At 47.2% G+C, this 144,179-nt stretch overlaps 1 protein-coding gene across 1 annotated transcript; it reads right to left on the bottom strand.

The window, feature by feature from the left end:
- Window positions 1–7,632: 7,632 nt before the first annotated feature.
- Window positions 7,633–110,488, bottom strand: Rasgrf1 (Ras protein specific guanine nucleotide releasing factor 1). The gene is made up of 29 exons (XM_051207379.1): window positions 109,790–110,488; window positions 92,273–92,379; window positions 80,211–80,358; window positions 75,761–75,853; window positions 72,580–72,833; window positions 61,791–61,870; window positions 59,492–59,685; window positions 58,957–59,066; window positions 55,443–55,561; window positions 54,316–54,476; window positions 51,018–51,081; window positions 50,014–50,150; window positions 48,488–48,570; window positions 41,157–41,405; window positions 39,048–39,373; window positions 38,448–38,492; window positions 35,818–35,943; window positions 33,920–34,096; window positions 33,274–33,420; window positions 32,910–33,025; window positions 32,197–32,309; window positions 29,966–30,026; window positions 26,744–26,847; window positions 25,084–25,168; window positions 21,452–21,649; window positions 17,387–17,466; window positions 14,085–14,202; window positions 13,046–13,114; window positions 7,633–7,858 (listed from the first exon to the last, which is right to left on the bottom strand). Exons 1-29 carry the CDS (start codon window positions 110,063–110,065, stop codon window positions 7,766–7,768), a joined length of 3,933 nt encoding a protein of 1,310 aa, XP_051063336.1. The 5' UTR covers window positions 110,066–110,488; the 3' UTR covers window positions 7,633–7,765.
- Window positions 110,489–144,179: the final 33,691 nt, after the last annotated feature.

The raw sequence follows: 144,179 nt of genomic DNA on the forward strand, positions 1-144,179 counted from the left end.
CCTTCTTACCCATACTGGAAATCCCCTCTTCCTGAATTCCTACTTGTACCTCACACAGTCTGTCTTGCTTAATCCTGTCTGACTTGTAGGGTTTCCTGAGTGCACTGATTGCAAACACCCTTGCATCCTCTTGCTACTCATCTAAGAGCCTAGTAGCAGATCCCATACGTTAGTGTGGGCTGGCAGTTCTGGAGATTACAGTGACCTTGCCCTCACCGGTGAAATGGAGGTTATTCACTCAAACACAGAAACTCAAACCCTGGCAGCCCTGTGCAGTTGAAACAGCAGCCACTGCTTATTTTGAGTCAGGTAGGAAAAGGCTTGTGGCATTGACTACACTTGGGGGTTTGGTTTTGGGTTCTGAATGACTGAGGTTTGGAGGTGCTGTACTTACTGGTAGAAGAGGCCCTGGGTCTTAGGAAGGCACTCAGTTGGAGCCAACTTCATGCATGGGGTTTGTGAATGTGCTGAAGGCCTACAGGGGACAAAGACAGAAACAGAGTGTACATTTGGGGTTGAGGTAGGATTGGAGGGCAGTCGTGGGCCCCAGCCTCTTGTACAAATCAAAGGACAGTTTCCAGGGAGCACTCTCTCTGAGTGAGCAGTTTTTGGCTCCCTTTCTGGGACTCACAAGTGGCCTGCACTGTATTTGGGTCAAGAGTCACTTGGTCTGAGTGTGGGGCTAATTGCTTGGTAAACATCACAGATGTTGTGATAAGGTCTGACCTGGCTCCACCATTAAGTAATCAGGTTGGCTAACAGGGACCTACCTGCAGGATTTCACTACCATCTCACGATGTGGTACTTCTAGGTGACTTCCTGAGCTGGCCTGGACTCCTACCACCTGCTATGGCCTTCTCTTTCTCGCTGCACTCCTCAGAACATCCCCACTCAGGGGGCTGAGTTATCAAGGACATTCTGATATTTGTTTCTCCAGGAACCCTAGGTTTCTATGCTGTTTTTATTTGGTTTTGTTTCTGGTGCAGGTTATGGAACCCCAGACCTTACCCTTCCAAGGCAAAGAAGGGCTCTCTACTAGCTACAGCCCCAGGCCCAAGGGTCCTTTATAGGTGTGGTCCTAGTACCAACCGCATGGAGTTATGACCTTCAGGCCTCCCAGACAAACTGGTAAGTCCCTGCACCCGAGAGGCCAGAGTCATTTTCTCCTCTCAACCTTGGTACCACTGCTTCGTGGACATAGTACACCCGAGACCCGAATCCCTGGGCTCTAGTGGTCCATCTGTCTCAGCCCTGGTAGATGGGACTACAGGTGTGTGTGGCACTGTTCAGGACTTTGGTTTGGCATCGAGGTTAAATTCACACATAATAAAATTAAATCATTTTAAGTTGGACCTGATGGTACGTGCTTGTGATCCTAGCACTTGACAGAGACAGGAGGATCTCTGGGAACAGCCTGGACTATGCAGTGCATATCAAATGAGACAGGGCTACAGAGCAACAGCCTGTCTCAAAAACAAAACAAAAAAGAACAACAAAAACACCCCGGCATTTTAAAGTGTACAATTCAGCATGTTTAGTATGTGCACAGTATTATACAACCAGTTCCCTCTCTCTAGTTTCAAAACAGTTCATCACTCCACAAGAACACTCTACAATGCCACGTGGCTCACAACAAGGGCCCCTCCATTCTCTGACAACCACTGAACTACTTACTTCCTGTCTTATGTTTCATATAAGAAGAATCACACATTTGGCTTCTCTGAGTCTGCCTTCTTTCACTTAGCACTTAAATTGTAATGTATATCAATATTTCATTTCTTTTGGGGGCTGACTATGTGCCAGTGTATGGTTTTGCCACATTATTTATTCATCTGTGGACCTTTAGGCTACTTTCTTCTGTTGGCCACTGTGTGGAATGCTGTTAGGAATGTGGCCTGCACAAATAGCTCTCCAATATTAGTACACATATAAACAGATTCCTACTAGGCCAGGGTGGCCTCAGGCATTTTCTGTAGCCAAGAGTGGCCTTGAACTCCTTATCTTGCTGCCTCAACCTTCAAAGGGTCATCACATCCCCTTTCATTTCATTGATTTATTTAGCTGTACTGGGAACTGACTTTAGGGCCTCAAGCATGCTAGGCAGTCTCTCTACCATTGAGCTACAGCCTTAGCTCATTATTTTTAAATGTAACAATAAACAAATCTTCTCAAAGTGTTGAGTAAAAAAATCAGCAATACAATTATATTGATAGATACCATTCACCGTGAAAAAGATTTTAGGGGTTTTCAGTAAATTTTAGGAGTAGAGAGGGCTCTTAGAAGCCAACATGTTAAGAGACCAGCTGGTCCAAGGTAACAGCAGAGACGATGTTGCCTGAGTGGAGAGATAATTAAGAGGTGACATAGCCTGGACCTCATGTCCCCCTGGAAGTGGGAAGTGAGAGAGGTGGCATTGCTGACTGGGCTAAGTGGGTGGCAGCGTTAGCAGAAGGGTCATGAATGGTGGGAAAGACCGCAAGAATGGCAGGTCAGCTTGGTGCAGTTGTGTTAGAAATGGTGTAGGGAACCCAAAGTAGGACAGTGACTTAACAGTTGGCTGTGAGGGTCTGGAGCCTGGAGAGAAGGTGGTGGTGGCTGGAGCTGGAAGTGTGGGAGTTATTCCTCAGCTGAGTCATTGGCGCAGGAAGTCAGGAGGTGGGTGGATGCTTGTTACCCGGGTATGCACAGACAAGAACTCTTGTTACCCACGTACGCACATACAGGAACTCACTCCGTAATGTGGGCAAGCAGGCAGGTGTGGGTGGTACCTTATATTTCCAATCAGGACTGCCACTGGGAATAGACACTGTGACCATCGAACAGCATGAGAGTAAGCAGTTTGGGGAGGGGCAGCCAGATGCTGATGGCACTACTGGCCACGATGAAGCCCACTTACACCGAAGGACACACTGTGATGGTTAAGCTGGTTTTCTTTTTCCTGTGTAGCAAACTTTAACACTAGTTATCAGTTTCACACACAACAGCAAAGGAAGCAGGGTCAGGGGTCCTAGATGACCCCTCCTCCTTAAGGGCCAAGTCTGGAGTGTCTGAGCAAGGTCAGTGATAGCACATGAAAGACTGGTGTTTTTGAGGTCATTGCTGAAATGGAGGAAGGTTCTCAGCACCAAGGACAGTTGGCAAAAGTGTCTGGACCATCCTCAGTGGAATGTGATAGAGCCTTGGCCAAGAGCAAGGCTGAAGGACTTCCCAGGGAGAACAGACATTCAGCTGTGAGAGAGAGCCACGAAAGGGGAAGAAGCCAGCAGCACCAATGTCACAACAGCAAGTGGCTCTGTCCTCACCTCACAATGGGAAATACCAGCGTCCCTGATCTTGTCTTATACAAATTTGACACCTTGGGCATTGCTGATTTCTGTGTGAAGTTTGGCTTCTTAAAAATGTTACATTAAAGGATATTTTGGGGCCCGGGAATGACTCGGGGTTAAGGCTCTTGCTGTACAAACTGACCATTGGAGTTTTGGATCCAGCACCACATAAATGTTGGGTGATCGAGATAACATTTTGTAATGCCAGCATTTGGAAAGTAGAGATGGGAGATTTCTGGAAAAAGATGGCTAGATAGATGAGCTAGATAATTTCTGGGCTTGATAGAGAAACCCTGCCTTCCTTCCTATAGAAGAATATTAAATATTATTACAGGAGGTTGTAGTTTTGGTCTATGCTCTGCAGTGGACCTCAACAAGACTGAAAAACCAAATCGGAGTCTCACATCACCAACCCTAAACCAAGCTTTCACTTGACCTTTAAAATCAAAGGTGGGATGTGGTGGCATATGTATTTAATTTCTGAACTGGGGAGGCAGATCTCTATGCATGAGTTCAAGGCTAGTCTGGTCTATGTAGTGAGTTCCAGGCCAGCCAGGGCTATACAACAAGACCCTGGTCTCAAAACCAATGAACCAACCAACCAACCCAAACAAAAACAAATATTCAAAAATACCGCCCCCCCAAATCAAAACAACAAAACATACAAGCAGATAAAGGAGAGGTGATGGCCAAATTTTCAAACATTTTGGTCACAGCAGAATGAAGTTCCTTCAGTCCTGACAGCTTGCTTGAAGAGCAGCTACTCGTATTCTGAGTCCTTTTCTATTTGGGGAACATGAAGCTTTAGGTGGCGTGCACCTGGAGCAATGAGGGAGGAAGAGGACATCTGCTTAGCCAGTCAGATCAGCTGCATCAACCCCGGCAAGCAACACGGTGACAGTTTTCACAGCCAGATCATCCTCATGTCTCTTTCCATCTTAATCCGCACACCTTTAGAAGTTGCCTGATGCTAAAGCAAGTAGTTTTTTTCTATTGTCTTACTCTCCCTTTTTTATGAGAAAAACAGCTTTGAGATGACCAGCCAACTTGCGTGTGTTCATATGTGAGTTGGTGAATGCATGCGTGTGCAAATCAAAGGTCAACCCCAGGTGTCATTCCTCTGTTCCTGACCAGGTTGTTTCTTCGAGGCAGGTTCTTTCACTTGCCTGGGCTCACTGATTTGGTTACACTAGCTAGTCAGTAAGGCCCACGGATCTTCCTATCTCTAGCTTTTCAGATTGGCAGTATGGATACATGTTATCATGCTTACTCATTTTTCACAGATTCTAGGAGATTAAGCTAGGTTTGGATGCTTTCATGGCAAGTAGTTTACTGACTGAGCCATCTTCTTAGCTAGGTTTTTGTTTGTTTGTTTTTAGATACTGTCTTCTGTACACCAGACTTGAATACTCAACCTTCCTGCTTCAGTTTCCTGTTGGGATTCAAAGCGAGAGACACCATACCTGTTTATTCTGTGCTAAGTATTTTAAGGTTGAGTATTTATCTGAAGTACTTGTGACCAGATATCTTACAAAATATCATATCTGGGGACATGTAACCCAAGTCTAAAAGTGAAATTTGTGCTTATTTCCTAGACATCTTAGACACATACCCTGAAGGTAATTTGGTACACTATTTTTAAAAAGTTATTTTAAGTGTATGGGTGTTTTGTCTGCATTTATGTCTGTGCATCAATTGTCAGGGCCCCTGGAACTGGACTTTTAGATGGTTGTGAGCTGCCATATGAGTGCTGGGAACTGAACCCCTGGAAGAGCAGTCGGTGCTCTTGATTTCTGATCCGCATATCTAGCCCATGATGTACTATTTTTGATGTGCTTGCTTTTGACTGTGATCTGTCTCATGAAGTCAACTATGAAATCTTCCACTTGTGGAACCATGTTGGAAATCAAAAAGTTTTAGGTTTGGGAGCATTTTGAATTTGGGGTTTTCAGTTAGTGGTGTTTGGCTTGTGTTGGCTCAATTAATTCTACTTTGTGACGAAATATGATTTTCCCTTTTAAAAAACTTACATGTATGGGTGTTTTGACTGCATGTATGTCTGTGTGCCATGTATCTGCCTAGTGCCTATGGATACCAGAAGGTGTTGCACCCCTGGAACTGGAGTTGCAGACCATTGTGAACCATCCTGTGGGTACTAGGATTGCAGCCAGTTTCTTTATTTTATTTTTTAACTATGGAGCCATCTCTCTAGCTGAAGATACCATTTTCACACTCAGTATTTCTGGTAGGGAAACTGAGTCTCTGAGAGCCAGCAAGTGCTTGTATAATGACTTTTCTTGGATCTGTGACTACATCCCTGACAGAAAGCAGTGTACATGGGAATGGTTTATTTGGCTCATGGTTCAGGAGACTTAGCTCATCATGGCAAAGTCATGGTGGCAGGGGCATGAAGCAGCTTCTCGCAATGCATCCACAGTCAGGAAGAAGGGAGAGATGCTTGTTGTGTGCCGGCATCCTCCTGTTACCCTTTGTGTTCAGTCATGGAACTCAGCCCGTGGGAACCCAACTGCATTTAGGATGGGTCTTCTTGCCTCACCCAGACTTTCTGCACCTGTGTCTGGCAGTGTGGCTCTCATAGTCTATTTCTCCAGTCACTGAAAGAGGCTATACATTTCTTCCCTTCCCTTTCCCACTGAGAAGATCTGAAACCCTCTCTCCCAGTGCTCAACACTGTAGGATGTTGTATGTCATTCTGCGGCTTCTGAGGCTGGTTTGGAAGAAGTCCTTGCATTTTTCTTCCTGAGACTTGGAGTAGTTCACTTTTGGACACAGCAAGACACCCAAGTCACATAAAGATGCTACTGTGAATGATCCCTGTTGACATTCCTAGATCAGCACCTGGAAAAGTCATCTCCCAACTGTGTGAGACCACCATCATGGGTATCTGGGCAAATGACACCTTTGTATGACTCCAGCCCTTGGTCCTGTCAACTGATTGCAGTCTCAGAGCTGCTAATTGGGAAAGTAATGCAAACAGTTTTAAGCCATTAAGTTTCCAAGTGATTGGTTTTGGGTACAGTAAGTAATGGAAGCAGTCAACCTCATCAGACCAAGCAAGGATGAGGTCACCATGACTTGAGAGCTCTGATGCCAGCCCAGGGACCGTAAGGAACAACTCTCATCCAATCTTTCTTGTGGGAACAAAGGAAACCCATCAAAACTCACTGTTCACCCTGAGATAGAATAGATTTATTAGCAAGAGGTAATCAGGAAACATATATTTTTACAAAAATGGAAATCTTTTTTTCCAAACAAGCTGTAAGTTGAAATATTTTAGGGCTTGAAATAGATTCTCATACTGCTAGGTATTGCTTACAGCAAAAGTTGTCTGTCTGCTGTAGTGGAGCATGCCTGCCGCTTCTGAGTGTTCTCTCTACTGTACAATGTAAAAAATCATGGTAATATTCACAGAGTAAGCACTACCTCACTATATTCCTGCTAGAAGGCATTTAGACAGGACTACAGTATATGCAATAAAAACACTCGGTTATTGATTTCCTAATTCTACGTCATGGGACTAATTACCACAAAGTATACAGACTCAGGGCATTTCAACATAAGCTTGTAGTAACTGTCAGGCAGCTGAAGAGAAGTGTGTGTGTGTGTGTGTGTGTGTGTGTGTGTGTGTGTGTGTGTGTGTGTTTGTGTGTATGTGTTCCAACTTCCAGGGGAGGCTGGGCAGAGGTCGGCCAGAGTCACCACGACTTGGTGGAGTGATTTCCATTTTCCTAGAGAAGTTCCGGGGCTGTGTCCATTTCTACTCAGCCTGCTTTCATGCTATCAGGTGTTAGTCCTAGAGCAGAGGGCAGCGCGGTGCCGGAAGTGGTGGCGTTTGGTGCAAGGGGTGTGGTTCTCAGCTGAGTGGACGCCCTTTCAGCCTGGTTTATTGGGATTCGACAAATGGGGACCACTGAGACCTGCGATTTTGGCTGAAGAAGCTGCTTTGGAAATTGGCATCACCATCAGCAGAAAGAGGTGTCAAGGATTGGACTTGCAGGTATGGCTTCCCTCTCCCTCCTCCCCCTCCCCCACCCAGTTATAACAACTACATGGAACATGCTGGGGAGGGTGCCTGGGTGGCCTGAGCTAACCCAGGGGCCTGGGCTGGCAGGGACCGAAGCAGGGCTGGAGTCTGAGTCTTGTGTCATGTGGGTTCTGTCTCCCCTTCTGATTGGACGGCCTGGGAGAGCTGATGGGGAGTACAGCTGTTTGAAGGAACAGGCTCCGCAGGGGGTGGGGCAGAGTCTGAGACAGTGCAGAAATTCATATTCTGGTTCTACAGGAATCTAAGAACAAGAACAGATTTGTATTCTTGGAGAAGCACATACTGAAGAAGGAATCCAGAGGAACCAAATGATTATGTACACTATCTTATAGCAGACGTCCATGGGAGCGGCTGGGACAGGCTGGGTGCAGCTTCAGGTGGGGAGTTTTGGTTCTATTCGGAGAGAAGACTCATAGAGACTTTCTTCGTCCATTACGAAAGATTGATCCAGTAAGTACTGAGTTACCTGAAATGAGAGAAAGGAGCAATACACTTACGGGATGTTCCAGGCTATGGACACTGGGTGTCTTGCAATTTTTTTTTCTTTTTCTTTTCTTTCTTTCTTTCTTTCTTTCTTTCTTTCTTTCTTTCTTTCTTTCTCTTCCTTCCTTCCTTCCTTCCTTCCTTTCCTTTCCTTTCCTTTTTTTTTTTTTTTTTTTTTTGAGAGAGGGTCTTACTCCATAGTCCAGGGCTGCCCTGGAACTCACTGTGGAGCCCAGGTTAGTCTTGGACTTGAGACCATCCTTCTGTTTTATTCTGAAAAAATGTGAGGATTACAGATGATGTACAGCACCACGTCTGGTGGAGAAATTTTTGTAGGTTCAGGACACATGTGTGAGATAGGATCTTGGCCTCCTCCACCACCCTCCAAGGGTCTTGTGATGTGATAATGCTAACTTTAGCCTCAGACTCAGGGTCCCTTGCCTCAGCTTCCTAAGTGCTGGCACCATCATATTTGGCTGTGTTTTGTATTAATGTAACTTTTCTATTTAAATTATGTTTTAAGCTTTATTTTGTGTGTGTGTTGCTGGAGTTAGAGCTGCTGAGTTTTATCCACAGTTCCTATATTCTCTTAATAAATCTCTTAATAGTAATAAACCACACGTGGCAAACATTACTCTTGACTGCTTGTCTTTCTTTTTCTCCCTTCCTCTATTTTCCCCTCCCTCTCTCCCTCCTTCCCTTTCTCCCTCCTTCCCTTTCTCCCTCCTTCCCTCCTTCCCTCCTTCCTTCCTTCCTTCCTTCCTTCCTTCCTTCCTTCCTTCCTTCCTATCTCTTGAAGAAATGTTTTGGGCTTGAACAAAGCAAACAACTCCTTGAAAAGTCCAATTGTTGAGTCTAAGTGGCAGGTGTGTGTGTGTGTGTGTGTGTGTGTGTGTGTGTGTGTGTGTGTGTTCATGTTCCTTTCAATGTTTCAGTTTGAAGAGTTCTCCAGAAACATCAAGCATATATGTTTACACACAGCAGCACTGTCTGTTGGGAGGGCCTGTGTAGGTTTCCCATGGCAAAGTCTGACGCAAAATGTTAGGATGAAAAATTGAGAATGATCACCCTGGGAAATTTTGTTGCATTTCCTCCTGACTGTCCACTCTACTCTTGATTCTAAGTCTTTTGCTGAGTTCTTGCACATTCAACGGGAGATCAGAGCTCTAACCTTACAGGCATCTTGTCACTCCAAGGGTCATGTATTTATCAGTTTGGAACCAGGTGTGCCTTTCTCCCTTCACAGAAACCAAAAGCAAGAAGGAAAAGGAACGACACCCATATTCTGTGCTTGAAAGTCTAGCGACAGCTGCTTAGGGGAGATCAAGCCTGCTGCTTTTGTCTTGAGGAATTGACTCTGTCACCATGAAGGTCTGAAGCAGCTGGATGCTGACTGACAGTAACAGATGAAAAAAACATTTTTTAATGTCTGGTTGACAGCTCACACCTCAGATGTCAGCGTCTGGCTTCACCCAGCCCTTCCAGTAAAGACAAGGTGACCTATGATGGATGAAATGAACTAAACTTTTAGCCCTAGGCAGTAGCTCCATGGAAAGGGTTCTTTCTAGACTATATAAATGCACCCAGCTCCAAAAGCAGACTGACCAGTCCTTTCCTTGTGAGCAAAGTTCAGTTTCCCTGTTTTCCCTGAGCTGGAGACTGGTGACAAATCCATCCTTGCTGGGACACTCAGGAAGTTCGAGGAGCAGTGGGGTTTATATGTACTGGACATCAGAGCTTGAGAGAAGGTTAAGGTAGTGACAGGAGAGAGGAAAGAGCCCTGAAATTTCGTTAGTAATTTCTGGGACTTTCCAGGGTGCCATGTTACCACCACAGTGCTTTCTAGATACCATGTGTGACACACTAACGAGGCTCCTCCGAACACTGCTAAATTTCAATGAGGTATGGGAGGAAGGACAACTTTGGTGTTCATCCTTGCTGTCTTGGGGTCTCTGCTGTGTACTGCTGTGTGGTCAGGCCAGTTGGCCTGAGGTCCTGGAGATTTTGTCTCTGACTCCCAGTCATAGGAATCAAAGATTCCCATCTCGATGTAGGAGTACTGTGATTATGAACATGTGCTACTGAGACTGGATTTTATGGACTTTGGGAATTTGAACTCGTGTCCTCATGTTTTTACATAGCAAACCCTTCACCCAGTAGGCCAATGGCTCTCAACTTTCCTTATTGGATCCATGAACACAAATCTTCATGTGGTAACCCCAACCATAAAATTATTTTCACTGATACCCCATAATTGTAATTATGAATCATAATGAAAATATCTGCGTTTTCCGATGGCCTTAAGTGATCCCAGTCAAAGGGTTGTTTGACCCTGAAAGGGGTCACGACCTACAGATTGAAAATCACTGCACTAGGCTATCTCCTCAGCCCTTAATATTATTTTCTATCATAGGTTAAATGATGTGTGGCTGGGATATAACTCAGTTGGTAGAATTCTTGCCTAGCATATGCACAAAGGTAATCCTAGCCCCCAGGAGGTACTTTTTAAAAAAGTACTAAAGTACTAGATATGGTGGGAGGCAGAAGCAGGCCAGTCTCTATGAGTTCAATGCTTGGCTGGTCTACATACTGAGCTCCTGGCCAGCCAGGGCTTTACGGGAGACCTTGATATAAAAATTAAAAGTAATAGAGAGACTACACATACATCACATACATTTTTGGGCTTGATTTGTGTGTGTGTGTGTTGGGGACAAGTATTATCTGATATACAACTCACATTTAAATTTCAAGTGTCCTTCAAATAACTTAGTGTACTTTTATATTATTATTATGTGTGCATATGTGGTGTGTGTGTGTGTGTGTGTGTGTGTGTGTGTGTGTTGCGGGGGTGTTCATGTGCCATGGTGTGCATGTGGAAATCAGAGGACACTTTTGAGAGTCAGCTCTCTCTTTGTGGGTTCTGGGGATCAAACTGGGTTGTTAGGCTTGCTTAGCCACCTGTCTAGCCCTCATAGTATTTTAAAACCCTGGGTCTAATCAATATTTATACACTGAATTTAGATGTCATGTGCTTGAGTCTCCTCTAACTCAGAGTAATATTGTGTGTGTGTGTGTGTGTGTGTATGAGTGTGTGTGTGATATTGTGTGAGTGTGTGTGAGTGTGAGAGTGTGTGAGTGTGTGTCTGAGTGTGTGATATTGTGTGTGAGTGTGTGTGTCTGAGTGTGTGTGATATTGTGTGTGAGAGTGTGTGTGTGAGTATGTGTGTGAGTGTGTGTGTGTGTGTGTGAGTATGTGTGTGAGTGTGTGTGTGTGTGTGTGTGAGTATGTGTGTGTGTGAGAGTGTGTGTGTGAGTATGTGTGTGAGTGTGTGTGAGTGTGTGTGAGTATGTGTGTGAGTGTGTGTGTGTGTGTGTGTGTGTGTGAGAGAGAGAGAGAGAGAGAGAGAGAGAGAGAGAGAGAGAGAGTCACTTAGTTTTTCTCTCTGCTACTCTAGGTGGGGACTGAAGCCCCATGTCCTCAGTCTTGCTAAGTAAGCATTCCACCACTGTCACACTGTGGTTTTTCCTTCTTTGTCTATTTCCCTCCGGGGTGCAAGCTCAAGAGGGCCAAGCACTCATCTGTTTTGAATACCGTGCCTTATGGCCTGAGATAGTGCTGGGAGCACAGTACTCACTCAATAAATATGTGTTTATTGTCTATTGGATGAACGAAGAGCAACATACAAGTGGCCCAGTTAGCTGTCCTTCCACAGGTCTTCTCTACATGGCAGAACAGGATATGGCCCAAAATTAACTTTTGTTATTTTTGTTTTTTTGCAACAGGGTCTCTCTTTTATGTAGCTCTGGTTGTCCTGGAACTCACTGTATAGACCAGGTTGGCCTTGAACTCATAGAGATTCACCTGCCTCTGCATCCCGAGTGCTGGGATTAAAGGTGTGCACCACCATACCCACCAACAACTTTTTTTTTTTTTGAGACAAGTTTTCAGGTAATCCAGGCTGGCCTCAAATTTTCTATGTAGCCAAGAATGACTTCTAATATATCTGAATGACTTGTGATATATTTTACCTCTCAAGTGCTGGGGATACAAGCCCAGCCGGTCCACCATGCCTGGTCTTATGCTGGGAATTGAACCCAGAGCATTGTATATGTTAGGCAAGTACTCTACCAATTGAGTCACGTCCCTAACTCCAACACAAACTATTTCTTTGGACTTGGTTTGTAGCAAAGAAAGACTAAAATCAGCCAGATGTCCATCCACAAAAAGAATTAGTGGGAGGAAGGGGTTTCTCTGTAACTTTAAGCAAGAATTAAGGCCACTCTGTCTCAGGAAGGAGTGACTCCAGACACATAGGAATACAGGATGGTTCTGAGTCATGGACAGCAGGTGACACTGTAGCAGAAAAAAAATGTGCTGTGTTTATGGACTGGCCTAGATATAGACTTGAGAAGCAAGATACTTCTGTGTTTTTGAGACATAGTGCTTTTCAAAACTAGAAGTGTTTGGGGCTGGGGATAGGGCTCAGTTTCTTGACTGCCATCTGCAAAGTACTGGTTTGATATTTAGCATGACAGGAAAGGAGTATGGTGGTGCATGCTTGGATTCCCAGCCCCTGGGAAATGGAGGCTGGAAGATGACAAGCTCCAGGTCATCTTTGGCTGCATACTGAGTCTGAGGCCAGCATGGGCTACATGAGACTCTGAGGAGCACCAATCAAGGGCCGGCAAGATGGCTCAACTGGTAAAGGCACTTGCTGCCAAGCCTGGAGATCTAAGTTCAGTCCCAGGGATTTAAATGGCAGAAGGAGAAAACTGACTTCTACAACTTGTCCTCTTATTTTCACAGGCTCTGTGGTACATGTGTATGTGAACTCCCCTCCCCCTAAACCAAAAACTAAGCGAAAACACAACTAACCAACCAAGCAAAGGGGGATGTTTGGAGCCACCTCTCTAGCCCTATGGGAGAATAGACATTGTTTTAAGTCACCCTATGGAATGCCAAATTAGGCAAGAATCACAAGTAAGTGCCAGTTTGCTTCTGGCCAGGGAACAGGAATAGATAGAGGTGGTTCCCTTAAGGGCATGGCATTTTATGCTGGACCAGGAGGACCCTGGAAGGGTTGAAGAAAGGCAATTCAGGAAAGGGCAGAAGCCTGTGTAAACAGTAGCACTGTGAGGGAGAGGAGGGACCCAAGTGTTGCCCTCTTACCTTTGCTTGGTGTTCGATTTTGTAGGCAGTCTGTTGAAACTGGCGAATCTCTCGGATAATATGGGAGATCTGCGGGAAGGCAGGGGAGTTTTAGGATAGTCTGCTCTCTCGCACTGCCTTGTGGATGAAAAGGGTCAAGGGTATGTCTGAAGTCATACTGCCTCCTGGAAAACTCTGCTGGCTTTTTTTTTTTTTTTTTTTTTTTTTTTTTATACAAGCCACTTGATTCTGAGGTGAAACGTGTCTGTTGGAATAACTGTGCTAGTGTGTGTGTGCACGTGCACGCGTACACAGACGTGCACATGGGCTCACATATGTGCTCACATGCTTGCTAAAGAAAACTCTCTCAGTCAGGACCACAGACTTCCCAATACCACTATAATCAAATCCCGTCTGCCAGTCAAAGTGAAAGTCTAATGTGTGCATGCTAGGATGTGAAGCATAAGGGCTCCCTCCCTCTATCACCGATTGTCCCGATTATGTTGGAAAGGTATGCTTCTTATTTATGTGTAAGCCCATTTTACAAAATGGTTGGCTGCAAATAGAGGCTCTGTGGTTGGGGTTAGTGAGAGACAAGGACAGCCAGAAGTCCTATGCATACTCAAAGGGGTCACCCCATGTTCTGGATCTTTTGGAGCAGATTTGAAACTTGCTTGGTTTCTTGGGTGGTGTTGCAGAATGACTTTTCTTTAGTCATACCAGACAAGCATTTCTGTGGACACTAAAGGGTGGGATGTGAGGAAAAGGGTGGGCTTTGGGGTCAGACCCAGCATTCAGAGAACCGGCTCTTCTTTTTATATGGCTGGGGGCCTTGAGCTGGTCTCTTGACCTCACCCATCTTCCCCTGTAGGGAGGGGTACTGGGCTAGAGTGGGAAAGGTAGGAAACACAGGGCTAATGTCATTAGTGTCAGTCATAGTTTTTACTGGAGGCCTTCCACTGGGTGCATTTGGGCCAGGCATAGGCAGAACAGGTTGTGTTGGGGCAGAGTCTGGGTGGCTCAGCTGGTGCTATGCCCCCATCTACCCAGGGAAACATACCATCCTCATCTTGGAGAAGTTGACCAGGCCGTCCTCTGTGTAATTGGGTGTCCCCTCCTCGATGAAGGCCAAGTCGGTGAGGTACATCCCCAGGTAAGGGACACAGGGTGGGTCACAACTTGGAAACAAATGGCATCCACAAAAGTTTTTCACTTAAGGAAAGGATTTTTCTGCTAAGAACAGAACGCCCTGCATGCAGGTTTTGCCTGGCTAGAGGCAAAGGGATTTCTAGTTACAAAGAATCATAGGGCACACACAGGCCTAGACTGCCAGCCAGGCTGGAGGGTGGGATAATGTGGAGCTGCCTGGGCCACCACACAAGCTGCGGGGAGGGGCTCTTATCCCCTCCCTCTGTGTCCCAGAACACCTTTGTTTAGTTCTCTGCCATCTAAGCAGCAGAGCTCCCCAGCTGTTCCCAGCCTGCTCCCAGTTCACTGTTCTTTCCAATGTTACTGTGCATTCAGTTGTCTCTGAGAAGGCTGGGCCACCCACACCCAAGTTTCAGCAGTCACATAGTGTCACGTCCCCAAGATCTGCCCTCATGTCACCTAGGTTTAGGGGCTAAAACGGGAAACCCTGGCCGTCTGATCACCTTCCTGGAGGTGTCTTCTGGGAAAGGTGGGTGATTCTCAGGGTCTATGGTTACAAGAGATGAGACCCTGGGGTGACGGACCAGGCTTCTGATGGGTGGCTCTGAGCAGGGACTCATTGCCTGTACCACAGCAGCTTTTCTGGTGCCTTGGGAGGGTGCAGTCGAAGGATTAATGGGGTTGGAGATGGAGGGAGCAGCCATTACCCTCCCTTCAGCAACATCAGGGGGCTCCCGAGACAGTGCTTTGCACCTTCCTCTTGGCTAGTGCAGAGATGCCAGAGGGATAGTTTCTCAGACCACTTGGCACTCCTGCCATGCTGGAGGAAAGTGAGGTATAGACCTTGAGCTACTTCTGTCTCCATCTCCCCTGTTCTGGGATTAAAGGTGTGTACTGTTACATCTGTTTTTTGTTGTTGGTTTTGCTTTTTTTGAGACTGGGTCTCTCTACACAGCCCTGGCTGTCCTGACCATCACACTTGGTTTTATGTGGTGCTACAGATTGAACCCAGTGCCTCTTGAAAGCTAAAGTAAGCACTCTACCAACTGAGCTACATTCCCAGCCCAAGATATGACATTCTAAACTGCCTAAATGGTCATCAATAGATAACTATCTAGTAAGATTGCTCTGGAACAAAACAAAAGTCCCACTCTTAAGAGTTAATCCAAATGGGCCTGGCAGTCACTTGGACAGGAAAATGCTTTTCAGGAAGCTGTTCCAGAGATCTTTCAGAAAGAGTGTGAAGCCCACCTAACTATGTAGGTCACCAAGCTTGGCCATTGCTGGCTCTCACCACTTATGCAAGTATCTTAAACTCTATCATGAACTCTATATAGCTTCTACACTGCACTGTAAATCCTGCTTGAATTCTTTTTATGGAGACCACTAGGGCCAGGAAGCTGAGGAGAATCCAGAGTAGAAGCCCAGTGACAACAGGCTGAAAAAAGATGCCAGGGTCAATTGAATGGAGGCAAGGACCCACACTGGAGAGCCGCTGCAGGACTCTTTGGGTATTATGTCTGAATGGAGACTATTGTCAATTGCTTTCTGGTCCTTCTCCGGTGAAACACACTCCCCAGCATCACTGGACATGGTGTGTTCTCCATCTCCATAGGGCATATCTGCCTTACGCAAAGGTCTTGGTTCCCAGAAGCCCCGCCACAGACAGCAGAGGGTTCTAGGGGAGGCACTTACACAGGCATACAGATGACCTGAAAGGGAAGACAGTCAGGAGAGGGACTCAGACAGAATGGGAGCCACGGAGACAGTTAGGTAGCAGTAGTGGCTGCAGTGGATGAGGAAGCCGTGTGAAGGAGGCAGATGGAGCAACGCCCAGAGGCAGACGGACAGTTGGTGAATGCACAGTGGGGCAGCTCCGTACAAGCACAGTCCACAGGGGCTCCTGGGAGCCCGGGCGGAGGAGAGACGGCCGGACAGCACAGATGGATTCAACATCTGTCTGAGGACACAAACAAAGTGGAAATGGTCAAGGCAATGGCACACTGAGCTAGTGAAGGATGGACAAGAAGTAGGATAGGAAGGAAACAAAAAGAGGCAGGAGAGGCTGGCTGGGAAGACAGAGTGAGCAGGGCATCCCAGCCAAAGTCAAGGGCTGGAGGTTTTGGCTATTCCATGACCATGTGCGGTGACCTCCATTGGAGCTCTTATTGACTGTTGTCAAGAGATCCCTTATGGAAGAGAGGAGAGTGTTCCTGGAAACTACAGGGATCTAGCATATCCCAGGTCCATTGAGGAGCCAGCCAGCCAGCCAGCAGTGAGACAGGGACAAATGGGTGGGGCCTAGTGTGGAAGCCTGAAGACAGCATCTCTAGGAGTAATAAAAAGAGCCTTGTCTTTTCAGAGTCCACATCTCCTGAATGTGCAGCCAAAGTGAGCTGAGTCATGGCTTTCTTGTCAGAGGTCTCCGAATTGCATGAGACAGTGATCAAGGCAGACTGCAAAGTACTGGTCTTGGATGCCAGCTCAGGCCAGATACAGGTTCTAATGCCATGGCCACTAAGTCCCCATCTTTTGTCTAGAAAGACAGGATGGAAAGAGCTGCCTTAGGATGGGGGCTCACAAAGTCTGAAGATGTTTGGGGTAGACTTAAGTGGAGAGATGTCATTAGCATCCTACAGGGTGAGGCCAGGGTGTATCTAGAAATCCTACAATGCACAGGAAATTGTGGGATTGAACACAGGACCATCTTGGACTAAGTGACAATAATGCTGAGGTTGGGTAGTCCACTTTCAGTATCAATGGGGTTCAATGACTACAGCCAGAGAGGTGCCCTGCAAAATTGTAAGATGAAGTTATCAACTATCAGTAAAATGTATTTCTTTGATTCTGAAATGCAACTGTTAGTAATGTATACATTCATTTTGATGACTATTTCTGAATAAGAAACACAACAGCACTAAATAAACTGACTTGTTATAGGAGTTATTGGAGTTATTAAATCGGAGTTATTAAATTGCATTTAAGAATCAAGAAGTATGGCACCAACTCTGTGGTCAACTACAGATAGGTTGCTCTGGCATTTCTCTGGTAAATAAAGAGGGCAAAGCTGACCCACTGCTGGGGTTTGAGAGTCTATTGGCTTTACGGGTGAGGAGAGGGACAGGCAGACCTCCTGCTCTGACTGGATGTGATGAGAAGACGCCTCAGTAACTTGGTCTACAGTTTTAAACACAATGAAGATGTACCACTTACTTTTTCAGAGCTTCTCTGAGGTTCTTAAATCTGCCCTCTGATGACACAAGCTTTTGGAGCTTGTCAATCAAAGCTTTCGTCTAGAAGGAACCAGAAGCATTTACTAACATTCAACACACACCCAGGCCCCAAGCCCCAGGCTCTGGCCCATGACCCAACATGCTGACCTGAGGACTTATGGCCACATTTGGATTTGGGGGCTTTATGTGCCTGGCAACCTCACCCATGATCTCTTTAGGACTCAGACTTGATCCCTGTCATGTGGTCCCCTCTTCACATACATCTCCTAGGCCACCAAAGTGAGTAATGATCCTGGAAACCGGTGATAATCCTGAAAAGTGATGACTTAGAAGGACTTGGTAGGTGCCGTGAGGGAGCCTGCATTTAGAGCAGAAACTAACTACATTAGAGTTTTCATGGTCATGATTGTTTTTTGGTGCTGGGGACTGAACCTGGGTCATGATTGTTTTTTGGTGCTGGGGATTCTGACATACAAAGCAAGTACCTGGCCTTTGAGCTATATGCTAGCCTTATGATATTTCCACGAGCTAGACCAGATGAATCTAACCATTTTTTTTCACACCTCCACTTTGATGGGTCAGGAACTCCATCCAAGGTCAAGCAGTGAGGAAAAGGATGGCAGAAGAGCCGATCATCCAAGAAAGGCCTGGATGGAAAGGATAAAACCCTTGACAAAGGGTTTATGAAATGATCATTCAGACCTGGTCTACATGAGAGCAGGGCAGAGTATGGGCAGCTGGGTTTGTCTTGCAAGAACAGCTACATTCCCAGGGGAGGGTGCTGCTCTGGGTCTGGCTCTGTGTTCCTTTCCCTGTCATTCCCTTAGGATGTCTCTTTGAGACCCTCAGTTCCCTCATCTATAAAAGGATGGGAGGGATTCATTTTCCCTTTCCAGATTTGGCCTTCAAATCTGTGGCTGAGAAACTGTGCTGAGGGACAGCCATGCATGACAAGACGGCTAGAGGGACACAGTCACAGAACATGACTGTGAGTTTTCATGTGATGGATGTTCGAGGAGAGGACAGAGGGATCAATTATTCGGCTCCTTAGCTATAAGGAGAGGGAGCACTAGTGTTTAGGTTGGCCCTGCTCAAAGAACAAATGCATTCTGATCTGATGACAGAGCTGGGTGACAGTAGGACAGAATCCACACCAAGCGAAGGCATTCTTTACAACTGGCTTTTAGCATCCTGGCAAAGCCCACATTCCCAGGCCAATCTCTACCAGGATCTTGGTGACTACTGTACCAGCCCTTCTGAGGATGGTTCCCCCTCCTCTCCATGTGCACTCATCTGCAGAGGAGTGACCCAAGATGGATTCAGATCAGATATGGGGATTTAGCACCAGATCTGGGGCCTCCTCAGCCCCTGTCATCCACAGTCAGCATGCACAAGAGTAAATCCTCATTCCTCAGATATTCCCCAAGGGAAGCACTAGTTCAGATAGGGTAGACTTTGGAAGATCATGAGGCTTAATCAATGTAGTTCTGGCTAAAGAGATATCCATACTCTCAAGCCATGAACGTGTGTGTGTGTGTGTGTGTGTGTGTGTGTGTGTGTGTGTGTGTGTGTATGTGGAGGTCAGAGGACATGCCTCAGGAATCCTACCATGGCATGGGCTCAGGTCATGAGGCTTGAAATTTACCCACTTTTACTTATCAAACTCTCTCACTGGCCCTGCACAGGCTATTTCTGGTGTGTGTAGAGGAAAATTCTAGCTCTGAGCAGGGCAAAGTTGATTCTTTCCACAGCCTCATGCCTACTGTATATACAGATCCTCTTTGAGAGGCCACACACTCTATCCAGGATAGAGTTTGGGAGATCATGGAATCTTCCCATTGTGCTTCACTTTGAAAACCAGGTCACATGCCTAGGCTGGGCCAGGAGCTCCCATCTTTTAATGCTCCCTGAGGTGCTAGACCCCTAAATCTTGAAGCTCTCTGGCTGAATGTGGACATTAGCAGGAAGGAAAGGGGGGAAGCTTTAGATATTTCACTGGAATCAAGGAACAAGCAAAGAGCCTGCATCAGGAGTACTGTCAAGAATAAAGATGCTTCTTTGACCTCTAAAATACTGCTTTATCAAACAGAAACCATCAGGTGAGGAAGAATGCTTCCTACAAAAGAGACCAAGACATATTGTGAGCTGAGGGCAGGTTTTTGTCCCTATACATACACCCTCCTGGTGTGAGGAACCACAGGCACATCACTCAGAGCTGCTGTCCTGTAGAGCCACATCAGACACTTTCCCAACGGACAGAGATTGTCTGAAAGCTGACAGGCAAGGGAACTGAAATGAGAAAGCAGAAACAAAAGAATTGCAAAGTGCACTTGGCCCTCCTGTAGGGCCAGACCTGACTTGATGCCATGTTTTACTGAACTGGGCTGACACAGAAGAAAGTGATAAAAACAAGACTGTGTTCCAGGGTCTTTAGGAAATGTGCCCATCTTGGTGCATTACAAGAGTCCGCAGGCTGCCTGCAGAGAGAGGGAGATAATGAACTTGGGACATACACAATGGTCAGAAGCCATTGGAGCCGAGCACAGTGTAGATGCTGGAAAAGTCTGGAAAAGCTGGAGATGATAGTCAGTTCTGTCTACAATCAAAGCTTGAGCCCTGTATTCGTTGCCTGAGGCATTTTTGACTTTTATTAGACCAGGCCTGCTGGCTTCTGGTTCTGAATGATGTTCTAGAATGCAGGCCAGGACACATACATTGACTGCTCTTGTTTTAGACTGCTTTTGGAAGAGAATGGAAGATTTCAGAATGGCCATGATGTGTCCCCATACCTCTTAACTCCATGAGGAGAGTGTTGCTGAAGAATGTGGTCAAGAAATACAGCATGTACATTCTAGGAATTGTTTAGTGGGGGCAGGAAGTAAAGCCTAGTCTGGAGGATCCCTGGGAAGGGTGCCATCATGCAACAGTACATGGGGGAGGAATAAGATGTTAAACTGGAATGAGCTCCCCATAATCCTGTCTAAACCTTGACAAGCAATGTTGACTTAGAAGACTTGGGTATTTTGCAGTTTTTTGTTTGTTTGTTTGGTGTTTTTTTTTTTTTTGGGTCAACCTTTAACTTTGGTTCATGATAGTATGTGCCTGTGTGGCCAACTGTCCCTGAATCTCCCAGCTTCTGTTCTTTTCTGGAGCTGTTCCCACAGCCCTAACCCTGAACATCCAATGTGCCAATAAGGAAGAAGCCCAGCCTCCCTGAGGTGTGAGGGGAGGGGGTGGTCCTATAGACTCTAGAGCTCAGCTGTCAATAGGGGCTGGAGTGTCTGGAAAGCAGGGAAGGATAAAAGAACGAGCATCCCAAAGCTTTCCTGGCTTGGCTGCTTACCTAAGTAGGAAGATTTATGGAGCTGATGCCTGCTAGTGGGTAAGATTACTACCTGGCCCAAGGAAGATAATGTAGAAACAGGCGGTGAAGAGGAAAAATCAAGGGGATACAGAGTGCTAATCCAGAGTGCTGCAGACAGGCTTCTTGGCAATGCTGGGTTCTGCAAGGCTCTCTCAGCTGAAAGACCACAGGTATCACTGTCACATTACATGTGCCTTTAGAGGCTTCCTTATCTCGGTGGAGCTTGCCTAGCCTCCTGCAGGTACATCAACCAAGTTCACCAAGGAAACGCTGACGTGCTCATAGTGTGCTCTGTTAGGGAGATGTCTTTGTCTGAGCTGTCCCCCTGAACCTCTAGTGCATAGAACTTGATCGCCCAAGAAGATTCAGCTTTTGTTCTTTCCAGAGCCTTATGAAGTTATTACTCTTGTCCCAAACCAAGAAGAAGAGTGTCGCTGCCAGTACTCACTGCCTCACAGCTCCCACTGTGGATTCTTAATGGCCCAAGTAGGAATTGAAGTTCCTCAGGTCCACTGCCACATCTGTGAACCTGATACCTGGTCCTGACAGACACCATTTTCCTGGAAATGTGGACCTCTTAGCTCAGTCCTTTGCTCACACCTGTGGATTCTGGTCTCCCTGCCCCCAACCCTGGCCCAGGCCCATGCCCATGTGGCAGGAGTGCCAGCTTCCTGCCCGCACCTGCTTAGAAACTTTGAGCCATGTCTTTTTGAGTCGGAAGATTGCACTGCGGTTCATGGAGGAGGTGATCTCCAGCACGGCATTGTAGTTGTGTAGGCAGCGGCATATGTCAGCCACAGCTACCCACTTCTCAATGGCGCTCACCCTTGCATTGATGTCCTCGTTTCGGATAATTTCTGAAGCAATCAAGTTACTGATCTTTAAGCCAATGCAATAAGACAGGAAAAAAGTAAGAGGAATAAATATTGTAAAGATACTAAATCATCATTATTAGCAGACACAATTTCTTGTTAAAAGTCCCCCATAATAATGAATTGGGAAACTATCAGAACAAATGCTTAATATAAAAAGGAGACATTTTCCTATAAAGTAGTGATTATCAATTTAAAAATACAGCAAAGCTGAGTATGATGGCATGCATCTGTAATCTCAGCACTTGGGATGTATACACAGGCAAGAGGATTCCTAAGTTTGAGGCTAGCCTGAGCTACACAGTAAAACCTAGCCTCGACAAAATAAAAAACAAACAAGCAAAAATATGATGATGAATATTTCACCACCAAAATAACAAGAGATTTGTGAATTACTTGGGAATTTAATGAGAACCATGTAGGTTGTTACATGGGAGAAAAAGGTTATCAAAGGATCTAAAAGGCTTGCGTAATGGAGAAAGAGATCATATATTGCCAAATGATAGAGTAAGTATCATGTTTTCATAACTAACCCATGAGTTCAATGGAAACCAAGTAAATATCCAGTGGAAATTTCTTTGGATCATGACAGAGTGATTTTAAAGTTCATCTAGAAGAATAAAGAGTTATGACAAGCGCAGCTCTGTGGGAACTTCCCATCATGCTCCCTTCTGGAATAGGACACACACTTGGTCTCACATATGCAGGAGACCAGTCCTCGGTGGAATCCCGAACCCTGCCTTCAATCACAATCACACAAACAAATCACATGTGAGTTAGAGCGGGAGTGGCTAAGAGGCTGGAAGCTGGGGCCCCAACATAGGGAACTAGAATTGCAAGGAGCTGGGGACGCAGGAAACATCCACTGCCCTGCATGTTGCCTAAAATCTGTAGTATTTTAAAACAGAAAGTAAATGAAGTATAACAATATTTAATCATACATGTATGAGAGCATCACAATGCCATTTATTTGTCTGCTAGTCAAAAATTAATTCTAAAAAGTCTCTCAAGAGGTAAAAGAAATGATGACTTGATACTGAAAACAACAAAGGTGTTAATAGGCAACTTGCATATAAACGAGTGGAGCTATACCTCAAGAAACCTTCTCTAAAGAGGTTGCTATGGCATGAATGCCAAGGAGGGATGTTGAATTTTAATTTCTTACATTTGTTTATTTAGTGTGTGTGTGTGTGTGTGTGTGTGCGAATGCGCATGCTCATGCAGAAGGGTGGGCGATACACTCACTCCACAGTGCATGTGAAAACAGCTTGAGGGAGTTGGTTCTTTCTCCCATGTGGGTTCTAGGTATGGAACTTGGGTTACCAGTCTTGGCAGCAGGTTTCCTCTGGGATGCTGAACTTTAGTATGTACTTATTGAGAATGACAATACATAAAACAGTGTGTGTGTGTGTGTTCCATCTGCTAATTAAGTTGAAGTAGTTAAATCTTTCCATATAGAAAACACTGGAATAAAAAACTTTTTATTTTACAAAAGATGCCACTATGTACCAGAGATGGGCAACACAAGAAAGAAAAATCGGGCACCTAGCTGTTTGTATGACATGACTGCCTTGGGTTTGTACCCAAGGTGTAGGATCTTTGGCGATTAGAAAAACTATGTCATTCTTATTTACCATATCAATAGATTAGAGGAGGGAAGAACCACATAACCATCTCAGTGGCTCTAGAACAAACAGTGGATAAAAGTCAATGTGTGAGTTGGAGAGATGAGTCAATGGTGAAAAGCATTTGCTACTCTCAGAGGGCCTTGAGTCAGTTCCCAGCACTCATGGCATGTTGCTATGTAGATTTGGTTGGCCTTGCACTTGTAACTCTCCTGCCTCAGCCTCCTAATTGTTGGGATTATAGGTATCTGCACAGGGGTATTTTTTCTCTCTCACATTGTCATCCTTCATCGTGCAGCAATGGAAAACACATGTGCTACCTCATGCCAATCAGCAGACCCTTCCAGAACCTCAGCACTTCAGGATCTCGAACCGGAGAGAAGCCTCCATCTCCTAGGGGTGGCATTAGCTTTAGATGAGATTGCTATGCATACAGAGCATGGGCATAGGCAGTTATGGGAAATATTAGAGGCTATTTTTATTAAAGAATTTTGCTAGTGCCCCTTGCAGCCATGAACCTTCCTTAGAAGACTCTGAAGCCTGTTTGGCTCCAGTTCTTAGGGAAGAGAAGATCCTGGAAACATTGTATGCTTCTCTCTCTCTCTCTCTCTCTCTCTCTCTCTCTCTCTCTCTCTCTCTCTCTCCTCACTCTCTCTTGTGTATGTGATTGTGTGTGCGTTTATGATGTGCCAATATAATCTTAGTGCCTTAATCACAGTCAGCTCAAGCCCTTTTTGTCAAATACATGGGCAACTTTTCTGCTTTTGTGTTTGGTCCTCTCTTCACCACACTCCTTCAGGGAAGTCAATGATGGAGGGAGTTGTAGGAGATGGGGACTGGAGGAGCCAGACGCAGGGCTACACCAGTCCTTCCCAGGGCAGCCTCAAGCCCTTGGCTTAAACCCAGCCTTGTACTCAGCAGCTCCATGGCCTCTAGTCTCTTCAGTGCTAACTTGCTGAGTCACCTTACCAATCATGAAAGGCAATGTGGTGGCTAGGACATTACATCGTCATGTAGATGAAACTCTTAGAAAACATTTTGGGAAGTCAGAAGATGTTTGAGTAATGTTCATATCCTAGGGAAGCTGTGTGACATTTCCAGACTCATTTTGCTTGTTTCTAAGGCCGAGACAAGGTAAGAAAATAAAAAAACAAGCAAGAATACTTTTAGTCTTTTCTGTCCAACCCTTCCTTCTTTCTATCCTTTCTGCTGCTGGCCTGCCATGACCCTACTCTTAGGAGGAGCTCCTTGAGGCGATCACAGGCCTGAGGGAGCTCCTCAGGAGCCATTGCTGGCTGATGGCTCTGGATGACAGTCCCAGCTGATCTTCCCGTGGCCCTTTCAACATCATCCACTTAACAGGTGAAGAAACCAAGACCGAAGGGAAGCAAGCTAGCTATGGTTGCACAGCTAACGGTGGGGTATAGCAGACGGTGCTACCAGCCTGCCCTCCACTCAGCCCATCGGTGGTCTAGCCAATAAAATTCCTGACAGTCCAGAGTCAGTGAGCTCCCACTAGCTCAGGTCAGCTGTTTCTGGCTTTTTGGAGCCCATTCTCTTTGGAGGGATACCTTGCTCAGCCTAGATATAGGGGGGAGGGCCTTCATCCTGCCTCACAGTGATGTGTCAGACTTGGCTGACAATCCATACCCTCTCTGAGGAGTGGATGGAAGGTGGGGTGGGAAAGGAGGGGGAAGCAGGAGGAGGAGGGGGAACTGGGATTGGTCTTATAATGAGAAAAGATTGTTTTAAAATAAAAAAAAATGATAAAAAATAAAACCTGATCGAAAGCCTCTGTGCACGCATGCATACTCACGTCATTGAAATGCTTGGTGGTTTTCATGATGTAAGGCGTCCTCTCATTTTTCTCTACCTTCATCCAGCCCTGTCCAAAGAACTCCCTGCACGGAGGAAAGAGAAACCCTGAGCAGAGGAAGTCAGCTCCGCCTTGTTCACTCAGTGTTGGGCTACTTGTTTGCTTTTTGAGGTGATTATTTACGGGGGGAGCAGTGCTCTGTGGAACGGAGGTCCAGGGAGGAAGGAACCTTGAGCTCAAGCCCAGCTCTGTGCTGCACTTTGTGTCTGGGGTCCTTTACTCATCTGTGAAATGGGAGTGTAGCAGTAACACTTTCCTCGTGGACCATCATGAGACTGAGAGGACATGAGGTATGAGATGGCCAAGCAGTGCTATGAAGGAGGTAGGCAGATTCTGCTGTGGATCTTGTTTCTACATTTTAGTCACTCTGTAGTAGCTGGTCTCCAGGACAGAGGTGACAGATAACCACACAAGAGGCTTAGTGGTAGAGTGTGTGCCTATCATGTGCAAGGCCCTGGGTTCAATTCTCAACACTACACAAAGCTGAGGATGAGGCAGGTGGGTCTCTGTGAGTTTGAGGCCAGCCTGGTCTACAGAGTGAGTTTCAGGACAGCCAGGACTATTAAACAGAGAAACTGTCTTGAAAAACAAACAAACAAACAAACAAACAAACAAACAAACAAACGAGGTGGGGCATAAGAGGAGTAATGGATAGCTAAAAGACCGGAAAACCAGTTTCACCTAGTTGTGTTCTGGCACAGGGAGCCTAATGGGGAAGCCGTACCCTGCTTTAAAGTGATCAGGAGAGGTACTTGGGCAAAGTCCCTGAGGCTGGGGAGGTGATACCTGTGAACATATATCCTGCTCTTGCTGCTGGAGGGAGGCAGGAGTAACAATGGGGCTTCCTAAGTCTCCAGGCCAACCATGTCATCAGGTGAGGCTGTACTCATCATGCCTGTGGGGCTGTGAACATGCCCCTGGAAGGCAAACTAAATGGACAGAATGCTCTAGTGATGTGTGGCCTTAGACATGGTAATGCCAATGTTGGGAAATAATTATGTAATAATTATTGGAAATTCAGAGACATGCCTTGGTTCAGCTTTAAACATTAAAAAGAAAACCACCATAACTTCAGATGCACTGCTAAAGAGCACCACACACAGGAACAGTGTTTGCAAATGCATGTTGGTTATTAGATGAAGAGAGAGATATAAAACTGTGATTATAGAGAATAGCGGGGTGACTAAAGGCAGGGCAGGGCAGCCAGCAGCAGGCCTGAGGCTTCGTCAAAGTCAAGAGCCATTCCAAAATTTGTTCCTAGGGCTTACACACACACACACACACACACACACACACACATACAGAGAGAGAGAGAGATGCACACATGCACATACTCACATGAACACATATAAACACAATATGCATATACATTCATGCCTGTGGCAAATAAACTTGTATTCTTTCTGCACCCCCAGAAAGAGGATTCTCCTGGAAAAGTGTGGGGGGGGGAGGAGGAAAGGGAAGGGGGATGCACTTACAGGTGATAGGTAAAGAAAATGGGAAGAACATTCTTTCCAAGTTTTGAAGAGTTCATACAGCTAGGGTCAGGGGTGTGCTGAGCGGGGAGGAGGAGGGGAGGCAGGCAGCCATACCCACTTACTCATAAGGAATCTTCTTGAAGACAAGGTGATCCAGCAGGGTCAGTTGCTCTGCTATCTCCAGGGCCGAGTGGTTTTCAAAGGGCTCGGCCTTCACGCCCTCAGCCTGAGGGAGCAAGGTCAGAGTCAGGCCAATGAGGTGATGCCTCTGGCTTTTGACACTTTTCTGAGGAGAACCTCCTCTCCGTTCTGGTGGGTGGGATAAGTGTGAGGAAGCTGGGCCCCTGCTTGTTACATCCTGTGTGTACGTGTATTCTGTACACTCCTCCCTGGAGGAGTCTGTCACCTACCCTATAGGGGGCTAGCTACCTCTACACACATAGGAAGGCAGCCAAAACCTGCTCAAGGTGCCCGGATGGGAATAGGCTAGCTGGGACACAAGCAAGCTTGGGTATCTGATCCCAGCTGTGATGGGCCGCTTCTTCTGGGTTCTGCCTGGTCCCATGTGGGTTCAACACAATTTTTCTTTGAAACGCATTAGTAGGTGTGGGCTGAGTTCCGGGGTGTGATTTGCACCTGGGGCAGTGTTCCCATCTTGTGAGCAGAAGACAGCTGTCAGCTCTCATGTCCCTGACTTGGGAGCTTTACGCATGGATAGGACAGGATCTGTCACCTGGACCTCCTCGACCAGGGAACACCCTTAGGGAAACATTAGTCAGGGACAGGGGTACCCATAGCAGGGGTTAGATGGAGGTTATCAGAGGGAGGCCTTGGGAGTTGGGGGTGGGGAGGAGAGGGAAGGACAACTGTGGTGGTGGTGGGAGAAGCCCAGGTCCACTGAGGGGTGAGTCAGATCAAAGGTGTCCTGTACACTGGGGCCGTCTGGGTCACACAGGAGGGGAGGCTTATAACGTAGAGATGGGCTTAGAGATGGGTCTGCCAATCATTCACGACTTGTTACTCTTACACTCACCCCACGGCACCCAGAAGTTCCAACAGCAGCTGGCTGAGTGCCCAAGTGGTCCATCTGCACGGATCAAAAGGGAAGTGGGGTCCACCCACACCCAGAGAACATGCCATTCCTTGAGGCTGAGTGTTCCGCTGTTCCCCTCCCCCCATCTCTTGTGCAATCAGTGAGGCATGTATTGCTAGGCTGGCGGCAGACCCTGGAGACATGTATACAGGCTCAGGAGGTTCACAGAGTGAGGACTCAGGGGACAAAAGATTCCGTGCGGCAGCGGGTCAGTCATGGGTGTTTCCTGGCAGTCACCAGGGTGGAGAACAGAAGCCCAGCTGCAGGAGAGTGGCTGTGGGGAGCACGGTGACTTTGGGGAGAATGAGTTCTTAGGCAGGCAAAGCAGATGTGGGCGTGAGGGCAGCAGGGCCTGGGTTGCAGGACAAGACCCCTGTGGTGGCATTTCTCCTGTATGCTCTTGGGGATAGACCCTCCAAAGGTGGGCAGCTCAGCTACAGTCACTCTGTGTAGGTGTCTCAGGGCTGGGTCCAGGATGGCTGTGAGGGTCACAGAGGAGTCCAGGAGGCCACGCTGGGGTGTGGCCCAGTGGCTATAGGTGCTGTGTAGGGGCAGGTGACCTTTCCCTCACTTTTGATGTTGCCCAAGTCTTGAAGAAGTGGCTTTGGAAGTAGAGGTCAGAGCGACAACGTCTGTCACCTTCCAGAAGGTGTGTGAGAAATAATGTGGCAAGCCAACTTTCTTCTTCCTACTGAAGTCCCTGACCTCCATTAAGTTGGACCTGTCACTCAAAGACTTTGGGGACCTGTCAGGGATTGGGGTGCACAGAGACAGGGGCTCAATCATCTTTTGTTCTAGAAGCGCCCCAGGTCATTTATAAAGGAAAAGGGCCCTTGTACATTCCAGCCAGGCAAACAGGAGCACAGGGCACTCTCTCCTCTGGGAAGTGGTGGAGAAGCTAGTCCAGCAGAGGATCAATCTGTAGTAAGTCATGTCTAGGTGCCACTACCTTCCCTATCCTGGTGGGTCACTGAACTGTGTGGGCTCCGGGAAGCACCAGCCATGTAGTTATTCCTGGGCTAGAATATGGGTAGGGCACTGTTCTCCATGAGTGGTGAGTGATGAGACAGGAGATGAGCCAGGGCCCAGAGTGTAAGGACACTAGATACTGCTAACGCACCGGTCAGCCTGAGCTGAGCTGACAACATGAACTCCACCTCTGGGGAGGTCAGAGTCTGTTTCGAGCATGTCCAACCACCACAGTTCAGCGGCCAGGAGCTTTGGCGGGGTTCACCAAGGCATCCTGAGTATCCTAGTTAAGCCCTGGAAGTACATGAGGCCACCGCTCTCTTATCACATATGGAGTACCACCCCTAGCTCATGCTCTTTCATGGTGAACACAATTCTGTCCTGGGGTCCTGTCGTTTCAGGACAGGTTCGGTGACTCCTCAGGATGGGAGGTGTGACTCCTCAGGATGGGGTGGTGTGACATAGGGTTTGAGTTGTTCTCTGGAGTCAGCTGGACCTGAGTGTGAACAGCTTACATGACTACCACTTCCCAATCACACCTCTGAGTGGGTGATTTAAATCTCTGCCTCAGTTGCCTCATTTGTAACATGGGATAATGACACAATCTTGCAGCATCACTGACAAGAGAGCCTGGGGTCTTTTGCCATCTAATGTGGTCCAGCACAGAGGTGTCCATCAACGGATCCTCCCTGAGAAGCATGACAGAGAGACGGGAGGGGTAAGGGAGAGGAGGGGCACAGTGGATGGAGGAGAGTGGTAGTGTTACTAGTTAGATTTTGCCCCTCATTAAAGGAGCACTTTGCTAGGCCCTGGCATTGTCCAGAATCTTTCCCAACATAGAGACTTTACGGTGAGGCCAGAGGGTGGCCAACATGACTGATGTCCTTGTGAGATGAGAAATGTGGACACAGTGGACACAGACACATATACAAAAGGAAGACAACATAGGAAAACAAGAGGAAATGACCCCAGGATCATGGAGATACGAACTGGGGCGGCACAGCCAGAGGTTGAGGCTACACAAGGCTACCAGCAGCTGGCAGAGGCACGCAAGTGTCCTCCTACAGAGCTCCTGGGGGAACGTAGCCCTGCACACATTTTTACTTTAGACTTCCAGGCTCCAGGACACGGGGAAGAACACACTGCCTAGTTTGTTGCCCTTGGCTGCAAAGCCATGGGAAATGGATGCTGGCGATGATTCTGCTTGGTCAGGGAGTCATGGAGCAATGAAGATGGGGAGGAGGTTGCCTTAATGATCAGGTGAGATGGTCATCCTGCTCACCATTTGTGCGATCTCTTCCAGTGTGATCTGGTTGTCACCTGGGTCCTCCTGGGTCAGAGTCCTAGGGAGAACAAAGCACCTGAACCTCAGTACACCTCTGGTAGATCTTCCCTACCTGGCCTGGCTTCCACAACCCCTGACTCCTGCTTACTGCCTTTACCCATAGGTACTGCTTCTCTCTGCCTCTCCTCTGCTTTATTGACTGATTCTTGATTCTTCTGTCTGGGAAAGATCCCTTCCTTAGCCTCTGAGCTTCCTACATACTGTTGCGTATGTATGTGCTGGGACCCAGAGAGGCGATGGCAGGGACCTGTGAGGTCAGGCTGGGCCTGTGGCAGGCACTTCTGTGTGCAGTTGGAATGATGGGACACACACGGTGAAATAGTGTCAGACTTGGAGGACCAGAGTGGACAGGAGATGTTTCTATATGAGATGCCCTCAGGCCTGGCTTGATCAGAGGACCCAAAGATAAGGTGACAGAGTAGATCAGAGGCCCAAGAACCCAAGATGGGATTGTGTTGAGAGAGAAGTAAGGGAGGATGTGGTCAACCTAACTAGAGGGAGTCCTGGGCATTAATGGAAAGTGAGGGTAGGCTCCCCACTCCCCCCATCAGACCAACTCTTCACTTTTTGGGATAGAACTCATGGGCATGATATGACAATCTGGGGTGGGAAGAATGGTAGGCTCTTGACGAGTGACCAAGGGCCAGACCTGAAGTATGCCTAGAGAAGCAGTGAGAAGTCTTTAGGGATTGGCTGAAGGGAGTGGAACTTAGGAGGTCAGCCCTGGAAGCCAGAGCCAGCCCAGGAAGTAGACACTCTAAGAACTGGCTCTCTTGAGGGCCCACAGCAAAAGAAGTCCCGCTCAACACAGTTCTTCCAGCTCCCAGGAGAACCTGGAGTGGGACACCAAGGGCCTGGGGCTGCCTGTGTGCATGAGTATGCCTGTGGACACTCCACTTACCGTTTCTCTCTGGGCCTCTTTCTCTCTGTCTTCCTTTCTTTTTTTCTTTCTACACACACACACACACACACACACACACACACACACTAAAAGTGTTGTAGATTAAGGAGGGCCAATGGTTATCGTAAGACTGTGATAGAGTGATGAGGCCTGTACACAGGACTTTGGGACAGGAAAGAGGCTGGAGACTTGGGTCATGAGTTGAAGGTGCCTAGGCTGGATTTGGGAGAAAGTCTGGGGCGGATGCCATGACTGGGGTGTAGAGATGACTTGCTGGGTGTTAAGGAGGAGAAGCCTCCCCAGCTTGTCTGGAAAAGCCAGCCCAAGTGGGAGGATGAGAGCAGGATGTGGGGTGCCGTTTACTGTCTGAGAACCTGCAGAAGCCACATGTGCCATCGTATTTGAGCCTTACTCCACCCTTGAAGCCAGCACTGTTCATTCATTTTAGAGAGGAGAAACGAAGTCTGGCTGAGGGCCTTCCTCTGCTCAACCGTGAGTCACTGGCTGACAGACCTTACATGTGGGACTGCCTGAACCCTGACCACAGCTAGAAAAGGCAGGCTGGGGATCGTGCACAGCACAGGTCTGAGGACAAACAGACCTGAGTTTGAACCAACAGACATTCCTTGAATGGCAGGGAGCACTGTCCAGTAGAACTCTCTGTAGTGAGAGATGGGCTGGCCCACGCTGTCTAAGGTAAGAGCTTCTGGCCAACTAAAGCTCTGGGGACTGAGGGACACAATCTTATTGTATTCAACCTTAGTTCACTGAAATTTAAATAGCTGTATGTAGCTAGTACCCATCATATTAGATAGCACACGCTGGACCGGTGTTAGCAACCATGGACATATGTAGAGAAGTGGCACACGTCCCCACCCTCAACAGGGTCTCATGTAGTTCAGGTTGGCTTACTACGCAGCCAAGGATGATTCTGAGCGTCTCCATACTTCTGCCTTCTAAGTGCTGGGATTACAGCCTGAGAGATGGGACCACAGACATCACTACCATACTCAGTTTATATGGTGCTTCAGATTGAACCTGGGCCTAGGCAAAGCACGCTACCAACTGAGCTAGCTCCATCAAGGTCTGGTGAGGGGTGGGGAGAGGAGGGCTACACACACAGAGCACTCACTCCACGATTGAATCTAGAGTAAGGGACACGGCTCCCAGATGTCTGGGGCTTACATCTACCTACACCTCCTGCCCAGTCTGGCTACTATGGAGGTACAGGGCAGGAACCTAAGCAGAAATGCCATGCCTCTCTTACCTGATGATGTTGGCCGCTGCCTTTCGCTCCTGTGTCAGAAGTTCTGGGTCATGCATGACCTCTTCCAGGAAGCTGATCACCTTGCTTTTGAGCTTACTGTTGGTTTCAAAGTCCTGTGGGAACATGGACAGGCAGCTCTGGCTGCAGTTACCAAACTCTCCTGCAGTACTTCGAGGACAGGCTGAAGGAGGGAGTTTCTATTTCTGCCCATGGTGGCTGCCTGCTTCTTTTTTTTCTTTTTTCTTTTTTAATCTTGTCACTACTTCTAGCAAGGTCACAAGTAGGGCTTCAAGCCTCCTAGGCACAGGATGCTGGGACAAGACCAAGACTACCCCTTAGTTGTTGTAACCCCAAGTCAGGGAGGCCAGAGCCTACTTATTCTGTACCTGCAGATGGGTGGCCAAACAGAGGCTCCCCCCTTTTTTAAATTTAGTGTACAGTGTTTGGCCTGCAGGCTAGAAGACAGCAGCAGATCTCATTACAGATGGTTGTGAGCCACCATGTGGTTGCTGGGACTTGAACTCGGGACCTCTGGAAGAACAGCCAGTGCTCTTAACCTCTGAGCCATCTCTCCAGCACCCCCTGTCTTCTTGACTGTCCTTGCTTCTCCTCCCTGTGGAATCGGGGTCCCCTTCCTCCTGCTGGCCCGCTGCTGTCTGCTGTCACTTACTGCCACTGGGAAGCAACTGCCCCTGGAGCACAGCCCCACTCACCTGAGAGTGCTTGGAGACCCAGTGGCGGAGCACATTCAGCACACGATTGGTGGCGGCTCTGCGGATCACGAACTCCTTGTCGCCATTTCTCTGGTCAGGGGGAAACCCTGGCAGTGCTAGTGGGAGAGAGAGAAAGAGAGAGAGAGGACAGGCGTGGGGCCTGCTTGGTTTGCCTGAGGGCCTTGGAGGGAAAGCTTCACAACTGGGTTCAGGCCCAAATGAGAGAACATGAAGCTTCAGGGGATGCCGTTCCTCAGCACCCAACCTCTGTCATTCCTGCTCCATCTAGAAGGTTCAGGAAGCTTCCATCAACAAGATTATACAGGGCACCCGAGACCAGAGCTCTCCAGGAACCCCCTCTAACCTTTGGTGTGGAACCGTTGCTGAGGAAGTGGGTGCCGAGGGCTCTCTCGGTTGGCATTCTTTGCTGTGAGTAGAATTTGGCCAAGGACCAGAGGAGACTGGGGAGGGAGAATGGGACTCCAGGATGGCAGGGCGGCACTGGCAGAGCCTGCGGGAAGAGAGGGATGAAGTGGGTAGCAGCAGGTCAAAGAGGAAAGAGAGGAGGGCAAATCTAGAGGTGTGTGTGTGTGTGTGGTTGTGGATAAGCTAACACCAGCCTTCTAGGGGTTGACAAGCAACACAGCTAAGACTTTATCCCACTGATGACAGGATGTGGGAAGGGAGGGTGCAGGACAGGCTGCACCCTGGACACACAGTGGCCCTGGCCACAGGTCTGAGTGTGTGGAGTCTAGCTGGTGACGAGAGAAGGGCTCCATCCCAGCCTCCATGACCAAGGGACAACAGGGCAAATAACAGAAAGCAAGGCTTCATGTCCAGTGAGTGAGGATAGCTTGCCGGAACAGGGAGCTCTCCAGGGGCACTGTAGAAGGACCCACCATGGCATCTGCAATGCACACTAAACACCTGAGGAAGGGATGGCCTCGGGCCGGTAGCTGTCACCCCGGCACAGAACCATGGAGTACCCATAAGCAGAGATGCTCACACACCTGTGCTGGCCAAGGACATCCTGCGATACTGAAACCTCTCCTTGCTTGGGGTACCCTCGTTGGCTCCCGCAGTGGCTATGGCAAAGGCAGAAGCAGCTGAGAGGGCACTGCGGTTGTTGTCCAGTTCACGACATGATGTCATCACGACTCCATTGTTGTAGTTAAAGAGTGGGAATTCTGTGGAGAGGAGGGAGCTGACTCTCAGCCATTCCTCAGTCCTCTAGGCTGGCAGACATTCAGGCAGCTGGAGGAAAGTCCAACTTCAAGAGTGGAAGCTCCTCCTCTATGCCCAAGGCTGGAGAGAGGCTCAGGGGGTAGTGTGGGGGTCTATTCCCTGTAAGAGTCGTGCAACAATATTCCTAGAGCTGTTCCAGGGAAGGAAGGCTCAGTCAGCCTCTTGTTGCTTAGAAGACTAGGACTTCTATTCTGGTCACTTCTTGGCCTAACTGGGCCTAGCCAGCTTGAGGAAAGCATCATGAGCTCTCTGTTTAGAGGGTGCTGGGGATTGACACACAGCCCACGTAAAGTCTGATGGTTACAATTCATATTAACAGGGTTATGGACACAGTAGGACTGAGATAGCATTGATTGCATGTGAGGACCTGGGTTGAAATTCTCTCCACCTCTCACTGCCTGTATAACCATGGGAAAGTTCATTCAACTCTGGACAGTAAGGACGTGTCCAAAGTTGGATATAAAGAAGAGATCACAGGAGAAAGTTCAAAAAGCTTTATAAACATAGGACCTGTGGAATGACAAACATACATGGCGCGGGGGGGGGAGTTGACTCCAGAACACTTTGGCTTCATTTCATAGGACTCTAGAAAGCAACCAACACTGTCATTGTGAAGAAGAAGTCCTTGAGCCTGGTGGGCAACTGGCTTGCTTTAAAGATTCTGAGCTAGTTCCTTCCCTTCCTTTCCCTTCCCTTCCCTTCCCTCCCCTTGCCTTCTTTCTCTGAGATGTCTCTTCCCCTTCTTTCTGAGGTCCCCTCTCTCTGAGGTAGTATTTCATCTCTCTCTCCCTCTGACTCCTCTCTCATTAAGTTGCCCAGGGTGTCTTGAACTTTCTCTAGTTCAGGCTGGCTCTGCACTCCCCATTTCCCTGCCTCTGCCTCTCATGTGTCAAGCACTAGGTTACAGGCATCACTTACACCTGGGCCTCAATGCCTTCCTCTTCTGAGATCTACTGCTGTGTAAAAGTCAGGAAGGGCTGAAGGGAGCTCAGGTACTTTTCCTCTGAAGCATGAAAAGCAGGGGATTCTGGGATTTGAGCTGTCCCATGTGTGGAGAGCAAAAGTTTGGGAATGCAAGCTTCCTTCCTGGGAGGAAGGAAGACTGTCCTGGTAGCTGAGTTCTCTCCTACTCTTGGGTGTCCCAGAGCTCTTCTGTGGGTACGGTAGTGTTTATGGGGACCAGGAGGTAGGTAGGTTGTTCAAGAATCCTGTAGGATTGTGAGTCTGAAACATGGTGGGCAATGCCACTATTTCTGGAGCCTTCCCCTGCCTGAGATGGTGGGGATAGAATACAGAATCCTATCAATGTCAGGTAGCACTCTGCCACTGAGCCACACCCCAGCCTTACATCCTTATCTGAAAGATAACAGCAACCTCTTCATGCACATTGAAAGGGTGAAAGAACCCATCACACAGCCTGAAACATGGGATTCCAGGGAACATTTCTGACTTGAGCTCTCCCAGTGAGAGTGCTGCTGGGTTAGGCAATGCATTCCTGCCTGATGTTGGGGTGACTTTGCAAAGTGAAGTCCCAGCAACCACATCCCTCCCACCCATTGCTCTCAGGAGTCACTCATAAAGCACAAGTGGCAACACCTCCTCTTGACCTGACCTGTGACCCTCTCTTCCCCTGGACCTGCAGCTCCATGCTGGGGAATGGTACCTGAAGAATTTTTGCTTTTGACTGGTTTTGGTGTTGATGGAGATTTAGTTGGTGATGCCTCAGTGTCGCCATCGTCACTCTGGTTCTGGTCCATGTCAGATTCTTCCTTCACAGAGACTTCAGAGCCTGTGGGAATAGAAAGACCCAGTCTTCTCAATTATCCATTGACTGGGAAACTCGCATCTATGATTCATCAAAGTGAAGTAGAGTAAATTACAAGAGCCTGGTGCCCCGGATGAAGCAGCATAGGACCCACAGGCTTTCTCAGAGCCTTTCACATGCTTGTGTATGGTGTGGCTCTCCAAGGTGGCCTTTTCTTTACCAGGACTTCTAGAAACTTAACGGGCATACCTAAGTTCCTGTTGGAGTGCAGCTTGTGGGGCCCAGTGGTAGAGTGCCTAGCCTAGCCTAGCCTGCTTATGGTCTTGGGTTCAATCCTCAGTGGTAGGGGTGTAGGCAGGTTATAATACAGTTCCTGTCTACATGGAACAAGGAAGTCAGTCTTTTTTTTCCTTTTTTTGAGACAGGATCTCATGTAGCCTAGACTATGTAGCTAATGATGATCTAGAACTTCTGATTATCTTGCACCTACCCTCTGAGTTCTGGAATTATAGGCATGTACTAACTGTACCAGAACGTATTTAGTTCTGGGGCTTTGTGCTAGGCAAGTACTTCTCTCTTTCTTTTTAAACTGAAAATAGATTAGAAAACAGATATCTAAATAATAATAATAATAATAATAATAAAAACAATAATAACAACAAGATAAAAAAATAAAAAATAGGAAAAAAACAAACAGAAAAAAAGGGCCAATGAAAAACCACAAGGAAACATAGACTCAGAGACACACACATTAGAACACATAGAAATCCCATTAAAAACTGGAAAACATAATATATATGCCCAAACATTATGAGACAAAGAAAACTCCAAAAATGCTGTTGAGTTCATTTTGTGTTGGCTATCTACTGCTGTGCATGGAGCCTGTCCTTAAGTGTGGTTTGTATACACAGTGAGACTTTGTTGGAGAAAACTGGTTCTTCCTTTGCAAGCAGTTAGCAATTGGAACACTCTTATCAACTGAGCTACATCTCCAGACCCAAATACTTGCATTTCTAACAAGCTTCTGGCGATGATGCTCATGTGGCTGAGCAATGAACCACACGGAGTAGCAAGGTGTTTCTGTTACTGGTAAGATATCTTGGGTAACCACCTGCCTGATTTGCCAAGGGGAATCCTGTTTTATATTTCATCTCCTGCTTCTGGTATGTGTAAGCCAGAAGTTCACATCACGTGACTTCCTTAATTGTGCTCCACTTAATTTTTCTGAGAAGGTCTCTCACTGAACCAGTAGCCCACTAACTCAGAGCAGCTGTCAAAAGAGCCCCAGAGAGCCTCCTGGCTCTGCCTTCTCAGCACTGGGATTATAGGAGTGTGGCTCTGAACCTGGCCCTCTAATGAAGGGACTAGAGATTGAACACAGGTCTTCGTGCTTGTATGGGTAGCACTTTACCAACTGAGCCATATTCTCAGAGCCTTCGGGGAGGGGACTTAACTGCTCAGGGTCTCAGATTCCCTAACTAGAACGTGAGCACACTTGAGCCTGTTTATAAAACCACCTGGGAGCCACAGGTCTCTTTAGAAAAGCACACCCACCCAGCTCATAGAAGCACATAGTTAGACTGGGGGTTTTGTAGGATTGACGGGTTGCATTCCACAAAGCAGTAATGGGGTCCCACTGTAGGTTTATGCTGGGCAGAATTCTGAGCCTGTTGCCTGTCTAAGATCTTATACATTATGCACACTGGATGCTATTTGGGTTCTCAGGCAAGCTGTTATATTGCCTGACCCCAACCCCAGCCCCAACTTTCAGCTGTGGCAGCCACATATTACCTATTTGTTGCATGTACTATGGGAATAGTGATGGAGCCTTGCTGGCTTCTCTTCTTTCCAAGTATGCCTCCTTTTCAAAGGCTGGGGCTTCTGATCAGCTCAAGTATGTGCATGTCTATACATACAGACACACAAACCCTTCTAGAATGGCCAGGAGAAGCTGTAGGTAAGGCACTGGCTGACCCAGCAGGATCTTAGGCCAAGCCACTGCCCTACCTTTGGTGTTCTAGCTGTTCCCAGAGCATGCACACAATGCCTTCCTCACTCTTCAGCATTTTACACCTCAGTATTTTTGTCTAGAATGTTTTCCCTTTCTATTGGTGAACATCTCATCTAATGGATCCGTCAGGAATCCTTCTCTGACTCTCCTGATGGTGTCCCCAGCCTATCCTCTGAACTCTTCTAGCACCTTTCAAATGTGACAGGTATCAGGTACCCACTGCTCAGTGTTCAGCCTGGTCTCCAAGCAAGACTGTGAATTCTGAGAGCAGGGGCCAATGACATGAGAACAGAGGGATGCAGGATGCTGCTGAGGTAGGGAGAGGGAAGGCACAAGCCTGAGCACTTTGGCTGATGAAAGTGTGATGATATGATATCAAGGGAATTCCTGCTGGCCTTACCTTGCAATCTATCTTCTCTTCATGGATACTGACCTGCATTGCCTATACCTTGTACAACAGAGACAGCCCAGCCCAGCCCAGCCGCACTATGATGAGTTCTCCTTAGTATCCACTCACTCTGCTTGCTAAGGGTGGAGGGCTCCTCAGGCTTCTCTGGAGTTGCAGTTGGAATTGTTGGAGTTGGGGTTGGGGTGTGGGTTGGGGTCTGGTTTGAGGTGTGGGTTGGGGTTGGGGCCTGGTTTGGAGTATGGATTGGGGTTGGGGCCTGGTTTGGGGTATGGGTTGGGGTTGGGGCTGGGGTTAGGGCCTGGTTTGGGGTATGGGTTGGGGTTGGGGCCTGGTTTGGGGTATGGGTTGGGGTTGGGGCTGGGGTTGGGGTCTGGTTTGGAGTATGAGCTGGGGTTGGGGCTGGGGTTGAGGTCTGGTTTGGGGTATGGGTTGGGGTTGGGGCTGGGGTTGGGGTCTGGTTTGGGGTATGGGTTGGGGTCTGGTTTGGGGTACGGGTTGGGGTTGGGGTTTGGCCCGGGCTGTGGGTTAGAGTTGGGGTTGGGGTATGGGTTGGGGTTGGGGTATGGGTTGGGGTTGGGGCTGGGGTTGGGGTCTGGGTTGGGGTCTGGGTTGGGGTTGGGGCTGGGGTTGGGGTCTGGGTTGGGGTAGGAGTTTGGGTAGGGGTCATGGTGGTGGTTGTGGTTGTCGTTGTAGTTATGCTTGTCATTGTGTTAGTCTCATTTGGAGTCTTGTTGGTGAAACTGCTGGTCACACAGAGCTTGCTGGTGTCCAGCATGGACTTGCTGAAGGGAGACATGGGTGAGTGCATGCTGGTGTAGCCATTGGAGCTACAGCTGAGTGCAGCCAGGTCCAGCGCCTTGCCACCTGTGATGATGGGGATGTTGAGGGACAGCTTCCGTCGGCGGCTTGGGGACGATGTACTGATAGACAAGGGTGGTGGTGAGGAGAACTTGCGGGTGGCACGAGGTGACTTGGGAGGCTCTCCATACAGAAGCTTGTTGTTCTGGCCACTGGCAAACAGGAGCTCCAGTGACCTGTGGGGACGGGAGGGGAGAAGGAGGAAGAGCTGTTGGTGTAGGCTTGCCCACCTGGCCTGCTTCCTATGGGGCTCAGAGTGGCTGACAGCAGTGTCTCCCTTATGTGTATGATCCCCAGTTCTGGAGATGGGTCCCTGCACAGTCTTGGGGACAAAGTCTATATTTGCAGGCTTTGAGTAGGCTGGATATTTGGTGGCAAGGGTGCTTGTACCTGATGCTGCTACCTCTGCCTCCTTCCTGAGGTACTAAGCCTTCTGACTGCACCTTTGCAGAGCCTCCATCCACCCACAGGAGGCTGCTCTCACCTGCGTTCTCTGCCCTTGTCCATACAGCGATCCTAAGGGATGCTCGTGGGCGAGGAAGCAGAGGCTCATGGACAGGCAGTGACTCATCCAATGCCTCTGACTCTAAACCCAGTGTCTACACCATGACACCTGAGGGTTTTCACGTGACCACTGTGTTGTGAGTGGGTGGAAGTGCCGTAGGAATTCCAAAGCCAGGTGTGCATTTAAGACCGCATCAGCCAGACTTGCAAGGAACTTGTGGGAAGTCTCGACCTTTCTGGGACATAGCTTGCACATTGGAGAGCTGAGCTTCAGTGATGTAGGCATGAGAGATGGCCTCAAAGCCAAGGTGGCTAAAGATTCTGTCCATGGAGGATGTTCCTTGAGAATACCACAAAGGGCTTCCCCAATCTTAAAAGCATAATGGGTATAGACAGAGCAGGGGTACGTTCTGCCTATCTCTCTTCCTTCCATTTTCCCATCTTCCTATAAAGGGTGGGCCCTGTGTTTCCCATAGGATGTAGTGATGGGAGAACAATGGACATTCCTTGGCTTCCCTGTACAAGGCAGGAAGAGGAGGAAAAGGAGGCTTAGTGAGCAGGAGCATGGATGGCCAGGCCTCTGGGCTTTAGGGAAGGGAGAGAGAGCAGAGTGGCCCCTCCCTAGAGGATGGAGTCCTCCCAAGTAGACCTCTAACAGGTTGCCTAGCTGTGGATGGCCTTGTGTGTCTGCTCTTCTCACTCACAGCTCCAGAGCTCTTGGATTATAGGTCTGGACCACCATGTCCTATTTCCATTGGAAAAACCAGACTCAAAATGTATTCCCTCTGTGGTCTGGGAATGATGCATGCTACCACATTCTCGCTTCTGGGACAGCCTCTTCTCCAGGGACATCTTTGGCCTGGAAGAGCTATGGGTTTGGGAAGGGGTGCACATACTAGTGGGGAATGGTGTGGATGGCATTTTTCACATTTAGCCAGGTGGTGGTGGCACACGCTTTTAATCTTAGCGCTCAGGAGGCAGAGGCAGGGAGATCTCTGGTCTACAGAGCAAGTTTCAGGACAGGTTCAAAGCTACAGAGAAACCCTGTCTTGAAAAAAAAAACACTTTTTTTTTTCAACCTAACTAATTAGTTAATGACTTATTGTAGTGAGATATCCACCCCACCCACACCTGTTGCACTGACCACGCCCATTGGGTGGACAGGTGCGGGCGTGACCTGGGAGGACTAGGTCTGGAGTCGTGGACCCCAGCACTCTCTCATGCTTCCTGGTCAGAGCATCCGGAGGCATCCTTGGGAGAGGAACCTGCTGGTGGTCATCTGTTTCTGGTGTAAGTGATTTCTCCCTGAATAAACATCCATCAGCCTGTTTTCCCAGATTTCCACCATCCCGGCTCTAGGAGTTAAGCTTAGGTAATCAGGCTTGGCAGCACATGCCTTTACCCACTAAACAGTCTTGTTGGAACCCAGGGTGATGGTAAGGGATGTGTATGTACCTGGCGGGGATGGCACTGATGGGCTTCTTGTAGATAGTGATTAGCTTGTCTAGGACCACCACAGCAGTGGTGAAGACACGGTAGGAATGCAGGAAGGTGTTGAGGAAGTCGATACTCAGGAAGCGAAGGTCTGTCAGCCGCTCCAGCAGCCGCTCCACACTGGCATACCGGATCTGCAACACTTTGCAGGAATTCATGGTTTTGCTGAAGCGAATGTCAACATCGTCACAATACAAGGAGGCATCTGACCTATGGAGGAAGAGGTGTGCAAATGTCAACATCACCAAAATATAAGGAGGCACAGGACCTGAAGACTGAGGAGGAGGAAGAGGTGACGCATGTCTAAGGTTGTCTGGGCTCATGGTATCTCCTCACCAAACCAGGGCTGAGGCTACCACCAGGTTACCTTGTCAACCCCCACCTGCCAGTCAGCAACAGTTTTCCTAAGTGAGCATGGGAAACTTCAGAAGGAAGCTGTGACTCTCCTCTCCCAGGGTCCTAAAACCCTTCAGTATACAGCAGCAACCGCCAAGAGTATTGGAAAAATACAATAAGCTTTTTAAAAACGTGCTTCCAAATTCCCAACACACAATTCTAGTCTCATAAATATGATGCACATTCATGTTTACAGTGGCAATGTTCTCAATAGAGCAGAGTGGAAACAGCCCACATATGTCTATGAAGAGATAAAAGGACAAATAAAATACAGTGTGACGTTACTCAGCCATAAAAAGAAGCGAAGTACTGACACATGTGGTGAGATACTGTTTATGATTTACTAAAGCTTGCCTGAGGATTCAGAAAGCAAAATCAGCCACAGGCTATAGAAGTCAGGCACACACCTTTAATCCCAGCAGCCAGAAGCTAGGAGGTGGCGGTACAGATCTTTAATCCTAAGACTCAGGATTAAGAGGTAGATGGATCTCTGTGAGTCCAAGGCCACCCAGATCTACACAAGAGTGAATCAGTCTGAAAGAGAATTATAGCTCATACGTTTATCCCCAACATTAGGGAAGCAGGTAAGACAGAAACAAGGTCTCAGTGAGACTTTTCATTCTCCTGACACGCTGAGGAGAGGCAGCAGTCTGAGACTTGGTGAAGAGCTTGTTCGTGGATCAGCCCTTTCAGTCAGCTAGAAGCGAGAGCTAGTGACCAGCTGCTTTGCTATTCTGATATTCAGGTTGAAGCTTGAACCCCAATATCAGTCTCTGGGTCTTTTATTTTTCATGTTACAGACACACACTACAACATGGATAAGCCTCAAAGACATTATTCTAAGTGAAACAGGCCTTGCACACCATGGCTCCGTTTATAGGAAGGCACCAAACAGGCAAACCACAGTAGCAGGAAGTAATGTGGTGGATGTCGGGGGTTCGGTGGGTGCATTGAGAATGACTGTTCACATGCATGTCATCTCTTTCTTTGGTGAGTGGTGATGGGAGAATCTTAGCAGTAGAAGCTAATGTCTGCTTTACAACATAGTGAATACACTGAGATCTACTGATTTGCACTTTTAAAGAAGAGGAATTAATGCTATATGAATTTATCTCAATTAAAAAAATAAGTAGGGCCAGGTGTGGCAGTACACACTTTAATATCAGCACTTGGGAGGCAGAGTGGGGCAGATATCTCCGAATTCAAGACCAGCTACATCGTTAGGGCTACATAGTGAGACCTTATCTAAAAAAAAAAAAGTGGGAGGTAGTATGGGGTGGAGGAAAAGAGATAAAAGGGAAATTCCGTGTTCCAAGTGAAGAGAAACTAGGATCCCAGCTGCTGTTTTTGCTGCCCTGGAGGTGTGTCTGGGTTTTAGAGACCAGTCTCTAGGTTTTTCACAGATGCCTTCTGGATGACATCATCATTTTGGGATCCATGAAGGGTACAACTTTCAGAGAAAGGGAACGAGGAAAAACCCTGTCCTCCAGCAGAAGGGGATGGCAGGTCTTCCCTATCCTGGTCTTGAAGTACAACCTGCTACTTTTGTGATCTATGCTCACAGTGCAGAGTGGTGTCACAGATGGAATACTCTGGGGAAACAAAACCTTTCTAGAAAGATACCTTTCAACCAGGCTCTGCCTATTCATAGGTAAGTCCTCAGTGACAGTACCCGATGGAAAACCACACAAGGACTTAAGCCCCTCGGTATAACAAATAGCTGAGACTGATGCCCCCAATATGTTGTCTTTCATCTTCCCTTCTCCTTCTATCCTCTTTCCTTTCTAGTGTGGAACAACGTTGCCATGTCTGTAGAGTTTAAAATCCTTCTGTCTCAAGTGCTGGGATGACAGTTGGCTCCCATCCCCCAATCCTGACTTCCCCTTTTCAACTAAATGTGAAAATTCTGCCTTTGGCTATAAACTAACCAGCAGTCATCTTCAAAATCTCTTGTCCTAGAAAGTCTTCAATGCAGTTATCCTATTGAGACCTCTTTTCTCAGCTCCCAAAAGCCGTTACCGATGAAGCTGGTTTTGTAAGGCCTCTCGTGGACTTCCATCTTACATGCCGATTGGGTGGGCAGTTTAGGAGTGCATGTCTCTTCTGTCTCCCTAGCTTTTGTAGCATAGGCTTTTGACCTCACCTTGGCTACCCCTCGAGCATTAGGATCAGTGGGACTTTCAACCCTCTGATGGAAATAGAAGCCTCCGGGGCCTGTCAGGTAGTCTGAGTTGGACTCACTGAAGTCTTTTCCTCTCTCTAAGGTGATCATTATTGGTGGGAATTTGACCCAGGCAAGACCTACCTATAGCCTTTTCTAGGACTTTCTAAATCCAGCTCCTTAGACCACTCGGTCATGCTACCTTCCTTTCTAGGACTTTCTAAAACTGAACCTGTCATCAGGTCTTATCCCTCCCTGGGCTGCCAGGATGTGATGATAGGAGTCAGTCACCCAGGCCACAGGGGGCTAGAGAACTGTGAGAACTCAACATCAACAGCTTCTTCCGGGCTTGGTGAGAGCTAGCAGCCCCAAAGGTTATCGCATGGTCCACTGAACCACAGTGGACTCACTTTAATGGCAACGGGGTGCGGGTATGCTGAAGCTTAAGCAATGGCTCTGAAGCTGTGTTTTGTTGTCCATGATTATGTTCTTCCTTCCTTCCTTCCTTCCTTCCTTCCTTCCTTCCTTCCTTCCTTCCTTTCTCTTCCTTTCTTCCTTTTTTTTTTTTTTTTTAAACTTTGACAACTGAGAAATCTCAGGGTGAGATGCAGTCTTCATTTGATTTTCCTTCCTTCCTTATTTTTATTGGCCTGTGCTCCCTATACGTTGAAGGCTGTCTCTTCATAGTTGTTTTTACTCACAGCTAGTAGCTGTCTTAGACCTTTTGTGTTTCTGGTGGGATGTTACTGGAGGAGTATATAAATGTACAAATAAATATATGCTCGTATCGAAAGGATAAGCTTGAAAAATCTTATAATCGACTCCCAGAGGGAAAAATACCTACAGAAAGAGGAGTTGAGTCTGTACTAACTCCTCACCTGAGAACAGATGACTTCTCACTGTGTGACAGACTTTCAAAGGCCTTACAGTTAGTTTCTCAGGATAGTGTCACCAGCAGGTACCAAGTATTGAAACACAAGAAATAATGGGGGCACCACATTCAAATCATAACGGCTCAAATCATGATGACATCCTTGGGGCCGGTGTGAGGGACTCAGCTTGACGCCAGCTCTACTCTTGTTTCCTAGACAACACCTATTCTTCACTTCTTAGCCTCCTTACTGGTGAACTGGAAATAGGCTTTCCACAAAGCTTTCTTGAGAGTGGGATGAATGAACCAATTTAAGAGGCCTGGAATAGTGCACAGAACGCAGAAAGCTGCAAGTGAGATTCACTGGCTCTGCAGAGGGTGATTCCCACTCAAGGGCACAGACAGCTCTGGGAACTGAGCTAATGACTCATTTCCTCATTGATCTCCTCCCTCTCCCCCCCTCCCCGTCTGTTTTTTTGAGACAGGGTTTCTCTGTGTAGGTTTGGAGACTACCCTGGAGCTCTCCCTGTAGACCAGGCTGGCCTCGAACTCACAGAGATCTGCCTGCCTCTGCCTCCCGAGTGCTGGGATTAAAGGCTTGTGCAGCTATTGCCCCATTCCACTTATATCATGTCTAAGGCACTTTCTGGGGGGAGCTGGTGGTGCAGCTGGACAGTAGAGTACTTGTCAAGCATGCATGAGGCCCGAGGTTCAACTTCCAAATACTTTCTCTGGAAATACGGGGATTGGAAATGTCAATAAATAGCCTTTTCCCAAGAGCCTCCAATGAGCAGGAGGGCGAATCCACAAGGTGGAATGGAACAGCAGAGTAGGGTAGCATGTAGACAAACGGCGGTCCTCATTACTGGGAATACACTGCCCTTGTTTCTGTCTTGCTTCTTCCCTGCTGTATGGACCAAAGGGGAAGTTGGATAAGTGGGTTCAAACCATAGTATGCAGACTAAACCACAAGGCCTCCAGAGATAATGGCATTTCAAAAGAGACACTCTCAAAGAAACAGAGGGAAGGCCTTCTTCTAAGTCAGCTTCGCTGCAGGACACGGAACGTTTTGGAAACCTGCTGGCACCAAGTCCCCAGCTCAGCCCCTTGCCCTTTTCCAGCTCATACCATTGTTCCCAAGTGCTCTGTCAGGTGGCACCAAGGGGGTGGGGGTACAACCCTACCACCTACCGAATAAAACCCAACAGCTTGCCAGACACAACATTGTTAATGGAGCCCCACATACTCACCAGCCCCGTCTTTCACCACGTGGTGAAGGTTGCTGTGTTAACAAAGTCTGACTGTGCTATAAAGAGCTCAGAGAAACGAGAAGTGAAACTGAGTATAGGAATAGCCTGTGAGACACAGCAGATACACATATAAACTACAGCATCTGTATGCTACAAGCAGGAAAGGATCAACGGATAGCATGGGTACCAAATATTCATGGTACACGTAAGATATACGAGGCACAGGATGTTCAGTATTCATGAAGTCTTAAGCCAGACATGCACTGCAGACACCTACCTACATGTGGATGACATCTCAGCTGTTGGTTAGGCTACGGTCAGACATCTCGGAGAGGGCAAGTGTGTACCACAGACCCGAGTACCTTCTAGAGGTTGGCCTACTCGGCTAACTTTCATTTGGTCTATGCAGCACGGGGAAGGGGCAGGGCAGGAGAGCCTCCTGTAACTCAGGTAATGTGTGGCTGGCACTTGACCATAAGACACCCTAAGCTCCTGTTCCCTTTCTTCACTCACACCCCTGCTTCTCACTCTGTGTTTCTAATGGACTCACCAAGCCCTAGGGTGAAACATCTCAATTTGGTTCCTGAGCCTGTCTGTTCCAAGGCCTATGTGGCAACTGGTCTCCTCAGGTACCTGGAGAGCAGAGTTCACCCAGGCTACTGCCTGCAGGGTACTCTAAATCCTGAGACCCCGCAGCACGGTGGGATTATTCATCATTTCTCAAACACATCGTGCTATCTTGCCTTTGTGCAAACACTCACACAGTTCCTTCTCCCTAGAATGCCTTTCCATTTAACAACCTGCAAGTGGCCTTCAGTGCCAGCACTGGGTTCCCTTTTCAAGCAATCCTTGCTCAGCTGTGCAGGTGAAGAAGCTCCATCCCCATCCCCATCCCCATCCCCGTCCCCTGGCAGCTTCCAGTACCACACAAATTGGTTTCTGCGCTCGTCTTACTCCCCATGTGGCATTTCACTGTGTCTGTGGTTCGCCGTACAGCCCTTCCTACTGGTTCCACTGTCACCACCTCTGGGCGGTCAGCAGTGTGGTGGTGAGGGGAATAATAACTGATCCATGTCAAAGAAGTTTAAGGGACTTAGTGCACCTGGAACTGTCTTTGCTGCAGCCCCATCATGATGCAGGAGAAACTCAAAGTAATAAAATTGATGTTAGAAAGGATTTACTAATAAACTTGCATAGGAGACATTAAGTCACGGGATGTAGAATTAAGGTAACCGAGGATGCAGTGCCTCCCAAACAGCTCAAAGGTTAAGTGTTATACTAACTAGGCTTGCTGGAGATAATTGGAGTTTAGCATTGCTGGGAAAACACTTGGGCCAATGTTTGTTCCCCCAGCAATTAGGCTCCATTCCCATGACAAAGAAGACACCCCTAACTTACAACCAGCCATTAGACTCATTCCTATGTTAAAGACCATGCCTCTAAGGGGCAACTCAAGTGGGCAACACAGGTGATAACTGTCGTTATGACCTGGTACATTATAAGACATAATTCTGCCAGGTGAGCAAGATGCCCCCCAGCACTGGCGGACTTGAGAAATAATCATGGCGATATCTTTGCTTTGTAAATCTCCTATCTGCCCAAGTGGCCAGACTTGCAGCCTCCTGCCTCTGTTCAAGTTGTTCAAAGTGTAACCTTTGATTGGGTCCTAAAAAGACTTAAGGATGACAGTGTATTTGGAATGAATAAGCCAAAGGCATATATAGGCTGGCAAAACTCTGTTGAAGGCTTATTCCCTTTTGTGCATTAGCCAGAACCAATCAATCACATGCTATTATTAGAGCGTTTCATTAACCTCCAAATTTGCAGTGATTTCTCACTGTGAAGACATGTAACATCAGCACACAGTGGGCTCAGCACATGCTTGCCTTTATCCGGGTGCAAAGTGTGAAAAATGGAGTCTGGCGTCTTTCAGATACTAAGCCTTGTGGTATGTGCTGTCCTAGGGCACTCACTGCAAATAGCAGAGATTCACATGGAATAGCAGCCATAGTCATCTAGACACAGGCCAGGGGGCAGTGGGGTCCTGGGAGGTATCCAGTGACATCATCAGGCTTGGGATTCACAGGTTGAGATGGAAGGCAGACAGCCAAGGTGCTGCATGGTGGGGGAAGGAGGGAGAGGGAGGTGGCCTGTGAGGGGGACATCACTGGAGGAAAGTCAGATTATGGAAGCTGTGCTACATGGGGGCAGGGACTGGGGAAACTGTCCCTTGTCCCCAGGGACTATTCAAATAGATGCAGTGGCCCTGAAGTTGCACCCTGCAAATAGGTTTTAAATGTATTTCTGAAATATTCTGTTTTTTGTTTTGTGATTAGAAGAAAAATCCTTAAGAAACAGTATGTGCAATTTTCAACGTGTAAATAAAAACATATTTATAAAAAGCCAACATGCACAAAGTCAACCAACCATGACAGAAGCTATGCCAAAGCAGTCTTCTAAACAGACATTCACTCAAAGCATGAAGCTGACACCCCAACCCTCCATCACAATCCCTGGGTCTTTCCAGCCCCTGCTGCAGGTGGCCCTGCTCAGGCCCTAGCTGTGTCTGATTGGTGCTCAGTTTCTGGAGTGCAAACAGGATAAGGACACTTACTTGATCATCTGTGGCACAGTGACCTTGGAGTTTTCTTCAAATGCATTCATCATGAGTCCATTGCACCGGATATTGTCCACACACTGGAAACAGAGGGGACCCTGGGCTCAGAAGTCAGTCTCCATACTGGGCCCCAGACCCAGCACACAGGGTCCTCAGGCTTCAGGGGCACTGTCTAGGCAAGGGCAAGGCCAACACAGCATCATTCAAATTCTGGAAGTCAGGTGACCTTTTGGGACTGACTTGGCCATCTTGAATCTGTTTCCCTATCTTCCCAGATGGGTTTAGTGACCCTTCTTTACCAGGGTGTTTGCCAAGCAGATGCCTCAGATTCTGGGCACTCTGTTGCATCGTTTGAGACCACTGTTAAGAAAAGGGTTGGGTTCCATCTGGGCAAAACTCAAAAGGATAGATTTACACTCTGCATAATCCCATGTTGCCTTGGTTCTCTGTGGATCCTAGAGGAGCAGGTTGCCAGAAGGCCTAGCCACTTGATGTCCCCTGGACCCAACAATGCTGATGTCTGTAACTTTATGTACTGCCTGGATGTTCGTTCAATGCAGAGTTCATAATATGAAAGTAATTCCTTGGTATTTTGTTATCACTCTATCTGGAAGGTTCTTGCAACTTTTTTTTTTTCTTCAGTTCTGGAGATCAAACCCTGCTTTGGAGCAGGGCAGAGAGGTAAGGCAGCTGGGAGCTGGTGAGGGAGGCCCTCTAGGCACACTGGGTACCCTGCCCTCTCCAAGTCCCCGAGGCATAGGGACTTGGCTGTGCCAGACACAGCTGCCCTTTCTGCAGCCAGGGGCTCTCCTGAGCTTGCCTGTATAGCCTTGCAGAGTGGATGGCCACAGGCAGACACCTGGGACCTGGCTCCTGCCTTTATGGGGCTGCCCTTTGCCTTCTGGAACACAAGCCTGCTGGAGTGGCAAGCCTGTTACTCCATTCAATTTCCCACCTCTTGTACTCTCAGTGCCCCAAAGTCCTGGGCTGCTGCCTTTCCAGGAGAAGCCAGTGCTTCTGCCTAATGGTTAAATGGTGGTGGGGTGAGGAAACGATGCTACAGCTTGCAACAGGCAAAGGACACAACTCCGTATTTCTCTGGCAAATGGATACTGGCTAGGACTTCAGGAGACTACCCTGGTTCTCTGGAGTAAGTGCCCAAGTGTCTCAGAACTGTGGGGCTCTCTCTTCAAGTTCTGCTCTAGCTAACATTCTTGGATGGCAGCACATTGTGTGTGTGTGTGTGTGTGTGTGTGTGTGTGTGTGTGCATATACACACCCAGAGATCAGACTGAAGTGCAGACACCCTTGCCATTCACAGGTCTGGGGAGGAAAGTCTGGCAGTCTTAGGGTTTAAAACCACACTGTAAATGGCATGCTTTGGCTGACTCAGTCGGGGCTGGGACCATGGAGCTGGAGGGTTCTTGTCTTCTCCAATAGAACAATGCCACTGTGTCCTGTCCACCTCACCAGGTCAGACATGAAGGGACAATGTGCTCTGGGGAACAGGCAGTGCTGCTCACCTGGCTGATGTCACTGGTCCACGCTGCCTTCTCCTGCCTGGATGAAGCCACCAGGATGACCGTGAAGGGTGGGGACTCCTTTGGCTCCACCCCGATCTTAAAATCCAAGTGGTCTATGTCCTGGGCATTTCCTTTGGCTTTTCCAGTGACAAAATATGAGGTTAGCAGAGTGAGTGTGGGTGCTAGTAAGCTGGGTAAGGTTCTCTGAGCCCCAACTTAGACACCAGCAGAGACTCCATGACGAGGCCAAGCCACTGGCCGCTCCTTTTAGAATAGTGTTTTTTGGCTAGGTGAGAGTCACCATTTCAAACGGGAGAGAACAGAGGATCTGGCATGGACAAGTAACTTACAGGCACGCAGATTCTTGATTCAGAGCTCGAGTCACTGAGGAGTATGTCCTCTGCCCTCACTGCACCAATGGGTTCTGAGCCAGGACTTAACTAAGTCTCCTAGCAGGGAGGCAGCTAAGTCAAGGTTAGACGGGGACTCACAACCAAGCCTTCCCCCTAACACCTGGGACAAACAACTTCAGCATCTGGAGCTTTTATGGACTGGGCTGAACATTTAGTTTGGTTTACAGCTCTCCAATGTGAAAGTAAATTCCAGCTATTTTATCACTGACATTCAACTCTCCTTTTGGTGCTGGAGATCAAATCCAGGGCACCACACGCACTAGGCCCTGGAACTCTTGAGAGCGGTTACTGGAAAGAGTAAGTTCACAGTGTCAAGATCTTCCCTCTGGGGGCACACACTGTGAGCTGCCTGCCACAGTCTGGGTTGTTCTCGTCTTTCTGCATCTGGGTCAGAGTCTACCATGTTTAAGCACCTGCTCTTCCTGCCAACTTTGGTGAGTGTGTGTGTGTGTGTATGTGTGTGTGTGTGTATGAGAGAGAGAGAAAGCACAAGAGAGAGAGAGAGAACAAGAGGGAGAGAACACGAGAGAGAGAGAGAGAGAGAGAGAGAGAGAGAGAGCATGAGCACAAATAAGCAGCTTGTACACCCACCTTCCTCTTCTGTGTTTTCTGGTTCCTCCATTAAGGTGCAATCGATGAGGGATATGACTCCATTCTGAAAAAAGAGCAGCAGGCACCATTTTGGACCAGGAGTCCATGTGTAAGAGTAGGAGTTCCAGAAACTAAGGGCTGGAAGAAGGGCCTCTACACCAAGCAGTCACACCTCCGTGTGTGTGTGTGTGTGTGTGTGTGTGTGTGTGTGTGTGTGTGGCATATGCCGAGTGGGCACTTTGGTTTGTAAGCAAAGGACGTTGGCTTCCTTTACGAAGTCCACTGAGGTGGGTGAAGTGAGGTTTTCTTAGGGAGACCACCCCTGATGAAGGCTGAGGTCAAACTGTGGGCAGACGGACCAGAATCTGTCCTGTTAGGCTTGCTCATGTCTAATCAGCATCTCTGAGAATTACGTCCTACCACTAAAGCTATACAAACTTGAAATCCTGTTCTTGGCCAACCCCTCCTGTTACCAATGGTAAGATAGGCCAACTTTATGGATCCATTATATGTGTTGCTGAGCTTATTTTATGGAATCATAAATGAAGTTAGAGAGGTTAAGTGACTGCTCAAGTCTCCTGGTCAGCTCTTGGTGGGGTCCTGAGAAGGCCTCAGGGCCCTCAGCCCAGCCCCAGGTCAACACTCATTTCCCATGATCAGGAATAAAGAAAGGACACCGTGAGAACACTTGGGACAGGGACTGACCACAGTAATCATCATTCGAGGCCTTGCTGCTAGCCATATGACAAGTTCATTATCACAGGCTTTACAGTGATGTTAACTTACTGAGAATTTATTGTACCAGGCACTGGGACTCCCTCTGCATTCCTGGGCAGTATTTTCATATCCGGATAAGGAAACGGAGGCTTAGTGAGGTCACCTGACTTGTCTGAGGTCTGCCTGGTACTCCCAGCGATGCTCTGATCCTACGTCCCTTTCATGCAGGCTATTCTTTGAAAATTGTCTTTATTTTAGTTTGTGTGTATGCATGCGTACATGTGTGTTCATGGAATGTGTGTGCAGGTGCCCATGGAGGCCAGAGGAGGAAGTGAGATGCTTAGGAGCTGGAGTTCCAGGCAGCCCTGAGCCATCTGAGTGCTGGGAACCAGACTCAGTCACCTGGAAGGGCGGGGGCTCTTCACTCCTGAGCTGTCCCCAGCTCCCAGTCTAACCCTTTAAAACCCAAAGAAAATAACCACCATGAAAACACGAACCTCCAGCCTCCGATCAAGAAACCGCGATAGGGTCGCCAGATCAACCTGTCCGTGCTCACCCTACTGTGGAGCGACAGGAGACTTGACCCTCCCAACCCAGACAGAGACATCTGGAGTGGAACTTGGAGCTAACAATTAATGAAAGCCTCCCTTGACACACAATTTGGTTGGAACTGGAGTGTTTAATATTTGTAAATTAATTTCTCCATGTGCAGCCAACCAGCTAATTTGTTGACATGTTAACATAAGCAGGGTATTCCCCTGAAGCCAGCTCTTGATCTAATAGCTCAACGGGAAGCTACGGACCAGGCATCCAGGTCCCCAAAGGAAGGTTTCTCTGATGCCCTCACTTAATTAAGGGCACCTTCTGGCCTTTCCTTTCCAGGCTGCACGTTCACATTTGAAATCCCATCTTCTTGCACAGGATGGACAGTGTGGGGAGAGATGGCAGCGTAGAGAGACAAGGTCTTGTAATGAGCAGAGCAAATTTATAGGGACTGTCAGCTCACTGACAGGCACCCCCCATGCAATGTTTCTGTGGGAATAGCATTCTCTGACTGATGAAGTCACTGAAGGATGTTTGCAGGGTCACATGTGTTGTGGGCCCGTTGGGGTTCAGGGCAATGGGACTAGCAGTGAGTTGTGTTGAGGGAGGTTTTCCAAAGACGAGGGAAGGCTGTGCAGTTGGGTACACCTGCAGGAGCAAAGGCCCGGGGGTCTGAGAACTTCTTCCCCTTTACCTACTGGGATGGTCCAGGCCACTGAGCTTGTGCTACAAGAGGGCAGATGTGGTGGCAACAGTTCAGCAGCCTCCCAGGGTCACCTGCCCTGAGGAGGGCTTCCTGTGGTAGAGGAGTGGGTGTCTGAGAACCTTTGCCTGGAGAAAGATGTTACTCGTTGCTCTAATCGTATGCTAGAGGGGATCCCCCACTTGCCCCAGCATCCCTATCCATACACCGTACACACACACAGACAGACAGACACACACACACAGACAGACAGACAGACACACACAGACAGACACACACACACACAGACACACACAGACACACACACACAGACAGACACACACAGACACACACACAGACACACACACACACAGACAGACACACACACACACAGACAGACACACACACACAGACACACACACAGACACACAGACACAGACACACACACACACACAGAGACACAGACACACACACACACAGACAGACACACACACACAGACACACACACAGACACACAGACACAGACAGACAGACACACACACACACAGACACACACAGACAGACACACACACACACAGACACACACACACAGACATACACACACACAGACACACACACAGACACACAGACACAGACACACACACACACACAGAGACACAGACACACACACACACACAGACAGACACACACACACACACACAGACACACAGACACAGACACACACACAGACACACACACAGACACACACACAGACACACACACAGACACACACACAGACACACACAGACAGAAACACACAGACACACAGACACAGACACACACACAGACACACACACACAGACACACACAGACAGACACACACACACAGACACACACACACAGACACACACACACAGACACACACAGACAGACAGACACACACAGACACACACACAGACACACACACAGACACACACACACAGACACACACACACACAGACACACACACACAGACACACACACACACACACGCATGCATGCACGCACGCACCAGCCTATGCTCATACTTGTGTCTTGAAAGTTCTGTTAGAACTCCTGGCCAGCTGTGGGAGTCCCTGGAGCCTGATGCCATCTTCCCAGTTCCCATGCTTTCTTCAGCAAGAGATATCATGGGATGTCTGCTTATTCCTGCCCTCAGTCTCAGTTTAACCAAGGCGTGTATGTGTGTATGCAGGCGTGTGCTCACACACACAGTCCCGCCTAAGTGCTTCAGCAGCCTACTGTACCGTCAACCTCGGGCCCTGAAGTCAGGGCAGAGCCTGTGAGCCGGAGCCCCAGGCCTCGCAGCTCCTCTCCAGCTCCTCTCTGCAGCCTTACCTTGGTCAGGTGCAGTTTCCCTCCGGAGCCTCTGGTGCAGATGATGAGGTGTTTGGAGAACAGGAAGCACTGCCGTTCGCCCTCCTTCTTAAGGGACAGAGATCCCAGGCGCCCCCTGGTGATCTTGCCCTTTTCTGACATGGGCACCTGGATGAGGGAACCTGGGGAGCAGGGGTGGTGGAGAGGAGGCTAGCCCTCAGATGACACCAATGACGCCACCCCCTGGCCCGGCCCTAGAGGCTGAGGTGCAGCCCCAATGGTCGTGAGACAAGGTACCCCAAATACCCTGGCCACTCCTCCCAGCCCAGCCCCAAAGCCAGGTGGTGGGGATAATGACAGCCCTATATAGGACCTCACAACCTCCCAGCCAGGGACCAGGGGCTTGGCAAGCAAAGGGGGCTCTGAAAAAAAAATGGTGAGCTGGCTGAGGTCTGGGAATGTCACTGAAGGATGAAGCTGAACAAACAGAGGCGGGCTCTCGTGTATATTGCCACAGCAGACATCACCAATCAATCACAGTGCTTAGCTTCAGGGCCTGGGCTGAGCATGTGATCCTCAGTGTATTGCAGTAGAAAGCCATTGCTAGGCTGACTAGCCAAAGCTGGGTAGAGGGGATGCTGGGGTCTATTTGGGGGCAGAGATTCATCTGAGGCACACAGCATGTGCTGAGTTTCCCATAGACCACGAGAGTGGCACAAGGTGACCTTTGATGTCTCCAAGTCACCAGGAGCGCAACAGGGCCATACTCTCAAGGTGAGCAGGAGGCAGAGGTGACCCATTTCAGGGAGAACGACTAAGCGTGGCTTCCTTTCCCCGACTTCCCCCCAACCCGCCATTCCCAGAGCCAGTCACTATCTGTCCTCATCCTGTCCCCTACTCTCTCCCTGAAAGAACTGGTTAGTGCTTACATCAAAAAGCCCGAGGCTAACCTAGGTAGTAGACTCGTATTTGGCATGCAGGAAACTGAGTAGCATGTGTATGTGTACAGATTCTGCTTCCAGGCAGACCTATTGCACCCCAGCAGTTCAGAACACTCCACAACCACAGTGGCAGGCCAGTCCACTGGGGACATCCAGTGTTGCCCATCTCCCAGGGACCCCTCGGTGGGGGCTCAGCAGCTGCCCTACCTTGTCGCACGAAGGTCTGGCTGGTGTCAAGGAGGATCTCACAGCCCTCGATGATCATGCGCTCGATGGCCAGGTTTTTCCGGATGTTTTCCGTCTCACTGACTTCATCGTGCATGATCCTGGGGGAGACAGGAAGTAAGGGACATGCTGTGCCACTTGCAGGGGGGAGGGGAATGCTGTGCTCTCTGGGCAGCCCGAAGAAGAGAAGCTTGGGGGTGGGACCTGTAGTTAAGAAGGTGAAGGCGATGTATTTCAATTGAGTAGCAACTATGCAGGACACTGTCCAGGCTCCACCTGGTTTCATACCCTGGCAGCCAAGGAGCCAGGTGCTTATTTTAGAAAAACTGAAATGGAAATTGGCAGCCAGGACGCAGGCCAGTCGTATTTCAGTGTTAAACATTGTAGGATAGATCACAGGTCCAGCTCAGGAGGGAGGTGTGAGCCCAGGACACCCCTATTTGTTACTCTTGTCTCACTATACACTATTATCATCTGTAGAGCAAACAAAGTTCATTACCCCTGTGTTCTTTTCCTCAGGCTGTCCTCTCCCCCTTGCTGGGAACTGAACTCAGGGTCTTGAGGATGCTAGTCAAGTGTTCTACCACTACCGCTACACCCCAGATCTTTCTCACATATCTTTGTATGGCTGCATTTTTAATGTTACATGGGGCCAAGAATGGCCTGAGATTTTGGAGTTCCTGCCAATTCTGTTGGCTTAGGTAAATATTGGCCTTCACCTTGTTATCTAGCTGCCTTCTTGGAGGAAAAGAATTTGTTCCTTTCTGTCTTCTGCATGTCCCATAGTTTCCAGAAGATGGCGCCATTTAATTACTTTGGAAAAAATAGGTTTTGTGTGTGTGTGTGTGTGTGTGTGTGTGTGTGTGTGTGTGTGTGTGTGTAGGGGGGAGGTGGAGGGGGCAGGGACGGGGCGGAGAGCAGGGAGGTAGTGCTCTCTGGCAATTTTGCCCTGGTGGGTTTCCAGGCTTTTTTGGAAAGCAATGAATACTTTTGGGAAAGGGGGAGCTCTGGAAAAATACCCCACTCACTTCAAGAACACATCTTACGCCTTTCTGCCAATTTTTGAGACTCTACAGTCAATGAATGCCACCTAGACCAGTATGGTTTAACCTCAGGGAAATAGACTCTGCTTGGGTAGGCTACAGGATGAGTAAACCACTCAAGCCTCGAGTCAGCTGATGCTCAGTTTCCCATGTGCAGAACGCCGGGGAAGAGGTGGGCAGCAGCATTCCATCCCTGCTTGGTTTTCATCTGGCTTAGGGACTCTCCAGGGTCTAGACTGCCTTGATTCTCATAGCCTCAGTCCCTGGGCCTTGTTTGAGCGTGGCCAGTGGCACTGAGAACATTTCTCATGGTGAAGTTTTGCTGGGGTGTGTTTGACCCCGAAAGGCACAAAGGGGCGATGCCACAGTGGCAGGCAGACTTGACAAGGGCATTCTACAGCTGTCAGGACAAGTTCTGTTTCAGATGTTGTTGGGGTCCCATGTGCACATGTAGCTCGTGGACTCTGAGGGACCCTGGGGAACTGGAACTGACGGTCTGTGCTACAGTGGTTGAGGATAGGATGGTAAAAGAAAGGCCTGGTCCTTAGAGGCAGTGCAGCTAGGGGTGTTGAAGTACAGTTCTGAGAACAGCTGGTGTGTGATGTCTGCTGGAGAAGGAGGTGTGGTTCCTAGCTTGGTCTGGACAGAACTTGGCTCTGATGGGTTCAGTCCTGCCGGGACACTTCCTTCAGCACTCTGTGTGTGTATGTGTGTGTGTGTGTGTGTGTGTGTGTGTGTGAGAGAGAGAGAGAGAGAGAGAGAGAGAGAGAGAGAGAGAGAGAGAGAGAGAGAGAACACTCCAATGTGCCATTAGGGCTGGGCTCAGGTGAAGGTTCAGGTGTTAGGTGGAATGAAGAGGGGCAGGATGCATACCTAGGTCTTAGGTCTCTCCAGCCCCCCCATTTGTACCAGGACCTGCATCTCTCAATGATGAAGAACCTCAGGGGTCATTCTAACGCCCCTCCCCTCCATGACCAGCGCATAGGATTTGGTTCCAGAACGTGGAAGGCAGAGAGGGTCCTTTCTTCCTGGCACTGACTCCACCCCTCTGCAGCACACCCTGATACTATGCCTACTCTGGTCCCCCCTCGAGCCTCACTAACTCTGGGTTCCAGAAGGATCGGGATAGGCAGCCTGTTTCCTTCCCATCCAACTGCCACCTACCTGGCTAGCCTTTGCTGGCTTCCGGAAGCTGAGCCTCCCTGCCCCTCACCTTCTAATCCCCTGATCACCAGGCCCTTCTCAGTTTGGAACCTCCACCCAGGCTCAATTCTAGGCTCTGGTGTCTTCCTGTTGGAAGTCACTCCTGTGGTAATTGAATGGATGAAGGCTCTCAATTCCAGACTCTAGAGCCCTCCTTTCTGGTCTCCTCCACTTGAGTAGCTAATAGCATCTCAAGTTCCACATGATTCCCAGGGGAGCTCCGGACCCCCGACACTATCTGTCTTGGTTAAGGCCACACAGGTCTGGAATCACTAGTTTTTCTCATTTTCTCACCCCAGCCATTGGGAATTCCTAGCTCTGCCTTTGAGCTCTAGTTCCAATCTAGACTGTTTCCCATTCCCCAGAACCTCAGTGGGGGTGTGAAAGGGCTTCCTCTCCTGCAGCTGCTCTTACAGAGGAAGAGTCCCACCCTTGAGTGTAGGACAGAGGCAGGGCCAGGGGAGGGGTCTGGACAAGAGTGTCCGAAATGGCCACAGCTCATCCACCTGCCACTCCTGCTGTCAATGGGAGCCTGGTCACATGAAGGCTGGTCACCTGGAATCCCCCTCCTTGGGGAGCTCTTATCATCATTTATTTATTTATTTATTTATTTATTTATTTATTTATTGAGACAGGGTCTCATGGAGATGGCCTCGAAAGTTCAACTTCTGATCCTCCTGCCTCCATTTCAAAAGTGCTGGAGTTAACAGGCTAACATACCTGGTTTTATCTAGTACTGGCTTCATACATGCTGGGCAAGCATGCCATTAGCTAAGCTATATCTCCAGCATTGTTTCCATTTGCAACATTTTTTTTTTAATAAGGTCTTATGTAACTTATGTTGGCTTCCAACTTGCATGCAGTAGAGGCTGGCTTTGAACATCTGCCCTTCCTGCCTCCACCTTGTGAGTACTGGGATTATAGATGTCTAGCACCACACCTGGCTCACTACAGGGTTTGGCAAGTTGACACTGAAAAAGAGGACAAACATGTGTTGAAAGCTACTGGAAACTCCCTCTTGCGGGTGACAGGTCCACTCGAATGCACAGGGTTGTGCAGGGTCCATCTGCGCAGGGACAGCACACAACACTTGCTGCTTCATCCAGGCCTGTGTATAAGCTGCATAGGTCAGTCAGGGGACCCAGTTCTTTGAAGGGAGGCAGGCTATGCCTTCCTTCATATCTCCCCCTGAGGAAACTGGCACCCCTGCCCTGCCCTGCCCACCCTCTGCACCGCGGCTAGGCACTCACCTGGACAGTTCTTCTAGTTTGGATTTGGCATAGTCCAGGCTGTTGCGCTCCACGTGCTCATGAGGTGTGTGGGCCAGCAGCTCATGGAGTGTCAGGATGTACCTGGGGATCTGTGAGAGGCAGGGGACATGGAGGGACAGAGCGAGGGAGATGAGGGATAGGTGGAAAGGCAGAAAGGGACAGGGAGCCAAGGAGGGGCAGGGCAAGGAGGGAGAGATGGTGATAACAGACAAGAGATGTGGGGCAGTGAGGGTGAGGGAGAGAGAGAGGGGGGTGGGCAAGAATGATCCTTTGAACCCAGTGGGCAAAGGAGGAAAGCAGGCTGCATTTCTGACCTGCCTGGAGCGCCAGGAAGATGGGGACCCCATTGACTGTCTCTAGGGACTGCCCCTCACCTTCCCCACTGCTGGAGCGGACAAGCACATGGGAAGTCAGCTTGCGCTCCACCTGCCGGGATTGTTGGGGACTGTGTCCTGCCAGCTGAGCCCTCAGTGCCCCCGCCCCAGCCTGCTCCCTTGAAGATCATGGCAGCCACCTGGAACATGGGGTAGGTGAGGAAGGTCTCCAGTGTGCGCTCCTCGCAGTCGGGCTTGGCCTCATATTGCTTCAGAAGCTTGTCAAAGTCCCGGTTCTGCTTGCAGTGTGCTAGGATCTGGAGGCTGTATTGGTGGTTGCGGACGAACTCCTGGTAGATGTTGAGCATGGGCAGCAGGATGTCGAACAGGTCGGCTGCAGGGCAGGTGGGGTCAGCAGGCCACAGGGACCCCGGGGCTAGATGTCCCCAGGCCTTTGGCTGTGTGAGGGGTTCAAATCCCCACTCCAGGGAGTAACCTCTTTGGAGGTTACACTGATATACCAGCCTTATCCCTGAGCAAAAGTGGGTGCTGAGACGTGGGCTGTCTTGTGACAGCTGTGACTGAAAGGGCTTAGAGAGATGCTTCAGGGGCCCATACCCTGGTGGCTGTGGCTTCCTGGGGGTCTGCTCAGGGCAGCCCCCTCCAACTGAAGAAAACAGGCTTATAGCTGTTTATAAGCTCACACCTTATCAATGATGGGTCCACGTGGAGTGTGGCCAGCCCTTGCCTCAACTCCAAGCGTCTCTGTAAGAGGCAGGATCTCTCTTTCTCTCTCTCGGTGTGTGTGTGTGTGAGTGGGCACATGTGTGTATGAGCACATGTGATGTGCCTCTGTGTGTTTGTATGTGGAAGCCAGAGCTTAACCTTCAGTGCCATTGCTCAGGAGGTTTCTTACTGGTGCTCAGGAGGTTTCTTACTGGTACTCAGGTTTTGCTCATTAGGTTAGGTTGGCCAGAGAGCCCCAGGGATTCACCTGTCTCTGCCTCCCCAGCACTGACTGGGAATATAAATGCATGTCAAGTCCAGCTTTTTTTTTTAAAGCTTATTTTATTTTATGCATGTGTTTTGTAGGTCTCAGAGACACTCGGGACAAATGGCTGAGGTGCCTATGAACATACCATAGCAGACACTGGCTGCCAGAGTCTCCTATCACAGCAGCTACCTGTTTCAGAGTCCTTGTTCCTGGCAGCACTTCTTACACTAAGCCCCTGCCCCAAATGTCTCCAGCTCCTGAGCTTCCTTTCCTTTCCCTCAGCTTCTCTTCCCTATATAACTCAGACATTTTGGCCAGTGCTCTCTTGGTCTCTTGGCTCCTGGTTCCTGGTTCCTCTCTTGGCCTTTTTCCTCTCTCTTCCTTTTTCAATCTTCCAATGTCTCTCTATATTCTCATAGTTCAGTTCAAGTCTGTTGGCTTGGTTCAGTCTGGGCCCTTCCATATGCCTATGTCTGTTTTCTCCCTTATATCTTATGATAAAAAACCTTCTCAATCATAGCAGTGAACCACCACGGCATGCAGTACCCACGGTGGCCAGAAGAGGGTATCAGATTTCCCCTGGAACTGGAGTTAGCCTCCATGTGCATGGTTGAGAACCAGACCTGAGTCCTCTGCTTGAGCTATAAGTACCATCCTCCAGGCCCTGGCTCCAGCTTTTAATGTGGCTCTGGGGACTGCACTCAGGTCATCATTGCTCTGAGGTGTCTTTGACATGAGACACACCCTCCTTGGAGGGCTATCTCTGTCTGGCTCTGACAGCTTAGAACCAATAGAAGAGCTAGCTGATTGCTGGGATTGTAGTATGTACAGTGAGGGACACTGGAACATTATACAGCCACCAAGAAACTCAGCATGAGACAACTGGGCGTGAAAAAAAATGCTCCACCTACCATGGTAAGTTAAAATGTAACTGCATTGCACACCTTTAATCACAGCACTTAGGAGGCAGAGGTAGGCAGATCTCTCTCTACCAGTTCAAGGCCAGCCTGGTCTACACAGCAAGTTCCAGGGCAGCTAGGGATACAATAGAGACCTTGCCTCAAAACAATTAAAAAAAACCAAAAACCAAAAAACAAAACCCAAATAAACGAACAGATTAAAACCCCAGCATAATGTAATAAGCGAATGTAAGCAAACAAATGAAATGTCTTTTATAAACAAGCTTCGAACTGTTCAGGTCACTAAGTTTCTGGTTGTGTTAAAAATGGGAAAGGAAAACACTCAGACTCTCAGAGAATGTGGAAGGGAACATAGCAGTGTTTGGGGTGGTTGTCTTTGGGGAACAGAGTAGCGGGGGACAACTTGAGTGTTTTCTACTTTTCTGGAGTTTGAGGCATTTCTGAGTGGGCATATTCCTAGGTGGGCATGTTGTCTTTTGAAAGGGAAAGTGGAAGGTTCTCCTAAGAGCATGTGGTGATTGTCTTTCTCCTCTCAGGGGACTCCGGGTCCCCTGAGGATAGGGTCCCAGGGGTTTAGCTACTCACCCAGCACCAGGGTGGGCCAGCTGGAGATGCGGGCCTTCAGGCCTTGGTAGAAGATCTGATGTAGGAACATGATGGTCTCACTGAAAGGAAAAGCACGGATGAGCTCCTGCCTGGGCTTCCTCCCTCCCTGCAGAGGAACACATCAGTGCTGCACCAAACGCAGAGCCCTCAGTCAGAACTCCAACCACCTAAGCGCTGGAGCATCAACCCCTACACGAGCCCCTCTGCACAGGGGATGCCAGCCCACAGAGATGGCAGAGAAGAGAGGCTGCGGCCAGCAGTCTCCTGTGCACGAGAAGCCCTCCCTGCTGTCTCCCCTTACTCCCCTGCCCCAAGGTATTGGAGAGACCTGGAGAATACAGAACACCAGCCACGCATGGTCAGTGGGAAGAGATGGGGCTTGGGACCTACAGGGTGAAGTTGGTATCTGACTTGGACTCTTTTCTAGCTGCGTGTCCTCCAGCAAGACACCTAAAATATCTCTGAAGCCCAAATCTGTCTGTGTGAAATAAGCTGGAGTGAAGAATCTCCTGCTACCGTGGTGCAGCTTGGGTGCCTGGTATACTGTAGGTGCCTTGCAGAGTCCGGAACTCTGCGATGCCTTTATTCTGGGGAATCTAAACCAGGGAGCTAAAAGACTCAGAGTTCTGGCCTTTGTCACCATGACACACATTCGCACACTCAGAGAGCGCGGCCTAGGCAGCCTAGCCCTGGCTGGGGTTCACACTGGCCTTGGTCCTTCCCCCTTTCCCTCTCTCCTCAAAGTGGCTGGTTCCAGAGCACAGCCAGAGGCCTCTCTCAGGACAAGTTTATAACAGAAGAGAAACTAAGGGACAGGTGACAACTACCCCCTCCTGAGGGCATCTGTCCTACCCTTCCTTCTGGTTCCTCTGTGTTCACAGCTGCCTGCCCAGCTCCCTCTATAAACAGATGGGGGGGCCCTCAAACATGGAGGAGACCTGTGGGGCTCACTACATTTAGGGTTCCAGAGGGAAAGGGAGACTACCCCACTACTTCCCTTGAGTCAAAGGCAGCACAGGGTCTGTCTTTGCCCCTTTCTAGGCTCTGCTTTCTGCTCAGATGTGTTGTCCCTCCCAGTCATTTGTGATTTGAGGGGTCCTGCTGTATCAGCACTACACGAGCAGGGGAAGAGGTAGAGGGAACATGGAGAAGCAGAGGGTGTACAGCAGGGCCCAAGGACAGGGGCCCCAAGAAGATCTGAAAGCGCCTGCAAAGGGCAGAGATACAGGGAGGGGGGGGGAAGAGAGAGAAAGGGAAAGAGAGAGAACATAGTACATCCATGCCAGAGAGCAAAGCCAGCAACTCCAGGTTACTCCAAAGGGCGTGGAGGAGGAAAGCAACTCCTACAAAAAGTAAAGCCAGCAAAACCCGACAAAGGACAAAGGTGACCGCAGGGAACACTTGCTCAGCTCTCTCTTCTGAGTGAGGATCTCATAGTTACTGACTTGTCTGCCACCTTAAGGCCACCTAGTGACCTGGGGAGGTGGCTTCCATCTGATGTCTAGCTGACTCTCAAACCAGGAAGAACTTTGGTTTCAATATGGGAAGATCCTTGGGTACCAAGAGACCAATCTGGGGGTGCATAAGAATGCGCGCACGGACACACACACACACACACACACACACACACACACACACACACACACACACGGTGGCTGGAGACTTTCATGTCTCGAGAGAGACTTGTATCTACATCCTGTCAGATGGCACTGAGCACTGCTGCAGCCTGTCACAGGGAAGCCACTTCAGGCAGCCACAAGATAGGCACCAGACACCAGTGTATGTATCACCAAGGGAAGGAATATCGTTAGATCCCAATACTGCACAGGCCAGTGTAACAACAGACCAGGAGCATCACAGAAAGGACAGTAAAGCCAACCAGCTTGACGGCATTGCAAGGGGCGGCTCAATATCATACAGCAAAACAAACAGGCTAATGAATTGAGTCACTAGATTCTCCCCCCCCCCCATTGTTTGTTATGAGGTATTTATTCTTTAGTCTAACTGTAGCAATGTGATGTCTGTGTTTGTATGTATGGTACATATTTGGTATATGCACACCTGTGTGTGCCAGAGCATGAGCCCATGTGTTTGTGTGGAGGCCATAGGAGAATGCACTACCTTATTCCTTTGGGGCAGGGTCTCTCACTGAGCCTGGGGCAGGGCTAGCAGCCAGCAAGGCCCAGCTATCTTTTTGATTCTGCTCCCCACAGCATTGGGGTTAAAGACATATGCAACCATGTCAGCTTTTTATCTGGGTTCTGGGGATTTGAACTCAGGGACTCACGCTTATGTAGCAAGTGTTCTTGCCCACTGAGCCATCTCCCCAGCCTAACTATGATGCTGTAAAAATCCACATGCCCTGAGAAACATTTCCTTGCTGAAAGATAGACGCCTGAACCTTCAGCAAGCCAATCCTGTTGGTGAAGGGTCTTGCAGCATCATTGACCATGACTAATGAGATGGCTGCGGAAGGCTGGAGTAGCTGTGTGACTTCTTAAAATAAGATAACAGTGAAGTCTTCAAGGCCCCCTGACCCCTCCTTTTCAGAATAGGAGTTCTTAGTTTCATATATTATGGCTAGGAGAATTCTTCCAAACTTAGAACCTCAGACCTTGCTGCTGCTACCAGCCAAGTTTTTGTGGTACTCTAAACCCTTTATCACATTAGATCAGTCGTTCTCAACCTTCTTAATGCTGCAACCCTTTAATGCAGTTCCTCATGTAATGGTGACCCTCAACATAAAATTATTTTCATAACTATACTTTTGCTACTATTATGAATTGTAATGAAAATATCTGTTTTTTGATGATTTTTATGCAATTCCCAGTGAAGGGCCATTCAACACCAGAGTGGTCATAACTCCCAGATTGAGAACCAGTGCATTAGAGTATTACAGGGTTCTCCATGGGTAGAAGCTGCTTGAAGACATCACCTGCTTTGCTTATATCCCGAGACTGTAGCCCTTCAGTCTCATCTTCAGACTTCAGTCATCATCTGGGTTCTTTGCTGTGTACACACACCAGTGGTGACTCCCTCTGTGGATGTCTTGAGTGCCTCCAAGTTACCTGTGAGAGTTGGAACCATCCCCTCCCAAACTCCTGCCTACGTCAATATCTTGTCCTTTCCCATGAATCACGGATGTTCTTCCTGCCATCTACAATGGTGTGTGTTTCCTAGAAGCTCTTGAGTTAACTTTGACCAGATCCTCCAGAAGTATCCCTACCTGTGGCAGTCTTACAAAAGTATATTATTTAGACAATCAGATTTGAACATTGATATTCCTCCCTGAGGTGCCAGTTGCAGAACAGACTGACATGTTAGCAGGCATGAGATAAACATTTGGTTTGTGTGTCTCTATCATAGCTCTGGGGTGACCAGGTCAATCTCAGGTACTGTTTTGGAAGGAATCTTCATTTTTCCTTGATACTGGGTCTCAACAATGGGCTTCCATGTTATATATGGATGTGCCTGGCTCCATTCACAAAGCACAGGTGAAGGAGATTCAGGCTCCTGGCAATTCAGAACTTTGCATGACCACTGGCTTAGGCTCCATGTCTAAGCCCTTAACGAGACAGCTCATTCTGTGAAACTCTGAAGCCAGGCACAAACTTCTCAGTAGCTGTGGCAGGCTTCCATGGAGTTGCCTGTTCTTTGGTCCACATGGAGGACTGGGTTATCACTGATCCATCTTCTGGACAACTCACTCCAGCTCCCCCATCAGCATCTGACGCTTCTTCTTGAACTGCATGTTGGAGGAATGACTATTTCCCATGAACCACTGCCAGCTTCTGCAGCTTCCTTACCTCTCAGCTTTCCCAGAGTTGAGGGTTGGAGCATTGCTCTGGATTAGGTCACAGCCTATTTGAGTTTCCATTTGGACTATTCAGAACATCCCCTTAACAGTTATAGTACTGCTAGCTTTCTTAGCGCTTGTGTGTTTGCTAGACCAACACCAACACTACCACCTCCTCCTTCTTTTTATGAAAGATTTACTTTTATTATTTTACATCGACTGAATACAACTATGTGTCTATCATTGCAGGCACCTGAGGAGGTCAGAGGCATAGGATTCCTTGGAACTAGAAGAGTTACAGGCAGCTGTAAGCCACCTTGGGAGGGTTCTGGGACCTTTGCAAGAGCTGAAGGGACATTTGACCACTGAGTCATCTCTCCAGTCCTGGAGTAGCACTTTTAATTCCCTTTAGTGCCTTTCTTTTGCCTTCACAACTTGGCTAACTGTTGCAAGAAGCCTGGCTCTCAGGCCATTCAGCTCTCAGCTTGCTTTTCTCACCGAGAGGTGTTTTTGCTTTTGATTCAAAATAGGATATTTAGACTGTGCTTACTCACACATTCATGGGCCGCTGTCGAGTTATTGTTCCAATTTCAGTATTGTGTCTCTGGGGACAGGAAGGCCAGAGAGACAGAGCAATGACCCTGTTGGTGAGGCAGCCAGAGCATATGTGGCATTTATCATGTCAAATGTATCACCTTAGTGTTCATGGCACCCCAAACAATTAAGTCATGACATCAAAGGTCACTGATCACAGATCATCATAACATAATAAAGTTTGAAATTCTCTAAGAATTCCCACAATGTGAGAGACATAACCTGAGCCTGTATTGTTCGATGGATGTGCCCCGTGAAGGGTGGGTATAAGCCTTGCACTGTGAAAAGTCATTTCTGCTCAGCATAGTGGGAAGGAGCATGCTATAGAAAATGAAGCATCCCTCAAGTGTGGTCTCTGACAACTTCAGCATAACCTTACAAGCCAGAAATCCCCAGTGTTTCCCACCCTGCAAGAAAAATTAATCATTTCTTCTTGACTTTATTTGTTAAAAAAATCCACTGTTGGTCACTGGAGATGATGGCTTCAGAATGAGCGTGGTGATCAGAGTTTGGGCTTGTAGAACCCACATAAGCTGGCTGTGGTAGCATAGGCCTGAAGCCAGCACTCTCATGGGGAGGTGGGAAGTAGAGACGGTATCCACAGCAGTAAACAGCTAGGAGGCCCTGTCTTAAACAAGGTGGAAGGAGAGGCCAGGCAGACACCACAGTTTTCCTGACTGCACATGCATGTGCCCACAATCACACACAGACACACACATGCGTGATTAGTAAATTTGATGAGTATTTCCCATGCATATTGGCCATTTGTCTCTACCCTGGGAACTGCTTAGTGATGCCTGTCTACTAATTTCTCTCAGGAAGTTGAAACAATTCTCTCAAACACAGTTCCGACACATGGAGGCCCCATCATGCATTTCAGATTTACCATGGGTGATAAGGTGGCTTTCCATTTGACTATGGGAGGTTCTCTATTTTCTTTCTGCCTCAACCTTGGACACCAGGCTTTTCCCAACTCCCACACTACATCCATATTCACCTGCGGTTTAGTTTATGTGGAAATTGTTATCCTGAGCTCGCTTTGGTGTAATATAAGAAGAAAGGTTATCAATGAGACCTTCCTTTTTGTTTGGTGTGCCAATAGTCCAGTTCAAATTAGAATGCAGTGTTTTTGTTTTTTTCCAAATTCACATACATTCTTCAATCTGAATCTGGATTTTCATTTTGATTTGATGACCTGCTGGCTGATTCTGGTCTTAGGTATTTTCATCACATTATACTATACACCTCCATTCTCTCTCTCTCTCTCGCTCTCTCTCTCTCTCTCTCTCTCAGTCACGTATCTATCCATCCAACCCACCCTACCCACCTTCGTGTGTATGTGGTGTGTGCAAGTGTGTATGCATGCTTGCATGGGTATGAAACCCAAGTTGTCGTCAGATGTCTTCCTTAGTTGCTCACCACTGTGTTTATTGTGGCAGGGTCTCTCACTGAACCCAAAGCTTGTTTACTCAGTTTTTCTAGCTAGCCAGCTTGCTTGGGTGACTACAGGTGGACCACTGCACCCACCCAGCATTTGTGTGGATATGGGGATCTGAATCTCAGCTCTCATGCTTACATAGCAACTGATTTACCCACCCAGCCATCTCCCCACCCTCTTTATAACATGTTCTAATTGCAGGTAGGGTACGTGTCTTCCATTGTTCAAGTGAACTTTAAAATCATTTTGCTAGGTTATACTTTGAATAGAATTATATTAAATTTGGAGAATATTTTTGGTGAGAGGACATTTCTGACACAGAAACTTTCTAATCTGATACCCTGGTAACCCCCCCTCCCTCCCTCCTTCCCTCCCTCCCTCCCTCTCTCTCTCTGTATGCACATGTATTTGCAGGTGTGTATGCATATGGCAGTCAGAGGACAACCCTAGTTCATTCCTCATAAACACTGTCAACTTTATGTTGAGACAGGGTCTCTCACTGGCCTGAAGTCACCAAGTAAGCTAGGTTGGTGGGCCATGATCTACCTGTCTCTGCCACCTCAGGGCTGAGACACCCTCAATGTTTTCACATGGTTCTGGGGATGGGGCTCAGACCTGAATACCAACTGTGCCATCTCCACAAACCCCACTTGTGGGGTTTCTGAGTTCTTCTTTATGTCCTCATCATTTGGGTCCTCTGTTTATTTTTACATGATCATGTCCTTGGTTTTCAAGCTGTTCTGTAGACAATGGGAAAAGCTACTCATCCGGATTAAAAACTCCCTGGACTCTGCACTCACTACCATGTTGCCATCCGTTATGACCTCTAACTTATCCAGCATAGCTACTCCTCCACCATCTGCTTCTTTTCTCACCGAGTAGCAGCTCTGGGTGGCCAGCCTCTCAGTCCCTCCACGTAACGTATCGTGTTGCAGAGTCCACGCTCTTCTCTCAATAGCACCTATCATCTTTAGCCAGATGACTGCTAGTGGATTCCTCAATGGTCTGCCCCCACCTCCCCGCCTCACCCACCTTAACACAGCAATCTCAAACATCCATGCTGATTATCTGGAGTGGCCTTGGCTTGGCCTACACCCTGTCCCCCCCCTCTGTTTGATGGATCCTTCTCTCGTTATCACTTTGCTTCTGCTACTCTGCCATTATTTCTGTCCACTGTACTCAAGTATTTCTTGCTTCAGTTTTGCATGCTGGTCTCTTGGTATGTACTGGTAGTTTTGGTTGAGAGAAGGAGAGTAGGAGAGAGGAGGGAATGCGAGGGGAGAGAGTGTAGTACTATATACATGCGGGTATAATTTAAAATTCCTTTAGATTATTTGTTTTATTCTATGAGTATGAATTTTTGCTTGCATATACGTCCGTGTACCACATGCATGCCTGGTGCCCATGGAGTCAGAAGAGGACATTGGATCCCTAAAACTGGAGTTATGGGTGGCTGTGAGCCCCCATGTGGGTGCTGTGAATTCAGTGTGGGTCTTCTGCAAGAGTGAGAGTGAGAGATGCTCTTAACTACTATCTCTCTAGCCCCAAGTATGCTTTTTTTTTTAAATCAAATTTTTATAAGAATAATTGGAAAGCTTTCCATTTTATTCAGTTCTTTCAGTTTAGGTAAAAATGATTGATTTTATTCAGTTCTGTCAGCTTAAGTAAAGATGATTGATTCTTTTAAAATGCTAAGCTTATTGTGACTCTCTAAGGAGACCATGCAACACAGCTTTTCTAAATGCACACACTCCTTGGAAGGTGGAAAGCTTAGAGCCCTGTGCAGAGCGAGCTCTGCTAACACAGGTACCAGACCCGACACTGGCCATTCCACATGCAATCCTAGAAGTAATAAAGACAGATTGAGGTGCTGGCTACCCTATTCTGGCAGGTACCATTCACCGTTCACGAAGTCAGAGGTCAGCAGTCGGCCAAACATGATGCACTCCATCTTGTACAATTTTCACTTTGACGTTATCATTGTTTTGAGGCAGAATCTCACTCTGAACTTAAGGATGGCTTGGAGCCCACTATAAACCCCAGACTGAATCCTCCTGCCTTAGCCTCTGCAGTGCAGGCACTCTAGGTATGTGCCACCATATCATCTGTTTTTTTTGTTTTGTTTTTAACATCTTAAATGACTGAGGCGGGGTGGTAAAATTCCTCAAAAGGATATTTTGTGACAGTGAAAATTATATGAAGTTTATATTTAAGTGTGTATAAATAAAATTAATAAGAACAGAGCTGCCCCATGTGTTTATGTTTCTATTATTTCTTAGTTGCCATGGGGAATGTAGGGTTCATAAACTCTAAAATATTTATTTTTTTCAGTGAATAAAGCAGTGACATTTTATACGTCATAGTGCTTTGCTCAGATCTGTCCCATCATTACCCTCTTTTTCCTTTTCCTACCTCCCACTATAACGTGAAAGTGCTCATTATCTTGCCTCTTGCAGGGTAAGCTTTGCTGGCCCCTGTATGAATGGTACCCAGGAATTGTGCAGTGTGTAGCAGTGCCCTCCCTGTCACTGAAGAGTCTAAACACCAAATAAATCATTGTTTGGGCTTGTGAGGTGGCTCAGGGGGTCAAGCCTTGTTTCAAAAGTATGAGGATCTGGTTTGGGTCTCCAGCACCCGCATGGAAAATGCAGCATGGTGATATATACGGCAATTCCAGTTCTGGGAAAGCAGGCAAGAGCATCCTTGGGGCTTGCCAGTGAGTTAGATGCAGGTGTAGTGAGAGGCCTTGTTTAAAAAAAAAGGGGGGGGGGAAATAAAATGGAGAGAAATTGCAGGAGACATTCAATTGACCTTTGGCCTCTACATGTACACACATGCACACACTCACACATACAGAAACGAAATGACTGTTTAAATGTAGTGAAGGCTACAGCAGCAGAGGCACTCTGGGAGTCTACATCAGGGGACAATGGCCATAGGTAGCAAGAGGTCTGTGTGGGGGACTGTGAGGGGCGAAGGAAACCAATCCAAGAAAACCAATGAAGACACAGACGCAGTTCTTCTGAGACCTGTGTACCTGCCTCCTCCTTCATCCATCAGGGAGGAGATGTGACCAGGGCCAGTCCGAAGTGGACAGAGTGGGGCCAGAGCTGAGCAGAGGCAGGGCTGTCTTCTCTGCTAGTTTTCGTGGCTTTGGTGCCCACTCAGGCTGTCTGGGAACTCGCTATGTAGATCAGGTTGACCCGAACTCACAGAGATCAACCTGCCTCTAGCTCCTGAGTGTTGGAACTGAAGGTGTGCACTATGCTTGGCTTGTTTTGTTTTGCTCTTAATCCAGCTGTTTTCATGCTCATGGGAAGCAACAAGCTTAAGACAGGGAAGAAGGTGATGTCCTCAGGGGCCATGTATCTCAGAGGGTGAGCAGAGGGGAGGCAACAGCTCTTATTTGAGAAAGGAGAAGGAAGGAGAGGGAAGAAGCCAAGAGCAGCAGACATGTGTGCACCGGTAGGACCATGGGTCTTTCTCCTTAATACACACTTGGCTCTCTGTACCCCTGGTTCCACACCCACAGACTCAACAAACTCAACACACTCACAAACTCAACACAGCAGAAATGCTTGAAACAAAACTGTGTCTGCAGGGGCTGGGAAGATGGCTCAGTGGTTAAGAGCACCTGCTGCTCTTGCAGAGCATCCAGATACAGTTTTCAGTACCAATATGGTGGCTTACAACTGTTCCAAACTCCAGTTCTAGGGATCTGATAACCTTTTCTGACCTCCTCTGGCACCTCACATACACGTTACACATATACGTATGCAGGAAAAACACTCAAAACACATAAAGTAAATAAATCTTTAAAAATTGTGTCTGGAGTGGATAGTACAGATCTTCTCATCATCGTTCCTAAGCACTATATCATAATAGCGTACATCATAGCATAATAACTATTTGTATAACACCCTCATGGTACTGGTTATTATACGTCATCTAGTGAAGATTTAAAATATACAGGAGGGTGTGAGAGTTATATGCAAATCCTAGGCTATTTTACATAGGGGCTGAGTATCTGCAGTTTTTCCTGACTGCAGGGGTCCTGAAGCCAGGGAGAGTTACAGCAAGATAATACAGTAAGTTATACTGATTAATTTTCAATATCGAATGATCTTTACATTCCTGAAATGAATCCTACTTAGGCTATATCGTTCCTCTTCTACACACCATAGGGTTCAATTTGATATTTTGCATCCGCATTCATGAGAGACGCTGGTCTGTGTTTCTGTTTTTTTTTTTTGTTGTTATTGTTTTGTTTTTTCTCATCATGTCTTTGCTTGGTTTTCATGGAAAAGTAAAGCCTCCCAGAAGTCAAGGCTGCTACTAAGCTCTTAAACTTCAAAAACATGAGTGCAAATAAGCTGCCATTTCTTTTCCTCTCTCCCCCTCTCTTTCTTTTTTATTTTTCTTCAGTGATGGGGATATACCTGAGGGTCTCCCACATGCTAGACAAATGTGCTCCATCTGAGCTGTATTTCCAACCATTTTTAACAGTAAAGTACTCAGCTTCAGGTAGTTTGTTATAGTAATAAGAAATAAAGACAATTTATAAAGCTTAGATATTGAAAGTAGAGTTTCTCAGCAGTGGTGGTATTGGTATTTTGGGTGCAATCATTTCTGTGCATTTTAGACTGTTTAGAAGTAGACATGCCTTTTGCCCATCAGCTGTCAGGAACCACCTCCTCAAAACTGTGTGGTCAAAACTATCATTGGTAACTGTCTTACCAGTGTCAAATGCTTTGGATTTAGGCTATGTAGGCCTTGGTTTATATTCCCCTCTCATGCCCTGAAACCATATGACCTTGAATTATTTCCTTCCTCTCTGAGCCTTGTCTGTACTTGGTGGGAAACTGATGTGTGTTTGTGTCAGGACTCAGCTGAGCATCGGTTAAGCAATTCTTCCCACCTTTGTTGTCGGTCCTGCTTACCTGTTCAGAAAGATGCTGCTGACGTCATCGTGTGTGATGGGAGGCTTCTTGGAGCTGGCGGCCATGCGCAGTGGGCGCAGAAAATTATTGACAAGGATGTGCAGTTGCTGCACATACTCGGCCTCGGCCTCCAGCATGCTGAACACCACCTGGTTCCTCTTGCGCATGCTGTCGGCATGGGGAGACCGGATGTAGTCCTGGATAATGGTCTTCCACTTCCGCCGGCAGAGCCAGCCTCGAAGGAAGCTCTGTACCTGGTTAAGACCAGTGGGGGAGGTTTATATTAGCATCAGTTACTTTTGTTTGTGTGAGCTGTGGCCATCTCAACTCAAGGGCAGGGAGCAGGGGTTAGTAATCCCTGCCGCTGGGAGTATAGGGACAGAAGACCCGAGATGCAGAGCATGCTCTTTGGGTCCTCGGAGACAATTTTCCTATCTGTGAGATAGGGCCAGGGAGCGTCACAGTATGGACTGGACAGCTCGTTAGAAGTGTGGGTTCTAGGGCCTGCCCAACCCGCTGCATTTGAACAAGTTCCTGATTACTTTGGAAGAGCAGAAAGGGGGAAAAGTGGGCCGAAAGTTTCCACTGAGGGCTAGTGTGAGGAGAAGGGCTGCTGGGCTGTGCTTGGCGTGCTTGTGTCTTGTCTAATGACTCTTCGGAGAGTCCAGAGGTTTTAATTAAAGCTTGTCTGGAGAGGGTAATTATCAAATTGAACAGAACATGGCAAATCTGCTCATCTCCAGCTCTTCAGTGGCTTCTGAGCCTCGGTGCCAGGCTGGAGCCTCTCTCAACTCAGCGGGGAAATGAGCAGGGTACTTGCTCAGTGGCCTTGAAGTGGCCTCTGACAAGTGGCAGGAACTTGGGAAAGGATTCTCACTCACACATGTGCATGTGCATACACACAGATATACACAGAGAAACATGCAGAGAACACAGACGCACATAAACATACATATACATTCAACACACGCAGAAACAGAAACACACAGATACATGCATACACACACACACACACACACATGCACACACACACAGGCATATATACACATAGACATATAAAGACACATGGATGACCAGGGACATACTCATACAAACACATCCACATGAAGACATACATACAAATAGGCATACAGACATGTGCTGGCTAGTTTTATGTCATCTTGCACAGCTATAGGAGGGCCTCAAATAAGAAAATGCCTCCAAAAGACTGAGCTGTAGGCAAGCCTGTAGGATATTCTTAGGGATTAATGTAGGAGGGCCCAGCCTATTGCGGGTGGTACCACCCTTGGGCTAGTGGTCCTGAGTACTATAGGGAAGCAGATTGAACAACCACGGAGAGCAAGCCAGTGAGCAGTACTCCTCATGGCCTCTGCATCATCTTTTGCCTCCAAGTCCTGCCCGGTTTATGTTCCTGCCATTGCTTCCCTCAACGGGTTATGATATGCAAGCCAAGTAAACCCTTTCCCCCTAAGTTGCTTCGGTCGTGGTGTTTCAGCATAGCAGCAGAAACCCTAAGACAGCACAGAAACATACATATATAAAGACACATATATAAAGACACGGGCGCACGCGCGCGCGCACGCGCGCGCGCACACACACACACACACACACACACACACAGAGTTGTGGTTTCTAATACAGGGTCACCTACCTCCTGTACTCTTGGGGCTTCTGGGCTGTTCACAAGCTTATGATCTGCATAGGGGTGGGGGGCACAGAGACTGGGACCAGCATACAGGACTCTTTACTGAAGGGCACTGGTCATGGACAGCAAACCAGCTTCCAGTGCAGAATCACCTCTAAGAACTTTGTAAAAAGTTGGGGGGGCTTTAAATCACCAAGAAACAGATAAGGGGTGGATTTTAGCCAACCCCTCTCAAATGCTGCAAGCAGAAAGGGCTGCCCTGTGTTGAGGGATGGGCTGAGATGTTCAGGGGCCATAGCAGAGCCAGCTGTCCCTGCTTTGGTGGGACCTGGTGTCCGTCCCGTTTGCCTGTTTGAACCTGACAGCTCCTATATCCCCATGTGACTGGCTTGGGATGGGAGAGGGCAGCGTCTTCCACCTATGGCTGGCATTGCTAACTCTGACCAGGACAAGGCCCAGGATGTTAGGCTTCCTGCTTCTCTAGGAGGCCACATGCTCTTGCCCCTGAGAGCATGGGATTGAGAACTGGTGCCAGGGTTTGTATCTCTTCCTGTAGATGGTTAGCTGTGTCAGCTTTGACAGGTTACCTGGCCTCTCTGTGTCCCAGCTTCCCCAGACATGAGATGGAGATGATAATTGAATCTCAGAGGCTTTTTACTGAGGACCCACTTAATGTACACCGAGCTCCCAGAATAGCATCTGGCACGTAGAAAGTGGCTAATGAATGCTGCAATTTCTATTTTTGAGAAACTAGATATCCAGATTTCTGCATGAAGTGTTTAGCTCTTAAAGCACTAGCAACAAATATAAATGGGAAAATATACATGGGCTGAAAGCCATATGTATCAGGAGGGCTGGACTTGGCCTGTGGGATATATTTGCTGTTTCTGGTCTGCGTGGCATGGGGTCTTTCTTGCAAACCCAACAGGGAAGATCCTCTTGTTTCATTTGCTGTCCTTAGGGTGAGCCATCTCCCTTGTCTTGAGTCTGGCAAGATGAAAATATAGCCAGGCCTCTTCCCTGTGCTGCAGCACTATAGGGTGGTCCGTGGTGTTTCTACTCTGGCTATTAGGCAAGTACCTGACACTTTGTAAAGTATCTTTTCCCTTGAGAACTCTGTTAGAGCTGAAGTAGTGGCTGACTATGGGGTCTTATGAAGGCCAGCTCTCTGCTGAGCCCTGCTGGGGAGTGTGTGTGTGTGTGTGTGTGTGTGTGTGTGTGTGTGTGTGTGTGTGCAATAAGCAAATAAGTGATGACAGAAAGGTGCCTGAGGACTCTTGGTGAGGCTGCACAGTACTTGGAGGAAAACTCTTAAAGGAGACTTCCTAGATCTTAGTCTAGGCCTCACCTCCTCCTTCCTTTCCTTTGTCTCTATAAAAATGGAGCTATATCACTTTCACTCACAGAAAGTATGGCTTGACAGGTGTCAAAAGAGGCAAGTGGCTTCTGGTTCCATCTCTGGAACTGAGGTGACTGGGTGAGTGGCGTGCTATAAGGACATATGGGATGGCAAGACGATACAAGGATGGTACAGACCTTCTTAATTTTCTTGATGTCACTGTCCTCGTCACTGGGGGTGACAATCTGGGTGGACTGGATGCGTTCATTGTCCTTGAGCAGGGATGCAATCTGCAACAGAATCGCAAGTCAGTAGTGGGTAGGGGACACTGACCATCAGGCAGTGGCAGCATCTGAAGCCTGCTTCCTCTGCCACAAGAATCCACAGTGCTGTGTGATGAGCCTCCTGTGACTAGCATATTGTCAGTGAACTACAGAGGTCCCAGATGCCTACATAGCATGCTGCATCGGAACAAGTCTACCTTGGACACCTTGGGGCCATCAGAGTGTGGACAAGGTCCTTGTAGGTGTGAGGTGGTAGCCATAGCCTAATCTATGATTCTCTTCCATGTTTTGCAAACCACACATCCCTTTTATTTTACCATGGTAAGATATATAAGAAGGTAAAAGTTGGCATGTGAGTCCTTTTTACGTATATGTATATGTGTGTGCAGGCGAATGGGCACTTGGATGTTCCTGCATATGGAGTTCTCAGGTCTTTCCTTGATTGCTCTCTACCTTTAAGTTTTGAAACAAGGCCTTTCATTGATCCCGAAGTGCATCAATTCAATTAGGATGGGTTGCCAATGAACTTCAAGCATCCATCCAAGGCTGGGATTATAGGCATGTCCCACCATGTCTAACTGTTTACTTGGGTTCTGGGGATCTGAACTCAGGTCATTGTGTTTGTATGGCAAAGACTGAGCCATCAATCATTTTTTTTTAAAATGAAGGTTTGCTCACATGCACACACACACACACACACACACACACACACACACACACACACACACACACACTCGTGGAGGTCAGAGGACAACTTTCAGGAGTCCGTTCTCTCCTTTGATGATGTGGGTTCCAGGACTGAACTCACATTGTCAGGCTTGGAGGCAAGTGCCTTTACCTACTGAGCCATCTCATTGCCCTCCCCAGTGAATCTTTGTTCAGTGCATTGTTCGGTTGGTGCAGCCAACATCAGCATCCCTCCCTGGGATCTTCAGATGGGAACTCTGCCCATTACACAATAAGTCCCTTCTCCTCCAGCTGCTGACAGCCACTGTGCTGCTTTTCACGGCTGTGAATTTTACACCAGGAAGCTGCAATGGACTTACTTGGTATTTTGCTTAACATTGCACCTTCAGGGTTCATCCTTTTTGTAGCCTGTGTCAAATTTTCTCCACACACATCATCATTATCCTTTGTTCTCATAATCCCCTTCTTCCTGTCCTTCCATGACCCCCTGACCCCTTCAGGCTGTTTCTTTTCTTTCTCCAAGTTAATACCCCTCTCTGCATTTTATCATATGTATCCATCACCCACTTCCCCCCAATCCCTTAAGATCTCATCTTCCCCTCTTGTGATTCCCTTTTAGCTTCACAACTGACACAACACACACACACACACACACACACACACACACACACACACACACACACACACCCTCAATCTAGATTCCACATATGAGAAAATGTGCAGTTTTCTATTTCTGACTTATTTCATGTAATGCAGTGATCCTCAGGTCCACCCATTTTCTCACAAATGTCATTATTTTATTTCTCTTTATGTCTGCCTAAATTCCCACATGTGTTATGTACCTTGTTTTCTTTATGCATCCACCTGCTGGCTTCATGTCCCAGATATTGTGACTATAGCAGCAATGAACTTGTACGTACAAGTACCTCTGTGGTAGGCAACCCTCACCCATTTGCAGATACTGGCCTGTCCTTTGTCTTTCCAACAAAAGCACGTGGGGGATAAATCAGATCAGAGCTGGTGGCTCAGAGTATGACTCTGTTGGCTGGCCTCTTTCCTCTCTGGGTTACCCTGAAGCACTTTTTGGAATCAAAGTTCTCTTTGGAGCTTAACTACTTGCCTGGAAAGCTAAGGTAGCCCACGGAATATCTAAAACAACCCCAGTTTGTCTTATTTGGGAGTTACAGAGGAACAAGACCAAGGGCTGGTGCCTAGGAGCTGGACATTGTAAGTCTGTCTGAGACTGTCCCAGCGGACAGGCCAGTGATCATTTTGTGCTGGGGCTCACATAGTAAAAAGAAAGGACTTTCTATTGAAGAAAGGCCACCTGTTCTCTCTCCCTGCTTTGCTGAGAGTTCTGCAGAGTGACTAGAGTGGTCTCATTCATTACAGCTCCTGATGGCTAGCACAGGACCCAGCATGCAACATGCCCTTGTTAGCTGTAAAAATAAGTGAATCAAAAACTGATCAGAGCAACAGTGACCTCAAAACCCCCCAACCATAGGAAGCCAGAGCAGTCACTGAGCCCAGCATATCTAAAGGCAGAAGCTCAGGGAGTTTTATAAACACAGCTGCCAGCAGGCTGCTCCCTCCTCAGAACATGAGGCTGTGTGCCCTCAAGGCCACTTGCTGAACCTCAGGATGAATGGCTCTCAAAAATGAACCACTGAAGCCTTTGAAAGTGGAGTGAGCAGTTGCAGGCTCTCGACTCCTAGGCTGCTAAAATTACCCTGGCTGGCCTTCACTTGGAGAGTGTCTGGAAACATCTAACTGGAATGTTCCGTGGAGAGTCCTGCTTGCCTGGTCGTTCTTCTCCCTCTCTGTACTACTTCCGAGTATTTCCTTCAGTCCTTAACTTCAGAACATTTACATGATGAAATAAAAGGTCGATATTTTGGTGTGTAGTCTAAAAGGCTTGTGGTACATACACCTCTTCCCCCCCCCACACACAGAATGAGAGAGAGAGAGAGAGAGAGAGAGAGAGAGAGAGAGAGAGGGGGGGAGAGAGAGAGGCATGCAAGAAGCAAAGAGTTCTAGATGAGCTGACAGTCTTCTGTAGCTGGGTCAACACATTCCTCATGTGTGAATGTCTTTCTCTTCACACCATCCTGCTTTCTTCACCAGTTTTGATACTTGCACAGAGAGTGGTGGATGATGGTGGTTTTTGGGGGCTAGTCTGCATTTAAAATTGATGATGGGGGCTGGAGGGTTAGCTCAGTGGTTCAGAGCACTAGCTAGTCTTTCAGAGGACCCGGGCTCATTTTCCAGCATCCATGGGGTAACTTATACCCACTAAAACTTCAGAATCAGGAATCCGATGCCCTCTTTTGACCTTCTTGGATACCATGCACAGACAAACACACAGGCAACACTCATACACATAAGTATAAACAAAAAAATTAAAAAAGCAATTAAAAATTGCAGTGCACATCTGATAGGCCTTTTATAGGACATTCAATCCGTGGGGACCAGGGCAGTAAACAGGCACAACCAGATCTCACACTATGCTGTGATGCTCAGTGCTTAGATAGTCCTATCAGTCTTAAAAGTCTTTAAAATTCCTTTGTCCATTCATTTTACTTATTTGTGTTTGTGTGCACTCATGTGTGCATGCCTCTGGAAATCAAAGGACAACTTCCACCGGTCATCCTCTTCTTCCCACATGTGACCTGGGGATTGAACTCAAGGCTTGGTGGCAGATGCCTTTATCCCCTGAGCCCAGAGGACTTATTTAAGGATCAGGCTAGGAGCCCAGCTCAGGAGAGTTAGGAGCTTGGGTTGTTTAGGAGTCTTAGACTATGACCAATGGTAACTCAGTTTTCCCTGTCTTGCTTCCCTTTGGTCTCTTCTAAGCCCATAATGTCTCCTTTGTGCCTACAGCATCTGAAAATCCCAGTGCTATCTGGTGTTGGACTCTGGGACAGACAGGGATCACCTGGGATTACGGTGTGTACTACCACCTGGGAAGCTGAGTCAAGAGATTCAAGAGACTAGCTGTGGAGGTTTGGACAGGTACATCCCTCATAGTCATGTGTTTGAATGCTTGGTCCATACAGAGCAGCACTGTTAGGAGGTATGGCCTTGTTGGAGTAGGTATGACCTTATGAGAGTGTTGGATACCACATGGGCTGCTAGGAGGGATGCCTGAGAACCTATGCTCCCAGGAGTCAACGGCATCTCCTGGCATGGTATCTAAGTGCAGGTTCCCATTGGGGAGTTCTGGGGTCACCCAAGGCCTTGGTAAACAGTGAGTGGCTAGACTCCAGGAGGTGTTTGCAGGACTCCTGCCCTATGAGGCCATACACAAGGAAAGCTGTGATTTGCCATTTGTGTATGTGGTGCAGGCACAGAGAGAGAGAGAGAGAGAGAGAGAGAGAGAGAGAGAGAGAGAGAGAGAGAGAGAGAGAGAGAGAGAAATGGCTACAGGTGATATTGCACTCCAGAGCCTGAGGCTAACAATGGCGACAGTTAATGTGTCCTTGCACCCTCTAATAACTTGTTCATAAACATCTCACTCATCTTTATCATCTGGTTAGGTCATAGCAAAGACCCTGCATCACATGAGACAACTCAGAAGCAAAGAAGCTGGGGACACACTTCAGGTGGTACTTGGTAAACACAGAGGTGGAGGAGTCTGGGGTTTAATCTGGTCTGGGGTCCCCTGGCTTGTAGTCACCTCTGCCTTCAGTCGCTCAATCTCGATCTCGCCATCCTCGATCTGCTGTCGCAGCTGCTTGGCCACCGTCTTCTCTGTCTCTACTATCTGCAGCAGGTGCAGGTACTTCTGCATGAGCGCCTCGTGCTCCGTGGCCAGTGTCCTGTAGCTGTGGACAGAGGTGCACGGCAGGTGAGATGCTGCCCCTGTCTCTAGGCCCTACACACCCCATTGCACACTGACTTCTGGTTGCTTTATTAGCCTGGCTCTCTCTGCTGTGCTGTCTTTCTGTCTCTGTCTCTCTCTTTATGTCTGTCTCTCTGTCTCTGTTTCTCTCTATATACCATATATTCTCTCTCTCTCTCCATTTCTTTCTTTCTTTCCCTCTGGGGCTTTGTCTAAGTAGATAAACATTTTGAAACATACCCCCACCCCCGCCTTCCCTAACTTCACACTTCTTCTTAGGCTACTTCTGGGGCTACAGATGCACGCATCAGGCCTTGTGGGATGTACAGAGGACAAGTAAGCACCCGCATCTCATTGCTGGTTTGGGTGATGCCTGAAGACACTGCACAGGACATAGAAATGTCAAGTGCTGAGTCACAGGTTCTTAGTGTTTGCTTCTAAGGAGAGGGCAAGCAGCAAGGACTGTGATCAGGGAAGAATTCCAGGAGGTCCTAGGTGACACACCCTCAAGTTGGAGCTGAGACTTTTGACTCCAAACCCAGTTCCTTGGGTACATACTCATTTTTGGGAAGCCCTGGGTAGGAGCGCTGTGCTGGCATTAATTGATAATAATATGAGATGCTTAGGTGGCACCAGATCAGTAACAATCCTAAAGGGTAGGCAAAGTGGGGGAGAAGGCGGGAGAAGGCATCTTACCAGATTCCTAAGTTACATGCAGCACACGGATGAACAGAGTGGCAGAGCGAAATGAGGTAAGAAGTAGCTTGCCTAAGGCCATCAATTCCCTGAAGAGAGACCCTGGTCCCCTGTGTTCCCGGTGCGGGATTCTCCATGCTACTCCGTAGTATGAACAAGACTGCTGGAGTGCATCAAAGCTGAGAAAAAATCTGATCCCATGTAGAGGGGCTTGGAAAACAGGACTCCAATATCTCAGAGTGAGGTGTCTATTCAGATGGGGTCAAGGTCGGGAAAGGGCAGGGCCTTGGAAGGAAAAGTTGGAGTTCTCAGGGATGATGAGGTCTGGGTCTATCTCCCTCACTGTTTCTCAGATTCTTCTTCCTGATTCAACACACTATTGCCTCAGAGCCACTCCTTTGCCTTTTTCTCTCTTACCCCCACCCATTCCTCTGTATTCCTGCCCTCTCCTTATTCAGTAAGGTCTATGTCTCCTTTCTTAGCTGTAGTGAGGGGCTCTTCTTCCCATCCTTTGATTGGCAAGACCCATCAAATCCCTCTGCAGGGTCTCCTTCAGAGCAAACTGCCTCCGCTCCATCACACTGCATCCCAGCATCCAGAAAAGGCTCAATTCCTACCCCTTTAGAACAAACCAAGCTGCCCTTCAGCCTTCCTAGCTCTACTGGTTCTGTCAGAGTGATTGGACTGAGATGGATATGATGTTAGGAAACACATTCAGTGTGTTTGTGGAGTGAATTTCCAGAAATGGTTCAAGAAGGGCTTGGAGGACTTGTTTTAAATGTGAGTGGCACCGCCCCATCGCTGGAGGTCCAGCAATGCCTCTGGTTGCCAGGGAATGAGCGGCTTCATTCTGCCATAAGGTCACATCACGATGGTCTACCCGACCACAGTCAATAACAGAGCCAATGGAGGACCAGAGCTGCAGAAACTGTGACCGAAATAAACTTTCCTTCTTAAGGCTGCCCTCAGGTATCTGTCACCTTCTTTCCCATTTGCTCAGCGTGGTTTATTGAACGGGCTGCTCACCCAGTGCCACCTAGCATTTTCTTCACCCCATCAGCACAGCATTGGGCTCTTGGCACCCATTCCAGCTGGCTCCTGCTCTGGGGTCACCCACTCTCTCCTACTGGTGAGACAGATGGAATGTGAGATTATTTTAGTCTGCCAGCTTCTGCCAGTACTGCCATGCAGTCCTGTACACAGCTGGCTGGTGAGGGAGGTCTTTGTCTCAGCTTCAGAAGCCTGCCACATGAGCTCACAAAGTCTCTGGGGTCGCAGACCCCAGTGCTCTTTCTCCGGATTCCAGTCAGGTCATGGAGAGCAGCCTGGGCGTGGATCCTTTGAGCGGGAAGTTGTGGGTCATGGGTTTTTTTTGTGTAAGTGACTTCTCCCATATATTAACCTCATCCCGTGTATCTTAATCTGTGTGTCTATATCTGGTGTCAGAAGTGGGATGCGAACCCACGCCCTATACGTGATGGAAGCAGCCTTGCAATAAAGAGGGACTGTGCCAATGTGCTGAAGTAAAGAGGGTAGCTACAGAGGGCCCTATTCTCTGACGATGCCAGAAGATGCCATGGGGGGCGTGGCTGGATGCAGCTATACCCTGGGGGTGGGAGGGTAGATACCCTGGGGGTGGGAGGGTAGATACCCTGGGGGTGGAGGGTAGAGCAGGAAAGCTTGCTCCAGCAGGCTCAGCACAGCTGTGACAAGGAGGGATCTGGGGAAGGACTGTCGTCCAGAGAACTGATCTCTGTTCTCAGCGCACTCTTAGGTAATGGGCTGTGAGAGATGCTGTTCCAATATAACACTAGGAGAAAAAATGGCAGTCTGGGCACTTTTCTTGTGAAAATGAACAGATTCTAAGGGCTTTTCAGCTTCCTAAGATACTTAATTGTCTTCACTTGCAAGCAAAATTCAATTGAGAGCAAGGCCTGTTTTCACACCATCTTGGCCCTGCACACAGGGGTGCGAAGCACAGCATCTTCATTAGTCTAGTTGTGCTAATGACAGACGCCCCCGTGCTTCAGGAGGTCGCATCTGCAGGTTATCTTCCAGTTCCCCCTCCCCTTTATCCTCCGCGTCCTTTTCTCCTTTCTTCTCCCATCACCCCACACTTCTTTCCTTCCCCCTTTGCTCCCCCCTTTTCCTTCCCTTCCTATTCTCCCCTCCCTTTCTCCTTCCTTGCTCTCTCCCCCTTCCATTCGTCCCCCTCTCCTCTCATGCTTTGGATATGAAGTTTCACATGTCAGAAAATAAGCACAGCAGGGCTGATGCAGAGATTAGCACTATTGTAGAGGCTGCTGGACAGGGGGATGGCTCAGTCAGGGGAGCACCTGCCACACAAGCATGATGAATGTAGTTCAATCTACAAAACCCAAATTAAAAAAAAATAATAAAACAGGCCATGATGGTGTGTGCATTTAATCCCAGCACTGGGGAGGTAGAAGTAGGCAGATCTAGCCTTCTCTGAGAGTTCCCATCCAGTGAGAGACCACACACACACACACACACACACACACACACACACACACACACACACACACACACGCCAGATTCCACCCATTACAAGCTCAAGGATATTTGAAAGACTTTGCTTTGAGAAGTCATAGTGAACCTATGGAAGTCCTTCCTTGCATCAAGCCACTAAGTACTCAGAGGCAGCTGCAGGTGTAAGCCAAGTGGATATGGCTGCTGCTGGAGCCAGTGGCTGAATTTGGTGTTAGCCATAGGATACTGGTTTTAAAAGCATACAGGATATAAGAGTTGTGGGTCCACCAAGATTTCAAAAGAAGGCCTGGGAAGCTCGGCAGTATGGGAGGGCCAGAGTCCCTGTGGGTGATTCTTGAGAGGGTGAAGTTGTGAGAGTTGAAGATGAAGCCCTTGGAGCTCTTAGGAGGTTCAGGATACCAAGAATGGGGGCCACCTGACAAGAAGAGTTTTAGGAAGTGAACAGAGGCTTCTGAGAAGTCACATTGAGGAACTAGGACTTGATAGACTGCCTGAGGCATACGGAGAGGGAGAGGGGCCATGGCTAGGTAATAAAGATGGTGACCTTCCAAGATGGCTGGCTTCTTTTTCACCTCCTGACTTAAGGCAGACACCTGACAAAAGGCTTTTTGTCCTGTCAGTAGGGCTCCTCTGCTGATGGACTGGCTCAAGGAGTCCCAAGCTACATCAGGACATGTTTGTGCTGCAGCTGTAGGACAATCAGCCATCCTTTCTTTCTTTAAATTGAGCAACCCTATGCTAGGGAAGGGACTGTAAACCATCCCAGCCCTCAAGGGGAAGCCGAAGTACAGCTTCCTCTCTCTACTCTGAGAGAGGGTCTTTCCCCTGTGTGTTTGCTGTCTGTACATTTCTTCACCTCTGATTAAAACCTTTCCAGACTGCCTCTAATAGTAACACCCTTTACTGCTCAGCTACCCATTTCCTCCACTTGGACTTAACCTTCCAGTTTCTACTACCAGGGTCAGAAAATTCCCCTGAGACTACCTGTTCTGATGGAGATTTTTTTTCCCTGCATTTTAATCCTTTAACTGACAAAAGAAATGAATCTGATCAAGACCCCTAGATGGTAACAATATAAGCTACAGCCAGAAAAGACTATAGGGGTGGGACTTTGCAAGCCTATTGGTGCTCATACCATGCCCCAGATCCTGGGTATGTTCATGACATGAGCTGGATACCCAGACATGGAGCTACATGGTTTAATGTTTCTGGCTGTGTGTTGGTTTCATTCCTCTTTCTATGTTTCCATGTCTGTCTTTGGAAAAGGGGGAGGGTCTTATCACTGTATGTTAGAAGCCCTTGCCTTCCTTTTTTATTTTATAGGTGTTCATAGTGACTGCTGCCTTGAGTCATTGAAGAGTTTAGACTTGGCCTTTTGAGAAATTCTGGGTCTGTTAAGAGTGGGGACCTTTGGAGACATAGTAAATAGATTTTTACAGTGTGAGGTGGCCATGGGCCTTTTGGGGCCTAGGGAGGAATATTATACTTTAGTCTGGAATCTTCCTCATGGGCTGGTGTTAACAGGCTTGGTGGCCATTAGATGGGCTTTGGGGAGGAATCACGAGGGCTCTGACCTAATCAGAGGACCGACCCTTATGAAATCATTATTAAATGGACTGTAGATAGGTAGCAGAAGCTGCAGCAGAAACTGGAAGGTTTGGTCTAATTGGACGAAGTGGTGGCTGCCGAGTGTGTCTTGAAGGGTATATCTTGTCCTCAAGGCTTGCTTCTTCTCCCTGCTTCTTGATGCTGCGAGGGGAACCGTTTCCCTCTGCCACACCCGTCACACTGGGGCCTGAAACCAGGGGCCAAAGCAGGTTTTTCTTTCTTTAGCCTGATTATTTCAGGTATTTGGTAACAGTAATGAAAAATAAGACAATATAAAAAAAACTAAACAAATCAACAACATTGCTTTCTTCCCTTTCTATCTACCTGACATCCCATCATTTACTTTCTTTCTCCTTCCTCTCGCCTTCCTCCTTCCAGTGCAGACTGACTGAGCCACTCCTGGTGTGTGCCCTGTCTTTATGAATTCTTAGACTTTCAGAGCTAGAAGGAAACTCGGGAGTCATGAATGGTTGACTGCATGTCTTACTTGACAAAGACATGGAGGTCCGGGGTGGGGGGGGAAGCGGTGATGTTCTTAGAACAACAGTTAGTCGGTGTCCAAGCTGAAGGTGGAGTCAACCCTAGGGCCTGGGAGTGCATTTCAGTCTCTCTGCCCCCTGGCCTGGCATCTAGCTCTCACTAAAATGCTGGGTATGTGCAAAAGATAACGAGCCTACAATCCACAACCCCAGAGAAGCTAGAACCCTCTTCCAGAATGGAAGTAGATGCAGAAATCCACAACTAACCCATGGGCCAAGCTCCTGGAGTGCAATCGAAGTGAGGAAGGAGTGAAAATATGAACGAAGAAGTCAAGACTATGATGGGGAAACCCAGAGAAACAGCTGACCTAAGTTAGAGGGAGATCACTGACTCAGGTCTGACAATTGGCAAACCTGCACAAGACCAAACTAGACTCCTTTGATACATAATGGTGAGGCTGGGACAATATGAGGCCACCAGTAGTGGGTCCAAGATCTAACACTAACGCACAAACTGACCTAGTGGAGCCATTTTATATGGAGATACCTAGCTCAGCCTAGACATGGGGTAGGGAGGGCGGTGGTGCCTTGGTCCTGCCTCAATGAGATGATGGGACACACTTAGTAGACTTCCTAGGGGAGGCCTTACCCTCTCTGAGGGGCAGATAGGAGGTGGCGGGGGTGGGGACGTGGAAGTTGAGGGAGCAGGAGGAGAGGAGGGAGGGAGAAGTGGGATTGGAATGTAGGAAAAAAAAAAAAAAAGAAATACCCAGAGGGAGGATTGAAATATAAATATAAATAAATATATATATACATAAATATATATATACATACGTACGTACATATATATATATATATATATATATGAAAAGAAAAGGAGAGTTTCTGTGGTCATGGTGTCCCCTCACAGCAATGAAAACATTAACTAACACACACACACACACACACACACACACACACACACTATGCTGGGTATGAAGTGCGCTGGCTGCTTTATCTTATAAAGGACTATGCACATACACTACAGAGGCATCCCATAATATTCGACTGTGATCCATACAGTGTGAAAGAACATTGTGTCTCTATATGGTATTAATACACCACAGTGCTTATTTTTACACACAGAATGTTTCTATTAGGTATATGTAAATAAAAACTAAATTGAGAATATGTAAAAATACTTCACACTCAATATGGCTGTGGCAGAGAGCCAGTTGTTACTGCAGCATACACACGCACATGTGCGTACAGGCACACAACACTGTTGTAGAACGTGGTCTCCCAAGTTGACATTTCCTCATGGAAGGAAGGGTGGGGAGGTCATTGAATCTTCACCAGAGATACCATCCTCCTGGCCATTTTTTTGCATGTGGCCTTTGGGTGTGGGAAGGTGTTAGAGTATATTGTCTGGGGAAAGTTGACAGGAGGGGGCTTCGTCTATGTGGCTAAGGGAAAGTCATAATCTATACAGGTGAAGACTTTCCAGTGTGGGTACTTTACAATGCTGCCATAATTCCTCACCGCTCTGTAACTGAGCCCAAGAAATTTACTCATTTCCTAGGCCTTTGCTTTTCTGGTTGGGACTTTACAGAGGCAAGGTGAACATATTTTACTTCTCAAGGAAGTTCTTGCAACACATACATATCGACACATGTACATGTATATATGTTCTCTCTCTCTCTCTCTCTCTCTCTCTCTCCCTCCACCTCACCCTCAGCTGAGGCTGAACAAAGCTCATGGTTCAATGACCTGACCTTGATTTCAGCTTCACAAGGTGCTGGGCACAAAGCTCAGTTGAGCCTGGGCTTCTGATCCACAGACCCACAAAATCAATGAAAGGGTATTTAGAGCTAACAAGTCTGTGGGGATTTGTTATGCAGCAGCAGAAAATGGAAACATTATAAGATTCGCCATTCATTTTTTTAAAAAGTGAGGTTCAATACATATATTGTGGAAGGCACAGATTCTAATGTCACAATGTTGGGAAGACAAGCAAAGGAAATAGTTTAGCAACTTGGGACTCCACTTGGCTTGGGATATCCCTACACCTCTTTTTTAATAATGCACTTGGTTGCCTGAAATTCTTACTTTCATACCACATGCATGCATGAATGCACGAGCTCATGCTTGCACATACTCACTCACACACGCAACTTCTAGGGAACTCACCTGGCAACCTGTTAGTAACCTACGACTCCTATCTGTACTGGTTTGCATGCACATCCTCTCTGAAGAATGCAGTATTATTTCTCCTTTTCATCAAACTTAGATTCCATTCAGTTATACCCTCATTATGTTCTAGTGTAGAGTAGGAGGGTCAGTCTGGCCTGAACTACTTTTGGGTGCACTTGCAACAAGGCGAACTGCATTCTTAATGTGAACTTTTAGGGAAAAACTCCGTATTTGCCATCTTATGACTATACATAATTGGGCATGCAGATGAGTTATGGGAAAGGACATGTGCAGTAGAAAAGACATATATAACTTAATATATCAATCAAGACAAAACCACCCACACCCTTAAGCAGCAAAACCTCGTCCTTTATTTGAACTCCATAAAAGGAAGTGCTAAACAATAATTGGGCCTTGAGTGCTTTCGCTCTCAGGGTAGGCTGTCACTCTTGACAGAGTATCTGACCTAGTCTACTGCTTTGCTACTTTTACAGTTTTGTGTGAACCTTTTGGTTCTCTGAATAAGATACTAAGAACCTGGATGTAACCGCCCAGCTCCCAAACACCAGTAACAGTGTGGCAGAAAACCATGAACCCTTAATCAAGGCAAAGATCATTTCTAACACCCAGGAAGCACTCCCCACTCTATTCCCACCCCAGAAGCAATTGCTGTTCCTGTTTCCATCACCCTGTTTAGTTTTGTCTCGTCTAGGATTTCATATAACTGAAAGCATATAGCACATATTTCTTCCTTTATCTACTCAGCATATTGATTTTGAAAGCCATCCATCTTGTTGTGCATAGCTGTAGTTGATTCATGTTTATTTCCCAGCAATATTCCATTTCATGGACGCACCAGAGGATTGTTTATATATAGACATCATGGCTGACAGTTTGCATAAAGCTGTGAAGGGCATTTACATAGGAGACTCTTTGTGGTCATTTCTCATTCCTCATGGACAGATACCAAAGAATGGAACTAACAGAAAGCAGAACATACAGCAAGCGTGTGCCTGGTCATGTACCAGTTTGGTTGTCCTGCTTTCCACCCCTCTGGTGTTGCCTGAGTACTCCCAGCTTTTCACCAGCATTTGGTATTGTCAGTTTTCATCATTTTGTCCACCTACCATACAGACACTGTGATTGCACTGTCTGTAGAAATTGTTTGTGTTAAGAAAGGTCGAGGGAACTACAAGACTGCTCCCAACTAACAATCTCAGCTTCCGTGGAAAGGCTATCATAAATGCCCTTCCCGGAGAGTGAGATCAACAACTAACTTCTCCATGGAGTCCTCAACTAATGCCTGTTGAAAACAGGAGCAAACACCCATACATAAACACTGAGTCAAACTAGAACCCAGAAGCAGATGGAGAGGACAAGACCATGCGGTAGAAGTACATAGAGACAGCTTACCTGAACAAGGAGGAGCTAAGGGCCACTAGACTGATAGCTGGGAAGCCAACAGGGGTCTGACTCGGACCCCCTGAATATGGGTCTCAGCCAGAAGGTCTGAGCAGTCTGAGACCTCAGACAGTGGAGCCAGGATGTATCCCTGGTACACAAAAGGACTTTGCAAACATATCCCCCATGGAGGGATAACTGCCTTATTCTAGAGATAGGAGAGAAGCCCTAGTCCCTACTTCACAGGACCTGTCAGATCTACATGACCCCAACTGGATGGCATTCCCCTACATATTGTATTGTGGTGGGGGGTTGGGAGGGGAGGGTGTTTAGAGTGCATGGGAGAGGGTAGAGAGGGCAAAAGGGAGGGAAGGAGGGAGGGAGGGCTTGGGGGGAGGGAGGGAGGGAGGGAGAGGGAACTGGGATCGACATGTAAAATAATAATAATAAAAAAAAAAAAAACGCTTTGACTCCAAAATTTAAGTTGAAGAACAAGTTACTGGGGAAAAGTATTTCTATTTTTGTTTCCACAGAAAATGAAAAGATGTGGATTCCTTCCAGACTAATGTGGTTTGATCACACCAGACCGCCTGAAACAGAGTACAAGCTGATCCTACATTCCAAACAGCTGGACAAAACAGCCCTACAGACTACAGCTAGGATATCTGAATCTTCTTCGAATCCCCCTAGACAGCGCCCCTTACCAGCAGGAAGTAGTTTGGAAAGAACGACGCCCAAATTCCCAAATATTGTGTATAAATGTTTGTTTTCATTTAATTGGACTTTGTTATATAAAATTAAATAAAAAATACTCTATATGCATAAAAAAAAAAGAAATTGTTTGTGTTGATGAATAATGATTCGGAGTTCTAATGCAGTGCCCAAAGGACAGCTCAACAGGTAAAAGGCACCTGGGTTTGAACCCTGGATCCCATATGTTGGAAAGAGAGAACCAACTCCTGTAAGTTGTCCTCTGACCTCCACATGTATGCTGTGGCATGTGTGATCCCCACAAAGTAAATAAACAAATGCAAAAGGAAACCTCTCTAGTGCTTAAGTACTTATGAAGTTCCTTCATGTAAATACATTTTCAAATTTGATCTTCAAATGAAATGTTTTGATCTCAAAACCAAACCCTGCTCATTATTGGTTCTCCTTTGATGCCGGGAGATTGAGGTCCAATTGCTGTCCTTGAGCCTAGGCTTTTCTTTGCTCAGTTTCATCTTGAACAACCCAGGATTCCTAGTCTAAATCCTAGTTCTGGTCATGTTACTCGTCTGGTGTAAGACCTTCAGTGGCTCCCATGGTTCACAGAAGAAAGGCCAAGCATCTCAACAGGAAATCTGAGGTCACTTATGATCTCATGACAGCCAGTTGTCTGCTTCATTTGTGTGTGTGTTTACCTGTGGGCGATAGAGGACAGCATTCTCTTTCCCCTTCCACTAAGTGGATCCCAGTGATTGAATTTGAAGTCCTCAGGCTTGGTGGGATGTGTCTTTATCTGGTGAGCTATCTCACCAGCCCTCATCTGCTTTTTAACATCTAAACTTTATTTCCTTGTTAGTCTATAAATTATCTTCCATGTATCAGTGCTTTAAATAAGAGGGTTAGTTTTTTGTTTTTGATTTTTTTTTTCTGAAAGAGAGGGAGGGAGGGAGGGAGAAAGGAAGGGAGGAAGGGAGGTGTTGTTGAGATGTTCCTATTTAAGCCTGTTAAATCTTCATTCCCATCATCCACTCAGGCCTACTGGTACCCTACTTCTACCCCCATTTCCCTGAAGATGGACACAATGTCACTCACCAAACTGTGATATTTTTTGTGGGGAATACTTGTATGGCAGCCACCTTCAGCTCCTTAGCGCTTTGCTCTGGGTCTGTGTCTATTGCCTTTCCTAGTAGAACTTGTTCTCTGTAGCTAAGACTTGATGATTCTTGTGGACAGAAATGGAGATGGCATGTTCTTAGGGCTGAGGCTATTGCTTGGGTCACAATATAGCTTTCTGGGCAAGTGAGTTTCAAGGCCCACAAGATCCATCTATCCATCTATCCTTCCATTCTCCACATATACTTTATACATCCATATCATTTTATCCTTCATTCACCTATTACTAATTTTGCATTAATTACTCATTTAAACCCTCCACCCTTCCATTTACCTTTACATTCTTCCCACTCACATCTGCTGGACACTCTATGCTTTTTTTTATGATTCTAATTCTTGCAGGATCCTTTTCTATATATGTATATATATATATTTTTTTTTCTTATTTAAATATCGATTCTAGTTCCCTTTCCCTTCCTTTCTCCCTCCCTCCCATGCCCTTGATCACCCTCCCATCCTATTCCCCCACACACTCCATAGGGAGGGTGGTACCTTCCAGGAGGGGTCAACAAAATCTGTCAAGTCATTTGGAATAGGGACTAGGCCCCACTACTCCCTCATGGGGAATGTGCTCCCAAAGTCCTTTCATGCACCAGGGATACATCCTAGTTCCACTGTCAAAGGGCCCTTAGACTGCCCAGGGCTTCTAACTGAGACCCGTGTTCAGGGGGGTCTGAGTTGGTCCAATGCTGGATTCCCAGCTATCAGTCTGGGGGCCCATTGGCTACCAGTCATTGAGAATGCAGTCACACATTGTTCCTTACCTCAGAAGTTCACATTTTATAGGCAGGTAGACACAATAACGCCTCATTATTTACTAGGTCCATGAGATCAGCTGTCTAAAGGGCCAGCTGGATGGTGCTACCCTTGACAGTGCTTAGCTCTGCCAGGGCATGGCTAGTTTTAGTTAGGAAAAAAGATGGGGCTAATTCATGGTCACATATCAGATTGGTCACATGTCAGAGATGGGACTGTGTGGTTAGAACGGGACGGGATTCTGCAGAGCTCTTGTTCTCTGGGGCATCCAAGACTTTCAACATGTACACTCCCTCTCCTCCTTTCCCACATCCTTGTCCTCAGTCTTGAACTTGCACAAGTTTGCTTGGTCTGGCTGCTTCTCCTTACACAGTTTAGCAGGGCGAGACCTACCTGGCATGAGCAATTGCTGCCACCCACTCGTCACAGTCCTTTGCATCCTCGGTCCTCAGTTCTAGTGCCTTCTGGTTGTCATGGGTGAAGTTCACTGTGAAGTAATGCTGCACCGAGAAGAAGACACAGGCACCTGCAGTTATCAGGATGTCCACAAACCCCATGCCCTCCCTGCCACAGTGCCGAGTGCCTGCTGCAGGATGGAATGCCATCCTATTTAGGAGTTTCAAGTGCTCAGTCGAAAAGGCTTTTGTGTGATGTAACAAATCCTATGCTTAGGATGTGATAAGGAAGCAAACCCCACAAAGCCTTATTTGCCAACCAATTAAAAAAAAAGCCAGTTTGAAACCATCAGGCACTCTGGATGGACAGCAGGGGAAACACACCAAGAGAGCATCTCTGTGGGGAACTAGGTACCAGTTCAATGCAGCATGCCTTTAATTACTCCCCGAAAACTGACTAAGCACTCATCTAGATGCTGGGGTGATGGAATCGAATCAATGGCACAGTCCCCAGGAAATCTCACTGTCAACCACTTCTATGCTGGGCTCAGGAGACTGACTTAAAGCTGAGTCAACGGTGGGGCTGCCTCCCTGAGGGCTCTACGAAGCTGAGGAGCCAGATAAGAGACGCACACCTATAGGGTTGTTGTGGGGGTTAAATACCCATAAATTGAACAACCCCTGGTACGAAGTAAGGATGGCATGAGTGTGTATAGTAATGAAAGTCATGATCGCGTCTATGCCAGAGATGAAAGGGACTGTGGAGAACAGAGGAAGCCCGACACCGATCCCACCCAGGGAGATGAAGAGGAACTTCTCAGAGGATGCGTCCTGGGTCTTGCTTCTCTCTCAAGCCAGCCGGAGAACTGGTACCTGGAGCCCATGGCCTGCTGGAAGTAGAGGAGATACACAGTGGAGGTGGACAAAAGGCAGAGGGTACTCGTGGGCCCGAGCTTGGGGGCGGTGAACACAGGCGAGAGGAGAGGGGTGACTGTGATGTCTCTGATTTAGTGCCATAGACAGGAGTCTGTGGCTAGCTTAGGTGGCAGAATGAGTGGGAGATGGGCATGCAGAATATGGGGCTCTGGGACAGCCTTGAGGTGGGGAAAGAAGGTGAAGGGAAGTCATTCAGAGGGAGGGAAAACCCCAAGTGGGGGACCGCCTGTTCTGTCTCTCGGAAAGAAGCAGGGTAGGTTGTAAATAGGGGCTGAGGCCTGCCCCTTGGAGGGTGTGCTATTCAGGGTGCCTGTGCTTCAGTCCTTAGGTCTCCAGGTGGCAGGAAGCTGCAACACAAGGTGAAGATATGTAAATCAATTTTAGAGACTGACTTGTACTTTATTTTTAATTGCCATTCTGGCTGATAGACGTGTGTGTGTGTGTGTGTGTGTGTGTGTGTGTGTGTGTGTGTGTGTGTGTGTGTGTTAGGAGGTGGAGGGAAGACTTGTTGCAGAGTTAGCATTATCCCTTGTTTCCTAGGAAACAGATAACTGGGCCTGTAACGTGAAATGTCAGCTCTGCCTCGAACAACTGAAGGGAAGCTCCAGTGGGCACCAGCCCTGTGGGAAGGAAGCAGGTTAAAAGGAGCTGCAGGTGGCCACTTAGCTCCTTTCCTATCCAGGGAGAGCAAAGGAGCCTGTAAATGTTCATCGCAAATGATCTATCTTGTTTTGTCCCATATCCACCAAGTACTACAGGCATGATCTGCTTTCCAGATGACGACCCAGACACTTAGAGAAACGGAGGGAGTGGAGAGCAGAGGGGCCAGTTGACACATCTCCTGCTTGGGGCCTGCTCTTTGCCACTTGGATGCAGATTGCTAGGTATGGGTTTCCTTTTCCTTACTTTTCCTCTCCAATGTTGGAGCCTCAGAGATGCACTGGCCCAGGGGCCTTCGACTTCTCAAGGCTGGGGCCTGGGCCTGAATGGTCTGGAGTGTTTTCAGCCCGTGAAGAATAAATGGCCGAAGGAGAGGGTGAATGACAAAAGGAAGGCTCCACGCTACCCTGCCTCTGTGATTTCTGTAAGGCACCAGGCATGCTGTGGTTCCTTTTTCAGCTCACATTGATAATGACCTGACACAACTCTGCTGAGCACATGCCCCATGCCTGCCACAGTGCTAAGTATAGCAAAGCCCCCATAGGCAAGACCATAAGTTTGTTGCCATTAATTAGCTGGGGTCTGGCCCTGATATTTTATTATCAGCAATGCAGGTTCCTCCAAATATGCAGGGTCCAGGGATGGACATGGAAGGTGAAGGGATTTTTCTCTGTGCCAGCCTTCTGGGGAAGTGGGCTCTGCCACTGGAGTAAGAGGAAGGGAAGGTTTTGTAGAGGTGTGAGAACAGCCATGATGATGAATGTCTCTGGGTCTGAGAAGAAGGAAGGCAAGGACTTAGAGGAAAGGGGATAGAGGAGGAACTCCCTTTTTGCAGGTTATTGGGACCCTGAGGTACCCAAGCTGAGAAAGCCTTGGCCGTTGCTGTCTCTTTCTCCCTTCCAGAGTCTTATGGTGAAGTTCAGGTGTTTGCAAACATCGAAGAGTTTCATAGTAAAACCCACATAAGCTACCATCTGGGCTCCCGTTGCACTCTGCAGCCCTGAGGACAACCTTGGCCTTCAGAAGAGGCTCCCGGTGAGAAGTTCCTCCAGATGGAAGACTCCTCTACAATTTGGCACAGGCACCCAAGGATGGTGGAAACATCTTCCCGCACCACAGAGTGGCTCTTTGCAGTCCTTGGCTGGTAAAAATGGTGTGGGCACCTTGCTTGAGCTTGGGAAACCCTGCTGCTAACTGTGGATGTCACATGTCACTCTGGCTTAACTGTTTCTCACCTCCCACAGATGTGAGGCTTTGGCTGTGACAGGGCCTGGTGTCCTGTTGATCTGGGACTTAGGAGAATGAGAACATGTAAGAGACAGGGTTGGAATAGCATGGCTTCACAGCTAGTCTGGGTCAAGGAGTGCATCACTCATCTACCTCTGCACAAGGAGCAGCCCTAGCTGGGACAGCATGGCAAAGGAAAGGGGACCGGGACATTTACTCCAGCCTCCTCTGTGTGGAGTCAAAGGAGGATGAAAATTGCACTTGGAAGAACTTTTTCCCATTTATTTATTTATTTATTTATTTATTTATTTGTGTGTACAGGTTCATGTGTTTGAGTGTGTATATATGTTAGCAATTTGTGTGTAGGCCAGATGTTGACTGTCTTGGTCAATTGTTCTCCACCTTAAGTTTTGAGAGGTTTACTGAAATCAAAGCTCAGTGATTGGCTGTGTTGGCTGGTTAGCAAACTTAAGGGATCTTCCCATTTCCTACCTCCCTAGTGCTTGGATTAGTCACAGGCCACCAGGCTTTTTCATGGGTCCTGAGGATCCAAATTCAGGTTCTCATGCTTGGACAGCAAGCATTTTACTCACTGATCCATCCTGATCCACATTCCCAGCCTCTGTATTTTCTTTTAAAGAAATGGCTCTATTCACTTAGAGAGGAGAAATGAAGGGGCAGTTCATAGTCTTATGTATTTGGATGAGAGCATTTGAAAAGCTGGGGTGGAGGCTTGTGTTTTTTGATAAATGCTAAGCTGGCATGTCTTACTAGACAGATAACCTTGAGCATTAATCAGTGGCTTTTATCCCTGTTTCTTCATCTATGCATGGGCATAAAGAGGCTGCCTTCCTTTTGTAGCTCTTACACTGGTGCCATCCCACAAGCAAGTCCCCAGGACATGCTTGCTGCTCTTTTCACTCTTACTATTCTTACAGAATCACCCCTAGAAGTCTTGTTGGACAGCACAGCTTCTTGGCTGGTATACTCTGCTGAAGGTGCGGGATAAAAATATGGTTATCTTTCAGGCCCTGACTCAGTCTAGAAATCTGGAGTTAAGTTTGGGACAGCCTTAAATGTTCACAATTATTGAGGTTTGGAGTGCCCATCTCATAGGTGACTAGTAAGAGCACAGGAACACACTGAAAGTCGTTCTGTACCTCCCTCATTGGGGGAACCCTCATATCGTCTCCTGGTCCCCACCCCCTGGAGGGCAGCTACACTCTCCCACTGCCTCACTGCATCCACAGGGAGAAAAGATGAAGGCAGAGGGGATGCTTGCCACAGCAGCTCTGACGACTCAGGTAAGTCTGTCTTCTGTCACTGTACCCTGCACAGTGAGCAAAGTTTCTGGCTTGGATGAGCCAAAGTTCTGCACATACCGTCATCTTGGCACTTTGAGCTGGGAAAGATATCACATCTTATATCTGTTCGTTCCATGCCTCTCTGTCTAGGTCTTTTCATTCTCTGTGGGTCTTGGTTCCTACCCTTATCTTAGCCACCCACTCTTCTCCGTCCTCTCCACCTGGCAGGTGGCTCTTAAGGTCAATGTGGTTTGGATCTATTTTCTTGCTCCCCACCCCCAATCCTAGGATACTCCTCTGTCCCCAAAATTCCTGGTGTCAGTGTCAAATGTCCACTGTTGAAGTCAGGTGAGGAAGGCATGAGTCCCTGGAAGCTGGGGGTGGGCTGGGGCTTTGAGTCCCACCTGCTCGCCTTCTCCCTGGTTGCCTGTCCCTCCCAGCTGACAGGAAAAGGGGACACAGGATAGAGGCATTTCTCGGGGACATGGCATGTGCTAACCAGTTCAGTTTTGAGGAAAGTGGAACAACTGGTCACCTAACTGACATATGTACAGGTGGCAATCCCTGCAGCTGGCACTTGGTCTGGCTGCACTGCTCAAAAGAGTGAGCGAGCGTTCATGGAACCCTGGGCTCCTCACTGGTTGGTGGTGGGGGCACCTGTCCTACCTAGTCTACTACACACAACGTGTAAATAGTGAAAGCAAAGCTCACATCCCCTTCTCTGCCTGAGTCTAATCACAAATATTCAGCCCCCAGCAGAAGCCAGTCCACCCCATGGTTATCGGTGACAACAGGCAGGCCATGAGTACTTTCTAAAGTTCCTGGTGCCAGTATTAAAAACAAAACACCTTGCCCTGTTGAGATCTCTGGATCTGAGAAGGATTTTGGAGCCTCACCTGCTCAGTGTACGTCCCTCACTATGGATAAGGTGGCTCCTATGGCCTCAATTCACTTCAACCTGTATGTTGATGACTTTCTAATTGTTTTTTACTATTTTCTGAGACAGTGTCAACTCATGCTGCATATCAGTGTCACCTGGGAACTTAAATAACAGTGGCATCCCATTAAGCATGATAACGAGAGGGGTGTGTATGTCCTGAGTTTTTGTTTGTTTGGTTCAGTTGAGAGAGAGGGGGGGGCAGGGGGAGAAAGAGAGAGGGAGACGCATACTCCACAGAATCACACACGATTATGGAGACAGAAATCTCTCAAGTGCCTGGAATTTACCAAGTAAGCTGGGGTAGCTAGCCTGTGGGCTCCAGGAATCCCCGTCACTGTCACCCCAGCACTGGGATTGTGAGCCTGTGTTACCATGCTTTTGTAGATGAGGTATGAGGGTCAAACTCAGGTCCTCTCACTGAGCTATCACTACAGCTTGACACTGGTGTTTTTGAAGGCTCCTCAGTTGGTTCTTGTGTCTGTCACCCATTGCCTGAATCTCCCAAGGGAGGAGCGCTGTTCTGGCACCAGAAGCAAAGGCCCCTATTCCTGATCCCCAGTCCTCTCAGAGAACACCGGGCAGTGGCAGCGGGAACAGGTCCTGGGAGCCCTTGGAGTTTTGGAACAGAGCAATGGGGAGATGGAAGGAATGATCTGGACGGTTGAAGTCTACGAAAGCAGAGAGTCTCAGAACATGCAGGGAGGAGATGATGCCACTTGGAGGGGTGGGGTCGAGGCAAGACGGGCAGTGCTGGTTCCTCACCCAGGCCTAGGAGACAGTGATTTTCTGTGGAGTTCTGTGGAGTGATTACGGCTGTCATGATGTCCGTGTCTTCTCTTTTGCCTACGCTGTATTGAGTGGGCTCCTGTCCTTTCAGAGAAGTTGTTCTGACTAAGAAACAGCCCTGCAGCCTGGCGCTGTGCCTTGTGCTGGGCATGGAGCTGTCCCCGTTTGCTGAGTGGGTGACCAAACTCATTAGATCAGTTCATTAGTTAATTGGTTAATAGCAAAAGCCTCAAAGCAGGTGGTGCTGAACTTGCCCCTCGGGAGTGGGCAGTGCAGCTGGCAAGATTGATGAGGGGACAGGTGTTTCATGAAAGAGGCTGGCGCTGCAGGGACAGCAGGAAGGGGCTGGGCAGTCCTGTAGCCCAAGAATTATTCCCAGAACACATTCAATGTAGGACCTTTCTGATTTGTTGATTTACTTATTTATTCATTTGGTTTTTGAGCCATTGTCTCGATCTAGGCTATCCTCAAACATAAGGTCCTCTTGCCACAGCCTCCAGAGTGCTGGGCTATGTGGAATGCCAGCCCTGTCTTTGTTTCATTTTGGGGAAAATGTCTATTAATGTCCTGTAAATCCAGAATTCTGGGGAGTCACTTTGGGGCTGTGGCAGGTGCCAGGTTTGGAGTTCAAATGTACTATTTTCTCATGGAGTCTTCAAAGTGGCTTGTCACTTCAATGGGCTCCTCTTTCATAATGCCTTCCCCCAAGTGGTGGTTAATGCTGTGATAGGACAGCTGATCATGGGCTCAGCAACATTCTTTAAATCACTGGAATCACTCACAAGGCCACGAGAATGAATGGAATTACAAGCAGTTAAGTCGTCAGAAGGTTCGTCTTCCTTCCCCAAATGTGCAGCCATCCATCCAGGCACCTTCTACTCATATCTCCTAGTTCCCTAGAACTAAGCTCCTCCTGGCTAGAACAGGCCACTTCAGGACTGTCTCCTGACCTTTCCCCCAGGTTCCACAATAAAGACTGCTCATTGATGTATTTCCGCCTAACCATGGCTGCACCAACTTCACCCATAAGTACAGTGGGAACCTCACCAGGCACTGTATGTTCATAAAGGATGGCTGAACACAGGCACAGGCCTCCATGGATTTACTGATGATTTCACAGCAATCTGGAGAGACTGCCTGTCCTGCCCACTTCTTCCCCTCTAACCTGATGAGACTTCATATAGACACGCTCACCAGAGCCGCGTGTCTTCTTTCTGCTCTGTTTCTCTCCCTCAGTCCTCAAATCTGAGCCTTAGGGGGTCTTGCTTGCTGGCCCAGGACCCCTACTTTGCCCCACGATGGTTAATGTCGATTGTCAACTTGATGGGATTTAGAACTATCTAGGAGACACATCTCTGGGCATGTCTGTATCGAGATTGTGTTAACTCAGGAGGGAACATCCATTCTACATGAAGACAGTTCATTCCTTGTGCTGGGACCCTGTACTGACTAAAAAGGAGAGAGCCAGCTGGGCATCAGCATTCCTCTCTTGCTGCTTCCTGAGTGCTACCACAAGGGGACCACAGCTGTGTCCTGCTCCTGCCACCGTGCCTTCTCCACAGTGATGGGCTACCCTAAACCCGTGAGCAGAAATAAGTCTTTCCTTCCTGAAGTTGCTTTTGTCAGCTGTTTTGTCAGAGCAATGAAACAAATGACTAATATAGCTCCCAAGCTAAGTGCCTGACTTAGGGCTTCAACTGCTGTGAAGAGACACCGTGTCCAAGGTAACTCTTATAATAAAGGAAAACATTTAATTGGGGTGGCTTGCTTACAGTTTAGAGGTTCAGTCCATGATCGGCATGGTGGGACATGGTGGTGTGAAGACATGGTGCTGGAGAAGGAGCTGAGAGTTCTACATCTTGCCAACAACAGGATGTAAACTGTGACGCTGGGAGAAGCTTGAGAATAGGAGACCTCAAAGCTCGCCTCCACAGTGACACACTTCCTCCAACAAGACCACACCTACTCCAGCAAGGCTACACCTAATAGTGACACTTCTTTTGGGGACCATTTCCTTTCAAACCACCTCAGAGCCTGTCCCAAGCTTCTATCTAGATTGCTGGTCTCCAGGGTCTAAGCCAGGTATCCATCTCTCCACGCATTTGCTGCTAATGCCTGCCTCCTACATACCTTCTCCCTTGCTCACTGACACTCCCTGTCCAGTTTTGGGGGTATATCAGATCTCCAGAGCCCTGTGGGGCAGCCTGCCCATCTCGGCATCAGCTTGGAGTCAGGCTTCTGCCTGCTGAATGCTCTATTTTCATAGATTCCAGGTTCTGGGAGCCAGGACCACAGAGGGGGGTGGCGAGGGTCACACCAACATCTTTTAGTCTATCACTGTGCCTTAACCAGCCTGACCTTCACCTTCCCGCCAATCACTTTTCTAGATGTTCACTGAATGAGGCCCAAGCTCCCACCCAAAGGTGTTGCTCCTTAGTTTCTGTCAAAGACCCAGATGGGAAATGACCTTTGCCATGGGTATTTGTTAGTTGCAGCTATGATTATAATAATACCAATTGCTTTAAATGACCCAAATATTCCCCAAGAGAAGGCTGTCTTAAAAGCCCTTAGCACACCCAAATGGTATTCTCTGTGGCTGTTGAAAAAAAAGTAGTTCCATAAAGAACCATTACTAGGCAGTGAGAAAAACACGGTGCTGAGCAGTGGTTAGAGCATTTTGCAACTCGTTAGCAGTTACGCACACTTACATGTCAGATCTGTATGCTGCCCGAGAGAATGCACGGGACATTAGTGATAATGCCCACCCATGGGAAGCTAGAGTCAGGTGGCAAGGGCCAGCTTCTCCAAATGCCTTTTATCTCATCAATGTTCGCTGTGGGATTCCACCACTAATTTATTAATTTAAAATATACCAGGTAGTGGCTGTTTGTGAGCTTCTCTGACTGTCTGGTCTCCAGACTCAAGTGCCACTGTGCACACTCAGGACACTTGACACTGAGACTCCATCAAGGTGTCTCCTGAGTGTGGTCTTCACCAAGGGCCAGCAAGAGTTGCTAACTGGGACAGTGACTTAACTCTTAAGGTCATCTTTGTGTCCCTGCTGATGTTATGCAAGCCATTCATACTTTTACTTATTTCAACAAATGAAGCAGTCTAGTGTCTCATCACCAATCTGTTTCTTTCTTTGCTCAGACTACCAGGGAAGCCCTTTGACATAATTATTCACCTCTCCTTGCCTGTGCCCACACAGTATGGCTAATCGGAACTCTAACCCTCTTACACCTCCCAGGTTCTCACAGATCTGACCAGAGGAAGAGAGATTCTGGGTGGCAACCACTATGACCAGAGGACAAAGAAGATCTTGGGAGAGCAGGCTTGGGACAAGGGGATACTGGGAAGTTTGCAAACACTGCCTGTGGCCAGACTTTTTCAAATGATTTCATCAATGTCTGGAGTTTACCTAACAGCCCAGGAGGCATTTAGACAAGTTGATTACATTTTATGCCTGCAGTTGGAAATGTTCGCACAGGTTTCTCTGCATTTCTACAAGGATTTTGGGAATCCCAGTGAAGGCTGATACAAATTCATCCATCCACTTTTATAAAAGTAGTCCCAAAAAGGTTTTCTTTTAAGATATGAGTTAGATTTTCCAGTGTGAAGAAAGTCAAAGATCAACTGGGAGATGTCTTCTAGAAAATGATTATCTCATTTTGTGGAGGAAAGACGTTGCCTTAGCCCAGGAGGTTAGCAAAGCTTATTTTCCTAAGCAGAAATCACCAGACCTAACAATTGGCCTGGATGTCCATTGATCCTGTCAGTGTAGGAGGTCTGGTACAAGCTCTGACCTTGGCATTTGGCGTTGAGAACTCAGAGCCGGGCACCCCAGCACAGACTCCACAGGTGGTTTTTGGCCCTGTACTGAGTAAGGCATAGCTTTCAGCAGTGTGTCACAGGATCTGGTGAGAATGAAGGGGCCCTTAATGTTCCCCCAATTCTAGCTTTTACCAATGCTCACTTCTGGTGGTGTAGCACTAGGGACCAAGCAGTGGGCCTTCAGCAGCTGCCTTCACCTCTCAGGGACAGCTTGTTAAGAGTCTTTGGAGGTCCCAGGGTTAAGGCTTCTGACCTGGGTGACCTGGGTTACTGCTTCACTGAGCAAAAGTTTGGTTGTAAAAAAAAAAAAAAAAAAAGAGTGGAATGGGTAGCTGCTACAATGCACAGGCTATACCTTCTAGGTTGTTCCACAGCTTCCTATACTGTACCCAGCTTAACACAGTGATGGGGACACTGAGGCCCAGAGGACTGGAAACCTATCTGAAGCTAGGGAGTGAAAGAAACAGAGTCTATAGCTAGGCTGGGAGTCCCTAAGGCTGCCTCTCCGGAGATGCTGGGAACTCCTTCATGCTCAAGGCTAGAGACGGGAAATTAAGGCTTCGTGTTGCAGGGGCTATGAATTCCCCTCTGGGGGAAAGATGTGGGGGTGTCTGGGCCTCTCTGATATTCCTTGCGTGACAATGGCCCTCATGGGAGCCTTTGGCATTGGCAGTGTTCTGGGCCTCTGTCACGTTCACAGTCACCGGGGCTACTGCATATACATCAGGGGACTGAGTTGTGTTCTTGGCTGTGTGCACATCACATCAGCTCCAGGCTCTTATAGATGCCAGTGAGTCAGGACTGTGGGGTGTTTTCCCTTGATCATGGCAGAGTTGCGAGGTTCCCACCCAAGCAGAAAGCAAAGCCTCCTTCACAAAAGTCATTGAAGTGGCTATCACATATTTTTACTTGCTGTTATTTTTTTTCCTTTGAGACAAAGTCTCTGTCTACAATAGCTTTGGCTGGCCTCAAGCTTGCAGGTATTCTCCTGCCTCTGTGTCCTGAATGTTGGGATGACAGTTATGTACTTTCATGTCTAGCGTATAAGATCCTAAGGATCAGCCCAGGGTTTCATGTTTGGCAGGTTAACCAAGTCACACACCCAGCACTGCTGTTAATTCTTGTTTTTACTCTTCTTCTATTCTGACAGGTAGAGGATGCTAAGAAGGTATCCAGCCAGTGTCTATATTCTGTTTGTGGCTGGAGAGATTAGCTTTGAGATGAGAGTTAGACCTGGGTGCCAGCTTCTGCAAAGCCTTGCTCCATAACTTTGACCAAGAGAAGTAAAAGTCACGGAGCCCCACTTTTTCCATTCTGAAAATGGGTTAACATGAGCAGTGGTGGCACATGCCCTTAATCCCACAACTTGGGAGGCAGAGACAGGTTGTTATATGTGAGTTAGAGGCCAGCCTACTCTACAGAGTAAGTCAGGATAGCCAGGGCTACATGGTGAAACTCTATCTCGAAAAACAACATAACATAACAAAACAAACAAACAAAAAGCCAACCAAATTAAGAGAAAAGTGTTCACAATGACAGCCTTACAGAGCTGATGAGGCCATTGGAGTGTTCACAATGACAGCCTTACAGAGCTGTTGAGGCCATTGGGGAAGTGCATAGTCACACTCTGTAGTGCAATGGCTGGTACCTCGTGTTCTTATTCAATGTCTCTGCTATATTCTTTTAAAGCGCCACACCACAAAATTATACACAGTTTAAACTGGGTGTGGTAGTTTGTAATCCCAGCAACTTGATAACCTGAAGCCAGAACATTGGGAGTTGGAGAGTATCCTGGGTAATGTAGAAACTCTCTCTCTCTCTCTCTCTCTCTCTCTCTCTGTTTTCAAAACAACAACTATAACAACAGGGTAGACGTGTAGCTCAGTGGCAGAGCACTTGCTGAGCATGCACAAGGGCCTCTGAAAATAAAGAGAAAGAAAAAAAATACAGACATTTTAATGTGCGTTTAGAAAAGCCAGAGCTGAGCTGAAGGGCATTTGGTAATAACTTGTAGTGAAGGTCAAACGTTTTAAAGCATTAATATACATGAATTTTTATGTGGAAGCCCAATTAATATATAAAGCAGTTAAAAGCAGACCGCTTTGACTGATGTTGGGGTATGGCCCCCAGGGCTCCTCAGAAGGAGGAAGGACAACCACAGATGAGGAGTCCAATGATCGATCTGCAAGGCTGTGCGAGGGAAGCTTCAACTCTGCTCTGTCATATGGCGTCGGCAAGCCCTCTGGGCTCTCCATCCTTGTCTGTGAAGCTGGAACAAAAGTACCTGGCTGGCTGAGCTCACACCCTGCTGCTGCCTGCTCTCAGGGCACACAAAGGATGAGCTGACAAGCCATGCCAGGTTGTGAAAGAGTCTAACGGCAGGCTGACCTGAAGGGACACACAGGGTCTATCCAGTTGGCACAGTCCTCTGTCTCCCCTGCTGTGCATTTGTCCAGGACATCACCTCATCCCCTGGGCTCTAGGAAACAGGGAGGACACCTGCTAAGCTTCTGACCATGGCCTTTTGTTGGGTCCATCCCTTTCTGCACATATTCCTGCTTTTGCCCATTGAGGGCAAGGGTCACAGTCTCTATAATGAGCATCCTCTTCACAAATACTGACCAAACACTTTCCTGCCCTCAGCATCTCCCACCTGACCTCTCGAGACAGCACCATTTCTCCACTGTCATGGGTCTGACACCCTGTCCCCCTTAGTTGGCTGAATGCTCATAACCAATGTCCTCGGGCATAGTGTAGATATCAGATTTTATCCTCACCTCTCCATCTCATCGAGTTCCTGCCAGTCTTCAGTTAGGGTTTCTTTATAAAGTCTATCATAGATTTTCTTTCTTTCACCCTTCCTCCCTTCCTTCCTCCCTCTTTTCCTTCATTCCTGTGTGACCTGAGCACTTAGTTTTGTCTGGCACTGTCCTGGCATCTGGATTTAGTGAGGGAAATGTCCATCTCCACGCTACCAGATGAGTACAGATAGTAATCATGGATGAAGAAGGAGCTAGAAATACCATCACTACTGGAGCTGGGGCTGTACTAAATCCTGGATGGGGAAGAAGGGACTTTGCTTCTGAGAGGTCACTTCTAGGCTAAGAGCTGCCAGAGGACCAGAGGCCATATCCCACAAGTATAGGGGTGAAGATCCCCATATCATAGGGAACAGCTGCTTCCAGTGCCTTGAGAAAGGGAAGAAGGGCTGTAGAGGATGAGGGGCTGGGACCTGAGCAAGAAGGAGGAGCAGGGATGGGAGGGGGCTGCATTAGAGGGGTCAGCAGGCTTGTTCTCCAGGGATCATCTAGGCAATGACTGGCAGAAGGAGGAGTTTCAGTGCACTCTGGGTAAGAAAAGTCCAGTAATGGATGTAGCAGTTACCCTACATTCATCAACACTTAGTGGAGATGCAAATTAGAACATAATACCACAGCTTATAAATACGTGCAAATAGTATGTGTTATGTGTCAATCAAAAAAGTTAAAAGTGACATAAGTACAAAAGTAAGAGCACTGGGTCTGCTTGTGCTCTAGAGGGGAACTGGAATAGGGTGAGGTGGGCAGAGATGAGATGAAGCAGAGTTTCTACCCAAAGAGGGGCTGGTGAGAGGATCCTCTGGGACTCTTTGGGAGGGAGCGAGGGTTTCTTGCCCTTGACAGGTACTGTGTGGAACAAAGCTTCATGAGTGCTTGGAGTGTACCATTCTCTACTCTGCGCCTGTGGAATCTGACCCTGGCTCAGTGTGAAGGGTCAAGCTAGACAAATCAACAACAGTGAGATTTCCAGCTTAGGCTTACACAGCATCTATCTCTGCATGTGGCAGGGAGCAGAGCCTTCTTTGTCAAAGGCTGTGAGAGGCATCCATCCTTAGGCAGCCTCTTCAACCTTACTGTTGCTGAGAGGTAGGGCTGGTAAAGGAGCGCTCCACACAGTGATTCCAGAGCCAGTGACCACACATTCTAGCACCCCAGATCAGCCTTGCCACCTTCCTGCAGGTGGAAACCCTCAAGTTGGAGCAGCTGATTCCTTGCCCTCCATCCCTGGTTTGCTGCGATCACAGGAAGCTGTGTATGAAGGGCGCTGCCTTTAGAGCAGCCTCGTTCTCCCATACTCTGGCTTGCATTTTCCTGACTAGTAGAGGAGTTGAATGGATTCCAGCTCTGGAGGGTGGTGAGGCTGACATAGCTGCAGAGAAGGGAAGCTAGAGGGGTGAGTCTCATGCTTGCTGCTATGGTGAGTGTCCACGGAGGGGCCTGTCTCCTCACCTGTAAAACTGGTGCACTCAGTCTACCAGGCCGACCAGGAATCCTCCCTATACATCAGGACCTTGAATGGTACTTCATTTAGGAAATAACACCGGCCTGGTGGAGGAGAAGTGTTCTGAGAGGTTCCCAGCTCATGGAGCCCAAGCCTATATCAGGGTCTGAGGCATTGACATTTGCCTGGATCCTTTATTTCTCTAGGGAATCGGAAAGCACCTCTGTCCACATTTGGCCCTTTCTGGTTGGAGGGAGTGTAGGCAGTACTGGGGTTGGTTTGGCTAGACCTCTTACCGAAAAATCTAACACTAGAAGTTTTATTTCAGGTAGTTTGGAAAAGCCACTATGGATGCCTCTGTTCAGAAGTAGAGTTTGGAGCCCCAAGGGCCAATCTCTAGACATGTTGACACCAGGATCTGAGTTCATATCACCCAGGCTTTGGGGGTGTTGTTTCAGGGATAGGAGGAAAGGAAGTCAGGGCTGAGTAAGCAGAGCCCAGGCTGAGGTGTTGGAGGAGGGAGAGGGTACCCTGCAGCAGCCAAGGAGGGTGGAGGGCAAGATGTATCTATCTCATTTCAGCAGACCCTGGGGTCCCAGGCCAGAGCCAGTATGGAACAAAGTCCTCTTGCTTTAAACATAGTCAGGCCAATCTGGGTACAGCTGCATGAGATGGCATCAGATCAACCTGGACTCTCAGAACACCTTGCAATTCAAGTAGTCCAAGGTCTTCACAGGGTATGGCGTACCTCCTTATTTGTATTTATTTTCCCCAGGATCCCAACATCTGTGCTCATCAGCCTTTTAGGCCTAGTGCCCAGCACCCAGTCTTCAGGACATGAATGTAGATGTGACATATGACACTCTAAGCATGTCCAGCTCAAGAGGCACTTTCTTTGCACCCGCTATGTGCTCGGTCCACAACCCTGGAGTGGCAGTTTCCAGCTCAGCCTTGGTTTCTATTCCTGTGGGTTTAGTCTTGGGTAAAAATGAAGCCAACTTCCACCAGATGCCAGCTAATCTTTCCAAACTGGTTGCATTTTGGAGGCTCATCAATTTGGGCACTTGGCCACATGCCCTGGTAAGTATGAAGTCAAGGTTTGTTTTAGTTCCAGACTTGGTCCCAGTGTGGCTGGGAGCTTCTACCACCTGGCTCCCTGGTTTACTCCATGGGGTCCATGCCCAGGAGAAACACAGAAGCAGCCGTGGGGGCCTCAGATTTTACTCAAAGGTTGGGAGGATGGTTATGAATTTTGTTCACAAAATGGGTAGAGGCAGTGGTAACTATGACTCCATAGCTGCCAAACTTACCCTGGAGCTGAGGGGACCTTGGATGTGTGTGAGATAAAGCAGGAGTCTTTAACAGGGACATGCCAAACTGGGACACAGTGGGTCATCATTTGCTGCTCCCCACTTCTTCTCGTAATGAGCCCCAGAGACTGAGGCATTCTGGGAAATTGCCAGGACATGTATACATGACACTCACTGGCCTGCATTTCCGTCTGTCCCATGGTTAATATCCAAGAGAAAGGCTGGCTAACTTGGAATCAATGTGGGATCCTATTTCCAGAATTTTAGAGCTGGGTCAATTCTAGATCTTATTCTGCCAGACTCCTTTGATGTTGGGCAACTCCGTTTCCTTCTATGGTCCTCAGTTTTTCAGCCTGAACAAAAAATGGGAAGGGTGGATTGACCCAATATAATTTGAATCCAGCTAGGATCTCACTAAGTTGTATTGGCAGCATCTTTTCATACACATGATTTGGCTTTGTGTTCCCAAAGCCCTAGGGAAGGTAGTGGCATTTCCCTTTTGTACACAAAACAGTTTCAGAGGACTGTGTGTATTAACTGAAGCCACACAGCCAAGAAGCTGAGATTCAGCCTCCAGCTTGTCAGTCTCCTCATTCAGCGACTTGACAGTGGGTGCATGAACCTCCACCAGCTTAGCTTCCCAGCTCCCGCCTTCCTCTCTAACAGCAGCAACTCAGCTCCCATTGTGATGTAGGGAGGTAGGGCACGAGGGAGCCCTGGATGAGGCTGGGAATGCGGTCTACTGGCTGGTACAGGTGTGCTGTGGCTGAAGACAGAAAGTGAGCAAGGGAACTGGCAGCCTGTTCTAGTCGAGCCCAGGAGGCTCCATTTGGCTACAAGCTAAAGGGGCTGCTGTTCCTTGCCATCTGGGAGCCTCTGTCTGGCCTCCTGATTGGTCAGCCTCAGAGTCTTCAGTCTTTCTCCAAGTTCCTGCCCTCACTTCGTAGCCCCCCAGAAATTATCACCGAACACTGGGGCGCTGAGTGCGGGGGTATTAAAACAGCGCCGAAGGGACAGAGTGCAGATCTCTGGCCTAATTAGGGAGGAGACTTCAAGGGGGACTTTCATCCCAGTCAGATCAATTGCCACCATCCTATATGTTTTTGAAATCTCAGTTGGTTGTCTTCTCAGAACCTTGGGTGGTGTTAACTCCTGCTGTGACACCGGGCAGGAGAACAGCTCTCTCTTCCTGGGCCTCAGTGTCCCCATCAAGGCTATAGCCAAGTGCCTAAGCCCCATGGATGTCAGGCCTCTCCCACTGGTGACATTTTTGGATACACTGTCATGTACTTTTTTTTTTTCCTCCCAGAGGCCAGGGACCAGATGCCTTGGGAGAGACATTAAGCTTAAAGATAGCTCTCTCTGTCTGAGTGTTCCCACCAGGCGGCCGCAGGTGCCCCTCCTCCCTCAGTGCTCTTCCATCAGGTCCAGGCCCGCCGCAGATCGCGGCCTGGCGCTTTAGCTCTGCTGTTTGGGTACCGCCAGCGAGAGAGTGAAGGAGCGCAGCGCTACAGCGGCGACTGCGGCGGACGCGGCGGCGCAGGGGGCGGGGGAGGAAAGAAGAGCCCACTTGTCCCACGGCTCCGCAGCAACCCTGGCCCTGGCCTCGGCGCATCATACTAGTCTTTAGAATCCTGGGGTTTGTTAGCGGGGCCAGAGCCAGCTGGGAGCACATCATCACTCGATCGCACAAAAACGCTTCCCCCACCCCCCAGGCCCCGCAATCCCCCAACTCGGCCAGGCTAGTGCAGGTTATTCTTCGCCCCTAGTTGCAGGAGGCAGGGAACCGCGACGCTCCGACGCCTGTCTCACCCTTCCCAAGCCTAAGCTCAAGGAATTCCACCTCTCAGGCAGAAGATCACAGCTATCAGGGCTAGGGTGGGGGTGGGGATGGGGGTAGGGGCACCATTTTGGGTCGGACGCTGACCAGATTCTTCGCCCGTGATGGCCCTTTGGATCCCATCTCCATAGGCATCTCCAAGTTTCAGCCTCCCTGTCCCCGCCCCCTACGGGGCTCACCCCGCCAAGGGCGGCTGCAGCTCTTAGTAGCTCCCAGCCTGCAGTCCCTGACTCCTTTGGCCGCCCTAGGGTCACCCTGCCGGTTCGGTCCAGCCTATATTTCCCGCGGAAGATGCTGAGAGCACCCTAGATGTTTCGAGTAGAAGGGTCAAAGTTCGGTCACCACAGCAGGGTGGAAGGCCCTGAACCCGCAGGGCCTCAACAGGGGCGCGGGAGGTCAGGACGCGGCACTCCCTCACCTGTTTCTCCGCCGGCTCCTTAGCAGAGATCGCGGGCTTGGGGGAGGGCGCGCGGTCGCAAACACAACCCTCCAGCAGGTAGAGCCCCGAGGGCCGAGAGCTTGAGTCGCTTTCGAAGTAGAAGAGCAGATTCTGCAGCAGCGCGAACCACTTGGTTTGCCATTTTGTGTTGTCCGAACTCCGCTTGCTCAGGTAGCCTTTGCGCGTGCCGTCCTTGCGCGCCAGCAGTCCCAGGGACGCGATGTGGCCATCGTTCAGCCGGATCCCTTTCTGCATGGTGCTCGGAGGCCAGCGAGACCCCACGCGCTTACATCTTCCTCGCGCAGCACCCGGCAGCCCCTCGTCGGTGCGCGCCGCGCTGCCTCTCTCTGGCGCTCGCTGGATCGCTCCCTCTCGTTCCCCCACCCCACCCCCCTCAAGATCTACACTCCAGGATCTGGCGCCGAGCTGGGGTTTCTTGAAGCTAGATGGACCATTCCTTGATGGAACCTCTTCTCTTCTCCGTAGAGCCCCGGGGCCCCAGGAGATGTCGCCCGACCCTCCCCCGGCAAACTGAGGGGCGGGAGGTCTGCGCGCTAGCTAGGGGGCAGGCGGAGTCATGTGACGCCGATCCCTCGAAGAGCCGGTTTCAGCAGCGCGGACAGGGACACACGCACGCAGCCCCGCCGAGGCGCAGAGCCGCACGCAGGCTGCACCTTGGCGCCTCCTCCCCCTCCCTGGACACACACACACACACACACACACACACACACACACACACACACACACACACACACACACACAAACTCGCCTCGCCTCGTCCTCCCTCCCTGTCTTCCTCTCGTCCTCCCTCCCTGTCTTCCTCTTCTCCACTTCGGGTGTTCTAAACCAAATCAGATCAATTTTCGTTCAAACCATTGGAACCCCGGAGACTCACCGTCCCCGGAGTTTGCGTTCTTTGCGCACCACCGCGGCGCACTCTAGACCTAGTTGGTAAGCCCAATTTGTGATTTTCTCTTCTAAAGCCTCCCCTCCCCTTCTTTCAGTACTTTATTTTTCTAATCCAAGGTGGATGGCAAAAGGGATGGGATATGCACTAGTTTTTGCATAACCGTCCGGGTCTCATTCCTTTCAGTTTTCAGACCTATCCCCCAGGGCTTCGCCGGCAATCTGAGAATACAGGGGTTAGGTTGGGAGGGTAGAGGTGACCGTTTATTTGATTTCATTTTGAGCGTTGCCATAATTACCGGCGTCACCCGGTGAACCCTAAGGTCTGGCTGGCAAGCCGCTGCTGGGAGTTTTCAGCAAATACCCCTGAAGCCTGAAGGCGGGCTTCAAACGCAGGCGCCAGGGACCATGGGAGCCTTCAAATAGCTGCGCTGGCGCAATGATACCTTAATGATAGATTTTCCGTTCTTATTTTTAGCTCCCATTCGCCTACACAGTTACACGGCATTTATCCGAGAACGTCACAGCGCCCGCATTCTGCACCGGCAGAGCGCGCGAGCTGCCGGGCCAGCCTGGTGCTGGAGTGGGGAGCGCGCACCGCCGTCTGCCGCAGAGGGCAGCGGCCTCGCTGAGACCTGAGAGCAGGAGCAGCGCCTGGCGCTGACAGTTTGCAGCCGGGACAGGTGTCCGCGCAGCCCTCTGGAGGAAGAACACCATCTTTCCTCACAGAAGCCTTTCTCCATTTAGAACACACACACACACACACACACACACCACACACACACACACACACACACACACACACACACACACACCATCACCCCATGGAGTTATCCCTGTTCAGGACATAGTAGTCCAGGCTCGTGTTCCTCTGGGACGTTTATTTTTCTTCAGCAGGTAATGAAAACAAAAAGGGCAGAGGACTAAGCCCCTTCATGGACCCTTGATTTGCCCAAGAGAGACAGGAAAAAAACCCAAATGTGATCCTTTTTAATTGTTTTCTAACTTTCTTCTTTCTCTTCACTCCCTCTTCTCCCCATTCCCACCAAGACCCTCTCCTTTTTGTAGACAGGATCTTGCTATCTAGCCTAGGCTGGCTTGCATTGATCCTCTACCCTCAGCGCCCTGAGTGAAGGCACATGCCTAATTTCCCCTGCCGGCTCTATGGAAGCAGAATGTCCAGGATTGGGGATTTTTTTTATAAATTCCAAGTACAGTGCTAAGCACTTTGCTCAGTTAAATCATTACATCTTCTCTCAAGCCTTCAGCAACGGTTGGGCTTGAGTTCATTCACCTCTGGCTACTTTAATAGAAAGTGGCAGAGGTGGGATTTGAACCAAGCTGGGGCTTATGTAGGGTAGGGTTTAGGGTTGCATTGAGGTTGGAGTTCATCCCACAGAGGAGTAGAATAGGGAGAAAGGGTATCTCTAGGTGAGCTAGAGCCAAGGTTTGGCCTGCATTGAGGCTTGTATGGTAGGCAGACCTACAGTGCATGGTTCTTCTGAACCTGGGCTGCAGGTTTATGAGTGGATAATGCACTTCTACAAATAATTTGCCACAGGAACTTGGAGATTCACTAATATATGACAGGACCAGTGATGCTGCCTCAGGGACACGAGTCACCTGGGATCACTGTCAGAGAGTACATTCTCATTCAGTGGAGTTGTCCAGGGTCTGAAATCCTGAACTTCTGACAAGTCTGCCAGCTATGTGGCCATGCAGCCTCAATGCTTTGCAGTGTACTTACCAGATGCTGGGGCACTAGAGGGGTAGGAGAGGATGGGACCCATCCATTTGTTCACTCACTCACACTTCATATTCTGTGGCTTGGGCCCTGGGGACACAATGATAAGAAAACAGTCCCTGCCTTCTGGAGCTTGGGCTGGCTTAGGAACTCTTTTGCTGTGTGGCCCCTAGTGTAGCCAGAGAAAAACCCACTTTCTCTTGGGGTTCTGGAAGATGTGTTAATCTTCCAGAGGCTCTGTACTCACTCAGGTGTACTTGAGAGATTTAAAGTCTGTGCTTAGGTCTTAGTCCAAGCCAGTGAAGTCAGAATCATCGAAGCTAGACATGTATATCCTACTTAGGAGTTTGGTCCCTGCTTGGCTACTGTAAGAGGTGCCATAGAGAAGGTGGGCATATGCTGTGTAGCTATTTCTACTGAATTGAAATATTCCCCCTCAGAGGGAGGAGGAAAGCTCCTAAGACCCAAGAAGTTCAAGAAACTTCCAAGGCTCTTTTCTCAGTCACTGTTCTATTGTTGTGAAGAGACATCATGACCAAGGCAACTCTTATAAAAGAAAGCATTTAACTGGGGGTGTGTGGGGTGGGGATGGAGGCCTTGCAGTTTCAGAGGGTTAATCCATTAGTGTTATGATGAGGAGTATAGCAGTGGGAAGGCAAGCATGGTGCTGTTGCAGTAACTGAGAGCTTTACAGAGAGAGAGAGAGAGAGAGAGAGAGAGAGAGAGAGAGAGAGAGAGAGAGAGAGAGAGGCTGGTTCTAGTGTGGGCTTTTAAAGCTTCGAAGCCCATCCCCAGTGACACACTTCCTCCAAAGAGGTCACACCTACTCCAACAGGGCCATAGTTTCTAATCTTTCCCAGTTTACCAACTGATGACTAAAAGTATTGAGCCTGGAGCGGGGGTCATTCTCAATCAAACCATCACAGCTCAGGAAATTTAGACCTTAGAAGACTCCTCCCCAGGGTTAGACGAGCAGTTACAATTGCTGGGGTGGGTGGTGGCTCTGGAGGAGGAAGTCTTTACAAGAGATGCCAGCAAGTTGGGCAAGGAACTCCAAGGATGCAACCATATTTGGGAAGGGGTATGGCTTAGGGATACAGCTGCCTTTGAGTTACCCATGCTGTGTAAGTAATCCCAATAATCTAATTGGTTCACCAAGCCAGATTTGGGTAAAATTATTTGGTCTATCTATCATTGCTGTCTTATCTGTAGTAAATAAAGGTTAATTCATACCACCCCCACCAAAACTGTACAACACACGTTGGCATAGTTGGTTGAAATGTATTCACTCAAAGATTAAACACACTATTTATGGGGCAAGAACTTAGCCTCTCCTTCAGGAAAGGACAGAGACTGACTAACCACAGTGCATTTGGACCTTGCCTTGATGCACTCCACCCTCCCAACAAGATTTCTGAATGGATAATAATCCATTTCCCAGTTGGAGGAACTGAGTCTCGCCACTGTATATGTGCATATGTAGAGAATGTTTGCTTCTTTTGCAACATATTTAAAAAGAAAAAGATAGTCAATACAGCTTTGAAAAAGAGACATTAAAGTTATTGAGTCAGAGAACTTGTGGACATGTGTCCTTTGTGCGAGTATGGATTCTATTTTCAGACTCCGTTCATCACCTTGACCAGATATCTAGTGAGGAGCAAGGGACCTACACTTTTAGTTTGTATTAGCCATGCTATTCTGTCTGCTTCTAAGAGTGATGAAGGTTCTTTGTAAAATAATAAATAAATAAATAAATAAGATCACACAAGGAATAAAGAGATAACACCATTAAAAATTCTTAAAAACTTTTTTTTTGGTATAAAATTCTTTAGCTGTTCTTGGATATAAACATAGCCACTAAAATGGCTTTCTATTGTATCTGATATTTTATAGGCACAATCTTCTCCATACTATGTGGAAATATTTCTTTCTACTACTACACATTTAATTATCATCTTATTATGGGCACTTGAGTCGGATTCAGTTCATTGCTTTTGGCAGCGGCGTGCTATGGTTATGGTTGTATGTTCACCTCCAGTCCCAGGCTGAGTTCCTTAAGGTGGAACTTCTGGGTGAGATGATACACATTTGAACACTGATGTGTACTGCTTCATTTCCAGTAGGTTAGCGCTTAGTCTTCAATTTGAGCCACCAACAGAGGAGGAGAAAGTCAGTTTCTTTACCCTATCATCAAGATATTGATGTTGTCCATTTTCTTAATATATGCTCATTAGAAGGCCCAAAAGTAACATCTCATATCATATTATTTTCATTTATTTTATTAATTTATTGAGTTTTAATTGCATACAGTCAGGGCATTCCTTCTCTTTTGATTTTGTTTTGCTTGTGTTAAAAATTTTAAGTTTGAAGATGAACTTATATTTTCTTGTAGATTCATCAGTATTTCATAAATGTATAGCCAGTGACTCCATGAATGATGCAAATAACTTTCTTAGTGTCTTGCTAGTCTTTTCCATCATTGTAGTCAAATAACACATGCACTTCTTAAACATCTGCCTCCCTGTTTTAGACAGGGTCTCTTTGCATAGCTCTAGCTATCCTGGTACTTGTTATGTATACCAGGCTGGCCTCAGTCTCACAGAGATCTGATTGCCTCTGCATCCTGAGTGCTGGGATTAAAGGTAAGCACTGTCACACCTGGTCTTTGCAGTGTTCTTAAGTAGCTTAATTTTATCAAGCTCCAGAAAAATTTTGGCTGGAATAATATTTAGTCTATCATTAGATAATTATTTTTTTAACATATTTTGCCTTCTTATCCAAAAGAGTTCATCACTCAAGTTTTTTGTCCTTAATGTTTTAGTAGAATGTTTTGCTTTCCTTTATAAATGATTTGCATAGTTTATTGATTGATATTTTATTTAGTGATTGCTATTGGAAACATGCCATTTTAATGTTTTGAACCTAATTAATTTTTGTGAGATGGGGGTTTGCTGTGTTGTGCATGCTGGGTTCAAATGTGGAGAGTCTCCCACCTCCACTTACAGTGGCTGAGATTACAGGCACATCCCATAACACCTGGTTTCTCAAAAGTGAACATCACTGGCATGAATAGAAAGCGATTGCTTTTTATGTATTCATTTTTAAGCCACTATTATGAATGGAATTTTTTGATTTTTAAAAATTTTAGTTCATCTTTTTAAATTTGCTAGTTAAGTGAGTGGATTATATCGATGTATTTCTTAACACTTAGGAACAATAGTATCTTTTAGACAAACCCCGCTTAAACATGGAGGATTCTTATAATATTAATTTATTTAGCTTGTCTTTTCTTGAATCAGTCTTGGTGACATAATTTCCAAGATCGTTTGTTCCTGCTTTCCAGTTTATTACATTAACTATCAAATACTGTCTTATTATTCCAATTTTGTCCATTTGTCACTTTCTCACTTAACATGCTGATTTTGTCTTCATGGAATTGGTCTTTCCTTATAAATGTTTGACTTATGTTATTAATATGTTAAACCACTTATTGATTCTACTCTTTCCTAACACATCAATATGTCCCATATCTTTATTATATTATTTTTCCTTCTACCTCTTGAATGCATGGTTTATTTTATTTTCATGACTTCTTGTTTAAGTAACAATAGTGTTTAAGGCTTTTTTTTCCTTGTATGAACTGATCCTGCCTCTCCCTCCAGATCCTATAGAATTGTTACATAAAACAAATACAATGGAATTGCTATATAAATCTCTGGTTACCACTATAGTGAAAGAGTCAGAAATGAATTTATCCTTTAGGTGTATAGTATATGACTTCTTTTTTTGGCGGGGCAGGGTCTCACTGCATGGACCTGACTAGCCTAGAACTTACTTTGTAGACCAGGCTGGCCTTGTACTCACTGAGACCTGACGCCTCTACCTTCCTAGTGCTGAGATTAAAGGAAGACATGCACTGCCATGCCTGGCCATTCAGTTGTAATCAAATGCCTTTTGCATTTCCAAGTGCTTACTTTGCTCATGTCTGGCTCTGTTGCATTTCATTCAGAGAATATGCGCTTCATAATTTTACACATATTGAAATTGATGACTGTTTTTGTTGTGTTTTGCAGCTGGTCAGTTTCTGACTGTTCAAGGGATTCTGGGTAAGACACACATCGGGTTTACAGGGTGTAGAGATCTACATAAATCTAGTAGCTCAGTTTGATAAGTTACAATACACATGGGCAAAGCTCTAATTGTGACCCATGGTCAGCATAGCTAGCTGGCAAACTGTGAGCAGAAGCAGCAGATGGGCACGGGAACTCTGAGGGTGGCTGGTGTTCTCTTTAAGGCCACCAGTGTCCTGATGGTGCAGGAACTTGCCTGAACTCAGTTGTAGACTAAGAAGCAAACACAGGATGGACAAAAGAACATCACTTTGCTCATGTGTTCCAAGCTCTGATTCCACTGAACTCAAACTTCTGATGTTCTAGCACATTATCAACTGCAGTCTTCATGTCTTCTCTTAATTTACTCATTGTTATCATTGTATTAAGATGTGGTCCCTTTAAGAGATGTTGTGCCATGGGGGCACTGCTTTTTAAGCAATGATATTATCAATGGGAGTAGATTAATCATCACAGGCTTGGGCTCCTGGGAAAACAAGTAGATTTGACACCTGTTTCTATGTCTCACATATGCTTTCTTGCTTTCATACCATGTTATGACCAACACAAAAGGCCTTTGCCAGATGCTGGTACATGGTTTGCCCTTCTTGATTTCTAGAACCATGAGTTGAAATTCTGTTGTTTCTGTGGCATTCTGTCATAGCAGTTAAGAGTGGACTAATTCATTCCCTTTACATCCACACTGTACAGTGCCTTCCAGTGACTTGGTGATAAGATCATCCAGTCTGTCCAAAACCCAGAGCAAAGAATTGACAGATGACTGAGCCAGCTGTGTAAGTCACACAAAATAAAGAAAAAAATAAACACATCCTTGCAATCAGAGTCAATACAGGGCAGGCGGAGTGCATTTATCAAATGCAGTGAGCTTCTGCAGGTGCTCCTATCTTCTTCCACTGCAGGCTTAGCCTAAGTTCTCCATTCAGCTCTGTGGCCCTGGTGTCTGGCCTCAGGCTCTGGTCTTTCCCTGATAAAGGGCTTCCTGTTGGGTTTGGATAAAAAGGAACATTTTTCTGGGATGAAATGGGGAGAGAGGTTGGTGTTGCAAACTTCTTGCTTGGTGCTATCTCCCAGGACTGTCCTTAGGCTCCAAGCTCTGTTCTCCACTTTTCTGCTCAGGAAGAGGGATTGGTACTTAATACCCCAGGGCAGTGTGATGGCTTGTTTCCCTACTTCTAGTTCAGATCTTTTAAAATCATCTTTCACATACTATCTTTTTTGTTTATGAGACAGCGTTTCTCTGTGTAGCCCTTGCTAGCCTCAAACTAGCTCTGTAGATCAGGCTGGTTTTGAATTTAGAGACCTACCTGCCTCTGCCTACTGAGTGCTGGAATTAAAGGAGTTTGCCACCACCTGGCTCAAATACTGTTTTAATTTCCCAGTTCCAGTGTTGTGTTTCCTGTTGGACCTTAACTTGTACAGAGCTGGTGAGAAATTCACAGGTAATTCAGTTCTAAGTTCTTACTGTGTGATTGCAAGTCAAGGTTATAGGAAGTCATGGCAAGCTAGAACTCTGTCTTGGACCCTGGGGTTTTAGACTGCCAATCTTGTCTTTCCATTGTTCACACTTTTGGATCAAATTCTGTTTTATATACAGGGTTGACTTATAAGCACAGAATAATATGAAAAATAATTCCAAGATTTGCCACCCCCTTTCATTGGAATCAGGCCCAGCTAATCTGATCTTTTGAATCATTTGAGGAGAGTGGGAGGGAGGGAGGCATCTGTGCACTGTTTCTCATTTAGATTCCACAGTCTTTCTTCTTTCTTATCTGTATTTTCTACTTTTTAAAATTAAAAAGTGACTAGTTAAAAAAGAAAGAAAGAAAGACTAAGACAGAGACATGCAAAAGCCTTTGAGAAAATGTTTTGGTCAAAAACTTTTGGAGGGTTGGTGGGATGGCTCAGAAGGTAAACATGCTTGCTGCCAAGCTAGAACAGCCTAAATTTGATCCTCAGAGCCTGCATGGTGGATGGAGAGAACCAATTCCTACCAGTTGTCTTCTGGCGTTTGAATGCATATTCCTCCCCCCCCAGTTGTCTTCTGGCGTTTGAATGCGTATTCCTCCCCCCCCCACATACCATCCTCCCTTGTGTGCTAGATTTTCAAGTCTAAACAGTCTGTGCAATGGCCCCCCTCCCCACTGTGGGTCTGGCTTCTCTCCAGAGGTAAGAACAATAGCTCCTGATTATAGCCCCTGAGCTACTCTTAGAATGAAATTTAGAGTCACCTGAATGCTATTCAAGGCTCATCCATTTTCTGCTCTGCACCTTCTGTTGGATTCCCGCTGAGCGGTGTGGTATGGGTTCTCTCTGACCATTCAGGCCTCAAGTGTTTGTGTTCCCTGTCCACTCTGCCCAGAACAAGGTTCCCTCTCATCAGGCAGTGACCTTTCACCTCATCTCTATGTTCCCCTTTTAACCTCTGCAGTTTCTGCCATTGCATTCTTGGTTTCTCCCCCCTCCCCCAGGTTCACTTGTTTTATCGATGACTAGATGTGGCATTTGCTACATCCTGGATATTTTTGCTCCCATGTGGTCATCTTCTCTGTTTTATACTATACCTTTTATTTTCAGTATTTCAATTTTTTTTGTCGTTGTTGCTTGTTTCTATTTTCTTGCTGGATTTCTCATCTACGTTACATTGCTGACTTTTTCACCCACATTGCTGACTATCTTGATGTTGGCTTTCTTCTCTAGATCTTGAATTGATTTCCTCATGTCTGTCACATCTTCTTGATTCATTGGAGGTCACTGATCACTTTATGAGTAAACTTTTGAGTTCTTCAACTGGCGTCCGACCCATTTCTGTCCCCAAGCAGTCAAGGAGCTACAATCTTTTGGAGGGCTCATGGTGTTTGGCTTTTATGCTGTGTTCCTGTGATGTAGTTTGCACATCTGTTGGATAACTCTTCTAGTGTTATTGAGGGATCTTCTTAGTGAACAGCCTTCTCTCTTCTACTCACGGGCACCTGTGTTTGTGTGTGTATATGTGTAAGCCTGGGGTTGACATCAGCAACCTTCCCTGATTGCTTCCCACCTTGTTCATCGAGGCAGGCTCTTTCAAATGAACACACTTTGCCAACATGGCTAGTCTGGCAAACTAACTTTCTCTGGGGATCTCCTGTCTTTTGCCTTTGGAACACTAGAATTATAAATGGGCTGCCATATTCACAGAGTATTTACATGGGTGTCTGAACTCCGAGCCTCATGCTTGTCAGTTCTTTCTTCCCCCTTGAGTCATCTCCCAGCCCAAGCAGCTTACTTTTGATGGACCTCAGTTCCCCAGTCCCTCCTTTGGCTGAGGTTTCTGCTTCATGACTCCAGCTGGAGAGCTGTGTGATTGGAGCAGTATAGGGCTTACTAAGTCTCTAAGTTAAAAACTGGGAGAAAAGCCAGGACAATCTCGGGAAGATGTCCAGGACTCAACTTGGGTTATGAGACCCAGGGGTCCTTTAACCTTATTCCTTGATAGGGAGAGTTTCTGTCATTTCCCTTCCATAGGGGTTAGCTCTGTAGTGAAAACATGGTCCTTTCTTGGTACCTACTCCACCTTCAAAGTCTCCCGTCTTCCAGCACAAGAACTGGATAACAAAGAAACTATACCAAAGTACACAGCATCTGAGAATAGCGGTGAGGGTACTTGGAAAGAACTAAATATTTGCTTATTTTTCTTTGACGATGATGATGATTGTGTTGCTTCCCCCTTATGCGTGCGTGTGTGTGTGTGTGTGTGTGTGTGTGTGTGTGTGTGTGTGAGTATGTGTGTACATGAGGAAGCATTTGGAGGTTAGAGACATCATATCCCCAGGAACTGGAGTTGTGTGTGTGGGGAAGAGCTGCCACATTGGTCCTGGGAGCACAACTTGGGTCCTTTGTAAGTGCTGTATGTACTCTTAACCACTAAGCGATCTCTCTAGCCCTAGACCTTTGCTTTATAAGTATAATTTAAGACAGGTGCTGTTTATCAAGCTGAGGATATACTTCTGAAGTTTTAATTTCTGGAAAGGTCCTTTTCTTCAAAATAATAAAGTGCTGAATTTCATCAAATGTCTTTTCTTTATGTTGTTATTAAAATTTTAATTTAATTTCTGAACCTTATAAATATGGTAGGTTATTAAATATGTCACACCATTAATATGGCTGATAAACTTTTGATACTGAGCCAGCATTAAAAGAAAAATCCTAAGCGACTTGGTTTAGTAATTACTGAAGGAAGCAGTTAAGTTTCATTAAAGTGATAGATTTTATTGTGAACAATTTTACCAATAATTCAATAAAATGGATGGGATAAAATATGCCATTGCATATATCCTGTATTCCAAGGAAAACAAAACAAAACAAAACAAAAACAAGATACTCCTCCCGTAACAGCTTGGGCATCTGAGCTTCTTTGTCTACTGGATACTTCTTCCAATCTGGTCACTTGCACTTTGGAGATGCAGCTATTTCAGGGTGGAGCTTTGTGTTATTAAAAGAACTTTTCTTCTTTGAATAGTTGTATAAATTCTTCACTGATAATATTATAATGAAGAAAAATTACAGAAATAAAAGAATGGGACACACATGGAAAAAAAAAATCCTGAGACGCGACACTCCATTTAGTACTGGAATGTATATGTTGCTGAATTCTATGTACTAGTATTTTATTGAGGGTTTAAAAATGTGTGCTTATGAGCGATATGTTTTATAGTTATTATTTATTTATTCTTTTTGGACACCATTTGTCTGACTTTGCTATCCTGGTAATATAGGTATCGGGGAATGGATTGAGAAGTTTTTCTTAATTTGTTTTCTAGAATAGATTATGTAGAACAAATGTTAGTTTTTCTTTAAACAATTAATGTGATATTGGAAGCCCTACTGGCTCATAAAGGAAGAAAAGAAAGGGCATGCAGGCCAGAAGAGAAGAAATAAGACTGTACCTATTTTCAGGTTACATGTTAAGTTATGTATAAACATTCCAAAGAGTCTACAGAGAAAAAACAAAGAAAAACCAGAATGATGAGGTCAGCAAGGAGGCAAGCCAAAGTACAAACACAAAAATCAATATCATTTTATGTAGTAGCAGCAGACACACAGAAACCAAAATGAAAAATACAAAAACTTGGCTCATTTGATAACGTGCTTGCTTTGCAAGTGCAAAGACCTGGCTTCCATCCCAGCATGCGTGTGAAAACCAGGGTGGCAGGGCACACCTGTAAGCCCAGTGCTGGGGAGGTAGAGACAGGTTGATCCCTAGGGTTTGCTTACCAGCTAGTCTAGTCCAATTGGTGAGCTCTAGGTTTAGTGAGAGACCCTGTCTCAAAAAATAAAGTGCACAGTGGCACAGTGATTGAGAAGATACTGCCCATCAACCTCTGGTCTACACACATGTAGGGCCCTGCATGAATTCCCGAGGCACCTTGAGCAAGCCTGAAGCTGTTGGCCAGAACTCCATGCCCCAAAGCTGTTATTGGTATTCTTCCTGTTTTGATAACACATACCTTGTGGGGGAGGAGCTAAGCCTAAAAATCCTGTTATTTTCCACTGTGCTGTAAGTCAGTATTTAAGCCCGTTCTATCCCATCAATAAACAGCATTCCCACTTTGCCATTGAACAAATGACCCGCTGTCTTGTCTCTTTATTTCAATCTCTAGGCCTTTGCCCGATTCATGGAACAGATCGTAGCATGGGTGCTAAACACACACACACACACACACACACACACACACACATACACACACACACACTGAAAGACAGAGAGTGTGTTCTCACCAAGTCAATATTATTTACAATTGCTCAAAAATGAAATTCTTTGGCATAACTGCAACAAACTACATAACAGAGCCAAGCGCTAATACCTAAATATAATGAAGACTTAATATGTTCCTGGGCTTAAATTTTCAACTGGCTTAAGGTGTCAGCTCTTACAGCTTTAAAGCAATTCCATTAAAGTTTCAGCAATTTTTTTTTGGTAGCATAGATAAGAGAATTCTAAAATATGAACCTAGAATAGCTGAAGAAGTTCAAATAATAGAAAAGGGTAAAGGTATCAGGACTCTTTTCAGGTGTTACCTAGCTGTATGGTATTGGCAGAAGGATGGCCACAGTTGTTAGTGGGACTGATGATGTAAGAACAATTTAATAGGACAGCAGTTCTTTCAATAAGGGAACTGGAGGAATCAGATCTCCATGGGCAATTATATAAATCTCTGGCTAAATCTCCCTGTATGCAAAAATCAACTCAGAATGGATCCCAGACACAAATGTGTATGAAAACTATGAAACCGAGCATCAACTCATCGGGACATAGGCCTGGAGCGTAAGCAAGTACGATAATAGAAAGATGAGATCATCTACTAAAGAAAAATACCAGTGCATTAGACCTAGTGGAGATTAAAAATGACCTTGTTAAGAAGCAAAAGAATAGTTACATATTGAGGGAAATATTTGTATGTTATATATCTTGAATCCACATCTTGAATGTGACATGTATGTTTATAGATATTTATATGTATGTGTACATGCCACTCAAGATTCAGCAGGAGAGCAATCCAATGAGAAATTAGACAAAACCAGAATTCATGGATGGCAAATGAGCATAAGATAAGATTGTTTAAAGTCACTAGCTGTTAAGAAAATAAAAATTAAGGCCACAAGGAGCCACCACTTCGTACCCAAAGAAGATGGGGAAAAAGAGACAGTGCGAATTCTGGTGAGGATGCAGGCAGCTGAAGCTCTTACCCATCGCTGGTAGGCATGTGAAATTGTACAGCTGCTCTGGGAGAGTTTGGCAGTTTCTTTCATAGCTGAGCATGTGCTCACTCTGAGACCCCCTAAATCACCCTTCTGGGCACTTACCCAGAGAAACAACAATTTATGTCCATACAAACTTGTACGGAAATGCCAATAACAGCTTTATCACAGCAGACAAAACTTGGAAGGAGCTTGAGTTTCTTTAAGTAGGTGAGTGGCCAAACTCTGTGTGGTACATCTGCACACTGGGAAAACGTTGCTGACCTGGAGAGGCTTTAGGGATGTTGTGCTGTGCGATAGAAACCAGTCTCCAAAGACTAACTCTGGCATGAATGCTGTGTCTCCTGTTAGTTTAAGCATCCCCCAGCCCACTGCAGAGCCCTTGCCTATCTAGGGCAAGCCAGCTCAGCACCCAGTGCCTCCACTTTAGCCAGTAATAGCTTGGTGCTTGGTGTGGTGCCATATACCTGTAACCTGTATTCCCAATACTTGAGAGGAGGAGGCAAGATGATCAGAAGTTAGAGGCTATTCTTAGCTACTCTGTGAGTTTGAAGTTAGTCTAGGCTGGAAGAGACCCCGTTTCAAAACAGTATCAGTAAAAAAAAGTCAGGCTCTCTCTCCTCCACTGAACGTAGAGCCCTTCCTGTCTCCTCAAGGAGGAAAGGGGAGGATTGTTTTGCTTTCTGTAGCAGTTCCTTTCAGAGGCTTGAGGTGAAATAAAGCCATGTTCAAGTTCGTCCCTGCAGTGCCTGCTCTGCACTCCTGTTCTGAAGGACAGGAGGACGGACTCCTGGCATTCACCATACCCGGTGAACCAGGCCATCTCTGCGGTGCCCCAGCACTTAAACGAGGACTGTGCCCCCCAGGAAGGGCACAGGCTTGGGCATAGGCTCCACAGGCAGCCTCGCTGCAGTGATGCCCCTGACCTCTTGGCTGCTGCAGCTCTTTACATAACAGTGCTCGATGCTCTGTGGGGCAGCTGGCTCCGAGGGATTTCTCATTTTCAGATATTTATGCCTTAAACCGAAGACCAAACACTGCTGGTTCTCGTCTCCCGTCTCCTCACAGCATCATTAGTAGCTTTCAGGAGCCTCGCTCTGTAAGTGAATCTGCCAGCTTGTCACTGGTGAGTTTTAAGTTCCCCATGACACTTGAAGAAATGCCCAGAATAGCTCCAGCCAGCCAGCCAAGCAGAGCTGGGGAGATGCGGCTCAGAAGCCTGCATTTATGGAGAGCTGTGGGGAGCTCATCCAGAAACCCCATAACAGTGCGCTCAGGAGCTGAGCACACAGCCTTGCTCTCAGTCCCTCGCTCAGACAGAGCTCCTGGGGGAGGACAGTAAGCAGGCTGGCATTCCGCTGCACAGGCTACACCGAGGGGCTGGATTCACAGTGTGCACTCATTCCCATCATGGAATATTCCCACCCTGCCAAGGTCATGGAAACTAGGCAGAGCACGAGAAAGAGCGGCTTAAGTGAAGCTATGCAAAGGGCAGCAGCGAACTTGGAGAGAAAATCATTACATGTGTTTGACTCAACTGGTAACCCTTGTTACTAGGGTTACTTTGCTAGGGATGCGGCAGCTATAAAGACTAAGGAAGCAGGACTAATGCTTTCAAAAGTTCTACATCTTATAGAAGCAACAGACTCTTAAGCAAATAGCTTTACACATGCAGGGCCGCTATGGACAGTTGTGAAGGTATTTCACTGCATAAGAGTGTTGAGCTTAAGAGGCAGGTGGGTTTGAAATTGCATTGTTACTGGCACTGTGCTGGGTCTGTGTGAGGGAGGGGCAATTTCTCTAGTGGGGAAAACTTGTGTGGACACAAGCCCCATGTATAATATTTTTCTATTATTATTATTATTTGCAAATTCTTCTCGATACTAATCACAGGTGACTAACCTGATGTGGGCCCTTCACTGAAATAAATGCACACAGAGGCCTTTGCTTTAGGACTGGGCAGCTGGTTTATTCAGAAAAGTGCTTACTTTTCTGATAGAATCAGGAGGATTCCTTGGGTACACTAGCCAGAGGTGTTGCCTATTCAGTGAGTTCCAGGCCAATGGAAACAACAATGATAAAAACAAAACACCAGTGTGGGTGGTATCTGAGGACACACATCTGGGATCTCCTTTGGTATCTACATACATGCACAAGCTTACATGTGCACGGGGCACAGGTATGTCTACTCATTCCCGCATGAACAGACACGTATGCTCTCTCTCCCTGTTTTTCTCTCTTGCTCGCTCGAATGAACAAGCACACACAAAGACACACAGACACGCACACGTGCACACAGGGGGTGGTGGTGGTGTGGGAGCTCTGCTTTGTAGGCTGTGAGCAGTAATGGTTTTGGGTGTTAGGCCAGCAAGTATAGATATTAATAAACAATAGCAGCTGAGCATGGTGATACAGCACTCCAGAGGTTGAGGCAGGAGGATTGCCAATTGGAAGCCAGGCTGGGCTAGATAGTAAAGATGACATATGGAAAACAAAAATGGCATAAAACAGTAGCTTCTAGCATGCTGAGCAAAAGGCACTGGCTGCAGAGGCCACATACTGAGAGATGCTTCCCAGCACAGTGAGGGGACACACTACCTATTCAGCAGGGGTTAAATTGCCACCTTCTGTCACATGTCTGGACCAAGGCCCCTGACATTCAGCTTCTGAGCCTCCTTGCTTTGCTAGAAAGAATCCACAGGGCACTCATCACCAAGCTGTCTTACCATGACAGTGACGAGCCCAATCCAGGCAGCTGGAGCGGGATTGCTATTTCAGTTCCTGACGATGTCAAACAGACATTGGCAATGCTGTCAAATTGGACAAAAAGGACAGTACTCTGAGCTTAGGCAGGATTCTCTTATCTTTTTGAGGGGCACAAAAGAAAAAAATAAAATTAACTAAAACAAAATCCTGCAGGGTAGATCTGCATACTCATGGAGTAGCCATCAGGATTGTGGCTGGGGGAGCCTCAGTGAAGCTGATGATGACAAGCAAGGAATCTAGGCTGTCAGGATGACAAGAATGGTGGGCGGAGTAAGCTGGAGTTGCATGCACTGTAGTCTCTAGGAAGCATTGCATTGGGTTTTCTTAAGACCATGGGAAATGCTGCCACCCCTCCACAGGGAGACCACAGGGAGAGAAGCTAGTCTCAGGCAAGGCAACAACAAGTCATCAGGTGATGCAGGGAGGAAGGGAAATGGCAGGCCCAGAGGCCAGGCTTGATCTCAAAAAACCAGGCCATTGCTCCAGAGACATAATGAGCCCCAGTCTGCCACGTGGACCGTGTAGTACACTTAACCTGGCCGGGCCTTCCCTGTCTTCTTTGGTTTTTAGTTGTTACAATTTTCATTTGTGGTGTGGAGATACAAATGCCATAGCATACTTTGCCCACCGTTGATGAGCTGAGCCCCTCAGGGTCTTCTCCGAAGGCCATTTCCTTACATTTCTCTCATGAAGACCACAGGTGGGGAGAAGATCCTGCTGTGTTCTCAGTGGGCATCAGCAAGGACTAAATGAAAGTAGAAGTTGTGTGGAGGGTTCTCTGTTCCTATTAGCATTTCTGCATGCCTAGTTTGGGGGCCATTGGCTCAAGAATGCAGGGAAATGGCAGGTGTTACCAGGTATTGTGTATTCCATTACCTTAATGAGGAGAACTTTGGGGCTCTGGGTCTATGGTGATGGGCTGCTTAGCATTCCTGGGTTCACTCACTGATTGGGCACTGGCTTGGGATGATGGCTGGATGTCTCACTTCTTCAAAGGATAGAGGCTGGTAGAAATTCCACTGTCACAGACCTGAATTGGTCTGGCAGTTGCACTCTAACTTGGCTACATCTGCTGAGAGCTGCATATGAAGTCTGGTTTGGCCTCTGTTGTATGTCTGGTTAATGCAGGATGCTTAGAGTATGGGAAGCAGTGTCTTTGGATAGCAAGGAGACCTTTAGAGCAAATAGTTGCTTTAACCCTACTCTCTGCACAGGACCTTTGCTGAGAGCCTTCGCTGTTCCCATGTGGTAGTTTCCTTAGTCTTGCCCCACATAATTAACTCCTTCATGTCCTTCTTAGACCATTCTTTCTATAGACCTATTTGTCTGCTTCTCTTATCCTTTCCCATGTTTTTTGCCTTTATTACACATATTAGAATTGGAAATAATTTTATTCTTTTCTTGTATTAGTCATGATTTTCTGAAGAAACAGAACTTACAGTACATACACATGCATGAGATTTGTTAGATGGGCTTCCAGGATGCTGTGAAGTCCAACATTGACTGTCTCACACTGGGGAGGCCAAGAATCCAGTAGGTGTTCAGTTCATGATGTTGGACGCCTCAGTAGCTCAATCTGGTGCCGAAAGCCCAGATGATTTATGGAGATCTACTGGTCTTCAGTCTGTTGGAATCCTGCTGAAGTCGGTTCTGATATTGGTGAAGGAACGCTGCAGAAATGGATAGATGGACTTGCTAGTGATAACGAGGACAAGGAGGATTAAAACAGTGTTTCTTTAGTCTGTGTCCTTTTATCTGACTGCCATTGTAAGGTGCTACCACATTCAGAGTGGTCTTTCTGCTCAAATAATCTGAGCAAGAGAATTCTTACCTGAGGGCTCAGAAGATTGTGTTTTAGTTGATTCCAGAGGTAGTCAAGTGACAACCAAGATTTAGCCATCACACTTGCATTTTGAATATGAGATATATATGTACATGGGGGGGCATGTGAGCCCATGTATATATGCAGAGGCCAGAAGGAGACGATGCTCTGCTTCCTCTCCCTCTCTCTCTCTCTCTCTCTCTCTCTCTCTCTCTCTCGTTCTTTTAAGACAGAGTTTCTCATGAACCTGACACTAACTTGGCAGCAAGCAAGCCTCAGTGGTCTGGTCCCTGTCCCTGACAGTACTGGGGTTATGGGTGTGTATAACCACATTTGTTTTTGTATGTGGCTGTCAAGGGCATTCAAACTCAGGTCCCCGTGCTTGCACAGCAAGCATTCTCACCATTGAACCATCTCTCCAGCTCTGTCTACTTGTATATAAGTATACAAGTATATTTAAAGCTATCTTCTTGACTCACATGTAAGCTCTGAGAAGACAAGCATCATCTCCGGTCATCACAAGTAGGTGGGCATTCATACTGGTAGGATGTTTGGTTGATGAGCTAACAGATTATATAATGGGCTAAGGTACTTTTTCAAACTGAGATGGCTAAGACTGCAGTAGCATCTTAAGACATTTTTAAAATTTGTGTGTGTGTGTGTGTGTGTGTGTGGTGTTTTTGTGTTCCAGCAAACTCAGGCTTTACCTACTGACCCATCTCTCAGGCCTGGCAGTTGTATCTGTGAATGTGGACTGCAAAAGCTGCATCTTTTGAGGCAATCTGAACCCATTGCTGCATTGGCAAGGTAACTCATAGTTGTGCAGTGCTGCATGCTGCCTGGGTGACTGCCCTTGCTCACCCTGAGTTTCTGTCAGCCCAACATAACTGACACTAGCATCTTGTGAGAAGACCCAAACCCTTCCTCATGACTTATGCACACAGGGCACACTGCAGGCCAGGCATACAAGCTGTGAGCTAGAATGATCTAAGCCAATCAATTTGACTGTGATGAACAGTATTTGTATTATGTTGGGACTAGGATTTAAGTGCTGGTATCCTTGGACCTGCCAGGAAAGTGCTGCAGTAGGCAGGATTCTGCCCGAAGTGGGCTGGGGCTGTAGCTGATCTACAAGGGACTTTTGTGTGAATTGGGAAGGGGCGTCTTTGGGTACATGCTGCACTGTGCATGGACAAACAGCTTGGCAAGTGGAGAACTGGCTGGATTTCAGTACCTTCTTGTCCTTTTGGCCAAGTGTCTGTGTGGTAAATAACCAAACCACTGGACATGGTGACCCTGAGAGGAAAACATCTGTAAGGCTGGGGACCTTTCTCCTTGTCTTGCCGATTGGACCCTGTGCTGGTTAGTCTGTGTTAACTTGGTACAAAATGGGGTCATTTGGGAAGATGAAACCTGTTGCGGAACGGCTTCCATTAGTTTAGCCGGTGGGGCATTACCTTGATTGATGATTGGCATGGGAAGGCCCACCTCACTGTGAGCAGTACTACCCCTGGACAGGTGAGTCTGGCTTGATATGAGAAAGCTATGGGGAACAAGGCAGTAAACAGCATTTCTCCATGGCCTGTACTCATGTTCCGGCCTCTGCTCCTGCTTGAGTTTCTACCCTGACTTCCCTTGGTGATAGGTGTCACCACAAGTATATGCCAAGTAAACCCTCCCTTCACCTGAGTTTTGGGTAGACCGTTTTATCACAGCAATAGAAACCAAACTGGGGCAGACCCTCTCTGTAGGGCCTTGCTGTAGCCCATCATTACTTCCTTCAGCCATGCCAGAATGGGCTCAACCCTCTATGGAACTTGACTAGGGAGCTAAGAAGCTTGAGGGAGAGTTACATTCATCAGGTGACTGGTGTGTACCAACTAGCAGGTTAGACACCTGGTGTACAATGATGGATGTGACTTAGTCCTTTCAGTCTCCTTTAGGCTGTAAGGCAGAGGAGAGGATGCTGGCCTATGTAGAGTGCCATAATTCTACTTCAAGACCTATGGATGGGGGCATGTGAAGATAAGCAAGGACCCCCATAGCACGGGAGTGTCAGATTCTGGAGACGGGAAGGGAGGTGGCCTGTTTGCAGGGTATGGGAGCCGAGTGGCTTACTGGTGCAGGCTGGGGAGGGAAGCTATGAGGTGGATGGTTTGGGCAGAGGGGACTGACAGGAGAGAAGCAGAGAGGAGGCCTTCACATGGGAATGGTGGCAGAAGAGATGGTTGCAGAGGTCTGTGAGAAAGGCTTCTCTACATGCCCCAACTGTGTCCCATCAGGAGCCGACTCTGGCCATAAGCCAAAAGGTGGGATTGATGGCTGAGCAGTCTGGCCCAAACCCCGGAGGGGCAGGTGGCAGTGAGGTCTGCTTTGTGGGAGGGAGGCTGTGAGGATTCTGGAGCCTGCACAGGCTGTTTCTAACACTCAGCCCACACAACACCAGGCATACCCTTGTACACGCTCAGCCTCGCCACTTGCAGTGTGTACTCCTCAGATGGTACCGCATAGCTCTCTGCACGAGCAGCACGGAGAAGATCTGTGCTTATCCCTAGATGTGTAGGGAATTGTCCGAGGTTCCCCTGCCTCTTGCTGTCTCTTCTCAGGCCTCTTGTAAGCTCTCTGTGCTCACTGCTCTACCAGGTGGCCAGGACAGCTGGATCCCGGTTGGCTGTGCTTGGTGTCTGTCCAGCATTCACTTTTTCCAATAGGACACAGGGCTGGATTTCCAGGGTGGAAACCAGTTTTTAAAGTTTAGTCTCAGCAAACGTAGAAGCGTATTTGGATTTTCTAGGACCATGCAAAACCCATGACCTGGCAAGTCGAAGGCCGGCTCAGAAGCAAGGAGAGAAAGCACCAGCCACTAGGCCCTTAGTTGGTAGCATTGTTTGGGGAGCTGAGGAGACTTTGGTGATGTGGGGTCTCATGGAGGAAGTGTGTCACTGAGGGCAGGCTCACTCCATTTCCAGTTCACTCTCTGCTTTCTGGGTGTGGCTGCAGATAGAACTTTTCAGCCTTCTGCTCCAGCTGCCAGACACCGTCCCTCTCCTGCTGTTACAGACTATCCCTCTGGAACCACAAGCTGAAATAGCCTCTTCCTTCTGTAAGTCCCCTTTGTTTACTGTGTTTCATCCCAGCAACAAAAAGTAACTAATAGCCAGGATTTCTGAATCTTCTTCGAATCCCCCATGACAGCGCCCCTTACCAGCAGGAAGTAGTTTGGAAAGAACGATGCCCAAATTACCAAATATTGTGTATAAATGTTTGTTTTCATTTAATTGGACTTTGTTATATAAAATAAAATAAAAAGTAACTAATACAGTTGGTGGTGACTTTATTTGGAAACAAGCCTCCAGGGAACTGGGGAGCTGCAGAATTGGGGCTCAAGACCAAACCCATTTAACTCCAAGTCCATACATTCAATTTGGGCCCTTTCCTTAAGCTCAGAGTGGTTACCCCCTTCCACATCTTCCACTAGGTCTTCTCAGAAGCATGAGAGCAGCCTGAGTACAAGTGGCTTACTAGCAATGTCGTTCTCTCTGCTCAGACCGCTAGCTGTCCCTGACTTCCCCATCTAATGGTGTTTCTGGCTGCAAAGAGCTCTGATTAAAATTTGCAGCTGCTGAAGGCAAGCTCCAGTCTAGCCTGGGCTACAGAGCAAGACCTTGTCTCAGAAATAGCATTCACCCTTCATGTGTGTGATGATGTGCACACAACCTTCCTCTGCCATTTGTGGTAGCGTTTGTTTTGGTAGTTGCAAAGAACCTCATAGCTGAGTCTTCATTTCCTGTGTAGGTTCCTCCCATACTGAGTAGAGAGTGGCCACAGCTTTGCTCAAGTAAAGGGACCCTTAGCAAACCTAGGCAGGCAGAGGCTCAGTGAGAGCTTGCAGGTATCTTCTTTCTCTTGTAGCCCAAATGTCACATTGTTGGGAAGTCCAGGCTATCTCCCAAAGAACACATTTTTTTTATTAATAAAATAAATATCCAGGTAAGAAATATCCAGAAAATTTACAAGAAGCCCCAGGAGCAGACCAACTCTGGGATCTCCACAACTAGTGTGGGCTGGAAAACCTACCTCATCTGGGGATTGTGTTAGGCACAGGTGCTGTTAGCAATCTTGTCTAGAATAAATTTGGGATTACTCAGATGTGGCTGAAATCCCCCAGGGTGGCAGCAATGGGAGGAGGAAGAGAAGGAGGAGGAAAAAGAGGAGGAGAAGGAGGAGGAGAGGAGGAGGGAAAAGAGGAGGAGAAGGAGGAGGAGGAGGGAAAAGAGGAGGAGAAGGAGGAGGAGGAGGGAAAAGAGGAGGAGAAGGAGGAGGAAGAGAAGGAGGAGGAAAAAGAGGAGGAGAAGGAGGAGGAGAGGAGGAGGGAAAAGAGGAGGAGAAGGAGGAGGAGAGGAGGAGGGAAAAGAGGAGGAGAAGGAGGAGGAGAGGAGGAGGGAAAAGAGGAGGAGGAGGAGAGGAGGAGGAGGAGAGGAGGAGAAGGAGGAGGAGAGGAGGAGGGAAAAGAGGAGGAGAAGGAGAAGAAGAGGAGGAGGGAAAAGAGGAGGAGGAGAGGAGGAGGGAAAAGAGGAGGAGAAGGAGAAGAAGAGGAGGAGGGAAAAGAGGAGGAGGAGGAGGAGGACACAGTGTTAGAAAAAGCATTTGGAGTTTGCCCCCTAAGTTCCTTGATTGATGTGGGCAAAAGTAATTACTGAATGACAGCATCATGCCTGATCCATGAGTTTTGTACCAGATATTGTATATGTAACAAAAAGAACTTAATCTCCATAAAATAAGTGAAGTCACGAAAACTTCTCACTCAAATCAAAGTCACCAGGTAAATAAATTCCCCCAAACTAATGACTGTTCCAGATTCCAGTTTCATTAATAAACCTTGTTTTCCTAATTGTATGGGTTAATTTCCCTAGCTATGCTATATATTTCTACACCTTTTCTTCTTGAATCATAAAATAAACAATCTCAAAAGTTAGGTAGTGAATATTCATCCCCCCTCTAAACTATTGTGGGTAGGAGACAATCTCCTGGTTTAGAAGGGTAAAATTAAAATTCCAATGTGAAGTACACATGACAGAAAAAGAAATTGAACAGCATCATGACACCATCTCTTACGACTTCCCCTTAGACCCTCCGTCCTCTTACTACCTCCCCCCAGAGGGCACACTCTAATGCACTTCAGGAGTCCTGTTTTGTTTGTGTGTCTTTTTGGGTGCTGTCCTGTGGGAGGCTGGGATTGTTGGAGCACTGCTTTGTGAATCTTGTTGCCTCTCACTTCTCTTCCCCCAGCTTGGAGTTCCTGAGCTCTGTCCACTCACTTTGTCAAATGTCTGCTGTACTCCACAGAGCCTGCTCGCCACATTCCCTTTCATAATCCACACAGTTGGCCTGAGAACCCTGGCTGTGCTGCACAGCCTTGTACTGAGCGTCTGTCTTCCTGTTCCCTTACAGGCCCAACTCTGCAAATGCTCGCATTTTGTTCACAGCCATGTGCAAATTCATGTGCCTTTATTGGGAGAAAAATTCAGCATGCACATGGATCTATAAAGCTGAACGTAGGTTTTCTATCTCCTCTCTTCATTTCCATAATGAGAATTCCCACAAAGATCAAACTTCTAATATTGTAGCTTTGGAAACAAGCAGAGTCATTGTAGAAATCAATTGTTTCTTAATTAATTAGTACATACTCAGGAAGGAAAAATAAAAAGTTAAGCAATTTGTTAAAAGCAAATGAACTCTCATGGTAAAAATTCCCATGGTTTGTACTGCTAGTTTATTTACTGTCTACTTTCAGCATTGCACAGATCCTTTAGATATAAAACTAATAAGGAATAAAATGAGCTGCATTTTAAACTCTGAGGATCTAGAACATTCCACCTAATAGCAACAGAGCACACATTCTTCTCAAGTGTTTATGGAAAGTTGTGCATGGTGCATGTATTAGGCCACAAAGCAAGTCTTAATAAATGTAGGAAAATTATATCTAGTATTCTTTCAGACCATATGGTGTGAAAGCAGAAATCACCAATATAAGGAAAATATAAAAATTAATAAAGTTAACCAACATGTTTCTGAACAATTGGTATGCCAAACAGGAAGTTGAAAAATAAATCTGGAAAATGTCTTAATCCAGATGTGATGGCACACACTTACAATCCTAGTGTGCCAAAAACAGAGGATGAGAGATTATGAGTTTAAAGCCATCCTGGCTGGCAAAACAAAACTTGTCTCAAAACAAACAAACAACAACAAAAAACAAACAAACCAACAACAAAACCCAGAGCAAATTTTGAACAAAGATGGAAATACAACTTACATAATAGCAAGAAGAAAAGACATTGCAATGGATGTCACAGAAATATAAAAGAATTATTAAGAGACCATTAAGAACACTTTTACACTTCCTCAAATTGTAGGAATCCCTAAATTCATGCAGTCTACCAAGACTAAATAAGGAGGAAATAGAAAAGTTGAACAAATCAATAATGAGTAAGGACAAAAAAGGACATCACACAGAAACCTAAGGCCAACATCTCTGATGATTATAAATAAACAAATTCTCCATAAAACACTAGCAAACTGAATTCAACTCCTTGTTCAAAAAGCAATTCATCATGGTCAAATGGGATTTATCCCAGGGATATGAAGAGTATGTGTACATGAATGAATGAATGAATGTGGCACATAATAAAAGCATAAAAAGACCAAAATTCACAGTGTTATTTCAAAAGTTGCATAAAAAGAATTTGACAGAAATTGACATTAGTTCATGATAAAAACTCTCTCAACAAACAAGCAGGCCAGGATGTGACTTAATCAGTGTTTGTCCAGCTTATACAGAGCTTGGAGTTCCATCCTGATGATGGTGAGAATGTAAAGCAGAACAGCCGTTTGGGAACTAGTGTGAGAAGTTCTTATTAACTACAGGTGGAACTGACATGGAACTTACAAGTTTAGCCTCTGGTGATATGTTTCCGGGAACTGAAATGGGTAAGCTGAAGGCATAGCTCCATTTCTGTGTTCATCTCAGCATTGTTTGTAAGAGCGAATACAAGAAAGCAACGTACGTATCTAACAGCGGTCAATTGGATGGTGCAAAATGTGATTTAAAAATACAGGAAGGCATGATGCAGTCTTGAAAAGGAAGGACAATCTGTCATTTATGGTAACATGAGTGAAGGGAAAAGGTGTGCTAAGTGGAATAAGCCAGGTGCAGAAAGACAAATGCTATGTAATGTCACATGGGGAACCTAAAAAAGCCAGCCTAATAGAAGCAGATAGTAGAAACTATCAAGATGTGTGTGTGTGTGTGGGAAGGAGGAGGGATGGAGATAAAGGAGATGATTATCAAAGGGAAAACATTTTCAACATGAAGAGAGAAATAAGTTTGAGGAATATCTTGCAGTACCCAGTGAATGCAATTAATGCGTTTATTTCAAAATTGCTAAAAGATGACTAGATTTTTTTTTAAAAAACATCCTTACCACAGAAAGGGATAACTTGGTAAGGTAATTGATGTGTTAATTAGCTTGTTTGAATCTTTTTTACAATTGATAAAAACATTACATTGTATCCCATAAATAAGCATAATTTTTGTCAATTATAAAACAAATTAATTTAAGAATCAGGCACTATATCTATAAACTCATCATACAAAAGACTTAAAGGTAAAATTAAACTGGGGAAATATTTATAGTAGACATGGCAAGTTATTAAAAAAGTGTTCGTTATTAAGACTTGCTACAGATCAATAACAATAAAGGTGAAACTGGGCTGGGAGCTGGTTTGGTGTGGTGGGTAACGAACTTGCTGTGCAAGTTGTTGCTGTGCATGGGTGAACTTCAGCACCCATGTAAAAAAGCCTGGCATGGTGGTCTGCACTGCGGATGGGGATGGTCTCTGGATCTCACTGGCCAGCTAGATCAGCCTAATTGACCTAACCCAAGTGAGAGGTCCTATCTCAAAAACACAGAGCTCTGCCCTCCACAAGCATGTGTGCAAACACTCACATGCACCTGAACATACGTAACACGTCCCCTCTCATAAAAGGTGAAACTAACAATGCTAGAAAAGGCATTGCCAGAAGGATGCTGCCAGCCACCTGTGCTGGCTTGATTTCAATTCCTACAGGGTCAGCACTTGGCTGTGTTAGATCTTTAAACATTTCAGATAGGGCTTTGTCTTGTCTAGGCACAGCTACTTCTGCCTGTACAGCTACTCAGCTGATACTTCTGCCTGTGAATACACAGGCTGGTATGGTGTTCTGAATGTGATGGCTATTCTTGGTTGTCAACTTGACTGCATCTAGTATGACAACAACTCAGCTGCTGGACACACCTGCTAGGGATTTTTCTTCAGTGAATTGCATGAGGTGTGAAGACTCGCCCTAAATCTGTATCTTTCGAGGTAGGAAGATCCACCTTAAATCTAGGTGGCAGCCTCTAGACTATTCCTTTGGCAGCAGGTGAAACCTTTCGGGATTATCAGACTGCTTGCTTCCACAAGCTGTGAGTGTGGTTAGATAGCAGCTGAGGCCTATGCACAGCTTTCCCTGCTGTGTGTTGCTATAGCAAACCCATCCGATGTCTCCACCAGTGTATTTGAAAGTGTATTGATGTATGATATTCTTTGTTCTATTACTCTAAAAACTTCATGAGGACCTTGGAGGTGGCTCAGCGCATAAGGACACTTGCTCCCAGCCTGGTGACCTGAGTTCTTTCACTGGGACCTACCATGGTGGAAAAAGTACAAGTCATCCTCTGATTTCCGTGTGTGTGTCACAGCATGGATGCTCCCTACATGTATACACAATAAGTAAATGTAATACAAAGTTATGAAAACTTCATGGAATGACTGCCGTGTTGAAACATGGAATCTTGGGTGACCTGAATCTGTGCTCCTGGGCCCATGGTCACCAATATTTGGCTGAGACTGAACCCTAGGGGTTCTCTAACCCCTTGAGGTGAGAACTGTTTTTACACGACACAGGGAAGACACCGCAGTGGCTCAGCTTTGTTTTTGTCTTTCTGACTCGGAGTCTGTCTGGCTAATTCAAGTCTAAATTCTCCAACCACATTCCACTTGCCTCATGTTTGAAAGTGATTTCTTGTCTGATTCCCCCCCCCCTTTCAGGCCAGCACTGCCATTTTCCATGCTTTGAGGCTGAACTCCTGGGTCCTGTTCCCATCTCTGTCACCAACTCCATGATCTTGGACCTGTAGCCTTTGCTTCAGGTGGCGTGAGTCACTGGAGGAACTGCCGGGGGTGATGAGTGTAGTCCCTGGATTTCCCTGCAATTCACAGGGACTGTCTTTTGCCTACCCCCCATCCCCAGTCCTTAGGGAGAGCAGTAGGGAAGGACTAGGCCAAGCTGTATTTCTAGGTCTGTCTGCATCCTTGTTCATGGCTGCTGGGGCCTTATGTGCACACACGACGTTTTACACCCTAATTTCTACAGAATGTGCTATGCCTACCATGTAGGAACCTGAGTTTGACCCCCATAACCCACATGGAGAAAGCCTGTGGTGACACACATTTGTAATCCCCATAGTGTGGGGTGACTAAGGCAAACAGATTCTTGGAGCTCACTGGACAGCAGGCCAGCCAGCTTAGCCTATTAGAAGACTTCTAGGTCAGTGAGACACCCTGTATTAAAAACAAACAAACAAACAAACAAACAAAAAACAGTGTATGGTATCTGAGCAACACTTATAGTTATCTTCTGGCCTATAGACATAGTTACATGCCACCCCCCACCACGCATGTGCAACCCCCAACATGAACACACATGCACTCACCACACACATACACACACATACACTCACTCCATATGAAGAACATGGCTTCCCACACTCAATTGCAGTCCCAGCCAAATCATTACCAAGTGGATTAGAATAACACCAACTTTTGCTACCATGGCAACTGCTGTTGGTTGCGCAACTGCTGACTTTTGAAGCTACTTAAAAATGTGCAAACCGTTTTGCATAAAGTGGCTTTACATCACCGAGAGCAGTGGTTTCCATTTCCTCTCGACTTCTCCTTAAGAAAATTTACCTCTTTTCTCTCTTAGAAACATTTCATAATTTCTATTTTCAAAGATTATTTAAAAATAAAGTTCACCAAATTAGTTTCCTTATGCTCATAGAGGAGAAAATATAAATTAAAAATGAGAAACTTAATTCTTTCAGTTGAAATGAGAGACTTCTGGGGACCTTCCTTCAGAGCGTTTACAGTAGAAACCATGGACTTTTGGGTCCGTTTCTTTGAAATGCCCACGAATCCTTTAAAATTCAAAATATGCCATCTCTGTGACCCAAAGACCCGGGAATGTTTCCCTTAAGGATTGGGGGTCACCACTTTGAATTGCAATTATCAAAGAAGACAGTGTTCTAGAGGAGCTACCTTGCCTCACAGGCATGATGACTTGAACCCACAAAAAGCCTGACATGTGATGAGGGTCTGTAATCTTAGTGCTCCTACTGCAGAGGTGGAATGGGAGGTGCAGGCAGGAACATCCCCGGAAACTGGGAAAACCATAGAGACCCTGTCTCAAACAAGGTGGAAATGAGTGGCATCCAAGCTTGTCCTTATGTACACATATGCACACTCATGCATGCAGGTGTGTTGAAAGTCACACACATGCACGTATGAGTGTGCATATGTGTACATGAGCACTCACACATGTGTTCGCACATTGCCATGTTCACTTGCACGTGTGCACGCACGCGCGCGCACACACACACACACACAGAGACACACATACACGCACATGCATACGCCAAGTCCTCCCTCTCCTCATATGGGAGTTTGTATTTGGATGGGGCCAATTATCAAACACTGTCAAGTGAGTGTAAAATGAACTTTGACAAGCCATGTTATTGGACACTCTAGATTAAGCACTGGTTACTGTTGACCTTGACGGTGTGAGTATAATGGGCTGAGACTGCATTCCTGAAGGAAAGGGAAAGACTTCCTTCAGCCTTTGTCGTCTCTTAGACAGTTCTTTGACAGGCATCACAGTCCAGCCTGATGCTTGCTCAACAGTCTAATTCTTTTCTCTCCTCCTCTACCTTTGGGGAGAGCTTTCTGGGCTGGGAGGTTTTGTTTTAATTGGATTCACCCAACACCCACCAGAACCAAACATTTTAAAACAGCACCGCTAAATGCTCTTGTAATGAGCTTCAGTGAAAAGTTCTGGAGTGGGGAGTGTTGGGGAATCAGAGGGCCAGGGAGGGATAGGCATCCACCTCCTTTCCTATGTATCCAAGAGGTGGGCCTTCACGCAGAATCAGGCTGGGATGCTCCGCCCTCAGCCTGGAGAGACAGTGTTGCAGGATGTTTTTCTCAGCTTTTTTAGGGAACAGAAGATCACATGTTGTAGACACAAGCCGTAGCTGGGACTAATGTTGCACACAGCTTAGGGTGCCAAGGGACCTGCCTCCATCAGGGGATACTGATGCCTGTGTGCCATGCTCATGCATCTGCCTGCATGGCTCTAAGTCCCTCTCCCCGAAAGAGTTTATTTCAGAAGACCATGGTAAGTCACTCATATCCACCTGCTGCCCCTGCCTTTTAACAGAGGGAACTTTGGGGGAGGGGCTAATTCCAGATCTAAACGATGCCACTGGGTGACACAGGGGAAAGTGTTTTCTGCTTGCTGTGCCTTCATCCCCTCATCTTCAATATGGTGCCAGCCCAAACCTTACAGAATCAACAGATGGCACTCAGAAGAGAACCTTGATACCTGTCTGGAAGCTGTAGATAGCTGGCCAACACGGACTTTGTATGACTCTTTCTTTCTTGTTGCTCAAATTTCAACTCCTCGGAGTGACCCTTCCCGAACAGGCAAAAATAAATGAAGACACTCCTGCTCACTGTACAGCCAATCTATTTTAATTCTTTGCAGAGTTTATCACCAGTTTTTTTTGTCCTCCCCCTTCTCTTTCCTCTGTCTCCATTTCCCTCTCTCTCCAATTCCATCCCTCCCCATTTATTCTCTCACTCTGTCTCTCTGTCTCCCCTCCCTCTTTTCCTTCTCTCTCCCCTCCCTCCTCTCTCAATGTCCCCCAACTAGATTGAAAGAGATATGGAGGGGACCTTATGCCCTGGCTTCCTTCTGATCCCTCAGCGGAAAGCACACAGTTGCCCCTAACAAGGGAGTCTCATTTCCTTCCCTGACTGCTGTGTAGCAGCATCTCTAAACTTTTGAGAGATAACTGTGTATTACAGTCTTGCAAATCACAGCTTCCTGCCCAGACTGCATGGTCCTCTGAGGTTCTGGATGCAGCCTGCCCACACCAGCTTTCCCTTCAGGACTTTCACAAAAACTGATCAGAACTGTCTTGTCTTTGTGGGAGACTCCACTCATCTTGCAGAGTCTTACATTTCAGGGACACCAAGTTTCTCCTATCTCTTGATGGTGGGCTCTTTTTCTCTGTCTCTAGGAAGCATTCTATAGCATTGGGTGGCACTGGACCAAGTAAGAGGTCTCATGGGGGACCAGAAACTACAGCTAGAGGCCCTTGTTTGAAGGATACACTGTGAGCATACCTGTCCTCTCAGGTCAGTCAAAGGGCAACGAGGAATTGTGGGGCGGCACTCTTGCAATCCCTGCACTGGGGACATGAACGCAAGAAGCTCAGGAACCCAAAGACACTCTCAATCCCAGTCAGAGGCCAGCCAGGGATACACAAAACCCTCTCTCAAAGCAAAAATGGTGCCAACATAAACAAAGTCAAAATGTCCAAAAACAAACTAAAATAAGCACAGAAGGGTGCAAGGATATTCCTGCCATAAGTAGGGGCTCAAGTCCCCTCTGCTGGAATTTAAATGCAACTAAGGGTGAGAGAGAGCAACTGGGATTTGAAAGCAGCTCTTGCCAGGATCACGGTGTTTCAGGTAGACTCAGTGCCAAGATCTGTGTCGAAACCCAGCCCATGTGGAAGGGGGGCAGAGCTTGTCTGGACCCTGAGTTGGGGACTGCGCAGAAGCCGAGGTAGAGGTAGGTGGCTGTGTGCTGAGTCTCAAAGTTCACAGTCCAAAGTCACCTGCAAGCTGAAGGTATCAGAGCTCACAACAGGAAGCAAACAAAACAAACAAAACAAAGGCACAAACAAAAATCCCTCCAGAAAGCTTGCTACTTTGAGGAATTTAAATATTCACACCTCCTAAACAATCCTTTCTTGGGAGAGATTACTTGTCTTTTAAAACCATATGGCAGGAGTACACCATGTGTAACACAGTGCATGCCTTTGGTGGTTAGGATGAAGCCACTGTGGTGGTAAATGATGTCACCCGAGTGACAGTGGGACATGCAGGAGCCACAGCCAACAGTAGCCGGGATTTATTATTTTTAACACTCTAGGAAGGCCCCAGAAAGAATGAAGCAAACGCCATCGGGTGCTTTGGGCCAGAGTGTAGCTTGGAGAAGGAAGAAGGAATGAGGAGAAGGGTGTGGAGGAGGAGTAGCATGGTAAGAAGGAAATAATGTACAGATGGAGTAGAAAGGAAGCTGTTTTCGCTTTCAATAAAAGTCATTATGCTGTCAAGGAAGCCGCTGGAAGCCTACTGGTTTTAAGTGTGGAAATGGTCTGCATGGGGAGGGATGGTTTTTTTGTCAGGGTGTACCTTCTGGCACTAACCTACCTCCTGAGGCTGGATGGAGGTAAGTGCAAATGCTACCCTCAGAGGCATCAGGGGGAAGGCAGGAGGCAATGGGGCAGGGTGTGGACTGGAATGGGGGAACAGCTACCTATGGTGACCAAGTCTACACTCTCCAGCTTCCATGTGGGATCTACATGCCTGCCTGAGAGTTTGACCTTCAGGGGAAAAAGAAACACATTAATTAGCTTTTGCTAGAAGATTGGATGTTCTTGAGCTTGCAGCACCCCAATCTAGGTACTTATGAACCCCAATCTTGGTAATTGTAGTTCATCAACTGGTTTCCTGATTATGATTTAGGCTAAAGAAGGCACCTGGATGTAGAAATCCCTTAATTTCCCTGTTTCACTTTCATATGTAAAGAGAAACTGAGAAACACTAACATGGCCAGGCACAAAGGCACATGCCTGTAATCCCAACGCCAGGAGGCTGAGGCAAGGAGATTGGCTGTTTGAGGTCAGCATGTGTACAGTAAGTAATATCTAGAAAGGCCCTGTCTCAAGCGAAGAGCTGGGGATGTAGATTAGCGGTGGAGAGCTTGCCATCCATGCACAAAGCCTTGACCTCAGGCCCAGTCTCTCTCTGCCCCTCCCCATTAAGAGTTAGAGAGCTCCTCCATCCCAGAAGAGAGACTAAAATATATGTACATACATAAAAGAAAACAAAGAAAACTTAAAAACCAAAACCAAAACCACAACAGATTGTAATGGTACATGCCTTTATCCCAGCACTCTGGAGGTAGGCAGATGTCTGTAAGGTTGATGTTAGGCTGGTCTACATAAAGAATACCATGCCAGCTAGGACTATGTAGTAAGATGCTTTTAAAAACAAACAAACAAACAAACAAGCACAATAATTCTGTACCCAGCCAAACTGCAGCAAAGGGCAGAAATACTTTCAAGATGCTGGAATGTTGTCTCCTACGTCATCATCTCAGCAATGTTGCTGGGAGAACATGTTGCAGCAAAACAAAGAGTGAACCAACAACAGAGAAGGCCCAGACCCAGCAAACCCAGGAATCCACCCCAAATCGTTGCAGAGAAAGCCAGGGTGTCTTTATGCCAGTTGAGAGCTTGATAAAAGAGGTCCTAAAGAAAGAAGACTTTTATAGAGTAGATGATATTATGGGATGCAAGGAGGAGATGGAGACACTAGCACAATTAGGTCCTTCAGGAAAACAAACAAACAAAAATAAAAACAAAAAACCAAAACCAAACAGGTAACCATGTAAGAAAGGATGAGTCACAAACCCACTCGGCTTGTTTCTGCTCATCCCTTGGTCATAGCACTGGAGGCACCATTAACTGCACTTGACATTTACTTCTACTCTATAGACAGTTTAGTTTTTGTTACAGAACTGAATATGAATTCTTCATGTTAAGAATGAAGAGGTAGGGACTGGAGAGATGGCTCAGCAGTTAAGACCATGCACTGCTCTTCAGAGAACGTTTTTGGTTCCCAGCACCCACACACTCTGTAACTCCAACTACAGGGAACTGGAACCTTCTTCTGGACTCTGCCAGAATCTCACTATACTACCCAAAGCACAGAAAACTCCTCCCCCATTAAAAAAAATATATATATTTTTTAAAAATGCAAGGATAAACAGGTGGGGAGTCACATGCCTGTAATCTTAGCTCTTGGGAAGTTGGAGCAGGAGAATTGTCATAAGTTTGAGGTCGGCCTGGGTTACAGGATAAAAAATGCAAAAGATAAAGGCACAGCTATCAGAAATAGAACCAGAGAGGGTAGGGGAAACTGATGGGGAGTGGGAGCCTCCAGTTAGCACTATCGCTATTGCCATTATGTGTATGGTGGGAGAGGATCTGGACAGAAGGGAGCACATTTACAAGTGACATTCTCATCCAACACAGCTGAAACTCAACCTTGCAGCAAATTGATAAGTTGAGAAATAGTGTCGGTAGCCTGACATTTTGTGGAAGGAAGGCAGATGTTCTATTAGCTGAGTATGTAGAGGTGAGACCAGGAGAGACAGAAAACTATTGCTTCTACTCACTGTGCATTTAAGAAACAGCGTTGTGAGTCCCAAGCCACCAGCACCCAGGACCAGATCTGCCTAGTTTGCCCTGGTCTTGTGTTTGTAACATCGAGGTGGAGGAGGCTGCACATAGAATCAGGTCTGTTCTTTTCCAACCTACATAGCAAATACGGCTCAGAAGGAGCCGGAAGAGCTTCCAAGGATCCTGGCATACAAATGAGGACCCACTCTTTTTCAAATAACACCCTTCTTTTATATTAAATCCCATTTCTGTAGGAGGATTGACAAATGTTCTGTATTATCAACCACAACTTAGTGCACTTTCAGGGGAGGGTGCCGGCAGGGTAGAATGGGACAGAAGACAATGTTCCTTCTTAAAGAAGCCTTAGTGGTGCTCCTAACTTTCAAGAAGGGACCAGGAAAGCCTTGCTTACTCACCTGCCACCATCTTGGTAAATGTTCTATAAGATCAGTTCAGATGCTAAAGTCAAAGCAGCTCATTGAATCAAGCATGGGAAGCAAGGACCATGTTAGACTGGGGCTCTTGATAATTGGAGGAAGAACGAGACAAAATCAGGAAGCTGTAGAGACTGCAGAGCTGTAGTGGC

This window comes from Phodopus roborovskii, unplaced genomic scaffold (genome assembly GCF_943737965.1).
Source record: "Phodopus roborovskii unplaced genomic scaffold, PHOROB, whole genome shotgun sequence".
NCBI lineage: Eukaryota > Metazoa > Chordata > Mammalia > Rodentia > Cricetidae > Phodopus > Phodopus roborovskii.

Coding starts and splice junctions, on each gene's coding strand:
- Rasgrf1 (XM_051207379.1), bottom strand. CDS start 110,065: ATGCAGAAAGGGATCCGGCTGAACGATGGCCACATCGCGTCCCTGGGA. Junction 33,421..33,919: donor GATGTCCTTGGCCAGCACAG/GTGTGTGAGCAT, acceptor CTCTTCCCGCAG/GCTCTGCCAGTGCCGCCCTG. Junction 30,027..32,196: donor GCAGCGGCCAACATCATCAG/GTAAGAGAGGCA, acceptor TGTTCTCCCTAG/GACTCTGACCCAGGAGGACC.